At 47.0% G+C, this 135,312-nt stretch overlaps 1 long non-coding RNA gene across 1 annotated transcript; it reads right to left on the minus strand.

Moving 5' to 3' along the window:
* Nucleotides 1-15,907: 15,907 nt before the first annotated feature.
* On the minus strand, nt 15,908-121,569 carry LOC144807695 (uncharacterized). The gene is made up of 3 exons (XR_013606385.1): nt 121,398-121,569; nt 37,946-38,065; nt 15,908-16,220 (listed from the first exon to the last, which is right to left on the minus strand). It is a non-coding gene; the product is annotated as an uncharacterized LOC144807695 (long non-coding RNA).
* Nucleotides 121,570-135,312: the final 13,743 nt, after the last annotated feature.

The following is a 135,312-nucleotide window of genomic DNA, read 5'->3' on the forward strand; positions in this document are numbered from 1 at the left end:
AGTGAAAAAGCCTATTCATATCAATGTACTGTATTTGCTAAGTGTTGCATACTACTTCTCCCCTGTAAATCAAACAAAGTACAATTTCTACTGCATACTTGAACTGTGTTCATACAAGTAAATGATTACCGCAAAGTATTTTTATGCTTACCTGTGCCAGGCTTGCTTGGTTCTAGAAATAAAACAACAGTATATTTTTTATACGAAAACAATTGGCCTAGAGTTCAGTTCTTAAGTGTGTGAATTCATTTGCTGACTGAGTGTGTACATCAATTGCTTAACACTGTCCTCTTATACTGCATGTGTAGGGACATCATGCAAGGAGGAGTGGAAGCTATGGGCTGTGAACGACAAGCAGGCTTACACATGGAACATACTCCCAAGGGTGTTGAGCTTAACTTCATCTTGCTTGAATTTGATCTAACATCTGTAATAAATAAGCTGCCTCAGGGGAAAACAGACATTACTCCCACCTTTATTGGGAGAGGGTGTGAGACCGTTATTGATTTCACCTTTGTATCTACCCCCCTTTTACTCTCTGGTTACCGATTTTTCTGTGCAGGCGAGTGAATGCAGTGACCACAACGCCATTTGTGTCTCAACTGGCTGGACCCGAACACTCGGACATTCCAAGGTGGGCGGGGGGCTGGTGTCCCCCTTAAAGAGGTGGAAGCGGGAAGGAGCGTAAAGTGCGGGTGTATTGTCCACGAGCTACTCCACGAGTCCCTTTTAACTCGGTGTCGCAGCGAGTTTGCCACCTGTCTCGACAATGAGGCAAGTGCTCCGGACATCATGGGTGTATTTGGATCCATGTCTACTGTCATAAGGAACTTTCTACGGGGCCTGTTAGCAACCAGGTCCACAATGGTTTGACTTGGGGTGCTCCCAGGCTTCCAGGAACCTGAGACAGGCCTTGGGTGTTAAGTCCCGAGACTGGGTGGCGGTCAAAGGACTACGAAGAGCATATAAGGCGAGTCTGTCCTGAAGGAAGAGGCCTGGATCAATTTAGTGGAGGCTAGTACACTGCGTAATAGCTCAAAGTTCTGAGGCATTATTAACAGCCCATTTCTATCTGGAAATAATGCTAATTTACTGGATGCCCAAATCACAGAGGATGATTTGGTACATAATTTCGAGGGTATCGAGGGGCAGGAAAGGGGGGAAGGCAAGTCAGAACTTATTTTCACCATGAAAGAGGTGAGAGCCTGTATTCTGGGTCTATCTAAAAACAAAGCCCCCGCACCAGATGGGATCCCACCAGATCTCTACATCGCCCACTTGAAAACCTGGGTGCCTGTCCTTACAGCTGTCATCAATACTGCAGTCCAGATTGGCCGCACAAATTCTTGGGCTTTATCGATTATAGTGCCGGCATTTAAAAAGGGATATCGGGACAGTACCTATTGTTATAGGCCCATTTCTCTGCTGGACTCTGGTGAAGGTGGTGGGCCGCATGGTACTTGACACAATAGTATCATGGGTTGAGGTAAACAACTTTTTATCCGATATCCAAAACGGCATTTGCACAGGTCGTTCCATTTTGGAAGTGTTTAAACCTGTACATGGTTCTGAACAAATACACTGTGGCTCGTTCCAGCCCCATGTACCTAGCCTTCATGGACCTGTCCTCAGCATTCAACTGTGTTAATAGGTCTAAGCTGTGGCAGTTGATGTCCTCCATTGGCATTGACAGTAACATCATTTTATTCACTATGTACAAAGTAGGATGATTATGTCCTGGATAGCTGTGGCGCTTCACGTTATTCAGGTGGTAGTTCTGTCGTAATATATTGGTATTGGGTGCCTAGAGTAGGGTTAATCATCCAAATTACCCCAGATATGATCATGGATCATTAGCAATTTCTACAAATCTCTATCACACCAATATAAAATATTGATATACAGTTTGCATGTACAGTTATATCGTAATAATAACAAAATAGATGGTTCCAAAGGTCTTTAATGTGTGGTATCTTGGAATACTTCACGCCAACACTTGTTTCGTCGTACTGGGAATACCCACGACTTCTTCAGGGCTTGCAAATATCGAAGATTGTCAATAAGCCTTCTGACTGGTTATAATTCCGTCCCAGCCTTATGGTGGCTTGGGTATAAGATGTAGTGTATTCGTCAGTACTGAATATCAAACGGAAGCCTCCTTATCTGTGTATGTCGATGCTTGTTGACAATAGGTTAAGAGCAGGAAGCATCAGTAAATGCCATCCCAGATCGACAATTATGTCCGAATGAACGATGCTTATGATTTTCGCACCGTAAGAGGTCCACTCGCCATATCCGCCTTTTATTTCATTTTATTCACCGTAATTAAACTGCGGTTGTCCGCTATTCAAAGGACCTGAAAGTGCAGAGAGGGGTGCATCAGGGGTGCATTTTAGCACCCTTTCTTTTTAACCTATCTATTATTTGCTTAGAGATAGCCCTTTTGGCCACAAATGCGGATTGTCCCCAGGTAGGCAAGCATAGCCTGCCAGTCCTCCTATACGCGGACGACGCAATCCTCTTGGCGAGGACAGCTAGGGGCCTACAACTTCTTCTGAATTCTTTTGCCCTTTTTATGGAGGACTTGGATCTGTTGGTTCATCATGCCAAGTCGTTCATTATGCAGGTGGGACCTCGTAAAGCTAAGCAGTTCACTATTAAACTCTGACTTTCATCAATACCGAAGGCCAATGTTTTCTCCTATTTGGTAGTTGGTTTGACAATTCCTTGAGTTGGTGCCCTTTGCTTACTTGGAAGAAAGGGGATCTAGTGAAAGCTTTTGCAGCGGTTTTTAACTTTACCAGCAGAGGGGGAGGGAAGCCAATAGGGGCTCTTTTGAAGACATATGAAGACAAATATATCTCAAAGGTTAGTTATGGGAGTAAGATTTTGGGCCACATTGGGGTAGGAGCAGTGCAAAGTACTGGAAACTCTTTCCTCCAAATGGCCCTTTCTGTCCCACAAAGCACTTTGTTTTATGTTGTGCACAAAGAGTTGAGAATGCCTTTCCTCTAAAATGTACTGTCTTTCCGTCCCATGGCTTTGTGGCTTAATATTTGGGCTAAGCAAGAAAATACACTTAGCAAAGACATCCTACGGGAATGCCTTTCACTTGACCGTGTCTCACGCATCCGATGGCTCCAGTATATAAGAGTTGGCCTCTCCAGGGTAGGTAGGAACTATTCGCTAACCCTGAGCGCAGATGTAAGAGTGACTTTTCTCTGGTCAAAGAGTGTTTTTTAGGAATAAGCCACTGTGATAGAGAGGGAAATGAGCTGTGTAAGCCTAGTGTGCGTATGTACATCATGTTAAAAACCGTACCAACCAGCGAACCTTATCTTCTAGGGCTTAAAAGCATCCATAATCGTTTTCAATGACCCGGTTTTGGCTCAACCTCTTCCATTACCACATGGCACACCCTCACGTCCTCCACAGAGGCCAGTGCCTCATGCCCTGTAGCTGCAACAGTGAGTCTCGTCAGGACATGATGCACTTTATAATGTTTTGAAGTTTTTATGCTGTCCCTAGAAAGTTATTTATTATTCCCATTCTCAAAAAAACAGGTTTTAGGAGGGTGAGACCAGCTCTTATCTTTTTACAACTGCTCTCTAAAGACACTGTTTTGCATACGCTTTACTTTTTATGGGTCGCTGTTAGACTCAGGTCAAGCTGCGATTAACTTCTGTACTGTACTTCATGAATTTTTATCTTGTGTTTTGATTTACTTGTACATACTATATTTGTCAATCTGTAACTTGGAAAATGTTTTATCATTTTATGTATGACTTTTATGGTTTTCTTTCATAAAACCGAATAAAGTTTGTTGATAATAATCACTAGGGGATTCATTTACAGGGTAGCATGGTATCCCTCACAATAACTCCAGGAGTCACAGTCCACACAATGTACATGCGTTGTTCCCCCTACTCCAACCTTACATATACCCCCAATCACCTGCCCAAAACTCTGCCTGCTGATGCCAATGTGGTACTCCGTCAACCCGCAGACAATATTTTTGGCCCCTTTGAAAATGCCCCTACAATAAAAATGCTGCAGTTGTAAACACATATCAACTACCATTTGTTGTGTTTGAAACATTTTATTGAATAATAAAACCTAATAAACATAAGCTGATTATTAAAGCAAAACAGAACATCAGTTGCCATACACATAAGAGACAAAAGTTGTACATAAAAATCAACAGACTGTAACTTAGCAAAGTTAGGAACAGCACAATTCTTAATTTCGGGCAGCCTTTAAAGTTCAACAATAGAAACGTTCATAAAGAACAGGAAAGGAAAGAAAGAAGGTGGGATACAGTGGTTTCATTAATGTAATGCTTGCTACATATAGAAAAACAAATACTAATTATTTTCCTTAAGCAATAAAGTCCTCACATTAAAATACTAAGAGATATATATTGAACAATGAACATTTCATGTATAATTAGAATTCAATTTGAATATTTTAACCTTCTCAGCATTATTTGACTCATGATTACAACCTGAATGCTTTCTGGAAAGGACCCACCTCATGGGGTTCAAAATTACATCTTTTCCATCAATAGGATTAAAATGATAAACTTGAATTTCAATTTGATTTTTTGATTTAAGCCTTTTTAGAGATCAACAATTTTAAATATATACAAAATCCATACACTTTTGTAAAATTGTCACCTAAACTTGAATTCAATCCACCTTTTGATTAAACACTTCCCATTCCAGTAAGCATCACAGGACCACTTGTTGTTATCTTCCCAATTAGTGATCATGTTTCAGATGGCAACAACAATAAATATGTTTAGAATTTTACCTCCGAAAGCAAAAACATGCTATTTCTGAATCATGGTGCACAATAAAATGTAGGAACAGAAGGGCATCTTTAGGTATAGCATTCATTAAGGTTTGACCAGGCTTGAAACTAGAATACCTAAACTTTTGGACATTTAAATGTCATATTTTAAAATAATTCACACAGACCCAGCATGAGCTCCGTGAAAAATTGAAGATGAGTGAATTGTACTTAGACAACATGTGCTGATTAGTAATCTATTGATGTAAAATACAGTGGTCAGGCAATCCTTGTGGATCTAATCTATTCAGATTTTAACTCTATAGTTTGTTCAAGAAATTGACTTTGAAGGTCCATCTCTCAGATCAGTTCTATTACAGTTTTAATTGCGATAACACTAAAAGAGATCAATGATAAATAGGTTTTAAAAGCCATGGGTGGAATAGATCCTTGGTCTAAATCTAGATTATTGTCTGCAATAGAAACCAGTACAAACAGATCAAATATAAAAGCATTGAAAATGTTTATTATAGTGGTTTAGAGTAAACACAGATAACACACATTGTTCCTGGAACTCAGAACATGTATCGAAAGATTATGATTACAACCTATTTTATATCCAGAGACCGGTTTAGATGCTTTCCTGTTTAAGTGACAACATTTGCAAATATATTTAAGAAAACATTAAAGCTGGATGTCAGAAATTCTGTCTTTAAGTTTTGTGTAAAAGTTATGTGTGATTGTTTTTATTTGATCTAAAGCAACACTAACACTAAATAGGTACGTGCACCGGTTATCATTCAACTAACATTATTAGCAAACTTAATTTGGAGGGAATTGAGACCAATTGACTCATGTACCAAGGGTTTTATTGTTCAAAAATCCACTGGTTCGGTAATTCGCAGAGTTTGCAAATGCTAAACCGCTTTTTGCAATGTACTAATCCCATTTAACAATTAAGAATTTGGAAGGGGAATATTAATAGTGTCCCATCTAAATATGTAATACATCCTTAAGGTATGTATTAAGCTTTGAAACCATACGTGGGCTGAAAAACAGTAACAGGAGGTAGTAACCCAAGGGGACATTTGTGAATCTGAAAGTAAAATGGGGTGCATTAAAAAGGCCTTTATTTCAAAGCAATCACAGACAGAGTAGTGTGCTGACTCCACAAGCAACCACTTTTACCAAATGGATTATTAATATATGAACCTCAGTATTTCCTATATATTGCTGAAATGTAGTCACTAATATTTTTGTCATGTGGTGTAAATATTTCTTTCTATTATTTTATTTCCTATTTCAATATTGTCATGAAATGTACCTATTCTTTTTGTCAAACATATTGAAATATCTTTGTCACAATTTTTGGGGCATTCTAAAAAGTGTTTTCACTCTCTAACTTAAAGCTTCCTAAGAAAAATACTGACGCGCAGTCCTGGTTTCTCCTAGATCATTTAGCTTTCTCACTAAACCAAGCACAATATTGCTTTGAGAGAGGTGGTTATTGTAGTTAAACGCACTGGGGTTAGTTTAGAAAAGACAAATATAGAATTTCCTTTATCTTTAGAAATAATACTTGCAAAAGTATATGTGCAATAATTTCAGATAATTTACTGATAAAGATATCAGATAAAGATCCCCTAATTTCTTATACCTTGTGGTATTAAAAATCTGCTTGAATTAACAGACTTCTCTTCTAGATAAATCCTACATTGATCACAACATTTCAAGCAATGGTCTGTGCTTAAACGTATAATGAAGGGGTAAAAATGTATTTCCACCACAATCAAGAAACCCTTGGGTCTATGAGGATTACTGTTGCAAATGAAAACCTAGCTAAGATGAAATATCCCTTTAAAGGGAAGATTTCCCTCACCCACCATAGTTGGCATGCTTCCTCATTCAGAACCTCCTCCCACCGTTATACCTAGTTAAAGTACAGGGTACAGCCCCCTCACTGAGACGGAGGAGTTCAGGCATGTTTTGTTATAGAGAATGGTATACGAAATACCACAAAAATGAGCTCAGGGTAGTGGGGGCAGCAGAGTGAAAGTTAATAAGAGGTCAACATGTTTCAGCCTATTGACCCTCCAAAGAGGTGTTTGCGGCGTTCTTCAGGACCTAATCAAAAGTGCTGTAGCTCATTGTACTCAATCAATAACAAGCCTTGGCATAGCCAATAGGTCTCGCCTTTGGGACCTTATAAGTGTTTAGCCATGCAGATCTAGTAAAAATGTGAAATAATTTCTCTTAAAAAGAAGACTATAAACTAACTAAGCTAGACGTGACTTTATAACTGGTTAATCAAACATTTCTGGAGGTTTAGTATATATAAAGAACTCCTTTTTTCTATGGCGCGTCATATAAAATTGATGCTCTAATTTTTGGTAAGAGTACACAATGTCAAAAAATTCAATACTGCTTTTATATCAATTTACTTTTGAAAGCTTGAAGTGAAAGAGAATTCTAAATGTCATTTGCTTATGAGTAGGCGCTAATGACTATTTCCAGATGACAATGTAGTTAACATTTTTTTGTAGAAGATGTGTTAGAAGTATGGGTAGGGAAAATGGCTATTTTGGCCAAAGGCTCCCCTTTCTTTATGCATGCTAGTTTTAATTTGTACACAGAATCACAATTTTTTTTATGTGGTACACTGTAATGTTAGATGAATCTGTTTTACCCTTTTGATAAGCAAGAGATGACGATGAACCGTTTTTTCGTCCCTGGTTTTAAATGGATTCAGGTTGGAACAGACAAGGTGTTGGTTGACTGCCTCAGAAAATAGTTGTTTCCCGCATGCTGCTTTCATGCGACTTAAATCCCTTCAGTCGAAGAGGCGGCTCATGCCTGCAGATATGGCCAGATCAGTACTTGGCTGGTTCAGTTCACCAGTGGGGCTAGAATAGAAGCTGTTAAGGGCAGGGGTTTAGCTTCCTATTGGTGCAGCAGGTGCAGTGGCACCAGGTCCCAGACGCCTTAAAGGCCCACTGAACCCTGATGACTGCAGTTTGTCACAGTTCAAACAAAGGCATGAGGGGCCCACAGAACAATTATTGATGGTTTCCACAGTCCAAACGGAGGGCAGGTGTCACATTTCCTTTCTTGCCCTAGGGCCCAGGGCACACAGGCTAGGCCACTGGTTAAGGATGCATTGGGGAAGAGGTGGGGAGACAGGGACATTTAAACAGCTCGACAATGACTTCATGCCTGGGTATTAAAGTATTCATTGCAATTAAGGACTGAAGCAGGAATAGATCTCATAATATAGGGAGACCTACTTACAAATGCAACTCGATAAGCGGCTGCCTTTTAACATCTCACTTATCACCTCTCCTAATTTTCAGTTTTATTTTAGATGCAGACTTAAATCGTGACCTATGAATATGTTTATCTATCTTTAGGTTCCAAATGGCCCATCTTTTCCATATGCAAGTATCAGACAGGTCGGGAACACCCAATGGCGTTGAACTTCATAAAGCCACATTAATCACTGGTCTTGAAAGGCAAATGGCAGCATTAGGCACACAAAGGTGTAATCTACGTAATCTCATTATGTACCTTAGTATACAAGTAGTACCACATTCTTTGTATACCTGAATTAAATAGGCACACAAAATAGTACCGTATTTAAAGGCCCAGTTCAGAATTACAGGGAAGGTGAACTGTCCTGTCCCAGACTACACAACGGTGCAGTCTTCAGTGGGTGCTGTCATGTCACACAGGGGGAGTACACCAGATTATGCTGGAAAAAGCATTTGGTGCCCCAACGTAGGTACAGTTGTAAACCACCAGTCTGCTTACAAAGTAAAGCGCCTGGCAGCTATTAAACGAGGTGGCACGTTTCCCCTGCAGGTGGTTGGGTTCTGTCACCATCCTGTCAGGTGGTGATATACAATCAGTGCGTCTCCTCACTGCTTGTTTGCCCTTTCGCCCGTTTCAATAATACAGTGCAGTCGGAAGACAAAAGGTTTTCCCACATTTGAATGTGGCCATGCCCAATACAAAGGTAAGCATGCCCGCTGAGAATCTCTCCAATGTGATCCACACTACATAAAGGACTATGTAAGAGTCTGCAGCCTCTTCTGTAGAACAAAAGCCAAAATGCCCATGGGACGCAGAAAGAGGGTGCACTCTGATGCTTCATCATGTACGAAGCCTTTGGCGTTCGTCTGTACTAAGCTAGTGACAGAGTAAGTGGAGTGTTTATTGCCCTCTATGTCACTCTACTTCTAAGCACCTACTACAGCTTGTACAGTGGTTACTGTGATCTGTTCACCTACATTATGCTTAATATAAATAGTGCACTATTTCGGCGTTTGTGTCTGCCTACAATATGGACATGATACAAACAACAGTACCTACTGTAGTGTAGTTCCTATATTCCCAATAGGCTCTGCGTATTGGAATAACATAAACAATAGTTTAGACGTAGGACTGAAGTCGACTAGGTCTCTTGAGGAAAATTGAATTTTGCCTTGTCATATGTGCCTACGTGTTCCCCATCCTATGTTATATGTGCATGATCGATATGCATATATCCCCCTATGATCGATTAAAGACGCAATTATAGTTGTGTCCAACTCTAGTATGCCAGTTTCCAGTTCTCGTGAAAACAACAAGTATTAGGCCTATGTTGCCACGTTTACAGTGTGCACGTTAATTCATTGAATTGTCCCCGTTTCTAGGCCTCAAAAGGGCCCGGACATCAGATTCAAGCTACAGTCTCCTGAACCTACTCCGAGGAGCGAAGCAGCCACCACCTGCATCCCTGACCCTTCACTTACTTCCTGCCGCGCAGCGCGGTGCCCGGCCTGGCTCTGCCTGCCTGTCTGCCAAGAATATGTTATGCCTCTAGTTATCAGTTCAGCTCTCCGTCTTCACATTCCTAAGCTAGCGAACCATATAAACAGTTTCAGTCATAGTCTAGTCTTTCTGTCTCCAGGCAAGAGAATTACTGAATTAATATTCCTGGACGATTCATAGCACACGCAATACATGTAGAATATATGCATGCACCAGTCTTAGTGTCAAGTAGCCTTTGCCCTGATAACTTTTAGATTCTATCAACATGTACTCCAAACACCAGATACCAGATATGCTATAGGTACATGTCGTCCTGACACCGCAGACTTTAGTCTCCTCTTCTAGTGCAGAAGTCATAGCCCCCAGCTCTCCCCGGTAACGCGTCATTGCCCGTTTGCGCGCACCACTAGGTAAAAGGTCTCAGCTGCTCAGGTAGCCCCCTCCATGTTTCCGCCCATTCATGACACTTCTGTGACGTTCTCATCACATGTCTACGTGCACGCCCTGTGCACGCCTTCTTTTCACGCCCATGTCTTCTTATCTTACGCTTGTCACTAGTTACGCCTACTGTATGTAATGTAATTGTGATATTCTACTATATATATCTTGTACTGTTGATGAAACGTTGCAGCTGCCTCTCTATTTTATTTCAGGCTCTCCCGATCCTGTCCCTTCACTTTTGCCTGAATAAAGCCCGTTCGACTCAGATTCCTCGGATCCTGCCTCTTATTTATTGAGCTATCTGTTATTATTAATGTATTCAAAAATAGTACCGGTATTTAATTATTTATTTACCACACTCTATTGAATATGTTAGACTTAATTGTGAATGCCAGCTAGCTCAGAGGTCACTAGAAACTTTCTCGAATTCACAAGAAGGGATTAGTTTCTGACAACCGCATAAACATGACAACTTTGTTCCCCAAGAATAAGAAATATATCTCTAGAGTTGCGGAAACCATAGATTGCTATTTCACTCAGTCAATTGTGCATGCTTCGTTTCACCAGGATTTGCAGAGAAATAGAGAGATGGGTGTTTTCAATAAAAAAAGGTTATTTATTGAGCAGTCTTCTTTCTCATGCAAGAGAAGTGAATCGGGAAAATTACACTAGGATCCTATATTCGTCTACAACACTATGAGGTGGATGTTACAATTCAACAAGTGTCTAAAATACTTCAGCACAACTGACTCTGCATCAATATTACGGGGCATCAGTCTTGATGGCAAGCCAACTTTGTATACATTATTATCAGAGACTATACACGACACTTGGATACAACTTTACAAGAGAATTTTATAAATGTTCGTACAGTTGTATTTATATAATAAAACAACCTACCCACAATAATTGATCTATCTATTCATCTTTTTGGGTTCCGGAGTAGCATGCTACTCGCTGAAAGCGCTTCAACACTTCATCAGGGGTAGCAAGCGCTATATAAATGCAAAACCTTCCCTCTTCTATCCCTCCAGTCTCTTTTTCAACCCAACTAACAGACCAACATGTCCAGCTCTCAAATACATTTCATATTTCCCTACACTAATTCACCACTAATCATTTTGGGATCCTGGAGTAGCGTGCTACTCGCCGAAAAAGCGGTTCAAATTGACCCTAACGCACTCTGCTGCTCGCAGAACTCAACGTTGAGCGGTTGAGTTTTTTTGACACTTTGCCGAGTTCTTCATTGAGGAACACCGCCTAGGCCTAATCTTAGCATGAACATCTAGATTTCAGTCATATGTTAAGAAACAAGTGTGAGTAGAAACCTTTTGAATGGAGAAAATTTAAGACATTAATATTGTGAATTTTTTGTTAATTAATTGATGTTTGCAAGTACTAACACTTCTCTGTGTCAAGTAAAGACCTTGAGAGTTTTGTAACTTTCAGATACTCAAATTGTGGATTTTGTTGCAATTAAAACATTTTCAAGGCCTGAAATTTCTTTGGAGGTTGCCTGCGGGCAGCCTAAGTTATCCTGCAAGAATTTCTTGAATAATCCTATTGCAACTACAATATGTGCTCTCTCATGTAAAGTCAGGTTGTTAGAAGCTTTTCTGCAACTCAAGATACGCCTTACTTTTTACCTGGTGCGGGTGCATTTCTATTGTTTTGTGAGATCTCCTTTCTGAGTATAACGTTTCTGGCTTTCCCCTCCTGTATAAGGCTTTAGTCCAGTGTGAATTCTCTCATGTGAAGTGACATTGATTTTTGATTAAACCTTATCTGACATTCAGAACACACATAAGACTTTTTTCTCCCGTGTGAGTTTGCTCATGACAAGTGAGACGTAATTTGTGACCAAAACTTTGCTTGCATTTTGAGCACTCATAAGGTTTTTCCCCAGAGTTGGATCTCTCATGAAGCATAACTCTGTCTTTCAGATTCAAGCTTTTACAGCATAAGGATTTTCTTCAGTGTGGAGTTTCTCAAGGTGAGATAACGTTTGTCTCTGCAGCTTTTCTGGCATTCAGAGCACTCATAAGGTTTTCATCAGTATGGAGTGGATTATGGTTAGTGAGGCTGTGCCTATCAAAAAATAGGAATTTCTGGCATTCACAGCATAGGTAATGTTTTTTCCCTGTGTGCGTCTTCTCATGTAGGTGAGATTGCATTTAAAATTGATGCTTTTCTGGCACTTGGAGCACTGAAGTATTTTTGATGGGGTGTTTTCTTATGGTGCATGTAACCATCACTACCTCTGAATCTTTTCTGACATTTAGAGCACTGATGTTTTTCCCCCAGTGTGGATTCTCAAATGTGCAGTGAGATCATATTTACGGCTGAAAGATTTTTGGCATTCAGAGCACTGATAAGGTTTTCCCCCAGTGTGGGTTCTTATATGGTGAGTGAGATTGATTTTTTCACTGAAACATTTGTGGCTTTCAATGCAATAAGGTTTTTCCCCATGGTGGGTTCTTGTATGTGTAGTGAGTATTCTTCTTTCACTGAAACATTTCTGGCATTCAGAGCACTGATAAGGTTTTTCCCCAGTGTGGAATCTCACATGTGCAGTTAGAAGTGATTTAAGTTTGAAATCTTTTGGGCTTCAGAGCATTGATAAGGTTTTTTCCCAATATGGGTTCCTATATGCCGAGTGAGACTGAGTTTGTTTTTGAAACATTTCTGACATTCAGAGCATGGATAAGGTTTTTCCCCAGTGTGGGTTATTGTATGTCGAGAAAGACTTCTTTTGTCACTGAAACATTTCTGGCATTCAGAGCACTGATAAGGTTTTTTCCCCAGTGTGGAATCTCACATGTGCAGTTAGAAGTGATTTACGGTTGAAATGTTTTGGGCATTCAGAGCACTCTAAGGTTTTTCCCCAGTGTGGGTTTTTATATGCAGCGTGAGATGTCTTTTTTCACTGAAACATTTCTGGCATTCAGAGCACTGATAAGGTTTTTCCCCAGTGTGGGTTCTTATATGGTGAGTGAGATTGATTTTTTCACTGAAACATTTGTGGCATTCAATGCACTGATAAGGTTTTTCCCCAGTGTGGATTCTTATGTGTCGTGTGAGACTACTTTTTTTACTGAAACATTTCTGGCATTCAGAGCACTGATAAGGTTGTTCCACAGAATGGGTTATTGAATGTTGAGAAAGACTTTGTTGGTTACAAAACCTTTTCTGGCTTTCAGAGCACTGATAAGGTTTTTCCCCAGTGTGGGTCTGTATATGCTGGGTGAGACCGAGTTTGTTTTTGAAACATTTCTGGCATTCAGAGCACTGATAAGGTTTTTCCCCAGTGTGGATTCTTATGTGCTTTGTGAGACTACTTTTTAAACTGAAACCTTTCTGGCATTCAAAACACGTATAAGGTTTTTCCCCAGTGTGGTTCATTACATGTTGAGAAAGACTTTGTTTTTTACAAAACCTTTTCTGGCATTCAGAGCACTGATATGGTTTTTCCCCTGTGTGGATTCTTGTATGTTCAGTGAGTCTGAATTTTACACGGAAACATTTCTGGCATTCAGAGCACTGAAAAGGTTTCTCCCCAGTGTGGGTTCTTATATGATGAGTGAGACTGTTTTTGTCAATGAAACATTTCTGGCATTCCGGGCACTGATAAGGTTTCTCTCCAGTGTGGGTTCTTCTATGCAGAGTGAGCTGGGCTTGGCTAATGAAACATTTCTGGCAATCCGTGCAATGATAAGGTTTTTCCCCAGTGTGGGTTCTTATATGATGAATGAGATTGTTTTTTGTACTGAAACATTTGTGGCATTCAGAGCACTGGTAAAGTTTTTCCCCAGTGTGGGTTAATACATGTTGAGAAAGACTTTGTTTTTTACAAAACCTTTTCTGGCATTCAGAGCACTGATAAGGTTTTTCCCCAGTGTGGGTCCTTGTATGTACAGTAAGGTCTCCTTTTTTAATAAAATATTTCTGGCATTCAGAGCACTGGTAAGGTTTTTCCACAGAGTGGGTTAGTAGATGTCGATTTAGACTGTCTTTGAAACTAAACCTTTTCTGGCATTCAGAGCACTGGTGAGGTTTTTTGCCAGAGTGGGTTATTACATGTCGAGAAAGACTTTTTTTGTTATAAAACCTTTCCTGGCATTCAGAGCACTGATAAGGTTTGTCCCCAGTGTGGATTCTTATATGTTCAGTGAGATAAGAATTACTGCTGAAACTTTTTTGGCATTCAGAGCACTGATAAGGGTTTTCCACAGAGTGGGTTAATGCATGCCGATAAAGTTGCGGTTTGAAACTAAACCTTTTCTGGCATTCAGAGCACTGATAGGGGTTTTCCCCAGTGTGGATTCGTATGTGATGTGTGAGCCTACTTTTTAAACTGAAACATTTCTGGCATTCAGAGCACTGATAAGGTTTTTCTACAGAGTGGGTTAATACATGTCGAGAAAGACTTTGTTTGTTACAAAACCTTTTCTGGCATTCAGAGCACTGATAAGGTTTTTCCCCAGTGTGGATTCTCATATGCTCAGTGAGATAATATTTATCTCTGAAACTTTTTTGGCATTCAGAGCACTGAGAGAGGTTTTTCCCAGTGTGCATTCTCTCAAATTCAGTGAGATGTGATTTATGGCTGAATCTCACATGTCGATACAGACTCGCTTTTAAGCTAAACCTTTTCTGGCATTCAGAGCACTGATAAGGTTTTTCCCCAGTGTGGATTCTCATATGCTCAGTGAGATAAGATTTACTGCTGAAACTTTTTTGGCATTCAGAGCACTGAGAGAGGATTTTCCCAGTGTGCATTCTCTCAAATTCAGTGAGATGAGATTTATGGCTTAATCTTTTTTGGCTCGGGTAACTTTTTCCCCAACTTGGGTTATTTTGCTTTGATTGAGGCAGGTTTGAACACTGAAATTGTTCTCACAGCCCGTGTTTTTAAAAGGTGTATTCCTAGAGTTAATATCTCTACATTTAGTTTTCTCTTGCTTATATGCCACGGTAAGAGTGAACCCGATTTTAGAGTCGGGCTTGTTTAGATAATGTTCAACATTTATCTCTAAAAGATATTGTGTGTAATCTTCTTAACACTTGAATTGAGCAAAATATGTCTGGATGCAGCCCTGTAACACTTGTCGAAATGTTTGTAGCAGATAATAGTCTTTTGGTTATAGCCTCTCCGGCAGCAACTTATTTTGTGACTGAAGTTTTTCTCAAATCTATTTGTATAGGTTCTTAGCAATGCAGTGATAAGGAGTTAGTCTGATATTTAATGATTAAACTGAGAAGTACCGTTTTGCACTGGCGTAATGGCAGTAACTGAGGGCGTTAGAACGTGCACAGTAATATTGTGTCTCACCAGTCGCAGAACATCAGTTCCTTTTACCCGTTCTGTGTTTGGTGTAAGGTTAAGGATTGTAGTTCTGAAGACGAGGATTTATTTATATTAGCTATAGCGCAATGGTGCTCATTTAATCCATTTTGATATTTAACAGTTTTACATATCATTCCTGCACAACAGATAAGGTTGAGGCGATTTACATAGAATTACAGAACAGTACACAATAAAAAGCAAACAATCTGAGATGGTCATGAACACAATAAAGTGGTGAATTTTTAAGGTTTTCGCCAGAGTGAGCAGAGTGGGTCGAGGTGTTCTATCCCGAGGCAGATAGTCTCAAACTTGCGTAAGTGGTTAAAAACGGTTGTTGAACAAAGGTGATTTTCCAATCTTTTGGTTGTTAGCGTGTCAGCTTCAGAGTCTTCTATCAGTGTCTTTTCTTTGATGGTTTGCAGAAGAAACCTTTTGTTATATCTTTCTTTTATGCAGTGTGTGCTTCCTCTCCGGAATTACATGATGCTTTAGATCATGCGTCCTTTAGATGAACGTTATTCTGTCATGCTGAGACAATTTGTCTTTCTGATAATATTTCAGATGAGGATGTTGTGATTGGTCTTTCTGGCACTATTTCTGATGCTGTGTGGACAGATATGACTTTGCTCTGGGTTAACGAAATGCAAAATTAGAGACTTACAGGTATAGTACTTTCCTCATCTCCTACTTCCTCGCCACACCTAGATTTTGGAAATTGTTTAAACTTAGAATGCTGGATGTCCTTCGGTTTTTCAAAATAATCCTTCTTATGGCACTAACATTCAGTTGGCTGGTGCTAAATCTTGCTTTCTTCGTCCGTAATTTCAATCACCTATAGTATTAAAATTAAATAGTTAATACATGTAAATATCCCCAAAAATAATTTACAAGCCATATCAATGCAGAATTGCAAAATTTTGAAAGTGTTGAGCCGTTCTTCAGACAGAGCAGAGTGTAGAATGGTAGCCTGAGAGTACTTGGATCTAGGAGTGAGGATTTGTAGAATTTCCAACATTTTATTAAGCTCAGAAAGGATACATGTACCCTATGGACTTGTAACATGGAATCCCAAAAGCATACATTAAAGTCATATGGACTGGCACCAAAAAGATATTTAAAATAGAATACTATTAATTAATTTTAATGTATATTTCTAGGATGGGAATTTCCCCTCCACAGACAACAGGCTTTCCCCTGCCCTGAGTTACCACCTACTTGTATCTGGTAACCTGACTTTTGAGCTCTGGCCTCTGCCGCACGCAAATCTATTGTGTGTTGCGAGGACTATGCCTAGACCTATCCCTCAACTATGGCCCAGAGTATGAATCAAGGGCAATGAAATTAAGGAGTACTTTCATGTGTTCATTTTATTCCACCTGATTATCAGTCGTTAGGCTTTTGTGCAGAAAAACAGGACACAATTTTTTTCCAGACAGAAAAATTAGACTGAAAAGACCCACAAGACTCTGGGTGCAGCAGAAGCAGCCAAGACTTATGCTGTTTTTTTACTAACTGGGGGAAACACACAATTCTTCCCTCTGTCAGAAATATCTTTCCCCTTCCCTCCCCTGCTTCGCCCATCTCCTCCCCCCCAACCAACCACATGCATAAAACAAGTGGTAAATAAAAGCAGAAAAACACTATGAAATAGTGAATGGCATGTGGTTTGACAGGCAGAAGAATCTCAGACCATTCGCTGGTGGAGGTGCAACTCGATGGTCCGATTGGTATGAATTAGGCGACTAAAAACGGTTCTGACATTTGCAGGTGGGTCACGCTCTGCAAGGTAACATCTGGGAAGGGGGGGGGGAAGTTGCCTGATGCATCCCCACTGGAGGACCAGCTGCTAACTAAGCCCCTGACCGAAAAAGCAATCTCAACCATCTATAGGAAGTTGATCTACAATATGTGTTGTAGTAATGTGGCTCACTGGTTAGAGGCGGCAGACCGGGAAGCAGAGGACGGCCCGGGACCAGGGTTCAATTCCCAACGCGGCAGGGTCGTGGACCAGGGTCAGCAGACTCGATAATTCTCGCTTCGGTGCCTACTCTAACCAGGGGTCTCACTCTGCAACTCAGGGCATTAGCTTGCCTCATCTCCACAACGGCCCCACCAACGCCAGGGATGCCTGGCTTCACCTTGGGGACACCCAGGAGGGACCATCCCACAGGGAAAGCCAGGACGGGTTCCCCAGTGGTATACAGCGCCAGGAAGCCGCTTGGCAACAGTGCGCTTTACAAGTATACATTACATTACACCACGCTTGTGAAGGAGTACCCTGCTCACCAAACTCTAAATCAAGAGCTTTATCTTGTCTGTGCTATGCATGTATCTCTAGGCCCGCTTCATTATGTCCATCAGTCTTTCTATGATGTACCTGTTATTGAGGCGTGTGTGTTTAGTACAGGTTTAAGCTCACGGTGTGTGTGTTTTTTTTTTTTTAACCCTGTGGTTTAATCTGCACTTGTTGCTTATGCGGTGTTATGTGGTGTTGTCACACCCTTGTAATTATAACAAGCATTTGCAATGCAATAGGTCTTGCATTAGGAAAGTTTGGGCTATTGGTATAGTAAATGACACATTTTTTATTTATGTGTTGGTTTTGAAAATAGCGAAATTAATAGCTTTGTCATTTACAATGCCAATAGTTTTAACTTTCGCAAATGTGACATCTATTGCATTTGTAATGCAATATGTGTTGTATTTACGTGACTTAGATTATTGATGTTACAAATAACAATGGCTTTTAATTTTTTTAAATAATTAATACTTGAGTAAAAGTTATTGTAATTTATAATGGCAATTGCTTAAACGTTTGTAAATAACTTTTGTGAAGATTATGTTCAGAGTATTGTATTGTGACGAAAATCCAAGAACAGAAGTGAAATATTAACATCTTTTTGTGACATTTGTAATAAAGCTTAAAACATTGAGAGAACATATTTGAACTAGTTGTTGAATTGTTGCACAGATTGCTGCTGTGGTGGCGCTGAAGGATGTTTTGGTGGCGCTGAGTGATGCTGTCGCGTTCAGTGATGCTGTGGTAACGCATAGTGATGTTGTGGTAACGCATAGTGATGTTGTGGTGCCCCTGAGTGATGCAGTGGTGATGCGACAGACAGACAGAGGGAGGGCGACAGACAGAGTGAGGGCGACAGACAGAGTGAGGGTGACAGTCATGTCAAAGTCATTAGATATGGTCCAAACTCCAGCCAATCAGGCGACAGCACCCTCTGGAACCTTCTCCTCAGAGGCTCAGGCTCTCCAATTTTTTAGCACAAGTGTGGCATAAGAGCCAAGGAGAAGAGGGGAGCCTCTGAGGGGAGGTGGGTGAGTCACATGTGAATCTATGAAAGATATCAATACTGGAGAAGCACAGTTTTCAGGTAAGTAACTTATGTTCTTCTCCAGTATTGGGGTATCTTTCATAGATTCACATGCTTGAATCAGAGTAGATAGCAGTAATTCGAGAACTATGCATAGTAAGCCATAAGTACATTGTAAACAGAGTACGAGAGAATACATATACATATATTACAGTATAGCAGTAAACATGGGCACATCTGTAAAAAGCAGAAATATATACATGTATACAATGTGTGCAGGAGGAGGTAAGAAACAGAGGCTCACCTTACTTAAAAAGATTACGTAGCACCGCTTGCCCAACAGCTGTGTCAGCATTGTTGGCAGCTTCCAGACAGTAGTGCTTGGTCGCAGCTCTGCAAATCTGATGAAGAGGCACACCACCAAAGAGAGAAGTAGAAGAGGAGACTGCGCTAGTAGAGTGTGCTTTAATCGTTGCTTCAAGTGTCTTGCCTGCTTACTGATTGCAAAAGGAAATTGCTCTAGATATCCAACGTGCAATAGTCTGTTTAGCAACTGGAGGTTCTTTACGCATCCTGCCGTAGGCTATGAAGAGCTGATCAGTTTTACGTATACTGGTTGTTCTTTGCAAATAAAATGTCAAACATCTCTTAACATCTAGAGAATGTAAAGTCTATTCTGCTGGCAACTGTGTATTAGGGGAAAAAGTCTTTAAGATGACATGCTCAAACTTTAGGAATTAAGGCCGGATTAGTGCGGAGCGCCACAGCGTCTTTGGTGAATTGAAGAAAAGGTGGTTTGATAGTAAAAGCTTGTATCTCGCTGATTTGAAGTAAGAGCTAAAAGCAGTGATGTCTGCCAGGAGATGAATTTAAGATCAGCCCTACGAATGGGCTCAAATGGGGACTTCATGAGTTGTGCCAATACAATGTTCAGATGCCAAGGAGGAGGCGGGCGTCGAATTGGAGGGAACATCTGAAATAAGCCTTTGAAAAATTGTTGAATAATTCTTGAAGAATAAAGAGAATTGGAGCCATTGTGCTGCAATCTGGAAACTGCATCCAGAAAAACCTTCAGGGTAGAGTGAGAGAGGCCGGATTTTGCTAATTGGCGTAGAGTGAACAGGGTGAACATTTATTTATTTAAGTTAGCAACTGACACCCTACGGGTAACCTGGCGCTGTGATACAGGCGACTAGCTTAGGGCCGAGAGACTGTGTCCCCTGCCAGGATGGAGTTAGCAGGATGCCAAGGAGCATACTCGAGGGTAGAGCCAGGTTTTTAACCTTTTTCTAAACTGCAGGATGTTGTCCATTTGTCTCGTATCAAATGGAAGAGTATTCTAAAGGCGGGACGCTGCCGCACTGAAGGCCCTACCTCCTGATTTGACTTTCCTAACTTTAGGCAACCTCACCAGATTAGCCTATGAGGAGCGCAGCGCTCGTGGAGGGACATACCATGTCAGTTTCTCCTGCAGAGATCTGGGACAGTGACCATGTAGAGCCTTAAATACTATACATAGTGCCTTAAATCGTATCCTCTGCGAGACTGGCAGCCAGTGTAAATCTGAGAGTGCCCGGGAGGCGGAGGAGCGGCGTGGTTGCACTAGTACCAGTTTGGCCACCATGGTCTGTACTCTCTGCAATCTCTCAATCAGATATTGCGGGGATTCTAGTAACAGGGCATCACAATAGTCCAGCTTACTGAGGATGGTGCTCCGGACTATCAGCGCTCTGTTCTGTTAAGAGAACATCGGAAGGATTTTCCGAAATGCTCTGATCAGAGTAAAACCACTTCCAGCTGTTTTGTTGACAGTTTTCTAATGTCAATTTGTTGTCAACCATGACTCCCAGATTATGTACCAGGCTACTGGGAGCCAATGGAGTAGCAGGGGATGTTGGCCAAAACACAAGCGGAAGTTTAGGAGGGATTCTATCTACTGCACAGTGTAGAATCTCTGTCTTCTCAGAGTTAAAATGAAGACTTTAAATTTGAAGCTTCACACCAAAGATAGAACCGTTTCCACTTGAGTTTGTAGGTTTTGATAGTGGAGGGTGCTCTAGCGTTAGTGAGGACCTCCCTGCAGTTCGGAGGAATAATCAAATTAGCAAACTCATAGTGCTCAGGCACCAGTTGGATTCGGATGGCAGATCAGGCCATGGTTCATAGTAAGAAGATTTGAAATTGGGCGCAGCCAAATTGGATTGCACTCCGACAGAAGGAGGAGCTCCGTAAACCAGAACTGGTGAGGCCATCTGGGGGCTATGAGAAGAATGCTGCAGGGTTCTTTCTGCATTTTCCAAAGTACCCTTGCGACTAGAGGAATCAGTGGAAAAGCGTGAGCATAAATTTTGAACAGTTCATCAAAAACGCATTTCTGCACGATTCTGAGTGGGGAAGCCAACTTGCATAGAATGGGCATTTGCGGTTCAGGTTGGTCACCAATAAATCCAGTTTGGGGTGTCCGCAAAGCTGAAAGATGCGGTCCAGCGTCGGCTGATGAAGTTCCCACTAGTGGTTTGACGAGACCGACCTGCTCGGGGAGTCCGCTAGAAGGTTGGACACCCCCGGAACATGGACTGCTGTGATCTGATGTTGAATCGCCCAATCCCAAATGTGCTGAGCTTGTAGGGATAGCAAAGTGTATCTCGTGCCCGCTTGTTTGGTCACATAATTCATGCTTGTTCAATCAATCAATCAATCAACAGATTTGTAAAGCGCGCTACACACCCGTAAGGGTCTCAAGGCGCTGGGAGGAGGGAGGGGGTCGCTACTGCTCAAAGAGCAAGGTCTTGAGTTGTTTCCGGAAGGAAAGATGGTCCTGGGTTAGCCATAGGTGGGTGGGGAGGGAGTTCCAGGTCGTGGCCGCCAGGTAGGAGAAGGCTCTTCCTGCGGCAGTGGCTTTGCGTGGGACAGTGGCGAGGGCGAGGCTGGCGGATCGGAGCTGGCGGGTGGGTGTGTAGAATGTGAGGCGGCTGTTGAGGTTTTTGGGGCCCATGTCGTGGAGAGCCTTGTGTGCGTGGGTGAGGAGTCTGAACGTGATCCTCTTGCTGACGGGGAGCGAGTGCAGGTCTTTCAGATAGGGAGAGATATGGCTGTGACGGGGGATGTCCAGGATGAGTCGTGCAGAGGCGTTCTGTATGCGCTGGAGTCTTTTCTGGAGTTTGGCTGTGGTTCCAGCGAAGAGGGTGTTCCCGTAGTCCAGTTGGCTGGTGACGAGGGCCTAGGTGACCGACTTCCTGGTTTCGGTGGGGATCCACCAGAAGATTTTTCGAAGCATGTGCAGGGTGTTCAAACAGGATGACGAGATGGCGATGACTTGCTTGGTCATCGTGAGGGAGGAGTCCAAGAAGAAGCCCAGGTTGCGTGCATGGTCCGTTGGCTTGGGGGCGGTGCCCAGGGCAGGGGGCCACCAGGAATCGTCCCAGGCAGAGGGGGATGGTCCCAGGATGAGGACTTCCGTCTTGTCCGAGTTCAGTTTCAGATGGCTGAGCTTCATCCATTCTGCGACGTCTTTCATTCCTTCCTGGAGGCTGGCTCTGGCGGTGGTGGGTCGATGGGGAGGGAGAGGATCAGCTGGGTGTCGTCAGCGTAGGAGATGATGTTTAAGTTGTGTTGGCGTGCGATGGGTGCGAGGGGGCTCATGTAGACGTTGAAGAGGGTGGGGCTGAGCGAGGATCCTTGCGGTACGCCGCAGATGACTTCGGTGGCCGCGGATCGGAACGGGGGAGACGGACTCTCTGGGTTCTTCCGGCGAGGAACGAGATGATCCACTCCAAGGCCTTTCCTTGGATTCCGGTGTTGCTGAGGCACTGTATTAGGGTGCGGTGGCACACGGTGTCGAAGGCTGCTGAGAGGTCCAGGAGGATGAGGGCAGCTGTTTCCCCGTTGTCGAGCAAGGACCTGATGTCGTCGGTAGCTGCGATGAGGGCGGTCTCGGTGCTGTGGTTTGCTCGGAAACCAGACTGCGAGGGGTCAAGGGATTCGTTTGTCTCGAGGAAGGCGGAGAGTTGTTTGTTGACGGTCTTCTCGATGACTTTGGCCGGAAACGGGAGGAGCGAGATGGGGCGGAAGTTCTTGAGGTCCGTGGGGTCCGCGGTGGGTTTCTTCAGGAGGGCGCTGAGCTCGGCATGTTTCTGGCTCTCCGGGAAGGTGGTGGATGTGAAGGAGCTGTTGATGATGTCCCGGAGTTGTGGTAAGATGATGGAGTCAGCTTTGTTGAAGATGTGGTGTGACCAGGGGTCGGTTGAGGAGCCGGAGTGGATGGTGTTCATCGTTCGGGTGGTGTCTTCGGTGCTGACCGAGGTCCAGGTGCATAGGGTGGTGGTGGGGGGCAATGGTTCGGTGGTAGGGTGCGTGGTCTGTGCGCTGAAGCTGTTGTGTATGTCGGCGATCTTACAGTGAAAGAACGAGGCGAGTGAGTCGCAGGGGTCTTGCGATGGTTTGATGTCGTTGTTGCAGGTGCTTGGGTTGGAGAGCTCTTTAACGATGCTGAAAAGTTCCTTGCTGTTGTGGGTGTTGTTGTCCAGTCATTCTTTGAATGTTGTCCTTTTGGTGGTGCGGATCAGCTGGTGATGATTGCGGGTGGCGTTCTTGAGGGCTGTCATGTTTTCTGTTGTCTGGTCGTGGCGCCAGGCTTTCTCGAGTATGCGGCAGGTTTTCTTAGAGTTTTTGAGGTCTTTGGTAAACCACGAGGCTTTCTTGCTGCCGGGTCTGCTGGGAGGGTTCTTCAGTGGTGCGAGGTCATCGGCGCCGTTGGTGAGCCACTGTGTGAGGTTGTGGGCTGCTTCGTTGGGGTCCGTCGTGTTGGTGGGAGGGTTCTGGCTGAGGGAGGTGGTGAGCTGGTCGGTGGTGATCTTGCGCCAGCTTCTGCAAGGAACCTGTTGCGGGTGGTGGTGGGTCGTGGTTCTCCTGAAGTTGAAGTGGACGCAGCTGTGATCTGTCCAGTGTAGTCCGGTGGAGTGGCTAAAGGAGATGTGCTTGCCGGAGGAGAAGATGGGTCAAGCGTTTGGCCGGCGTAGTGGGTGGGGGTGTTCATCAGTTGCTTGAGTCCGAGGTGGGCGAGGTTGTCCAGCAGGGCGGCGGTGTTGCTGTCATTGTTGTTCTCCAGGTGGAAGTTGAGGTCCCCTAGGAGGATGTAGTCTGAAGAGGTTAGGGCGTGCGGGCTGATGAGGTCTGTGATGGCTTCGCTGAATTGTGTGCGTGGTCCCGGGGGTCTGTAGATGAGAGTGCCCCTGAGGGTGGTCTTGGGGTCGGTGTGTATCTGGAAGTGAAGGTGCTCGGCGGCGGTGAGGGTGTCGTCGGAGTTGGTCGTGATTTGGATGGTGTTTCTGTGGACGATGGCGATGCCTCCTCCGGTTTGGTTGACGCGGTCCCTCTGGGTGATCTTGTAGCCATCCGGGATGGCTATGGCGATGTCGGGGGCTGAGGAGGCGTTCATCCAGGTTTCTGTGAGGAAGGCGACGTCTAGTGATGTTGTGTCCCGGAGGTTCCAGAGTTCGACGCCATGCCTGTGGACGGAGCGGGTGTTGAGCAAGATGCACTTGAGGTGATTGTTGCTGGTAGCTGACTTGGAGGGTGCGGTGCTGGTTTGGAGGCAGGTGAATTTGCAGGGTTGGCAGGTGAAGGGTCCGTGGGTGCGTTTCGGGATGGCTCGGTAGCAGGCGGGGTTCTGTCCGGCGTTGAGTGCGTGGATGGTTGTGCCGTCGTAAGTCCGTCGGGTGGGCAGGCATCGTCGAGGGCCAGGGTTCCTTGCGCTGGGCGCGGTCCAGGGCATGGACGGGTGCAGACGGGCTTGCCTTTGGCGCGCCTTCAGCACGCCCGCTGCGCGGCCTCCATATGAGACGAAGTGGGAGGGAGGAGCAGCTGGGAGGCGGGAGCGGGGCGGCCAATGGGCAGGGGGTACAAAAGAAAAAGGGGCGGGCCGCGAGGGAGCAGCGGGGGGGGGCACACACAGAGGACAGGGATACAACAGCAACTACGAAAAATACAGAAAAATGCAGAAGTCCAGAAAAAAAAAGCACAATTCACAAGTCACAAGTGTGGGCAGCAGCATGAAGAAGGAGAAGGTAGCAGCAGGGGGACACCGAGGTCAGGGTCGAACTTGCGGCGCCGGGGGCCGAGACGCTGTCACAGCGGAGGAGCCGTGCGGCATGGGGGGTGGCCTGGGGTCAGGTGAGGTTCTCTAAATTCGACTCCATCTTACATTCATCCACCATTTTGTGTTGCCTTTACACAGGCCACTCGACAAACGAATTGTCTCTGCCTTTTTGACTGCAACATGTCGCAAGACCCCCTCCATCCTTGTCCAAAACCATGCCCAGACAACGCCCGGCCTAACTAATCCTTGTACCAACTATCTGTTAAGCCTTTAGCATTCTTCTCTTGCCGTATCTTATCTATCGGCCTTTCGCTATTCTCTCCTCTTGTTTTCCTATTTTACAACCTTTCCTTTGAAGCATACAAGACAAGCCTTTTCATTCCAGACTGATTAACTTGAGGGGCCGAATAACACACAAACATGTAAGCAGAGAACATTCCGGTTGCACAACACTTTGTTTTCAAACTCTTCTGACTGGCTGTAACTTTGTGCATCGGGTATATGTTTGTACAACTGCATTTTTACCATAAAAGCTTGTGAGCCACGGAGTAAAGTGGCAGTCTCCTGAGAACATACTTGGTGTACTTCTAGGACAACTGTGCCTAGCTGCAGCTAATAAATTCGGTTTCCTACGACAACAGAGTGTTCCGTGTCTCTGTGCAACAAGACAGGTGACCTCGGAGATTAAGGCGTGCCCTGTGCCGCCAGGCCCATAAGGCCCGGTTCTTCACAGGTCACACTCACCTGCGCCGTGCGGCCTCCATATGAGGCCAAGTGGGAAGGAGGAGCAGCTGGGAGGCAGGAGCGGGGCGGGCAATGGGCAGGGAGTACAAAAGAAAAGGGGCGGGCGCGAGGGAGCAGCGGCGGGGAGCGGGGGGGCACACACAGAGGGAAGAAATACAACGGCAACTACGAAAAATACCGAAAAATGCAGAAGTCCAGAAAAAAAAGCACAATTCACAAGTCACAAGTGAGGGCAGCAGCAGAAAGAAGGAGAAGGTAGCAGCAGGGGGACACCAAGGTCAGGGGCGAACCTGCAGCGCCAGGGGCAGAAACGCGGTCACAGCGGAGGAGCCGTGCGGCGTGGGGGGTGGCCTGGGGTCAGGTTGTTGTGTTGTCCATTCGGATCAACACTGAAGCTCCTTGAATGAGGGTGCAAAAGGACTTCAGAGCCGGGAATATCGCCAGTAACTCCAAAAGGTTTATGTGCCAAGTTCTATTTCCCCTTGACTGTGAGGGCTTGAAGGTGACCTTCCCAACATTCGAGGGAGGCATCTGTCGTGAGGATGAAATTTGGAGTGTCCACTACAAACAAACTGCAGAAATGTTTGGTATGCGAGTCCACCATACCAATGCTCTTCATATCTGAGACGTTATGTTGATGACATCGTCGAAGTACCCTGAGACTTGTTGCAATTGGTTGTCGAGTTCTCCAGTCGGGGTCCTATTTTGAGGCGAGAGTTGGGAATTAGGGGAATACCGGAAGACAGCATCCCCAGAAGCGATTTGAACTGTCGAACAGAAACATACTTTTATGTGCACAGGAGTTGCCAGTTTGAAAATCTGCTGTTGTCTTTTATTGGAGACAAAGGGCCCTTGTTTGCTGTGTGTCTATGATGGCCCCCAAGAAGGTCCTCACTTGAGAGGGGGTGAACTGAGACTTCTCCAGAGTGATGGAAAGACACAGAGACAGGCATGATTGAGTGTGTCTGCTTGCGACTGCGAACAACTGTGCCTTTATAAGGCAGTCGTCGAGATAGCGAAATATTTGGACATCAGCTAGACCAAGATATGCTGCCACCGGTGCCAAGACCTTAGTGAACATTCGGGTTCAGAGCGAAGGCCAGATGGAAGGACTTGGAATTGGAAATCTCTGCCAGCCACTCTGAAGCGCAGGAAGTTTCTGTGACTGGGTAGGATAGGGACATAAAAATAGGCATCTTGAAGGTCCAGTGTTGGCTTGTAATCCCCTTGAGGCCGTAATTGAAGCACTTCTAGGAGAGACAACATCCGGAAAGTTTGCTTCTTGAGAATCTTTTTGAGGGAACGAAGGTCCAGAATGGGGCGCCACTCCCCCGATTTTTCCTTGATTTGGAAGAATCTTGACTAGAAGCCTGCATCCCTTTGAAGATTCGGTACACTTTGATCGCTCCTTTCCTTAACATGAGATGGATTTGGCATAAAAGTTCCTTCAGACGGTCAGGAGGAGGACCTCTGGGGGGAGATTTTTGATGGAATTTCACAAATTCCAGAGTGTAGTCTCTGGACACTATGTCCAAAACCCATCGATCTGTAGTTATTACGGACCAATTGGAGAAGAAATGGGAGATCCGCCCTCCAGCTTTGGTCGGATTGATGGGAAGAGCGGTTGACAGTTGGCAGTTGGAACTGCTTTTTTGAGGAATCTCTACCTCAGCAGGAGGATTTCCCTCTGTACTGCTTTTAAGAGGCAGCCTGCAGCTGTCGAAACGACTGCTGTTGCAGGGAGGAGGAGTAACGCGGTTGGCCCGGATAGGGATGGTACTGCTGATATTGGTTGTAACATCCCCGAAAGGAAGAGGAGGAGCCACGACCCCTCGCACCCCTAAAGGGCTGCATTTTAAACAGTACAGTAGACACTTCACACTACACACGGACCCGAGAGGCCTGGAATTTAGACTTTGACATTCCAAAGGAAGATCAAGACTGGCAGCGGTCCTGTAAACTAACATGCATGGTTTCTAGTAATGCCCATTTTCAAATGATACATTATAAATGTCTGTGAAGAACCTACTCAATGCCACAAGACCTTTATCGAATGGTCGTGTCTTGCCCAGATATACGCCTGCGCTGCAACACTGTGGGGGCTGATTTCTTACATTAACGATGGCCCTGCGATGCAATACACTCCTTCTGGCAACAAGCTGTCGAAGAAATGGTACATGCCACACAACTAAGTATTGATCCGACACCGAAATGCTGATTATTAAGCCTCATTAGATGCCAGAAGGGCGCAAGATAACCTTTCAATTTGATCAGTCGCCTATGGTACTGGCATGACGTAAAAATGCAATCACATGGCTGTCCCAGCAAGCCCTAACGATTGCGCTCTGGCATAGAGATGCGCTCGACTGGGCCCTAGCTGAGAAGACACATATGCGCCTTAGCAGAAAGGATGACAAATTTGAGGATACACCAAACACTTGCCGGTCTCATACAGATAACTCCTAGCTCCTGCTTCCCGAGTGACAACAGACACAGGCACAGACTCTGAAACTGACGAGGCAAAACACTACGACACTGGGGATGAGCAAGGAGGTGTCTCCACATGATAATTATAAGGTACATTCCCAGTTAGGGGAATGGGACACTTATTGATCACCTGGAGAATCGGAAAGCAGATTAATGCATGTGTAATTAGTGACTGCTTCTTGATTAACCTACTTACGTAGAACATATTGGTATGATATGCCTATGTATACTCTGACTGCCAGGTTGTATGTTGTTAAAATTAAAATAAAGGTCTAAAAAAACAAAACAAAGCCATTAGATTGTGGGTGGTAGAGGGTAGTGAACCGGTAACTCACGCCACACTCCTTCGACATGTGTTTCAAGTAGCCAGACATGAAGTTGGTACCTCTGTATGACACCACCTCCTTAGGGAAACCCACCCTGGTAAAGATGCTAATGAGGGCCCTAGCCACTGCAGGGGCAGTGGTAGTCCAGAGGGGAATAGCCTCGGAATACCTGGAGGCATGATCTACTACCAGCAGAACTGTTCCCTGGTGCTGTAGGGGGTCAAGGGGACCAACAATGTCAATCATTGCCTTTTCAAAGGGAACACCAACCATTGGAAGCGGGATTATGGGGGCCTTTGGGTGCCCACCTGTCGTGCCACTGGCTTGACAGATGGGACAGGAGTTACAAATCTCCTTCACCTTCTGGTGCATCCCTGGCCTTTAGTTCTGGTCTGGTCAAGGTGTCCAGCTACAGGGATGCCATAGCCAGGTCCTCTAGGAAAGATACAAACAAGTTTGCCCCACTGAAGGGAAGAGCTTCTGAGAGTTACTTACCTTCAAGACTCTCATCCAGATATGCTTTGTGGCTGCTTTCACTGATCTTAAAGCAGATGTGGCTGCACAGATGCCAAACAATACGTCATATACAACTCTGACCCGAAGTTCTATCATGGAAAGCCGAGAAGCACAGTCCATTTGTTGATAATCTCAAAGAGTCTGGACAGAATAAGTTGTATATGTGACTGCTTATAATGCACAAATGGAGGCGCAGGAACTCCCGAAACGCTCTACCACTCTCCTAGTGGCACTAGGTTTGGGGTCTTTGGCCTCAGTGTAAAGGATTCTTCCCAATACGTCCCGTGGGCACCACTGCCATCACCTCCTTCCTCTGCTGCAGCTAGCCATCACAGGTTTTCAAGTGTGGGACAGGTTTTCTGTCCCTGGCACAGATCTTCCCTAGAGGATCACCCCAGGGACAAAAGCTCATCCTGGTAAAACTTCAGCTCCTGAGACTCAGTTATCTCTGGGGCTGACCCTTCTTCCTCCTGAGGAGAATGGTCTGGTGTCTGATTAGAAGCTGTTTCTCCAATTTTCCTGCCTTTTCTCTTGGAGGACTGGGCCATTATTCCAGACTTCAGCACCTCTTTTACACCCGGGCTCTGCTCTGTGCAATGGTTTTCACACACACACACAGTGTGAGGTTCCAAGTACTTCTGCATGGATCCTCAGTTCAGCCTCAGCCCAGGCTAAGGACTCCAAATCATTGCCAAGAAAACAATCAACTAGTATGGATGAAGAGACTGCTACCCAGTGCTTAATTTGTGCTGGTGCTTTCCGGTGCTTAGCACCGGCACTTATATCTCAGGGCCATGTCTACACTCTAGCCGAGCCCACATGCAATTGAGCAATAATTGACTGCGCATTCTCGAAGTAGGTGCCACCATTTCAGCCTCTCTCCATCCCTGCGTAAACTATTTCGAATCTGCTGCACGCCTAAATGTGAGCCACATACCTCACATTACCGCCAGAAACTGAAACTGCCTGGGGCCTGGGCTGGGTCTCGACGTATGTCACCAACACCGTAAAACCTCATTTCCTTTTTGCAGTCACTCATTAGTAGCGCGCAAGCGTAATGCACTACCAATAAAAGATTGCAAAATATAACATTAGAAGTTTGTTCCTCAAATCGGACCAATCAGTAGTTGTTTTTACCCGCGGCCCGCCTAGCACACTGCGCAGCTGCAGCAGTTAATCATTATCACAGGACAGAAGCAATGAGCGTGTCAAGAAGCAGGCCTCCTCCGCTGCTGATTAATTTAAACTAAGACGGCTCTCCCGGATTCCAGGTAAGTAATTAATGCCTTTGACCAGCGTTATATTTGTGTACAATTCAAGCTTTGAAATGTACGATCATGTTAAATAATAGTGTGGGGCCCATGGCTGCAGCTCTTCTTGTACTGCTGCTGGCTTGTAACGTTTGCAGAGAAATCTTATTATTAAGTTAAAAGCCAGCAGCAGTGGTGGAAGAACTGCTGCTGTGGGCTTAATACGATACGATAAAGCGTGATTTTGCATGAGGAGCAATTTGAATGCTTGAATGCAATGTGTGGTGCAAGCTGCAGTGGACTCCCATTGGGAGCACCAGCACTTATTTTTTTTTACAAATTAAACACTGCTGCTACCTCTTCGTTGCCAACAACTCCTCCCAAATCAAAAGATACCCTCGCCTGCGGGATAGGTTTTTGTCACATTTTCAGCATTGATGACTGGAAAGGTCCTTCCAGGCAGATACTGTTCCAAGGAAACTATCTGCTCAGTCACCATGGTGATGTCTGGTTCGGAAAGAACCTTAAATTTGAAGACCATCTAAATAAACTTACTGGGGTCTGCTTTTCTACCCTGAAAACTTTACGTAGGTTTTTACCTCTCCTACCGAAAGAGGCTAAAGAGACTGTCATTCGCGCCTTGATACTCTCTAGGCTGGATTACGCGAATGGATTGTTCTGCGGGTTGCCGGCATACCTGATCCACCGTCTTCAGGTCATACAAAATGCCGCTGCTAGACTCTTGTTTAATACACCTAGGCGTTCCAGTGCTCGACCTCTTCTCCGTGTTCTTCACTGGCTCCCAGTTGCCCACAGGATTTTGTTTAAAATTTTAGTGCTTGCCTATCGTGCTATCCTTCAAACAGGCCCAGCCTACCTGAGGAAAAGGTTTTGTCTGTATGTCCCTAACCGCCCCCTTCGATCGGCCAACCTGTGCCAAATGTCCGTTCCTAAATTTAACTATTGCAGACTGGGTGGCCAATCAATTTCAGTGAGAGCCGCAAAAGCCTGGAATGCTCTTCCCCTTCATATAAAAACTGCATCTACTCTCAGTGCTTTTAAGAAAGGACTAAAGACTCACCTTTTTAACGCCACAGTTTAATCCTTTTTCATTTTTTCCTGGTGTCTGTCCTCTCCCTTTTCTGTTCAGCCTTCACCGCGCCAGGATACTATTTTTTTAGTAATAGAGCGCGCTACAAAAGCCTTTAATAATAATAATAATAATAATAATAATGCTGGCACCAGTGTCTCTCAAGGCCTCCACCCTAACCCCATGTGCATGTTAGTGGGCCAGGCAGCTAAGGTGGCTACGGCCACATCCCCTACTCGAGTCACCTCAGTGAGCTCCTTGGCCTGGTCATTGCTCTCTGAGATCCCATCTGGAGATTGGCAGCTGCAGGTACTGCAGGTGGACCAGAGGTATATGTCTTGTTTTTACAGCCAGAGTCTTAAGGTCAGTGCCCAAGTGACCTACAGCCATGGCACCAAGCCTTCTTAGGATCCCAGTTCTTACCCTGGTACGCACCCTTTGGCTGTCAAGAGTCTCTGGGTCCACTCTCTTGAACAGGTTTTTGGGGGCCTGAAGAAGAATCTTTCTTTTTTGGGTTACCCCATTTCCCTAGGGTCGCTTTCTGGCCTCTTTCTTTTGGTCTCCCCCCACCAGCAGGAGTCTTGGTCACCCTTGTTTTTACCCAGTGGTGTGCCTTCTTTCCCTACTCTTGAGGAGAATGTGGATCAAGGTCTACCAGGAATTGATGTAGCCTTCCTTGCTAACAATTACTTAAAAGATGCTTGTTAGACCTGTCAGCCCTAGGGTGGTCTTTCCCTTTTTTTTCCGCCCTTGCCTCATTTTTCCCACCTTCTTTTTGTTGGCCCTTAGGTCTTCGGGCACCTTTTCATGGCTAATCCATGTTGGGGTGTAGGTGCTCTCTACTTTAAACATGGCTGCCACTGGCCCCTGCTACTGCAGCGTGGTCTTTTAGTGTAGCACCCTAGCTGCCAGGAGCTGGCTGGATCCCCATACAATGTTGCAATGCCAGCCACCCATCCCCTGTCCATAGGTAGAGTGGGGAAGCTCCTGGAACCTTCCAGGTGTAAGGCGGAGCTGATTTTTGCCGCCTTAGAGAGTGGTCACCTGACCTGGGCATACTTAAGCAAGGGAGGGAACTTTTTCTAGTCAGTTGGGGCATCACTGACCTGGGGAACCCACGCAGGAGTTTTAGGCGGGAGGGCCTAGTTAGGAACTTATGCCACTGGGAGTGACAGGATTTAGGTGCTGCCTCTTAAGCTGAGTGAGGTGTCCTAGACTAGCCCCCTGATCTGGCCCAGCGGTAGGGAACTCCAGGGTCCATCTGCAGTGACTGAGGAAAACTCATCCAGCCTCCAACTCAAACCCCCTTCCCTCTTCAAGAAACCAACATCTAAGGGCGCAGAACCATCCAAGCGCCAAGAAGACTACTTTCCCTTGACCAGAGACTGCTGGGGGATCGACCAGGTACTGGACTGTGCTGCCCAGCGCCCCCCTGCCTGCAGCGGGCCCACCAGCCCCGCCTGTCTCCCCCTGTCTGAACTGCTCTGCTGTCCATTCTGCCTGCAGTCCCTGCTGAACTGTGAGAAAAGCGTTATCTCCTGCCCCCCTGTCCAGCGCTGTATCTGGAACTGCCTGTACTGTATAGCGCTATTGCCCTGAGCCCTGCCGTGCCACTGGGAGCGCCCCCACATCAAGTGCCTCAAGCGCTTCCCGGCGCTGTTCTGACCCACGCGCTACATTGGCCGCGTGTTTTGCCCCCGTAGCGCTCTGGGAATTAAGTGAACAGCGCAGGTTGACTCACCTCCACGGCCCGGAGCCGTCTGTGCCCTCCTGAGGCGCCGAGGAATCTCCTCAGAGGTCGCGTGTTCCCCCCTCGGCGGCCCCCGTATGCCAGGAGAGGGCCGCCGGAATCCTTGAAAGGCTGCGCTGGGCCGGAAATCACCCTCCTTCTACTCCCCCGGCGCCCCGGTGGAGTGTCGCGTCATTGAACCCCCCCTCGGCGGCCCCCGATGCCAGGAGGGCTGCCGCATCAAGTTTGCCAGGTCGCACTGGGCCTGAAGCCTGCCTGTGCCCCTGTCACGTGAGCGGGAGCGGCGCCGCGTCATCGGCCGCGCCCCCGCCCAAGCCTCCCAGCCATTGGTTGTCCCCGCCGAGCCTCGTGAGGAAGGCCCGGCACCCGGAGCAGGTTGCGACTCCTCACGGAAGGGGTCAGGAGCCGAAGGCGCCCCTCCGCTTTGCCCCGTAGTGAGTTTCCTTGTCCCCGGCGGCGGTGCACTGAGACAGCGCCTTGCACCGTGCTGAGACAGCGGGAAGCCACGCGACCGCCCCCACCAGACGACCGCAAGGGCCCCGGATGGCCGAAGACCAAAGGTAACCCCCAGGGGAGGAGGGCGGAAGGCCGGGTTGAGGCCCGAGTTCACCCCTCCCCCCGGGGAACGCCGTGACTGGGCCCTGTTGGCCCCATTGAGCCCCAAGCAGTGCTGAGGCATGATTCACACAGGAGGTGTGCTGGGGCCAAGTAACTGTATATGCCTGGAGAGCAGGCTCTATTGAATTAACTATTTCCTGCCCCTTGGTGATAAGACCGTTCAGGTCTTTGACTGTTGGTGCATGGTGGCCGTCTTATGCTGCCTGTATTGCTCATGCTTACTTATATGTTTTCAAGCCTGCTGATGAAGTGGTGATCTTTTTCCCTGTACTGAATTTCTTGCAGGGGCGGGCTTCTACAGTTCCTGATGGGGTTGAATCCTGATTCCTAGTGATTCATTCCAGTACTATTTTGATGATCTGACTTTGGTTACTAAACTGTTGATATTTACAAGAGGAAATGCTTATAATTGCTTCCTGCAGTGTCTGCTGTGCTGTGCTGTGTCTCATTGAGGACTTCGAAATGAGTCTCCCCTCTTCAACTAACTGCTGTGCCTTAGTTTTGTGTTCGTCTGGGAGATATTGGAGCAGTTGCTCCATCTCATCCCAGTGTGCCCTGTCGTACCTAGCTAGTAGGTCCTGTGTGTTTGCGATGCGTCAATGGGTAGCAGCTTGAACAGCTACTCGTTTCCCCGAGGCATCTGTAAGTTTGGATTCTTTATCTGGGGAGGTGCATCCCCACAGGTTTGCAGGTTAGCTCTTTTGCGAGCGTTGGACACTACTCGAGAGTCAAGAGGTAATTGTCCCTTAATAAACACAGGATCTGATGGTGATGGTTGATATTTTTTATCTAACCTTGGAGTTATAATACATGCTCTGACAGGGTCTTTAAAGATATCATCTGCATGCCTCATCATGCCTTCAAGCATAGGGAGTGTTTGACTTCACCTGTGCGTAGACTCAAGTGTTTCAAATAGAAAGTCCTCCTCTAATGTCTCTTTATGTAATGGTACCACCATGATACTCCGCTGCTCTGGCAATGAGCTGATCATAAGCCATATTATCATCTGGTGGTGATGGCGTTGCTGGGTAAAGGTCTGGCTCATTGTCTACTGGAGGTCAATGGTGTAATCATTCCACGGGTCTGCAGGCAAATGAGTATCATCACCACCTTGTCCACATCTGGATCTGGATGTGGAGATCCCTGAGGTGTTATGTGTAAGGGCTCTTCAATTATTAACTGTGGAGAAGAAGGTGGAGGTGGGGAGGGTTGTGGGCAGGATAAACATGGCTAGTAGCCATGTCCTTCTTCTTTAAGGGAATCTTATCAGAAGTGTCCTCTCCAGGATGCTTGTGTTTTGCTGGATTTTTAGCCACAATGTGGCCAGTATCAGGATTAATTTCAATATTCTTTTGTTTGGGATTCAATTTGGACTTAAGAACGTCTAAAATTGGTTCTGGAAGCTCGAAAACATTGCCCTCGGATTTCGGCTAGTCTTTAGAATGTTTCTGCTCAGAAGCGAGATTGTGTTTCGAAGAGGAAGGTTTTGGCTCCGAACCAGATTGGTCCTTGGAGCCTGATGATTTCGGATTTGAAGGTAATTTCATACGACTCGATCCGGGGCCGGAAGACTTGGCGGTTTGTTTTGGTGCCGAGCCGAGGAACGCGGCATTGCAAACATTGTTTAGGTGCCGACCGTGGCTAGAAGGTAGAGGTGGTACCGTAGTCTTATGACTTTTAGAAGAGGATTTAGGGAGCAAGGGGTCTTCGGCACTCACGGCACCATGTCACATCTTGGGACTCCAGATAGATTTCGAGCTCCGAATCGGACTCTGGAATGGAGAGGGCCTCTTCGTCTGCGGCGGACGCTTCTATCTCTTCTTGGTCAGATTCTTCCCCGAAGATATCCAGAGTGTGTTGAATGCTTCAGTGCTGCCTCTCTCGTCATCGAGCCTGATGATTGGGTAGAGTCCTCTTGGACCAAAACGACTTACAAGCGTCGCAGTCTTCCTCCTATTCCACATACTCTCCATGCCAGACACGCCACAGGGTGCGCTCTAAGCTTGGTTGTACGCGATCCATCATGCACCTTGACTATGGCTACATACAGAGAGTGGATCTGTTGCGTGGTGTGCTGTATTATGTTGATTTTGGCGCCACTTGATTTAATCTTTTCTTTATATTTTTCAAGAATCAGCATTTTTAACCACTTTATCCCTTCTGGCTCAGTCCTACACACATAGGAGCAAAGCCTTATGCGTGGTCCGCCGGGTACTGTTGATACCTGGGTACTTAACTGAATTGGGTGAGTCCAGACCTTGCATTTCTGCTGTATCACTGGATTTCCAAAGGGGCAACTAGTCACGATAGCTCACTGTGGGGCTTCACCACCTGTTTTTATGCATTTTTATTGTCATCCAACGCATTTGCGTTTACGACACATGAGTAAAGAATAGAGATCAGAGTCACCACGAAGGCCGTGTCTACAACTGTTGTATACCATATATGCCTGAATGATATCTTTATATCTTTTTGTCCTTCTACAGGTAGATCCAGGTTACAACAGGTACATTTGTCAGTAGACACCGTTTCTTCAATGAATAACTCTATTAGCAGTAGATTTTAGGTGTAGATAGTTTTTCTTTTTTTTCGGTCCTGAAGAATCACTAGTACATTCACGTTACGCGATAAACATGTTGACCCACATCTTCTAACAAAGGACACTCCGATACAAGACATTATACTCGGATGAGTGCCTTGTTCACTGTTTTTAATTAGGGTAGGAGACCCCCAGAATAAACTACTTTTTGGTAGGTACTACCAATCCTATTTTAACTCACCACTGTACATCTACACAATTCTGTCCCCACACCAGCACTTCACCATAAGGCTGTTGGAGAAAATATCTCCGATAAAGTGCCCCTTTTTAGGGAGCCTTTTGAGTATTGCACCGCCAACCCAACGAGGAGCAGCCCAGATAATGAAGCATGACACCTGAGAGGGTGTGTGAGGGCATTACAATCCAACAAATGGAGTCCCAATTGTAGACCCCACGTGGGCACAACTGGACCCGGTCTTTTGTTGAATCTTTGACTCTGCCATTAGAGGAACGGAATAACTCTACTTCTTGGATACTTGGCGTGGCACCCAGGACAGAAATGGAATGGAGTACATTCCATTAGCAGGTGGCTGGCCCTACGCGGCAAGGCTCGACGGTTGCCCACAAGGTTTTCTATCAAAAATGGAGAGTTTGTTGATCTGTCTGAAACGCGGAGAACAGGGAAACGCATTAGCATTATATACTCCAACTTGCTTCAGGGTGGATGCTCTCGTCCATTGTAAAGACAATTGTCACTTGTTAGTTTGCTTGGCCTTTTGCTATTTTTGCATTAAATGTATGATAGATTTGTTTTATTTTACATATCATAAGAGATGACGAGGAAAATGACAGTCCAGTATACACATTCGTCATATAAATCAACTCACAGTATACTGCTCTGGAGGTTCAGTCCCAGAGACATTATCTCTTACTGAACGCAGGCACGCTAGGAAGCATGTGCTTTTCAAACCAGTTGCCCTCTGATGCGGCGTCCTCTCTATCGGACAATTGAGTTTGTCCTGTTTTTTAGGAGGGTTACCGTATCTAGTGCACTCTGCTAGACAGCGCTCACCTGTGGTAGTAAGATGGTAATAGGCACCTTATCACCTATGCACGGTGCAGGGCTTTGAGTTACAAAGCTCCTCACGCTGTGAAGATTAGGTCACATTTACCCGTTTTCCCATATTTGGTCCTGATGAAATGCCAACAGATTGCTCCATGACTACACAAGGCATGAAAAAAGTTGACCTGAAGTATAGACCCCAGCTTACCAGCAGGTCCATAGGTGATCGATACTTTCACACAGTGATAGGGGCCATTAGTTGCTCAATTTCTCTGCCACTGTTTTTAATCTCAACATGGACCAGGAAGATCACTTGAACTATATTGCGGCAACTGGTCGATAATTGATCTTATATTCAGACTTTCACCAATCTCACATCTTATGACACAACATCCTCTGTCCTACTATGCTCATCCGGCGTACTTAATAAAAGATCTGCCCGCCAGGCATTGTAGCGCCGGCTTGGTGAGGAGTATAGCCCAATGATGAAGCATGTCACCTTCAGGTGAGTGAACACAAGTTGTCTTAAAAGCACATGCTTCCTAGGGTGACTGCATTCAGTTACAGAGAATGTCTCTGGGACTGAACCTCCGGAAAAGTATACTGTGATTTGATTGTGTTTTATTTTAAAAAATGTACATAGCAGATATTGGCGCTTGCTTGTTTCACAAAAATGATTGGATACCTGCCTCAGAGCGCACTTCTTACAGACGAGTATCGGGTTATCATGTTGCTGCTACAAGGCCCTTACCTGTGTGAGTTATCGGGAACGATGCAGGGGGCAGACCTAAACCAGTCACACATGGAGATCAATGACAAATACTGAAGAATTAACTGAGCTTCCAAGTTGGTGACCATTACTTAATTGACCCTGAAAATATAATACATGTTTTTAGTATTCTGGTAACTAATGACCATAAAAAACAAAGGTTATAAATTCAATATTGTGTCAAGTACTTAAAAAATGGAACTGGCTGTGATGTTTCGGATGTTGTCCCAGGTCATGCGTGACACCTTCCACCACTATTGCTTATGGGACTTGTAGTTTTGTTTTTCTCATTAAAGGATGGGCTCTAAAGTCTCAGTGTTCTAAGCGATGTTGGTCAAAATCAGAGGCCTGATGGAGGATGAAGCATGACACTGCTCTGCTTAGCAGTGAGATGAATGACAGTTCCCCAGCCCTTCCAATCTTTGACCTACAGAGGCTCGTCGGCCATTCATTTTTTTTTGCAATGTCAAAGAAACTTTTATTGCAGCTTGGGTCACTGAAGAGATAAAACCCCTGGGCGTGTTTGATTAACTACTGACAAACATGAACAATCAAGAACATGAGTTTCTGGTAAACTATCAAGCACCCAATCAGAATCAGCCGCCCTTCACACCCAGGAATTCGTGAGGCTTTGGAGAGGGTGAATTGCACGTGGTATAAGAGGAAACTACATTGACTCAAAGCTCACTTCTCAGGGATGTACTGAACTGCCAGCCTCATGGCACACTTAATTTCAAAAGGGGGAGGTGATGGACAGAGTATCTGAGTTAATCAGAACACTCCTACCCAGTCAACAGATCAGGGCTTGATCCATCACCGTTTTTTAGCTCACTGCACCATCCCAGTTCAGAACCTGGCTATATGCAAATTAGTCTGTCCCTGGCCCAGTGCATCATGGGAACAGGGCAGACCAAACTACCAAGCCAATTCTTCACTGGAAAGGAAACAAGCTTCCGGGGACCGGTTTCTGGCATTACAGCCGTCTTCGGCCCGGCTTGCTTGAATCCTGATGGTGCAATGAGCAAGGGACTCATGTCTGAGCATACCCTTCCACACTCGTGGTGGACAAAATAATTTCAAAAGGGGGTGGCGATGGACAGAGTATATGAGTTAATCAGAACACTCCTACCCAGTCAACAGATCAGGGCTTGATCCATCACCGTTTTTTAGCTCACTGCACCATCCCAGTTCAGAACCTGGCTATATGCAAATTAGTCTGTCCCTGGCCCAGTGCATCATGGGAACAGCGCAGACCAAACCAGAACACTCCTACCCAGTCAACAGATCAGGGACAGACTAATTTGCATGTAGCCAGGTTCTGAACTGGGATGGTGCAGTGAGCTAAAAAACGGTGATGGATCAAGCCCTGATCTTTTGACTGGGTAGGAGTGTTCTGCTTAATTCAAATACTCTGTCCATCGCCACCCCCCTTTTTGAATCATTTTGGCCACCACAAGTGTGGAAGGGTATGCTCAGATGTGAGGCCCTTGCTCACTGCACCATCAGGATTCAAGCAAGCCGGGCCGAAGACGGCTGTAATGCCAGAAACCAGTCCCCGGAAGCTTGTTTCCTTTCCAGTAAAGAATTGGCTTGGTAGTTTGGTCTGCCCTGTTCCCATGATGCACTGGGCCAGGGACAGACTAATTTGCATGTAGCCAGGTTCTGAACTGGGATGGTGCAGTGAGCTAAAAAACGGTGATGGATCAAGCCCTGATCTTTTGACTGGGTAGGAGTGTTTCTTCTTAATTCAGATACTCTGTCCATCACCACCCCCCTTTTTGAATCGTTTTGGGCACCACAAGTGGGGAAGGGTATGCTCAGATGTGAGTCCCTTGCTCACTGCACCATCAGGATTCAAGCAAGCCGGGCCGAAGACGGCTGTAATGCCAGAAACCGGTCCCCGGAAGCTTGTTTCCTTTCCAGTAAAGAATTGGCTTGGTAGTTTGGTCTGCCCTGTTCCCATGATGCACTGGGCCAGGGACAGACTAATTTGCATGTAGCCAGGTTCTGAACTGGGATGGTGCAGTAAGCTAAAAAACGGTGATGGATCAAGCCCTGATCTTTTGACTGGGTAGGAGTGTTCTGCTTAATTCAGATACTCTGTCCATCACCACCCCCCTTTTTGAATCGTTTTGGCCACCACAAGTGTGGAAGGGTATGCTCAGATGTGAGTCCCTTGCTCACTGCACCATCAGGATTCAAGCAAGCCGGGCCGAAGACGGCTGTAATGCCAGAAACCGGTCCCCGGAAGCTTGTTCCCTTTCCAGTAAAGAATTGGCTTGGTAGTTTGGTCTGCCCTGTTCCCATGATGCACTGGGCCAGGGCCATACTAATTTGCATGTAGCCAGGTTCTGAACTGGGATGGTGCAGTGAGCTAAAAAACGGTGATGGATCAAGCCCTGATCTTTTGACTGGGTAGGAGTGTTCTGCTTAATTCAGATACTCTGTCCATCACCACCCCCCTTTTTGAATCGTTTTGGCCACCACAAGTGTGGAAGGGTATGCTCAGATGTGAGTCCCTTGCTCACTGCACCATCAGGATTCAAGCAAGCCGGGCCGAAGACGGCTGTAATGCCAGAAACCGGTCCCCGGGAGCTTGTTTCCTTTCCAGTAAAGAATTGGCTTGGTAGTTCGGTCTGCCCTGTTCCCATGATGCACTGGGCCAGGGACAGACTAATTTGCATGTAGCCAGGTTCTGAACTGAGATGGTGCAGTGAGCTAAAAAACGGTGATGGATCAAGCCCTGATCTTTTGACTGGGTAGGAGTGTTCTGCTTAATTTAGATACTCTGTCCATCACCACCCCCCTTTTTGAATCGTTTTGGCCACCACAGGTGTGGAAGGGTATGCTCAGATGTGAGTCCCTTGCTCACTGCACCATCAGGATTCAAGCAAGCCGGGCCGAAGACGGCTGTAATGCCAGAAACCGGTCCCCGGAAGCTTGTTCCCTTTCCAGTAAAGAATTGGCTTGGTAGTTTGGTCTGCCCTGTTCCCATGATGCACTGGGCCAGGGACAGACTAATTTGCATGTAGCCAGGTTCTGAACTGGGATGGTGCAGTGAGCTAAAAAACGGTGATGGATCAAGCCCTGATCTTTTGACTGGGTAGGAGTGTTCTGCTTAATTCAGATACTCTGTCCATCACCACCCCCCTTTTTGAATCGTTTTGGCCACCACAAGTGTGGAAGGGTATGCTCAGATTTGAGTCCCTTGCTCACTGCACCATCAGGATTCAAGCAAGCCGGGCCGAAGACGGCTGTAATGCCAGAAACCGGTCCCCGGAAGCTTGTTTCCTTTCCAGTAAAGAATTGGCTTGGTAGTTTGGTCTGCCCTGTTCCCATGATGCACTGGGCCAGCGACAGACTAATTTGCATGTAGCCAGGTTCTGAACTGGGATGGTGCAGTGAGCTAAAAAACGGTGATGGATCAAGCCCTGATCTTTTGACTGGGTAGGAGTGTTCTGCTTAATTCAGATACTCTGTCCATCACCACCCCCCTTTTTGAATCGTTTTGGCCACCACAAGTGTGGAAGGGTATGCTCAGATGTGAGTCCCTTGCTCACTGCACCATCAGGATTCAAGCAAGCCGGGCCGAAGACGGCTGTAATGCCAGAAACCGGTCCCCGGAAGCTTGTTTCCTTTCCAGTAAAGAATTGGCTTGGTAGTTTGGTCTGCCCTGTTCCCATGATGCACTGGGCCAGAGACAGACTAATTTGCATGTAGCCAGGTTCTGAACTGGGATGGTGCAGTGAGCTAAAAAACGGTGATGGATCAAGCCCTGATCTTTTGACTGGGTAGGAGTGTTCTGCTTAATTCAGATACTCTGTCCATCACCACCCCCTTTTTGAATCGTCATGGCACACTTAGCCAGCTCTTCACCTCCTCCTCCTCAAACTGTTGACCAGCTATCAGGGCAAATGAGCCTGCAGCAAAGCATCGCTGGCTTGGTTCCACACCGGACCAGGCAAGGTGGTCAACTCCATACTCCTCCAAGTCAGCAAGCACTCTGATCGAGCCAGTCCTAACCCCACATGAATGTTCCCCATGACAACTATTTTAATGGTACTAAGTTATGTTTCTGCCAAATGATTGAGTGAAAAATTGAAAGGTTTTACTAGGAAATGCTGAAAGAGAAATCATGAAGTTTTTCAATATTTCTGAGACTGCCACAGTACACAGGAGCATTATTTCTCTACAGCAGCAAATCATGTATGTGCCCTGTAGAAAGCATGTTTGAATGAAACATGGAATGCATTGCAGCCAACAATCTATGTAACATCATAGCAGAGTACAAGATTACTTTTTTATTATTTCAGCAGAACGAAATGCCATTCCTAATGTGTACCCCTTTGGTATCGCTTTGTTCGCCCTGAGTTGGCAGGGTATGCCCAGACGTGAGTCCCTTGCTCACTCTGCAACTGGATTCAAGATAGCCTGGCTGATGAGGATTATAAATCCGAAACCGGTCCCTGGATGCTTGTTTCCAGTCCAGGGAAGACATGGCTTGGCAGTTCGAGCTGGACTGTTCCCTTGAGGCACAGGGTCAGACTGATTTGCATATGGCCGTGTCTGAACTTGGGTGGTGGAGTGAGCTAAAGAATGCTGATGGACTAAACCCAGATCAGTTGACTGGGGGGTGAGTGTTTGATTTGCTCAAGCACTCCGTCCATCATCCCCTTTGGTATCGCTTTGTACGCCCTGAGTTGGCAGGGTTTGCCCAGACGTGAGTCCCTTGCTCACTCTACCACTGGATTCAAGATAGCCCGGCTGATGAGGATTATGAATCCGAAACCGGTCCTAGGATGCTTGTTTCCGGTCCAGGGAAGACATGGCTTGGCAGTTCGGGCTGGACTGCTCCCATGAGGCACAGGGTTAGCCTATTTTGCATATGGCCATGTCTGAACTGGGATGGTGGAGTGAGCTAATGAATGCTGATGGATTAAACCCAGATAAGTTGACTGGGGGTGAGTGTTTGATTTGCCCAAGCACTCCGTCCATCATCCCCTTTGGTATCGCTGCATTTCCTAATGAATGAATGAATGAATGAATGAATGAATTTGTACTTGTAAAGCGCACTGCTGCCCCAGCAACGGGGCGTCCTGGCGCTGTACTCATACCGCTGTGGAACCCTTCCTGGCTTTTCCCTGTGAAATGTCCACTCCTGGGCAACCCCAAGGTGAAGCCAGGCATCCCAGCGCTGTTGGGGCCGTTGTGGAGATTAAGCAAGCTATTGCCCAGAGTTGCAGAGTGGGACCCATGATTAGAATAGGCACCGAGGCGAGAATTATCAGGTCCGGGGAAATTGAGCCCAAGACCCGCCGAGGCGGGAATTGAACCCTGGTCTAGGGCCAGACCTCTGCATCAGGGTCTGCCGCTCTAACCATTGAGCCACACTTCTCCGTAATGTGTACGTTATTTTAAAGACGGTGCCAGGAAATGTATGGTCAGTGTTGTTCTTCTGCCAGTTAAAAGACTATCACCATTAATGTGCCAAGAAATGAAATACTATGAGAAATCCTACTTGTTGGCAGGGTGCTGCCTGCCACTGTATTGCAGGTTACTTCCAACATAATCTGATTTAAACATACATACTCCAGGGTGCTGCCAGCTATCGGGTCTGCACACAGCAGTCTTTGTAGTGTAGTTCTTGTATACCTAATAGGCTCTGCGCATTGGAATAATATACACTATAGTTTTGACATAGGACTGAGGCCAGTATGTCTTTATCGAGTACATTAAACTTAATTACTAGTGTGTGCTTGCTAACTCAGAGGACACTAGAAACTTTCTCGAATGAACAAGAAGGGATTAGTTCCTGACAACCGCATAAATATGACAACTTTGTTTCCATTAGAGCCGGAACAATATCTTCAGAGTCGTAGAAACAATAGATAACCGTTTCATTCAGTCAATCGTGCAAGCTTCATTTCTACAGAGTTGCACAGAAATAGAGAGACGGGCGTTTCAATAAAAAGGGTGTATTGAACGTTCTTCTTTCTCATGCAAGAGATATAAACTGCTACAATCTGCTACAATCGTAAGACAGAATGTGAAGTATAATGCGCACACGTAAACGGTAATATAAAATAATACTGTAATAGCATGGTCTGTTGCTATGACATATATAAAAATACATACATAAATAACTTAGGCTAAAATACTCAACTGATGCTTCAAAAATAATCCTACTCCAGTGTACCTAACCTAAGTCTAGTACGAGGGAAGAAGTAGGTGCTGTTTTAGCTATAGTTTAGTTTAGTTTTGCCAAGAATTGCCCAAGGTTTCTCTAGGTTCTAATCAGCTCCATTCCTTAGAATGAGAGAGGTTGGTATCTCTTTCCCGGGACTCGATTCTCTAACAACCCGCAAGGGGAATCAGAAACACTGGAGCTGGATTCTCGGCGAGGAGGATGACAGCGTCTGGTCAGTGCGTCTGTTGGGGAGATGACTTCCTTCGGGATGTGGAAACTAACTGGGGGGCACTACCAACCAGAATATAAGATCCTTAATTATTGCCCGGCGGTGTCGCCTCTTGAACCCACAAAGAAGTTAAACTATTAAAGAGGCAGGCGCTGGAGACTGGAAGGCAGGAAACAAGGTTTTTATTCGCTCCGGAGGAGAACACAACGAAAACGGACAGAAGGTATCGTTCTGAGGTGCTCTAACTGCATCCCTGAGGCCTGGCCTCTTATACACAAGTTTATCTCTTTATTACATGTAACACATTCTCGTTGATACTTTGATGTACGGAAAGACATCCTCAGAATCCCCCCCTTCCCAGCCCGTTCCCACGCAAGGTTACAGTGGAAGTCCCCGCCCCGTTCACAACAGGTGATGATCATCGCGCAGCTGGGTATTCCGCCGATTCACGGAGTGTGCGGGTTTCGATCGGATCTCGTGGGATGGGGGGGCTTTGATCATCTCGGGGGTCCTTTGAGGAGGGAAGCTTTCTATTGTATGGGGAGGGGCAAGGGATTGGTATCGGCAGAGCTAGGTGTCGGCCTGGGAACGGGGAAGACAAACGGGCACACGGGGAAAAGGGGTTTGCATCAAAGGGCCGGAGATCATGAAAGGGAGGCAGGGAGGTGTCGCGTTGGGAACAGGATGAGGGCCTGGGGCAGAGCAGCGCCGAAGAGGGGTTTATGACTCAAGGCAGGTGCAAGCAGGGGGTTGCCAGTGAAGCTAGGAGAGAGAGAGACGCGTTGGCTCTCGGCGAGGGCAGGGAAGCCATGGTGTCCAAAATGGCGGCTGTTTTACGCGCACAAAAGGTTTAAGGAGAGCAAGAGGGCGCCGATAATGTTGACGGTTTTCAGCCTAACTTTCAACAGTCCTCCCTTTTCAACATATCTAGCCAACTTGCTTACTCAATGTCAATTTTCATCAAATTCCTAACTTCGGTATCATACAATGCCCTCATGTGTTCGCTTCCAATGTCCACAGTTTTGGGAAAAATACAACTCGCACATAAAGAACACATAGGTGGCAAACATTGAATTCCTAAGCATAGGCCACATATTACAACTACGGGAATCAGGATAATGGTGAGCAGTCTCCAGCCCCAGCTTTTGACGGTGTTCCAGAACCAACCACCAAGCGACCATTCTTCTTGCTCTTGGTGAACTTCCGAAGAGAGTCTGTGAAGATGTTCGATGGCTTTGTACACTGAGGGTGAGTTGTCCGGTATGTATGTACAACAGCTGGCTCCAATAATGCGGCATGCTCCTCCACGGTCCGCCAGAACCACATCTAGAACGAGGCGGTTCTGAAGAGCCACTAAACGGACCGCTTGGAGCTCGGCAGTGTTGTTGGCAAAGATGCCCGCCGTGATGTTCATGGTTGTCTCGACTGCCTGAGTCAAATGTCGGATGGCACGGCTGTTTGCCATCGGGCCCCAGAGGGGGACGAGTCCTTTCATAGCATCGAGGAACTGTGCCCCTGTTGAGTCGGCTTGCTCAACGTCTTTGGCTCGTTTTTGTCTGTGGTGATTCGCTGGGGCCACATAAGTTGGAGGAAGGACGAAGGAGATGTAGCAAGTGCCCCCCCAGCCTTTGGGGAGCCAGGTGTAGGCCTTCGTGCCACAGATGAAATACATGTTTGGGGATGACACAAAGGAAGGTGGATCCGTGGAGTCCAAAGTTCTGGTAAAGCGGCAAGCGCTGCGACCCACCAGCTGTGTCCCAAGTCCTTCTACACACATGTGGCCTGTGACGTTGATGACCGTCAGGGCCACAGTCAGAGTGGCAGCCGTTCGTTTCCGCAGATAGGAGAAGGTGGGTCTGGTTGGATTGTTGAACACCTGTATTTCGATTCGTTCTTTGGCCGGGATGTCCATTTGGATCGAGTCGCTGGGGGTCAGCGGGCAGAAGTGTGTCTTTGTCTTGTTTCGCCCGGCCCCATGAGAAGAATGTGCTGCAGTTCTGCTGGAGGTGGCATTGTCCGTATAGCTCTCTTGCAAGAGGATCAGCCAGGCAAGGCAGGAGCCGTGGACGGAGAAGGGTGAAGGGATGAATGGTATTGAATGTCCAGTGGCATGGGGTAGCAACCCACAGATCCAGCAGTTGGTGGCGTTGGTGGCAAGATTGTGCTGGTGAAGTAGTTGCACGAAAGAGTTGTTCCAAAACTCCTTTCGCCTCTCTCTTAGTTGAGGAGAGAGCGAAATTAGATAATGTTCCTTCATGGTGGTAGGCTGAGCAGTGGTTAGGAATGTTTCGTGAGCAGGTGCGTGTTCTTCCATAATCCAGAGCGTAGTCATGAGGAGAAAACAGAGGAGGATTACGATGAAGAGTGCAATTGTCTTTGAGCTGTGGAGTCTGTCCATTCTCGGATTTCTGTAGTGGGTATTTCCTGCTGTCTCCGTCGGCTTCTTATTTGGCGCTTCCATCATCTTCTTATCTGGCGCTTCCATCATCTTCGTCTTCAAGGTGCTCGGTAGTGGGCAGGACCACAGACTTAGTTTCAGCCTCTCTCCAGGTAACCCTTGGTAGTTTGGGTCACCGTTCTGAGATCCTTTAACCTAGTCCGTGGCCTACTTAGCCGAAGCTCCCTCCTTTCGACGCAGGAAATACCCTTCTCGAGATGGCACAGTGGGGTCAGGATGTTTTGAAAGTTCAAGTGTCTCTGTGTCAGGATAGCAGTTCAACGATGGTCGGTCCTGGTTCAGGAGCTCTTCTTGGGTGTTGACGGTGTCTGTCGTGGCCAGGGTTGGAGAGACCTTTTTGCAGTGATGGGCGTGCAGCCAGTGTTTCTTCCCCTCCACTCGAAGTGCGGTCCGAGTGGTGATCAGCACTTGCCAGGGGCCCGTCCACCGGGGTTCCAAACTCTTTGATCGCTGAAAATTTCGGATCAGCACGAAGTCCCCCGGCTGGATGGCGTGACCCGGACCCCTGGAAGCATCGGGGATGGCCTGCTGCACCTGCTGATGAAGGACAGACAAAGTTTCAGTCAATTTGTACAGATAATCAGACATTAGGACATCCGGAACGTCATGAATGGAAGTTGGTTTCGGGGCAGACCAGACGCTCATGGGTCGACCGAAGACAACTTCATAAGGGGTTAAGTGATGTCGGGTGGGGGTGGAGCGCATCGATAGCAATGCCAGTGGGAGGGCGTCTGGCCATTTCAGGCCCGTCGTAGCCACTATTTTGGCCAGTTTAAGCTTGAGTGTGGCATTGTGTCGTTCGACAAGCCCAGCAGATTGAGGGTGGAAGACTGCGTGGAATTTCTGTTTAATACCCAGCCCATTTAGGATGAGCTGGATAACGTTGGCTACAAAGTGGGGGCCATTATCACTCCATAAAACACGACAGAGGCCATAACGGGGGAAAAACTCCTTTAACAGGACCTTTGCAGTGGCCATAGCGGTGTTGTCACGGGTTGGATATGCTTCCACCCATTTGCTAAATGCGCACACCACGACAAGTACATATTTCAGGCCTTGGCATCTGTCTAGCTGGATGTAGTCCATCTGCAGGACTTCAAATGGGTGGTTTGGGACCCCAAATCCCCCCCGGGGTACTACAGTTCCTTTCCCGGGGTTGTGTTGCAGGCATATTAAGCATTGTTGGACCAGGCGTTTGGCGGAATCTGGGATCTTGTCATTGTGCCAAACCCTGGAGACAAGTTCGATCATGGGGGCTGATCCTATGTGGGCAGGGGAGTGTGCCATGGTTAATATGGGAATCAAGTACGAATCAGGTAGTAACCATCTGTTCGTGTCTTTTGTCCGCCAGCAGCCTTCATCGTCTTTTAATCCCACCCGTGTCCATTCAGTCAATTCGTGTTGTGTGCTAGTCGTTTGTATGTCTCTAATTGTGTCCTTGGCGTCAGTCCAGTTTTCTGCTTGTGACCTGGTCACGTACATACGTGTTGTCGTTCTATTTTCAGCTGTCGTTCGGGCGGTGATGTCGGCTAGTGCATTTCCCTGTCCAATAATGTCTGTCACTTTCTTGTGTGCCTGGCATTTGATAACGGCAAGTCTGTTGGGGAGGAGGACAGCTTCGATTAAGGCGGAGACTAAATCCCCGTGCAAAATGGGTGTGCCGTGTGAGGTCAAGTATCCTCTCTCCCTCCAGAGGAGCCCAAAATGGTGAACCACCCCGAAGGCATACTGGCTGTCAGTGTAAATGTTCGCTGTGGTTCCTGTTGCCAGGATGCAGGCTCGTGTCAAAGCAATCAGTTCCGCTGCCTGGGCAGATCGCTGGGTGATGCGGGCTGTTTCTACTACAGTTCGAGCCGTGGTGACTGCATAGGCAGCGGAAGTGGTACCATCGGAGAGTTTGATGCAAGAACCGTCCACCCACAACTCCCCGTCGGGGTCAGGGAAAGCTGTGTCTCTGAGATCGACCCTACTCCTGGTCTGTTCGTCCGTAAGAGTCACGCAGTCATGTACGGGGTGCACATTGGGATCGTTCTCTGGCAAGGGTAACAGAGTTGCTGGGTTCAGTGTGGTGCATCTTTTCAGGGTGATATGGGGGGCAAGCAAGGTTAGTTCGTATCCAGTCAGTCGTGCACTCGTCAGATGTTGCGTCTTGGTTTGGTTCAGGAGGGTGTCGACTGCATGGGGTACCAGTACCGTGAGGGAATTCGAGAGTACAATCCCCTCACTCTGTCGGATAGAGACTGCAGCAGCAGCTACAGCTCGAAGGCAGGCAGGCAAGGCTCTGGCGACAGGGTCAAGAGTGGCAGAGAAGTAAGCGCACGGTCGTTGCTTAGGGCCGATGGCCTGGGTCAGGACAGATAAAGCGCACCCCTCCCTTTCGTGAGTGTAGAGGGAGAAGGGCTTTCTGTAATCAGGGGTACCCAGGACAGGGGCTGAGCAAAGGGCATCTCGTAGTTCCGTGAAGGAAGTTTGACACTCAGGAGTCCAAGGGAGTGGGAAAGGGACGTCTTTGTTTAGCAGAGAAAGCAGTGGTTTTACAACGAGGCTGAAGTTTGGCAACCATTGTCGGCAGAAGGAGGTGAGGCCTAATAAGGAGCGAACCTGCTTCTGGGTTTTAGGGACAGGGGTATCTAGAATGGTTTGGATTCGATCAGGGGTGAGTTTCCTTCCATCTTTGGACAGAAGGTGGCCCAGGTAAGTGACCTGGGGTAGGCAGAATTGCAACTTCTTCTTGGAGACCTTGTGGGCATTTTCCGCAAGGAAGTGCAAGAGTTGAATGGTGGCGGTAACCGCTAGAGGGGTGGTGTCGGCTGCCAAAAGGATGTCATCGACATATTGTACCAACACCACCCCGTCGGGTAACCGGACTTGGTCTAGTTGTCTTTTGAGGGCCTGGCTGTAGATGCTAGGGCTCTCCGTGTAGCCTTGAGGGGCTCGGCAAAACCTATATGAGCGGGATTTTAGGGTAAAGCCGAAGAGATATCAGCTGTCTGGGTGGATGGGGATGGAGAAGAATGCGTTCTTGAGGTCGATGACGGAAAAGGTGGTGGCAGTGGATGGAATCAAGGTCAGGATGGTGGTGATGTCTGAGACCACAGGGTACTGGGGTACCACCACTTTGTTGATCTCTCGGAGGTCGATGATGAAACGGTATGCTTTCTCATCTCCCTCTCCCTGCTTCTTGATAATGGGCAAGATAGGGCTGTTGCAAACGTTGCTAACCACTTCCTCTACCACTCCTGCGTCTATCAGTGACTGGATAATCATTACCAATGCCTTCTCGCCCTCTGGCGATATCCGATATTGTGGGAGTTTTGGGAGTGTTGCGTCTGGTCGGACAGTAATGTGCACTGGGTCAATTAACATACGCCCTACGTCCGAATCCGCTTTGGCCCACAGATACGGAGGTAGAGTGTCAAGCAGGGACGCGTCAACGTCGGTGATGGAAAACATGTGTCGGGGGGAACAATGTCTAAGCAGAACGGGGTTGTCGTAAAGAAACACTCGAACTCCATCTTGAGAACACCTAATCGTCGCTCGGAAGTGTTTCAGTAAGTCAAGTCCCATAATGGCGTCAGGGCTATTGGAGGAAAGCAAGAACGTGGTGTCGGTGGTGTTGTTTTCTACGTCAAAAAGAATCGGGGCAGACAAAGGGTTGGTGGAGGGCGTTCCATCGAAACCTGTCGATGTTATGAGTGAGCCAGACAAGGGTGCCCTTGGAATCAGTCGTTTAGATAACGCACTACGTGTTGCGCCAGTGTCTACCAGAAATGGAGACTTGGTACCCAGGACCTTAGCAGTGACATAAGGGCCCTGCTGGTCAACATAGAGCTCGACTGGATCCCTCCCTCGCCCTTGGCTGTCCTATGCAAAGGTGTGAGTGTCGTCATAGTCAGATTGTTGATATTGGTTCTGTCTGGGTCGATCGAACGTATTTGGTCTGCTTGATCTGTCGTTCGTTGCGTCATTTGGGGGCCCTCGTGGTGGTCCCTTAGGTCTCGGTCCGTTTGCTACATCCCTGGGGTCTCTGTTTCTGATCATTTCCAGAAGAACTGGGCACTGGGATTTCCAATGGCCAGTCCCTTTGCAGAAAGCGCACTGGTCTTCTCTAAGGTCTGTGCGTCCACTGTAGGGAGTCAGAGTGCGGTCCTGGGGAAATGCAGTCTTAGGGACGTTTGTCTGGTAGTTCCCCCGGTATTGGTCTCGTCCTATAGTCACCCCTTGCAGTTTGGCAATCATCACCCTCTCTTTTAAGTCTTTCTTCTTTTTCTCTGTCGCCCTATCGTTTTCATTTTTCTGATGCTCATAATATTGGGCCATTTGGAGAATCGCTGTAGGTTTGGAGGCTGCCCAACTACTCTCGCTGGCCTGTAGTTTCTGGGAGATTTCCAATGATAGGCCCTTAACATAATTCTGGACAAACAGATGGTGTCCGGTTGCAGTGGTCATGTCCTGGCCGCTGTAATCGGAGAACACCGTTTCAAACCGGGAGAAGTACTCCGATACGTCCTCCTGGGGTTTTTGGCGACAGGCCGTTACTATCGACCAGTCCACTTTCTTTTCTGGGATTTGGGTTTTTAATTTCTCTACGATTTTATCTGGGAGGTCTAGAATGGATTTCAACGGCTTTTGTCCTGGTCCCCGTTGTTTGTCCAGTTCATCGAGTTGTGACCAGGTATGTCCGAACAGCTCAAGGTGGTCGACTTTCCGGATTTGCTTCCACACATCAGCTGGTAGACATAACCCGAAGAACAAGTCGATGTCAGCCAGGGTCATGATCGTTGAACCCAGGGCTGTACCCAATTCAGTATAGAAGGCAGTGGGGTTTTTACGTAGGTCGGGTAGAGATTTCCGGAATGTCAGTATCTCTTGCCGGTCCCATGGCTGGTAGACCCAGTTGTATACTACCCATCCCTTCGCATCTTGGTTGTTTGCATCATCGTGAGTCCCTGTACCCCGAGGAGGAACCCAGTAAGGGGCAGCCTCACGTATCGGCATCATGGTGTTAGATTGCTCGGTTGGTGGTTCGGTCACTACGGGGGCTGCGGATTTAGCTCCCGGCTTTCGTTCAGTGAGGTGGCGGAAAACCTCAAGCGTTCGCGTGAGGAGGTCCGACACATCACACTCGCCCTCATCCCCGATATCGACCTTCCGGTACAGAGTCCTTAGGCTCTCGGGACCTTTGTCTCGATATCGGTCCTCGTATGCATTCAAGACATGATAACACAGTCGTACGGTAAAATGTCGTCTGTGACTCCCTGTATACGAGCTGAACATATCTGTGATGTACTCTTCATCATCCTTCCTTTCTACCAGTGTCCTTGCTATTTTATCGATCCCCGCTCGCTCATCTTTGTCTAGCCTGTTTGTTCTTGCAGGGCCAGCCCCTCGAGTCTCATGGTCGTCTAACGTCGTTGTTGATGCGGGTTTTAATACAAGGGGTTCGGCCGGCACAGAGGCCATTGGGGCCGACGCTGTGGCGGTACCTTTGTTTGTACCTGGGGGTGGCGCGTGCTGCGCCAAGGGTTGAGAAGGGGCATATGGAGGGGGCATGTAGATGATAGGAGGACCTAACAGCAGGTCCTCATTGGCTTGTCGTTTCGAGGGTAAATCAGGGTAGAGCATGGAGGGGGTTCTAACCGGACACTGGCTTGGCGTTTCCCTTTCTAGTTTCTGTTTAGCTTTCTCTCTTTCCTCTATCTCCTTTTTTAGTTTCTGAGCAGCTAGGTGGGCTGCTTTTTGCAGCTCTTTTTCCAACCTACTCTCAGTTTTCTTTTTACGCTGTTCGGTTTCTTTTCGCCACATGCCGAAGCTATCAAGCATAGTAGGTGTTGTCTTGTTTTTACCCAGGGCAGTTTCTAGCGTTTTTATTTTATCATCATCGAAGGATCCTATCAGGGGCCATTGACTTTCTTGACCCTTTTTTGTATATTTATGCCATAGTTTACTATAGGCAATAGCGGTCAATCCATGCTTCATGAACATGTCCTTATTAGGGGTGCCTTCCAGCGGGGCTGGATGGTCCACCTCTAATAAGCGGTCCGGGCTAAACAGGCTACTAATCAGTGGGGAGAAGACAGACATGACGGCTCGTAACGAGGGACTAAAAGGTCAGCACTGCCTATCTTATCACTAGGTGCAAAGACTGGACAGAATATTTCTATTCTACGTTGTTTGCAGGCAGTGAATACCTCATGGATCAAAAAACCAAAGACCAATAAATAACAATGGGGAGAATGAGCAGGTCCGCAAAGATTTGCGTTACCTACCCTTTTCACTATCTGCAAAAAGGGTGGTCTCTTCCCTGTTTGCAGACAGGGAATCTCCAGGAAACAATAGTTTGCGAACAACAGTTCAATTTCAAGTGATTATTGGGCGGGGGAGAAAATAAGCACGGCTGCTGCCCTACCTATCCTCCACTGTTTGCAAAGAGAGAGCCCGTTGTTTCTCCGTTTGCAGACAGTGAATCCCTCATAGATCAAGATAACAAAAGACCGATAAATAACAATGGGGAGAATGAGTTGGTCCGCAAAGATTTGCGTTACCTACCCTTTTCACTATCTGCAAAGAGGGTGGTCTCTTCCCTGTTTGCAGACAGGGAATCTCCAGGAAACAATAGTTTGTGAACAACAGTTCAGTTTCAAGTGATTATTGAGTGGGGGAGTGTAGGAGAGTAGGGTCTGCTATCCTATGGTCACCCCAAATTTTTGCTTTTTGCTTCACTGGTTTTCGACTACTGAGGCTGTGGGCCTGCTGTTCAGACCCCCAGCCTGCTGTTCTCTCACTAAATTAATGACACATGTGCTATAGGCACATACCAATTGGAAATGGACTCCTTGTCAGCCCCTGTAGAATGCACTATAGGTGCACAGGGCACAGGAGCCACTAAGGCCTGCCAGGGGCTGCAGCATATCTTTTGCCACCCCTGGCTGGTTCTTAAATTGACACAACTGGCTGATCACTCAGCTGGGGTAAGGTGGTGTACACACCCCTTGCTTAGATATAGTATACCTATGTCTAAACCTATATCTGGACACATGTAAACCTGTGAGCCACTCCTATAGACAGGCCTCACCAATCCTGGAGGCTGGGTGCATGGTTTTTATGTGAGATGGAGCTCTAGCATGAGCTGAGCCTGTCTGCAGCCGTCGGGAACAAATCCCTAAGCTGTTTCAGGATAATGCCATACCATATACTATTAAGTGCCTTATAATCCTCGCGGTTATTTAGCAACTCTGGTTTGGCTTTATCAAAACATGTCGTGTAAGGTGTCATACGCTTTGGAATACCATCCCCTCGCCAGTTCTGGCGACGGGGATGGCATTCCACCCCTCTAGAGGGGTAAGACATGTTACTTCACTTTAATGCGGTTGATTTCTCCAAAGGCCTTAAGATCCACAAAATGGATGCCTCTGCCACAGACAAATGTCTGGACCCCTGGAGCTGACCGAAACCCAGTCAAGGGGGTCCTGGACAAAGGGTTTCCTGTCACAGGAGGGTGTCACCGCCCTCCAGACAGGAGATAGTGTATTGTAGCAGGGAGGTTTGAAAGAAACCAGACACTGCCTGGGGCGCACAAGGCTGCCCCTTGCATAATCCGGCCAAACCGGTTCTGGGGCACTCCAGCCCTCGTGCCAGGGCGGCCTGGATCAAAGGAAGGGGGTGTATCCACCCACTTCCTGGGTCCCACCCATAGGAGGGGACCTAGCAGGTAATCACGCCCACCAGATTCGAATAAGAGTGGGAGCAGTGCTAATGCACATCAGATTTCCTGGAAGAAACATTTGAAACGATATTCTGGACCCTTCGCCCTCCATCTCAACGTGGAAGCCCGAAGAATCTCCCTTGTGGTCAAGGAGTGACCACCCTGCAGCAGCAGGCACCATCCAGCCCTCGACGTCTACTTAGTTGCAGTTCCCGCCGGAACTCGAGCGACTGAGATCGACGAGATCAAGCCTGCCCAGCTTCTAACAGCCCGATCCACAGTCCCTGCAAAGCTGAGACCCGTGGAGGCGACCGGAAGCGTGGGGCACGCCATCTTGAAGTGACCACGAGACGCTGACCGTGCAGCCCACGAGTGACCCTCGAAGCTGTACACCGGGGTTTGAGAAGCCCCCACCCTGAGCTACTCCTGAGCCGAAGTTCAGCCCTCCACACTCGACGAGTGCTGCGTGGGGCCCTTTGGCACGATTTGGCTCAACGCGTTGGCCCGGTCACTTGCCAGCTGGCTTGTGGTCCCTGTGCCGACGAACTACCAAAGAAGACTCGTGATTCTGGTTGCTCCAGATCCACACCAGCTCCCCTGAAAGGGAGCCCCGACTCTGACCTTCCTGGTCCGAGTGAGACGCCATCTTCCAATCCCGCGTGGATTGCTCTTACCAAGGCTTGTTTGCTCCAAACCGGAAGCCGACTGCACCGACGGTGAGAGCCTGCGTGGGACAGATCGTGACCTGCTCCTGGACGTCGCAGATGCCCCAGAGCCCACGTGACAGCGAAGAGAAGCGCCTCGACGACCACCTGATTGCGCCCGACATTGCCTGGTTCCGTCCTGGTTCCACCCTGGTCACTGCTGAGTGACCCAAACTCTGTCCCCTCTGCTTTCAGGTACTCTACAACTTGAGTCCACCCTTGGACTCCACCGGACACTTCGTCTTCACCCTGCCTGCAGCCCTTTCAGCTTCAAGCACCAAGAGCCTGCGTGTCAAAACCCGACGCCACTTCGACCCTGTGCACCCACTTCCTGTGGGTGAGGTAACTTTGCTCCGCCGGTGTTCCCACACTGGTGCACACCTCTAGGGTCTGTGTGTTAAGTTTTGTTCCTCTAGGTTCAGCGGAAGTGTCCTTAAACTTTAACTATTTGACTTTTACGCACCATTGGTTAACATTGGTGCATGCGTGCGCTTTCCGCACATCTCCCGAATCCCGAGGGCCATTCCCGACTTCAGCATTGCTTGTCCTGACTGCTCCCAGCGATTCCCTAGGCCCTAGGCCTAACCACTGCTCGAGTGGCATCTCTTATACCACTTGTTTAGTATATGGTTTGAGTGGCCCCCTGCCCTCATCCATAATTGTGCAACTTTGTATGTTTAAACAGTGCTTTTGATTTAACGCTTGTGCCCCTTTATTCATAAAGAATACTGGGGATTGTTTTTAGTAATAAACACATATATTTTTATAATATATACTTGTGTGGTGTCCTTTCATTTGGTATTACAGGATTGTATGTGGTAAAACAGCTCGCTTAACACGACCTCTTAAGTTAAGCCTTTAGGCTGCTTAGTCCATGCTACCCCTAGGATAGCTTGTCTAATAAGGTTGACTTACAACCAGACACCATAAGGGATTGTTTGGTCAGGTAGTAGGTGGTTCCAGAATTGGAAACATCCTCTACCAGGCCAACTTCTCACATTGGTGAGCAGCGGTGCGGATTTGAGCTTGCTGTTATTTTACCATTGCAATCTTTATATCAAATTGAAAGATCACATCAAGTACCTCTAGGTACATATAAAATCAAAAGCTTAGCATATTAAGTTCTACTGAACTTAGTAGTTGTAGGTTGAAGGGAGTAGCACACCCCTGACTACAACTCACTAGCAAGGTCCAGTAGGAAAACACTTAGTGTAGGTAAGTGCACCACTTACACCTCACTAGTAACCATGTCTGACACAGGAAAGGCCTCAGGGTCTAGTCCTGTGACAGTTGACCCTACCCAGGCAACTTTTGGATATGACAAACTAACCCGCAGAGACTTGATTGCCTTGTGCAAAGCAAGAGGGTTAAAAAGGGGCAGAAGCCCCACCTGCCTAACCCTGGTAGAAATCCTAGAACAGGATGACTTAGAGAAGGCTAAAGCAGCTTCCCTAGACACAGGAAATGGAGAGAACCCCCCTGTAGTTGATCCCCCTGAAGAGGAGGATGATGATGACTTGGATGAGGACTCAGATGTTGGGGACTTAGAAGTACAGGATCAGGGTAGCCAGGTTCCAGTTGGTAGGCTTAGCCAGGCCAACTTGGACCTACTGGGGAATGGGGAGGGCCAGCACCTCCCCAGAACCCAACATGTGATTCTCCCAGGCAACAGAAGAGTGAGATCTCCCTCAGGGGACTCTCATCTTTCTAGTGCCTCCAGAGAATCAGAGAGAGGCATGAGTGCTTCTCAGAAAGCTGAGCATAGGGCTAGAATGAGGGCTGTCAGACTCCAGATAGAGAGAGAGGAGGTAGCCCTGAGTCAAGCTAAGCTTACCTTAGCTCAAGCTAAACTTGCCTTGGCAAGAGAGCAGAAATTAAGTGGCTTAGATGTCACTGGTGGCAGCAATTTTCCAAGAGAAAAAGACAGGGCCTATGATAATAGAAACCTGACCAAAATTGTGCCCCCCTTTAAAGAAGGGGATGACATCCACAAATGGATGACTGCTCTTGAGAGAGCCTGCATGGTACAGCAGGTTCCTGAGAATCAGTGGGCTGCAATTTTGTGGTACTCCTTTTCTGAGAAAGGGAGGGACAGGCTCCTCACAGTTAGACCTGAGGATGCCAAAAACTACTCTGTTTTGAAGAGTGCTCTCATTGAAGGGTATGGCCTAACCACTGAGCAATACAGGTTGTTGTTCAGAGACACCCAGAAAGCACAGACTCAAGACTGGACTGATTTTGTGGAGTGTGCCACTAAGGCTTTGGAGGGTTGGTTACAGGGAAGTAAAGTTTCAGACTATACAGGATTGTACAATCTTATGATGAGAGAACAGATCCTTAATAACTGTACAAACCAGCTGTTGCATCAATACCTTATTGACTCTGATCTGACCTCTCCCCAAGAATTGGGTAAGAAGGCAGACAAATGGGTCAGAACAAGGATTAAGCAGAAACCCCAGAACCAAGGTGGTGACCAGAAGAAAACAGACCAGAAGGGTGGTAATCAGAATCAGAAAGATAAAGAAAAAGACCAGAAGTCTTCAGGCCCCCAAACTAATAGTAAGGAGGGTGGTTCCCAAAATGGTAACAAGAAGAAGAAGAACAAAGGTCCAAAGACACCTTGGTGTAATACCTGCAAATCAGTTTCACACTGGGGCAGTGAGTGCACCAAGGCAAATCCAGTTCCCACCACTACAGCTCCTAAAGCAACTGCAACCCCAAGTACAGTAAGCAGTGGTGGAACACAGTCCAAGGGTGTAGCTGGGTTGACCCTGGGTATTGAAGTAGGATCTGGCCTAGTCAGAGTCCCTACACAGGCAGTTCTCCTGTATGATGTGGACATTGAGTTGCCCACTGCAGTAAGCCCCACTAACCTGGGCAAATACAGGCAGACTCCCTTAATAAATGAGAAACTGGCTCAAGCTTACAGGGACACATGTGCTAGTGTCACCATGGTGACCCCTGGCTTTGTGGACCCTGGACAGATTGTACTAGGAGAGAGCTACCTAGTAACCAATGCAAGCAACTCCACTACCTCCCATAGTGTGGCAGTTGTGAACTTCTCCTGGGGAGGGGTTGATGGCCTAAAGAAAGTTGTGGTGAGTGCAGACCTACCAGTAGACTGTCTGTTAGGCAATGACCTTGAAAGCTCAGCATGGTCAGAAGTGGAGTACAGGACTCATGCAGAAATGCTAGGGATTTCAGAGCATGTCCTTGCCATGACAAGGGCTCAGGCTAAGAAGTGCCTTCCTGAACCAGTGGTGGATCTTGAGACAATAGACCAGCCACAACCCAAGAGAAGGAGCAAGAGAGGAAAGGCCTCGCCTTCCACCTTGCCCCAGGTTGAGGATCAGGTTTCAGAGGAAACTGATTCTGCAGTCCAAGAGGAGACTGTCTCTGAGGAGCTTGAACCTGACCAGGTTGAGTTTCTGGGGACAGGGGGACCCTCAAGGGCAGACCTGAGGCAGGCTCAATTAGATTGCCCTTCCCTTGAACCCCTCAGACAGCAGGCTGCTGCTGAGGCTGCTGGGGATGCCCAAGGTACCCATACTGTGTATTGGGATGAGGGACTCCTTTACTCAGAGGCTAGAGCCCCCAAGCCTGGCATGACCAGGAGGTTGGTGATACCTCTGCAGTTTAGGGGATTCCTCCTTACCTTGGCCCATGATATTCCCCTTGCAGGACACTTAGGCCAGAACAAGACGTGGGACAGGCTTGTTCCACACTTTCACTGGCCTCACATGTCAGAGGATGTCAAGGAGTTTTGTCGCTCCTGTGTCACTTGCCAAGCCAGTGGTAAGTCAGGTGGCACAACAAAGGCCCCCCTAATACCACTACCTGTGGTGGGGGTCCCCTTTGAGAGAGTTGGAATTGATATTGTGGGTCCAATGGACCCCCAAACAGCATCTGGGAACAGATTCATACTGGTGGTAGTGGATCATGCCACCAGGTACCCAGAGGCTATTCCCCTAAGGACCACCACAGCACCTGTGGTGGCAAAAGCCCTCATTGCAGTTTTCTCAAGAGTGGGCTTTCCTAAGGAGGTACTATCAGATAGAGGGACAAATTTTATGTCCAGCTATATAAAAGCAATGTGGAAGGAATGTGGAGTAAACTATAAGTTTACCACCCCATATCATCCACAATGCAATGGGCTTGTGGAGAGATTTAACAAGACCCTTAAAGGCATGATAAAAGGATTACCAGAGAAGCTCAGGCGGAAATGGGACATTCTTTTACCCTGCCTGCTCTTTGCTTACAGAGAGGTCCCACAGAAGGGGGTTGGCTACAGCCCTTTTGAACTTTTGTTTGGCCACCCTGTGAGAGGTCCATTGTGTTTGGTGAAGGAAGGATGGGAGTTACCTCTCAAAAAGCCCAAACTAGACATAGTGGACTATGTACTTGGTCTCCGCTCCAGGATGGCTGAGTACATGGAAAGAGCATCCAAAAACCTGGAGGCCAGCCAAGAATTGCAGAAAGCTTGGCATGACCAAAAGGCTGTACTGGTAGAGTTCCAACCAGGACAGAAGGTATGGGTACTGGAGCCAGTGGCTCCAGCAGCACTCCAAGACAAATGGAGTGGACCCTATCCTATTATTGAGAAGAAAGGGGAAGTCACCTACTTGGTAGACTTTGGAACACCCAGGAGCCCTCACAGGGTAATCCATGTGAATCGCTTGAAAGCATTTGTAGACAGGGAGGACATGAGCTTGCTCATGGCCACAGATGGGGAACAGGAGGAAGAGAGTGACCCTCTCCCAGACCTGCTTTCCCAGAACCCTGATGATGGTTCAGTTGATGGAGTAGCCTTGGCAGGCAGCCTCACTGACCAGCAACAGAGGGACTGCAGACAAGTTTTGCAGGCTCACAGGCAAATGTTTTCACTCACACCCAGCCAAACTGACTGGTGTACCCATGTTGTGGACACTGGTGACAGTCTGCCTGTCAAGAATAAGATCTACAGGCAACCTGATCATGTCAGGGATTGCATCAAGGCTGAGGTGCAAAAGATGTTGGAGCTTGGAGTGATTGAGCCATCAGAGAGCCCATGGGCCAGCCCAGTAGTCCTGGTGCCAAAACCTCATACCCAAGATGGTAAGAGAGAAATGAGGTTTTGCGTGGATTATAGGGGTCTCAATGCTGTCACTAGGACAGATGCTCACCCCATTCCAAGAGCAGATGAGCTCATTGACAGATTGGCTTCTGCCAAGTTTCTGAGCACATTTGATCTGACAGCTGGCTACTGGCAAATCAGACTAGCTGAGGAGTCAAAGGCCAAGACAGCATTCTCTACCCCTAGTGGGCATTATCAGTTTGTGGTAATGCCCTTTGGTTTGAAGAATGCACCTGCCACTTTTCAAAGGTTGGTGAACCAAGTCCTTACTGGGTTGGATGACTTTTGTGCAGCTTATCTGGATGATATTGCTGTCTTTAGCTCCACCTGGGAGGATCACCTGATACACCTGAAGAAAGTTTTGGAGGCCCTGCAAAAGGCAGGCCTAACTATCAAGGCCACAAAGTGCCAGATAGGGCAGAGTAAGGTTGTATACCTGGGCCACCTAGTAGGTGGAGGCCAGGTTCAGCCACTGGAAAGCAAAATCCAGGCCATACAGGACTGGGCTCCTCCAGTTACCCAGACACAAGTCAGAGCCTTCTTGGGCCTGACTGGGTATTACAGAAAGTTTGTGAAAAACTATGGGTCTATAGTGACACCATTAAATGACTTGACATCCAAGAAGATGCCAAAAAAGGTTCAGTGGACAGTTAGCTGTCAGAAGGCATTTGAAGACCTGAAGAAGGCCATGTGCTCTGCACCTATCCTAAAGAGTCCTGACTACTCCAAACAGTTCATTGTTCAGACAGATGCTTCTGAGTTGGGGGTGGGGGCTGTACTCTCACAACTTAATCAAGATGGTCAAGACCAGCCAATTGCTTTCATTAGCAGGAGGCTAACCCCAAGAGAAAAACGTTGGTCAGCCATTGAGAGGGAGGCCTTTGCTGTGGTTTGGGCATTAAAGAAGTTGAGGTCCTACTTGTTTGGAACTCACTTCCTGGTGCAAACAGACCATAAGCCCCTCTTATGGCTTAATCAGATGAAGGGTGAAAATCCCAAACTGCTCAGGTGGTCCATTTCCCTACAGGGGATGGACTTTACAGTGGAGCACCGCCCAGGGACTGACCATGGTAATGCAGATGGTCTCTCCAGGTACTTCCACTTAGAACATGAAGACTTATCTGGTCAAGGTTAGTTTAATGTCCCTGCGTTTGGGGGGGGGTTGTGTAGGAGAGTAGGGTCTGCTATCCTATGGTCACCCCAAATTTTTGCTTTTTGCTTCACTGGTTTTCGACTACTGAGGCTGTGGGCCTGCTGTTCAGACCCCCAGCCTGCTGTTCTCTCACTAAATTAATGACACATGTGCTATAGGCACATACCAATTGGAAATGGACTCCTTGTCAGCCCCTGTAGAATGCACTATAGGTGCACAGGGCACAGGAGCCACTAAGGCCTGCCAGGGGCTGCAGCATATCTTTTGCCACCCCTGGCTGGTTCTTAAATTGACACAACTGGCTGATCACTCAGCTGGGGTAAGGTGGTGTACACACCCCTTGCTTAGATATAGTATACCTATGTCTAAACCTATATCTGGACACATGTAAACCTGTGAGCCACTCCTATAGACAGGCCTCACCAATCCTGGAGGCTGGGTGCATGGTTTTTATGTGAGATGGAGCTCTAGCATGAGCTGAGCCTGTCTGCAGCCGTCGGGAACAAATCCCTAAGCTGTTTCAGGATAATGCCATACCATATACTATTAAGTGCCTTATAATCCTCGCGGTTATTTAGCAACTCTGGTTTGGCTTTATCAAAACATGTCGTGTAAGGTGTCATACGCTTTGGAATACCATCCCCTCGCCAGTTCTGGCGACGGGGATGGCATTCCACCCCTCTAGAGGGGTAAGACATGTTACTTCACTTTAATGCGGTTGATTTCTCCAAAGGCCTTAAGATCCACAAAATGGATGCCTCTGCCACAGACAAATGTCTGGACCCCTGGAGCTGACCGAAACCCAGTCAAGGGGGTCCTGGACAAAGGGTTTCCTGTCACAGGAGGGTGTCACCGCCCTCCAGACAGGAGATAGTGTATTGTAGCAGGGAGGTTTGAAAGAAACCAGACACTGCCTGGGGCGCACAAGGCTGCCCCTTGCATAATCCGGCCAAACCGGTTCTGGGGCACTCCAGCCCTCGTGCCAGGGCGGCCTGGATCAAAGGAAGGGGGTGTATCCACCCACTTCCTGGGTCCCACCCATAGGAGGGGACCTAGCAGGTAATCACGCCCACCAGATTCGAATAAGAGTGGGAGCAGTGCTAATGCACATCAGATTTCCTGGAAGAAACATTTGAAACGATATTCTGGACCCTTCGCCCTCCATCTCAACGTGGAAGCCCGAAGAATCTCCCTTGTGGTCAAGGAGTGACCACCCTGCAGCAGCAGGCACCATCCAGCCCTCGACGTCTACTTAGTTGCAGTTCCCGCCGGAACTCGAGCGACTGAGATCGACGAGATCAAGCCTGCCCAGCTTCTAACAGCCCGATCCACAGTCCCTGCAAAGCTGAGACCCGTGGAGGCGACCGGAAGCGTGGGGCACGCCATCTTGAAGTGACCACGAGACGCTGACCGTGCAGCCCACGAGTGACCCTCGAAGCTGTACACCGGGGTTTGAGAAGCCCCCACCCTGAGCTACTCCTGAGCCGAAGTTCAGCCCTCCACACTCGACGAGTGCTGCGTGGGGCCCTTTGGCACGATTTGGCTCAACGCGTTGGCCCGGTCACTTGCCAGCTGGCTTGTGGTCCCTGTGCCGACGAACTACCAAAGAAGACTCGTGATTCTGGTTGCTCCAGATCCACACCAGCTCCCCTGAAAGGGAGCCCCGACTCTGACCTTCCTGGTCCGAGTGAGACGCCATCTTCCAATCCCGCGTGGATTGCTCTTACCAAGGCTTGTTTGCTCCAAACCGGAAGCCGACTGCACCGACGGTGAGAGCCTGCGTGGGACAGATCGTGACCTGCTCCTGGACGTCGCAGATGCCCCAGAGCCCACGTGACAGCGAAGAGAAGCGCCTCGACGACCACCTGATTGCGCCCGACATTGCCTGGTTCCGTCCTGGTTCCACCCTGGTCACTGCTGAGTGACCCAGACTCTGTCCCCTCTGCTTTCAGGTACTCTACAACTTGAGTCCACCCTTGGACTCCACCGGACACTTCGTCTTCACCCTGCCTGCAGCCCTTTCAGCTTCAAGCACCAAGAGCCTGCGTGTCAAAACCCGACGCCACTTCGACCCTGTGCACCCACTTCCTGTGGGTGAGGTAACTTTGCTCCGCCGGTGTTCCCACACTGGTGCACACCTCTAGGGTCTGTGTGTTAAGTTTTGTTCCTCTAGGTTCAGCGGAAGTGTCCTTAAACTTTAACTATTTGACTTTTACGCACCATTGGTTAACATTGGTGCATGCGTGCGCTTTCCGCACATCTCCCGAATCCCGAGGGCCATTCCCGACTTCAGCATTGCTTGTCCTGACTGCTCCCAGCGATTCCCTAGGCCCTAGGCCTAACCACTGCTCGAGTGGCATCTCTTATACCACTTGTTTAGTATATGGTTTGAGTGGCCCCCTGCCCTCATTTATAATTGTGCAACTTTGTATGTTTAAACAGTGCTTTTGATTTAACGCTTGTGCCCCTTTATTCATAAAGAATACTGGGGATTGTTTTTAGTAATAAACACATATATTTTTATAATATATACTTGTGTGGTGTCCTTTCATTTGGTATTACAGGATTGTATGTGGTAAAACAGCTCGCTTAACACGACCTCTTAAGTTAAGCCTTTAGGCTGCTTAGTCCATGCTACCCCTAGGATAGCTTGTCTAATAAGGTTGACTTACAACCAGACACCATAAGGGATTGTTTGGTCAGGTAGTAGGTGGTTCCAGAATTGGAAACATCCTCTACCAGGCCAACTTCTCACAGGGAGAAAATAAGCACGCCTCTGGCCTACCTATCCTCCACTGCTTGCAAAGAGAGAGACCGTTGCTTCTCCGTTTGCAGACAGTGAATCTCCAAATCAACAAAAAGAGCAATACTAGTATTTTTAAACAAACAGGCAATCAAACAATTATTTCGTGACTTGTCGTGGTTACACGACCTTACCCGGACCGCATGGACAGTTTCCTGTCTTCCGAATCCAGCGCCCGATCGTCCTCTCTTCTCCGTTATCCTCGCGGCACTCCTGATGGTTCCCAGTCAGGACCGTAGATCACTCGAGAGAGGTCTGTTCGGAACCAGTGAAGTTCGGATGATCGGCTGTCAGACGAGGGTCTATCGGACAGACGCGTTCCCGATCGTTGCAGTCGTTCACTTTGTCGTCAGGACCTCTCCCACTGGATCCATGGGTCGCTGATGGGCCCCACGCTTGGGACGCCAATTGTGGAAACTAACTGGGGGGCACTACCAACCAGAATATAAGATCCTTAATTATTGCCCGGCGGTGTCGCCTCTTGAACCCACAAAGAAGTTAAACTATTGAAGAGGCAGGCGCTGGAGACTGGAAGGCAGGAAACAAGGTTTTTATTCGCTCCGGAGGAGAACACAACGAAAACGGACAGAAGGTATCGTTCTGAGGTGCTCTAACTGCATCCCTGAGGCCTGGCCTCTTATACACAAGTGTATCTCTTTATTACATGTAACACATTCTCGTTGATACTTTGATGTACGGAAAGACATCCTCAGAATCCCCCCCTTCCCAGCCCGTTCCCACGCAAGGTTACAGTGGAAGTCCCCGCCCCGTTCACAACAGGTGATGATCATCGCGCAGCTGGGTATTCCGCCGATTCACGGAGTGTGCGGGTTTCGATCGGATCTCGTGGGATGGGGGGGCTTTGATCATCTCGGGGGTCCTTTGAGGAGGGAAGCTTTCTATTGTATGGGGAGGGGCAAGGGATTGGTATCGGCAGAGCTAGGTGTCGGCCTGGGAACGGGGAAGACAAACGGGCACACGGGGAAAAGGGGTTTGCATCAAAGGGCCGGAGATCATGAAAGGGAGGCAGGGAGGTGTCGCGTTGGGAACAGGATGAGGGCCTGGGGCAGAGCAGCGCCGAAGAGGGGTTTATGACTCAAGGCAGGTGCAAGCAGGGGGTTGCCAGTGAAGCTAGGAGAGAGAGAGACGCGCTGGCTCTCGGCGAGGGCAGGGAAGCCATGGTGTCCAAAATGGCGGCTGTTTTACGCGCACAAAAGGTTTAAGGAGAGCAAGAGGGCGCCGATAATGTTGACGGTTTTCAGCCTAACTTTCAACAGGGACATGCTGTTGCGAGCCGCGTCGTGCAGGTAGGTAGCCGAACCGCACCAAACCGTGCCTTGCCATAGCAAGTGAAGGTATATGTATACCTTGAAGGTGTTTAGGAATGCCAGTTTTGACGTAGAAGTCGGGCATATGAACGTCATGAATGAAACCCTAAGGAATAGATGTTCATGCATAATAAATGAGTTCTTGGAGAAATCAATATCCAAGCAAGGGGAAGTCCTAAAAGGCTTAAGAGTCTGGTTTTCCAGGAACTCGTTGTGACGTAGATGAACGGATATAAGTAGCCATGCCTGTATTTGGGTAGCATGGACTATGCCTAAATAAGGACTGGATTTCTATGCCTATATAAGGGCAATATAAATTTACCTATATAAGGGCATGAATCGGGAAATTCATACGGAATCTAAATCGATACACAACACCCACTCCACTTTTGCATGTACGACGTTACTAAATTCTAAACATGGTCACATATATAAAATATATCTATACATGAAGTGCTAAAAACATGTCCAAAATACATTGAAAAAATGCATTAGAACTGGTTGTAAGCATAAAAATGCATTGGTGCTGTACCCATACATTTGAATGCTAAATGAATGAATCATGAAAATATACATTTATGAAATGGCTCGTAAATACAGAAGAAAAGGGCCAAAACCATTTCATGCCAGATTACATAAAACTGTTTGTTTGTGGACAAGGTCATATATTGTCTCTGAAAGTATTCAAAGAATTATTGTTGTCTATGAATAGTTCTACTATAAGCTGATTACTTGATTACTTGTGCCAAAAAGTGAAAAATACAAATTTGGAGAAAGTTAGTTTCTTGTTTTGAAAAATGAAAGTCAAATTCAAAGTCTTTCAGAACACTGTGTGCCAAAATCAAAAGTCAGTGTTAGGGTGGGAGAAAACATGAAATCTTCTATGCCTGTAGACAAAAAGTCATCTATCATTGCAGGCGAAAGTTGGATTACCTCGTTTAGAAGATTAACTGCACATAGTTGTGAAGCATCGCCTTCAGCATTGGTCGCATCAGCAATGTTCGAATCAGTTGTTACCTGCGCGCATGTTGTTTCCTCTCGTACCTCATCATCAGCATTTTGCGTCTGTGAGATCTCAATGAATGCCATCATCAGAATTGGTGCAAAAAACACAGTTGATGGACAGAATGTAGAACAATGTCATACATTCACCCCAGTACAAGGATCTGGGCCTAAATCCATTTTTTTTGCACTCCATACCACCCTGGGTTAGACACTGGCTATATGCAAATCAGCTCTGACCCTGTGCCTCATGGGAACAGTCCAGTCCGAACTACCAAGCCATGTCTTTCCCAGACCGGAATCAAGCATCCAAGGACCGGTTTCTGGCTGTCAGCCTTCATTCAGCCTGGATAGCTTGACTCCAGTGGTGTGGAGAGCCTGGGACTCACGTCTGAGCATACCCAGCCCACTCGGGGTGACAATTGCAAAAAACACAGTTGATGGACAGAATGTAGAACAATGTCATACATTCACCCCAGTACAAGGATCTGGGCCTAAATCCATCTTTTTTTGCACTCCACACCACTCCACACCACCCTGGGTTAGACACTGGCTATATGCAAATCAGCTCTGACCCTGTGCCTCATGGGAACAGTCCAGTCCGAACTACCAAGCCATGTCTTTCCCAGACCGGAATCAAGCATCGGACTGGACTGGACTGTTCCCATGAGGCACAGGGTCAGAGCTGATTTGCATATAGCCAGTGTCTAACCCAGGGTGGTGTGGAGTGCAAAAAAACGATGGATTTAGGCCCAGATCCTTGTACTGGGGTGAATGTATGACATTGTTCTACATTCTGTCCATCAACTGTGTTTTTTGCAATTTTCACCCCGAGTGGGCCGGGTATGCTCAGACGTGAGTCCCAGGCTCTCCACACCACTGGAGTCAAGCTATCCAGGCTGATAGCCAGAAACCGGTCCTTGGATGCTTGATTCCGGTCTGGGAAAGACATGGCTTGGTAGTTCGGACTGGACTGTTCCCATGAGGCACAGGGTCAGAGCTGATTTGCATATAGCCAGTGTCTAACCCAGGGTGGTGTGGAGTGCAAAAAAAACGATGGATTTAGGCCCAGATCCTTGTACTGGGGTGAATGTATGACATTGTTCTACATTCTGTCCATCAACTGTGTTTTTTGCAATTTTCACCCCGAGTGGGCTGGGTATGCTCAGACGAGAGTCCCAGGCTCTCCACACCACTGGAGTCAAGCTATCCAGGCTGATGAAGGCTGATAGCCAGAAACCGGTCCTTGGATGCTTGATTCCGGTCTGGGAAAGACATGGCTTGGTAGTTCGGACTGGACTGTTCCCATGAGGCACAGGGTCAGAGCTGATTTGCATATAGCCAGTGTCTAACCCAGGGTGGTGTGCAGTGCAAAAAAACGATGGATTTAGGCCCAGATCCTTGTACTGGGGTGAATGTATGACATTGTTCTACATTCTGTCCATCAACTGTGTTTTTTGCAATTTTCACCCCGAGTGGGCTGGGTATGCTCAGACGTGAGTCCCAGGCTCTCCACACCACTGGAGTCAAGCTATCCAGGCTGATGAAGGCTGATAGCCAGAAACCGGTCCTTGGATGCTTGATTCCGGTCTGGGAAAGACATGGCTTGGTAGTTCGGACTGGACTGTTTCCATGAGGCACAGGGTCAGAGCTGATTTGCATATAGCCAGTGTCTAACCCAGGGTGGTGTGGAGTGAAAAAAAACGATGGATTTAGGCCCAGATCCTTGTACTGGGGTGAATGTATGACATTGCTCTACATTCTGTCCATCAACTGTGTTTTTTGCAATTTTCACCCCGAGTGGGCTGGGTATGCTCAGACGTGAGTCCCAGGCTCTCCACACCACTGGAGTCAAGCTATCCAGGCTGATGAAGGCTGATAGCCAGAAACCGGTCCTTGGATGCTTGATTCCGGTCTGGGAAAGACATGGCTTGGTAGTTCGGACTGGACTGTTCCCATGAGGCACAGGGTCAGAGCTGATTTGCATATAGCCAGTGTCTAACCCAGGGTGGTGTGGAGTGCAAAAAAACGATCGATTTAGGCCCAGATCCTTGTACTGGGGTGAATGTATGACATTGTTCTACATTCTGTCCATCAACTGTGTTTTTTGCAATTTTCACCCCGAGTGGGCTGGGTATGCTGAGGTTCCGTGACGATTTTACTCGTGTTTTTAACATTGTCGTAAATACATAATTTTGGTATCAGTGAACCGCAAATGATCCATTTAGTATACCCTGGTATTTTCGCGATGCTACGAGCAAGAGCACTCCTGTTACCAACACATTTGTGATTTACCCATGGCATCCATTTCAGAACACGGAAGCCATTTTGTATTCCTTGCCCTCACATAGTCAATGGACACGCAATGACTTCTTTTATTTAAGGACACGTAGGCCTTAACCGGCGATTCACCTTGCTAGTGACACGTGCACCTTAGGCCAGCAACGCTGTGGCAGCATGACTCGGCAAGAACTGCCTCCCCAGCCTGAGGCCAGTCCTGCTATACTGGTTCTTGTGTTCGTTGGCCTGATCATGATTAGGCGGCCGAAGCTGGTAACCGTGCCCATTTACGACCCACAAACATTTCTTATCCTGTCTTTCTATCTTCTGCACCTGGCTCTGCTCCTTTCCTTCTGGGCCTTTATTAGGGGGAGGTAACGAAATTTACGATGAGGCGGTCCGGGTCTTGTATGAAGAATTGACATGGGATTATGATGGACTAGTGGGAACCCCTCATTTGTAATGTTTCGACATCAGATACTGTTGACGATCCCTGTGCAACGCCAAATATTTATTGTTTAAGACTCGAATGTTTAGAACTGTGGTAACATGTAAAGAATTTGCCTGAAGCCCAATATTTAGTATATAAGGAGCAACCCTCTTTGTACAAATTGAACAGGCTCCTAGATACTGCCCATGTGTAGTTTCTGTGACTTCTGTGTCCCTGCAGTAATAAACCTTTGGTCTTTGACGCCACCATCGAGAAGCCCGTGTTTCTGTTTGTTTGTGCACCAAGACAGGTGGAACTCCGGGGTCTTCGGGTGTTATCCCTGACACCTCTGGACGGAACCAGAAAGTCCAGAACTCCAATTGGCGCCCAACGCGGGGCGACGTCATTCGGTACCGGTCCAAAAGCCTGAAGAGTTCGAGGAGCTTCGTGTGAAGATTTCAGAGGGAGGCGCCCCACTTCATCGATCCCGGCATATCGCAAAAGTGGCCCCGACGTTCTCTTCCACGAGGGTTCCCGTTCAGACGGCTGCAGTGGTCCGTTGCCTTGACCGTCGCCCTGTCTTGGACCCGAGGTGCAGTCCTCAGTACGGCGAAACGTGACGGGTTTCTCCTTGGTGACGTCTTCAGTGCCTCAGTTAAGTATTCAGTGGTTGCTAGTTGGTTATTTTGTAAGGGTTGCTCCTATTTGGATAATCCTTTTAGTTCTCAGTTCAGTTCAGTTCTGTAAGGTTATCACTGGTTATTCTGGTTACGATAATCATTCTGTTCAGTTCAGGTATCGATACATTTGTCAGTTCTGGTAGGCCTAAGTTCTTGGTTCGAGCGCGCATCTTTTCTGTTTGTGTCTTGTTTTGTGTTCCGGATTATAAAATGGTAAGTCGGAAAAATCGTATGTTGTCTTGTTTTAGTTGCAACAGTGATTCCCAGTTGGAGGACTCGTGTTTGGTTCCTCCGATTGGAACTCCCCTTTATGATCTTTATTGCAAGTTTGGTGTGGGCCCTATCTCTTATAACGAGATATGGATCCACTACACAGAGAAAGATGGTGTCCTTAGTTGGCCACTACATGGTAGTTTTGAACCTGAAGTTCTCGATAATCTAGAAAGAAGGTTGTTTAAGAAGAAAGCCCGGCCGGCAATGTTTGATTCTTTCCGTTATTGGCGAAAAGAATCTAAACAGAGAGAAATTAAAAAGTTGAAGAAAGAACAGAAAGAGCAAGAGTTGACTTTAGAACAGTCTGCTAGGCAGCTGCAACTCAACGAGTCTGAGAAAGCGATGGAGGTGGCCGCTAGAGAGCGTAATTTAGCGATAGACAAGTGCTATCCTGCTTTGCCATCGAGTACGGCTAAGATAGTAGAGGACCCTGAAAAGGATCCCCTGTTGTCTTACTTGTTACGATCACCCCCACCGTATGCACAGGGTGCTACGGCTCCACCTATACCGAATGTTCAATTACCGGTTGCTGGACAACCTGGTGTCCCTGTTCCCGCTCCCCTGAATCAAGTTCCTGTACCTCCTGTGGTCAATATTAATGTTCCTTCGACAACCCCTCTTCTAGGGTTGCCGGCTTCTTTACCTATGCCTGTGTCGCTCGCACCTGCTACTTCACAAGCTATTTTTCCGGCTACTCCTACTGTTCCTGATCTATCTGTTCCAACTACTACTCTATTCACTGCCTCTGCTAATATTATGACTCCGCTTTCTGTTCGTCGAAGAATCACTGATTCTGTCTCTAATATTCTATCTCCCTTCTATAAAACTCTGATTAAGACTCCTACCTCTGACTCTGTGCAGAGACGTAGTCAGCTTCCCAGTACTGAAGAAAGGGGAATATTAGATTCCACTGCTCTTAGATGGGTTTCGAAAGTTGGAAGATATAATGTACAAAATGTATTAGATACATTTATGCAATGGAACGAACCGACACAACGATATGTGTTCGATGAAATGTGTTTCCTTCTACGTGAGGAATCGGAAGAGGATGACCCTGAATCAAATCTAGGAGAATTAATTAATGTTCAGAAAGAGTTTGCTGCAGGTATGATAGTTGGACAAAATATAAAAGACGCGATGGAACTGATTTTAAGTTATAGGAATGACTCATCCCTTCGTTCACCGAGGGAATTAGAGAAACGTAGTACGAAACGAAATCGTCAATATCCAATGAGAGAGGTTCCACCAATTTGGCGTGAAGCTGTGCAAGCTAATGCAAACCTTGGTATTGCAGCCGCTCCGGCCCAATTCCAGAGAGTCTGGATACATATTCCATGGAAGCGAGCTGAAGTATTAGCAGTGAAACAGGCCTTGCCAGATCCGCGTAAAAATCCTGCAGGGTACTACAAAGAGTTGGCTCAAACAGTTGACGCTTGTGTATTGAATCTTGCTGACATAGATCTGCTATTTGGTAATGTAGTACCGCAACCAATTTGGGCTAAAATTCGTAAAGAGAATCATCCAGTTGCCCTAGGTGGTGACTGGGCAGCTATAATTGCAGCGGATGGTCAACAAATAGGTGGTTCCAAACCTGAACCTTTAATTGCTAATTTGCCTGGTAGAATAATCGATTTAATGAAAACCTTGATGCCAGCATTGCGCGTTAACTGGGACAAATTGTCCGCGTGCAAACAAAAGAAAGACGAAAGCGTCTCCGACTTTTTCACAAGATTCGAAGAGACTTTCGTGGATCATAGTGGTCAGGATATGAGCACAGAAGGAGGCCAGAGATTATTTGTTGATAAATTCGTGCACAATCTGTTGCCAGAACTTAGTGGTAAATTAAAGAATTCTGAAAGTGCGTGGGCTGTCTCTACGACTGCGCAAATACTTGCGACTGCTCAGTACTATGAAAATAGAGATAAAGAAGAGAAGGAAAAATCAGATAAAAAGACGAAAGATTTAAAAACTAAAGTACTTTTACAGCAAGCTTATCCGCCTCGCATGAATCAAACTAATATGCAGCAAGGGTCATATCAAAGAACGGATTATAATTTTCAAAGGCCACAATACCAATGGAATCAATGTGCTTATTGCAAAAAGGAAGGTCATTACAAAAGTGAGTGTCCAGTTCGAACGCAAAATAATGCTGCGGCAGCTCAGAGAGGTCATGGTAGTTCTATGCAAAACTCTAGAGGTCGAGGACGAGGTGCTATGCCTCCACAGACGAGTGATCGCCCCTCTAATTATTTCGACCAGCGAAATGGACAATCTGCCCAACAGAATAGGTCTCCACAGTATCATGTCGAAGACTATTATGAAGCTAGTGAGGAAGTTCAGCAAAGTGAGTACTAGGACAGCCATGGACAAAGAGAGGGAGTAGTATCAGTTCCAGTAGATCAGAGGGGGCCTTATGTCGCAGTAGCAACATCAGGTATAGTCGAACCGTTTCTGTTGGATACTGGTGCAGCAAAAAGTTCTATCATACATGCGAAACTCCCTGGCGCACCTTTGTCTGGCTCAACAAACGTTTCAGTAGGTTTTTCGGGCGCCCCTGTTCACAACCCTGTTTCTGGTCCTTTGTCTATTTCTGTTGGACCCCGTCAATTGAAAGCACCCCTGATTTTGACGACAGGTTGTAACGAAAATCTGCTTGGTTTAGACTTGTTAAAACGCCTGTACGCGACATTGTACTGTTCTCCAGCAGGAGTACAGCTTACGTTGGGTAAAAGAATAATCTCTCCGATGTACTTGTCGATGGATGCGCTCCCACCAGAGCTGCGTTCACTCCCTGATACTTTTTGGGCGACTGGTCCTAATGATGTAGGTCTATTGGAAATTCCACCCTATGTAGTAACTTTGAAAGCAAATGTCAAACTTCCACGAATTCCACAATACAGAAAGCCAGTTAGATTCCTTCGTACTTCCTAGTGGTTCTGCTTTAGTACAGTATGTCGATGATCTTCTAGTGGCTGCCGATGACAAGGAAACTTGCAAAACAGCTACGATTTCTTTATTGCATCACTTGTCAGATTTGAATCACAAGGTGTCACCTTCAAAAATGCAATACTGCTGCCAAGAAGTGACCTACCTAGGTCATCTCTTGTCAAAGGAGGGAAGGAAGTTGACCCCAGAGAGAATAAAAGCAATTACACAGATGAATGTTCCTAGCACGCAGAGAGAAGTACGTGCCTTTTTGGGTATTACCTCATATTGTAGGCAATGGATCCCAAATTTTTCTCTTCTAGCAAAACCATTGGTAGCCTTGACTGGGAAAGGTGTTCCGAGTCCGGTACCATGGTCTGCTGAATGTCAGCAGAGTTTTTCTGAGTTACGAAATGCACTGTGTTCAGCACCTGTATTGGGTACACCCGACTACAGTAAACCATTCACACTCTATGTCCACGAGAGAGAAGGTTGTGCATTGAGTGTTTTGACGCAGAAATTTGGTGATAAACAACGCCCTTGTGCGTATTTTTCATCAACATTAGATCCAGTAGCTAGAGCATTGCCTAGTTGCTTGAGAGCTACAGCCGCAGCTGCAGCGTCCATTCGACAATCTGCTGGTTTAGTAATGAACAACATGCTAGTAGTTATGGTTCCTCATGCTGTGGATACACTCATGAACCGAACCAAGACGCAACACCTTACCAGTGCTAGATTATCAGGTTATGAACTGACACTGTTAGCTAGTCATATTCAGATCAAAAGATGCAATGTATTGAATCCAGCAACATTGTTGCCGACTAGCCAAGAGTCGAGTGATTCCGAACCACACGACTGTTGTTTCAAAACTGAGGAAGAAACAAAAGGACGAATCGATCTAAAAGACACTCCGTTGTCAGATCCAGATGGCACGTTGTATGTTGACGGGTCTTGCTTCAAATTGGAGAATGGTGATGTGACTGCTGCTTATGCAGTAACAACTTTGAGTACGATTGTGGAGACTGCAAGAGTGAGTCAGAATTCTGCCCAGGCTGCAGAATTGATCGCGCTAACAAGAGCGTGCGTTTTAGCTAAGGGAAAGAGAGTGAATGTGTTCACAGATAGTCAGTACGCGTTCGGCGTGGCCCATAGTTTTGGCCGTTTGTGGAAAGAAAGAGGTTTCATTACGTCCCATGGGACTAAGATTCAACATGGTCAGCTAGTTAATGACTTGTTGGAATCTCTAACCTTGCCGACTGAAGTTGCGATTGTGAAATGCAGTGCTCATAAAGCAATCACAGATGATGTGGGTCGTGGGAATGCTTTTGCTGATGAGATTGCAAAACAGACAGCTAGAAATATGATGAGTAGAATGTATGTTGCAACGTCTGCAAGATGGATTTCTGAGTCTGGAATGTGTGAGAACACAGTGGAAAGCGTGAAGGAAATTCAGAAAGAGGCGACTGAGGAGGAAAAACTTGCATGGAGAGAGAGCACGGGTAAATTGGACTCGAGTGGGTGTTGGATTGACTTGTCGGAACAACAGCGTTGGATGTTGCCTGATGCGTATGTGCTTGCAGTAGTAACGATGGCACATGGAACAGCGCACATCAGTTCAAAAGGGATTTGTAAGATGTTGGCTCCGGTCTGGAAGAATGACGGGATTAGTAAGTGTGCAGAGAGAGTGGTGAGAAATTGTATGGTATGCTTGATGCATAATCCTGGCAAGGGAATCCCCACACCTGCAGGTCACTTCGCTCCTCCTTCCTGCCCCTTTGAGGTGATCCAGCTAGACTTCATTCACATGGATCGTTGCAATAATCTGAAATACGTCCTAGTGGTAGTTTGTGCTTTCTCCAGATGGATCGAAGCATACCCACTAAAGGACAATACTGCCTTATCCACTGCCAAAGTTCTTCTTAAAGAATACTTCCCCAGATACGGAATACCACGGATTGTATGGTCAGACAACGGAAGTGAGTTCGTAGGGAAAGTTATGCAGAGTGTGTGTGCCGGCCTAGGGATTAGACAGAAATTTCATAGTGCGAATCATCCCCAGTCCGCGGGTTTAGTCGAGGGTTATAATGGCACCCTTAAACTGAAACTCGCTAAGATACAAGCATCCACGGGTTTGTCCTGGCCAGACGCATTGCCTTTGGCTTTGCTATCAACAAGAGCAACTGTACATTCTAGAGTAGGGCTTAGTCCTTACGAAATAGTTTTTGGCCGTCCTGCAAATGTTTGGGGGGTACCTAGACCGAAAGAATTTAAGCAGCTGGAATACCCAATGTTAATTGATTACCTTTTCGACTTGACTGCTAAATTGAGTCTTATTCACCAACAGGTTTTCGATGCATTGCCAAAGCCACCGGAGAGTCCAGGCCATCAGCTGAAACCGGGTGATCAGGTGGTCATCAGAAATTTTGCAAGAACAAAGAATCTTCAGCCCAGATTCATTGGCCCATTCCAAGTCCTGCTAGCAACGAGAACTGCTATTCGTGTGGCCGGAAGGAAAAATTGGATCCATACGACACATGCTAAACGTGTGCCTCTGCCACTTCCTTACGACAACTGGGTAAAGAAAGGAATCGGTGCCTCTGAAACGGAACAAGTCCCCAGGTTCATACCTTTCAGCGATGCAGAACTGATCACGGATTCACCAAATTCTGACTCTCCTCCTGAAACTGCTCTTTTGAACCCGGAACATTTGTCATCCACACCCAATGAACATTTGCCATCTGCACCAAAAGAACATTTGCCATCTGCGAACGTGAACATTGCAACGTCAGCTGAAAATACATTGTTTCCAGATCAGACAGCTCCTGCAAAACTGAGATACAACTTACGTTCTCGCAATATGGACAAATAAAGCAGGAAACTGCCTATTTTCAGATTTGAATTTGCTATACATTGCCTCCAGCCAGGAAGTTTGCTAATACTTTGTATTGTTTCTTTTTGTTTTAAAATTGCCTTGCCGTCTGGGTAGCCGTAGGGTCGTGGCTGTGTGCCTAGTTGAATCTGCGGGGGTCAGACACAAGGTCGATCTTTCTGTTAGTTCTGGGAACTCCCAGGGCTGATAGAGGCATTTTCATCTACGTACACATCATCAGTGGTCGCGAACGGTCGTAGAAGATGGAGCTTCCTGAGCTACAACGAGAAAAAGTAATTTATGTTCGCAGAAATAGACTGTACAGAATACTACACAGCAAATGCTTTCTAATGCAATGTGCAGTTAAATTTTTAATTGTTTTGATAACGTTGGTGGGTGGAATCGTCTTTGGTGTACATTTGATTTTTATGCCAGTAACTACAGTACCTCCCCTTGATCCTACTACTTCTATGGTTTCTTCTATGCATTCTTTTCACTCATTTCCTGAACACGAACAAGCTCGACGCTCAGAATTTATTAACAATACATTTGTACAGCTCTTGCATCAACACCAACTGATAGTTAATACTACAGACTGCTGGGTGTGTGGCTTGATACCTCACACTATGGATAAAGGCATTCCCTATCTAGTCTTGCCTTTCAGCTATAATGGATCATTTCAGGCCTTTCAGACCATTTTTTCATATGCCCTTGAGACCTATCCTCCGCGTCCACCACGGTCCACTAAATACAACTCAGCCAACAAAGCTTTAGTCCAGGGAATTATTGATATGATTAAAGACGTCAATAATACTCCATCTTATCCTAGAGATGAATTACTGGTGTATTTGAGTTGGAACTCTACAGAGTATCGCCTTAGTTTGGGAGAAAGCAAGCGTAAAAGCTCCACTCCAGTTTGGGTCGTGCCTCACCGAGGTCAGGTCTGTTTGCAAGGAAATGGGAGAAATCCGAGAGCTCAGCTAGGGAGGAGTGAGTGCGTTGAGACTTACGTATTTCCGTCTAACTCCTCCCCTGCCTTTCTGACTGCTAGGGGTACCTACTTCATTTGTCAGGACAGAGCATATACATGGCTGCCTACTGACTTTTCAGGTTCATGTTATATTGCTCGATTGTTACCCCCGACATACACTGCTTCTTCAGATTATCACAAAACCAGAGTAGCAAGAGGTGTCTTCAGCAAGGAAGACACCGCTGGTCAAGAAGCTGGAGACCTCTTCAAAGGTTTCCTTCCGTTTTGGGGGCCTATGGCCAATAGTAGAAATCTTCGTCAACTAACACGGGTAGTTGAATCTACAATTACGGAAACTGCTGGTGCCCTTAGTAACTTAACAGCTGAGCTTCAGGCGGATCGTCTCATGACGTTGCAGAACCGTATGGTTCTAGACGTAATACTTGCAGATCGAGGTGGGGTATGCAGAATGATCCAATCGAGCTGCTGTGTCTTTATTCCAAATAATGCTCCAACAGTCTATGAAGCAATCTCTAAGCTACATAAGATTTCCGACTCTATACACGTAGATAAGGGTAACTGGTCCTCCATGGAGTGGTTTTGGACCCTGGTATCAGCGTGGGGATGGAAGGTTCTGATGGTCATTGGTGTCATCCTAGTATTTCTGTTCTCGTGCTGTCTTATTATCCAATGTGGTCCCGCTCTGTGTAGCCTCTGTGCTGCAACCTGTTTCAGAAAACCACCTGCATTAGGAGAAAAGGCACGGGACAGGATGATGATACAACAACATGTCACTGACCTAATGAGCATAGAATTAGACTCTGACTCTGATATAGACTGAGTAATTGCCTATGTAAGGGCAAAAGGAGGGTCTGAGGTTCCGTGACGATTTTACTCGTGTTTTTAACATTGTCGTAAATACATAATTTTGGTATCAGTGAACCGCAAATGATCCATTTAGTATACCCTGGTATTTTCGCGATGCTACGAGCAAGAGCACTCCTGTTACCAACACATTTGTGATTTACCCATGGCATCCATTTCAGAACACGGAAGCCATTTTGTATTCCTTGCCCTCACATAGTCAATGGACACGCAATGACTTCTTTTATTTAAGGACACGTAGGCCTTAACCGGCGATTCACCTTGCTAGTGACACGTGCACCTTAGGCCAGCAACGCTGTGGCAGCATGACTCGGCAAGAACTGCCTCCCCAGCCTGAGGCCAGTCCTGCTATACTGGTTCTTGTGTTCGTTGGCCTGATCATGATTAGGCGGCCGAAGCTGGTAACCGTGCCCATTTACGACCCACAAACATTTCTTATCCTGTCTTTCTATCTTCTGCACCTGGCTCTGCTCCTTTCCTTCTGGGCCTTTATTAGGGGGAGGTAACGAAATTTACGATGAGGCGGTCCGGGTCTTGTATGAAGAATTGACATGGGATTATGATGGACTAGTGGGAACCCCTCATTTGTAATGTTTCGACATCAGATACTGTTGACGATCCCTGTGCAACGCCAAATATTTATTGTTTAAGACTCGAATGTTTAGAACTGTGGTAACATGTAAAGAATTTGCCTGAAGCCCAATATTTAGTATATAAGGAGCAACCCTCTTTGTACAAATTGAACAGGCTCCTAGATACTGCCCATGTGTAGTTTCTGTGACTTCTGTGTCCCTGCAGTAATAAACCTTTGGTCTTTGACGCCACCATCGAGAAGCCCGTGTTTCTGTTTGTTTGTGCACCAAGACAGGTGGAACTCCGGGGTCTTCGGGTGTTATCCCTGACACCTCTGGACGGAACCAGAAAGTCCAGAACTCCAATGCTCAGACGTGAGTCCCAGGCTCTCCACACCACTGGAGTCAAGCTATCCAGGCTGATGAAGGCTGATAGCCAGAAACCGGTCCTTGGATGCTTAATTCCTGTCTGGGAAAGACATGGCTTGGTAGTTCGGACTGGACTGTTCCCATGAGGCACAGGGTCAGAGATGATTTGCATATAACCAGTGTCTAACCCAGGGTGGTGTGGAGTGCAAAAAAACGATGGATTTAGGCCCAGATCCTTGTACTGGGGTGAATGTATGACATTGTTCTACATTCTGTCCATCAACTGTGTTTTTTGCAGTCATCAGAATTGGTAGCCGCTGGGGAAAACACAGAGCATGGGCCGTTACGGGGTCAAGCAAAGTATCAACATCCGTTGGCATGACTGATGGGAGTGTTAGACAGATGTCTAGCATGCATTCTTCACTGCATAGCAGGCAGCGAAGAACAGGTAAGATGCAATCTTGCCAGATTGGTCTGAATGACAGAAACCATGTGGTATTTAATTCTCGTAGAGGAGGTAAACCCAGAATTTGGACGATGCGCTCACGAAACTTCACCGCAGGAGAGTGGTCTCCATGGAGAACTGGGCGTCGCTGGTAATTTGGCTTGCCATATCGTAGCAGAAGGAGCAAAAATAGTATCACTGCAACGAGTCCCAAAAGGAGGGGTAGTCCGCCAAACACGGAGTGCCCGAAGTTTGGAATGATTCCGAGGACTGCTTGAAAAAGTGGTAACAGTCCGGAAAACACAGTCTTAAATACATGTACAATACCGCTAGTATCAGACATGTTTAAGATACGACTTACATTTCTGAGAAATGTATAGGGCAGTTTGTATTCAAAAGGGCATTTATCTCAGCAGAACTCCTTACGACTTCGAGATCATAGGTTTCTCTGGCAGAGGTCAGTTGCACAGTTTTTTATAAAAGAATGGCTTTCATTCTTCTTAGAGTATCAATTTGTATAGAAGAGATGTTCAGTGAAGGCCATAGAGGCGACACCTTGGCTGTCTTGGTTTGTGGAAACAATACTTGCATACAGCAAGTGACCCTGGATGACACAGTTACTAGATATGGAATACCTGGCAACATGCCACAGCAGCTGTGATCGTTCAACAAGAGATAACTTCCATTTAAAAGTTGTCCAAAAATTGGATCAATCACTGCAGCTGGTGAACCGTGCAGGTGACAGGATAAGTTGTTAGAGGGACCATCGCAGACCCCATGTAAATTAATACCCTGGCAAAGGAGAGAACCGCTTAGTGCGTTTTCACAGTTTGAACCGCTAAGAAACACTTCACGTCCTCCACTCCAACATCTGTGTGTGTATGGTAAATCCCAGGATATCTTGATGTATTCTTTACCCAACCTTTCATATTTGCCTGTTGGTATGTGTTTTAGGCAATACTGAAAATGGAAAACTGTAACCGGCAGAGTGATCCATGTATTATCCATCCAGTAGCCGTTTTTTCTGCCACTGTAAATGGTAATCTTTCCAGTTTTTCAATGCTCAGCACTGTACAGTCTGCTCCCCTTTGTGCCAGTTTGATCTGTTTATCAGTAAGATTGAATTCTGAAAACAGTGAAGTAGTATTGATTAAACGCCAAGGCACATAGCCTGAAAGCAAATTTTGGAGCGTCCAACCAAATAGCATGATAGAACGTAGTTGAGACTGAGCATGTTGCAACATGACCAAGTCTTGTTCCATGATGTCTATGTCAGAAGACACAATGCTGTCCAATGAATATATCCTGGATGACAGAGTCGTTAACCCATTGTCAACTACAGAGAGAGATTTCTCTAAATTAATACAATCAATTTCTCGTATTCGTTCTGCAGTCTCTGCTTGCGTAATCTTCCATAATTCGTTATATGCAGCAATATACCGGCATATATGAAACATTTTTTACGTGGTTCTCTTGGTCCTAACAAGAATTCCCTAAGGTCTGCGACATCTTGAAGTAAAGATAATTCTTCCCTAGTGGGTCCCCCTGGGCCCAAGAGTTCAACCTGGTAAGGCTCAAGCTCCATGGGCTCAGTTCCCTCTAGGATTTCCAAGTCCTGAGTAATGGGCTGTGTAGAAGCTGGTCCCCCAGTCTTCTGGTTCTTCCTCTTGGTTGGTTGGGCCATACTTTCAGGCTCCAAACCTATGTGTACACCCTTCTTTTTGCTATGTGCGCTGGTTTGCGCAGACACCAGTCTAGGGATACCCAGCATGGCTGCATGGGTTATTTGCTCAACTTCAGCCCAGGCTGAAGTTTCCAGGTAATTTCCAAGCAGACAGTCAGCTGGTAACTGTGGAGAGACCACCACCAGTTTCAGGCCAGTAACCTTCACCCAACCTAGCGTCACCATAGGGCGTTAGGTGGTAATGCTGTCAGCATTGGTGACTGGGTAAGTTTTCCCAATCAAGTATTGCTCTGGGGAAACCAGCATATCTTTCACCATAGTGATACTTGCACCTATATTCCTCAAGGCTTCTACTCTAGTTTCATTAATGGAGGGGTATTGCAAATATTTTTTACAGTTGGGTGGCCAACCAGCTACATTGGCAAACTCCATTTCCCCCAAAGTGACTAGACTAGCTTGAGTGTATTCCCAGATTTGCTCTGGGCACTCCTCTGATCCCATCTGTAGACTCACTGTCCCTGGGGTAGTTGTACTGGGTGCCTTAGGGGCTTTGTTGTAGTGTGGTAAATAAATAAATTACCGGTACTATTTTTCTATGCATTAAATGAAAAGGATAGCTCAATAAATGAGAGGCAGAGTCCGTGGTATCTGAGTCATACGGGCTTTAATTAAGTGGCTCGAGCCAATGGACATCGGGTTCCATCACCTGCTAAGGTTCAGGAAGGGACAATCTCAACATTTCATTAACATCATACAATATATATAGTAGAACAGTACAGTTGCATTGAATACAGTAGGCGTAACAAGTGAAAAAGAAAGATAAGAACATATGGGCGTGAAAAGAAGGCGTGCACAGGGCGTGCACGGAGGTGTGTGATGTAGACGTCACAGAAGTGTCATAAGTGGGTGGACACATGGAGGGGGCTTCATGGGCAGCTGGAACCTTTAACCTACTGGTGCGCGCAAAACGAGTCATAACGTGTAACTGGGGAGAGCTGGGGGCCGCTGACTTCTAGCACTAGTAGAGGAGACTGAAGTCTGGGATGTCAGAACGACCTGTACCTATAGCGTATCTGATATCTTGTGTTTAGAGTACATGTTGCTTGATTCTAAAAGTCATCAGGGCAAAGGCTACTTGTCACTAAAGCTAGTGTATGCATATATTTCTTCATGTATTGCGTGAGCTATGAATCTTCTATGGATACTAATTCAGGGAATCACTTGCATGGAGACAGAAAGACTGGACTGTAGACGAATATGTTTATCCTGTTCGTTAGCTAGGAATGTGAAGCCGGGGAGCTAAACAGATAACTGTAGGCATAACATATTCTTGGCAGGCAGGCCAGGCCGAGCCGGGCACCGCGTTGCTTGGCAGGAAGTAAGGGAAGGGTCAGGGATGCAGGCGGGGCTGCTTCTCTCGGAGGCTTGAGGAGGCTTGAGGCCTGGATCTCGTGTCCGGGCCCTGTGGAGCCCTAGAAACGGGTGCATCTCAATGATTTAACGTGCACCATGTAAAGACGTTGGCAACATAGGCCTAAAAGCCTAATTCACGTTGCTTTCACGGAGGACTGGATAATTGACATACTAACGTTGGACGCAACTGTAAATGCGTCTTTATTATCGGTCATGGAGAGGAAAATGCATAGAAATCATGCACATATATCACATGATGGGGAACACGTAGGGGCACATAGCACGGCAAAATTCAATTTTCCTCATTCCCTCCTTGTTCCCTACGTTCCCTTCAGGAAACATCAATATTCATGAGACCATCTATCTGTTCATACAGCATCATTTGCTCGTCTTTTTTCATTTGGGCATGGGATTGTGGACGTGGAATACAAGATGTAGCGCACAAGCCGCAAATCGCTGGGCCACATTGTAAACAGAGACAACAACTGAATATGATCATTACTACTACTCCCAGGAATGACAGTACTTTCCATCCCCAGGCAGATATTACACTCCAGAGCCAGCCGGACCAAGTCCAGGTGCCTGGATTCTGGTGTAGCTGATGAGCTATCTTATGAAGTCTAGTTATTGCTGAATACACAGACGGTGCGTTATTAGGAATGAAAACGCAACAACTAGATCCGATGACTCTACAAGCTCCGCCCCTATCGGCCAGAATGACGTCAAGAACAAGGCGGTTCTGAAGAACAACAAATCTCATAGCAGACTGCTCTTCTGTTAAGTTACCTAGGGCGGAAGTAGTCTCATTCACTACTGCTTCAAGGGTTCTGGTTAACCTGCGTATTAATTTACTATTCTGGACGGGACCTATGAAGAAAAAGAAACCTTTATTGAAATCCGTATACTGTTCCAATGCAGTTTCAGTCTGATCGACAATTGGGGACTCAATCTCCCTTCTATGTCTGACGTGTACTAGATGGGTATTTCGGTGATAATCGGACGGGGCTAGAAAAACTGGTGGCAGTAGGAATGCAATGTAACATGTTCCATCCCAATCTAGGGGCAAACGTACATAAGCGGTCTGACCACATATAAAATAGGAATGACGTGAAGCTTTGAAAGTAGACTTCCCACTGTCACTGTACTCGACCACAGTAGTACAATCACTGTGTCCTAGATGTACTGAACCATTCCTTCTAACACATAACTCGCCTTTTACTGGTAGAACTGTTATAGAAGGCAAGTCTGAATTAGTCTCGGACTGGACATTCAAAACCATGAGGTTAGAGGAAAAATTACCTAGATCATATACTTCATTTTCTAGATCTAACCCTGTCCTATGGGGAAGACCGTCCTTGTCTGGGAAACAGGTTTCATTCATAACTGTATTCAGAAGGGACTTATCGTCTAAAGATGACGTCAATGTAAACCATGCTCCACACGAACCATTGTGTGAAAACGGGTAGGGAAAGAGTGGCAGAGCTCCCTTCACTGTCTGGTAAGGGGGGAGTCGACCACATACCCAACAATTTGTGGCATTGCTGGTCTGGTGCGAATAGTGTAACATACGAATAAAAGTATTGTTGCGCATTGCAAGTCGATAGGATAACTCGTGAGGGGGTAGTTCACTAAATGTGTGCTCTACTGTATCATTAGAGGAAAGGTGTACATGTGAATCGAGAGGAGGAAAAAATACGTGTAACATACAACTTATACATGTGATCGTAAGACTCAGAATAAACATAAACAATAATGTAACGATGCATCTACTTCGGAGATTTTTACAATATTTCATTTTCTTGACGTTTCGTCTATCTCTCTCACTATGTGGGTCTATCTCATACATGTCAGAAACCTGTCTAACCGCTTCACCCGAGGGGGACTTAAACAATTAAACGCTGTCTGACTTACTAGACCTCAATTTGACTTTATACTCCTGCTGCGGAGTTTTCTCTAACAGGGGAAGTTTAGAGTCAGTATCGGGGCAGTCCTTGAAAAAAGTCTTTGGACGCAGTCCATGGAAACGCTTGATGTGACTGGAATGGAGCCAGCCTTTTCTTCCTTCTAGCTTTACGGCGGTCCTTGTGGTCATCAGAACGAGTTTTGGTTCCTTCCAGCGGGGCTCCAGAGGACTTGAGCGATCGAAATTCCGAACCAATACTAGATCTCCTGGAACGATCTCGTGCGGTTTCACCTGGGTGTTGTCCGGGAAGGCAGCCGCGACCTGTGAACGACAAGAGAGTAGTGCAGACATCAAGGAAGCTAGGTAATCTGTCAGCATGTTACTGTCAACATCGGTGATTTTACGAGGCATAGGTGTACCCCACATGTTCGGGGGACGACCGAATACAACTTCGTATGGTGACAAACCAGATCTGGAGTGAGCGACCATTCGCATATAGAAGAGGGCAACCGGCAGGGCTACCATCCAATCTACACCTTTTTCTGCACAAACCTTCGCTAATCGTGTTTTCAGAGTTTGATTGTGTCGCTCGACGAGGCCGGCTGCCTCGGGGTGTCGTACGCAGTGGAATTTCCACTGGTACCCTAACAGAAGTGATACCTGTTTCATGAGTTCGGACGAGAATGGCTGTCCATTATCTGAATACACGACACGGGGCAAACCATATCGAGGGAAAAACTCACGTACCAGCTGTTTGGCAGTGGTCACGGCAGTATAATCTGGGACTGGATATGCTTCTGTCCATCTGGACAAAGCGCATACAACTACGAGGACATACTTGAATCCTCGACATCGATCCATCTGGATATAATCCATCTGGAGGACTTCAAAAGGATGGTCAGGAGGATGAAATCCACCTTGTTCCACGGGAACACCTTTACCTGGATTGAACTGACAACAGATCATGCAGGTACGCACTTTCTGCTTCGCTGCTGCTCGTAAATGCTTGTTGAACCAGAGGTTCTGGATGCTGTCTAACATGGCTTTTTCTCCTAGGTGTGCTGGACTATGTGCTGTATTAATAATGACTTGAACCATAGAGTCGGGGAGAAACCATGTGGCTTTTCCCTTCGTCAACCATCCCTGATCTGTCTGGACCCCTCCTAGTTCAGACCATTTCTTGATTTCGTCTGGAGTAGCATGTGTCTGTATGTCTAGTACATCTTGTGTAGGATCCTTAACTGTCATGCAAGTCGTCAGAACTGAAACGTCTGTCTTTGTCGTGTCAGCTGGAATGTCTGGAGTCTGAGCTGTAAGCTTGGCTGTTCGATCTGCCAGGTCGTTACCCTGGGAAATGGTGTCAGTGACTCTCGTATGTGCTTTGCACTTCATGATGGCTATAGCTGTAGGTAAATGTATTGCTTCTAACAGAGCTTGAATGAGGGGGCCATGCTGAATCTTGGCTCCATGAGAGGTCATAAAACCTCTTTCTTGCCAGAGGACTCCAAAGTCGTGAACGACTCCGAATGCATAACGTGAATCTGTATATATGATTACTTTCAGGTTCCTGGCTCGTATGCAGGCTTGGGTCAGAGCGATGAGCTCTGCTGCTTGAGCAGACAGGGTGTCAATACGATGTGTTTCTATAACTTCAGTTTCAGTAGTCACTGCATATGCTGCTACTAATTCTCCTGTACTTGTTCTCATACATGAACCATCCACGTAAAGTGTCAGGTCTGGGTCAGGTAATGCAATGTCCGTCAAGTCTTGTCTTGGTTTCGTCATGGTGTTGATAACTTCCACACAGTCATGTGCGGCAGGATTTGAGGTAATCGAGGGTAACAGTGTAGCAGGATTTAATATATTACAACGTCTGATCTCTATGTGTGGCTGAAACAGTGTCAGTTCATATCCTATCAATCGTGCTATAGTCAAGTGCTGAGTCTGTGTTCGGTTTAAAAGAACTTCCACGGAGTGTGGAACCTGTACTGTCAGGGGGTGTCCTAACACTATGGAATCACTTTGTCTGATAGCTAAAGCTGTGGCTGCAACTGATTTGAGGCACGCAGGCAAAGCCTGGGCTACTGGATCTAATGTGCTAGAAAAATAAGCACAAGGCTTGTGTTGTCCTGCTTGATCTTGTGTGAGAACAGATAATGCTGTACCATCGCGTTCAGTGACAAAAAGTGTAAAAGGTTTGCTGTAGTTTGGCGTCGCTAAAACAGGTGCTTGACATAAAGCTTTCTTTAATTCTTCGAAAACAAGTGTATGTTCCTGGGTCCAAGGGAGGACAGTCGATGTCGCTGCCTCCTGTGTTGTCAACTGTATCAGTGGCTTGGCTAGATATGCGTACTGAGGGATCCATTGTCTGCAGTAAGAAGTAAGGCCGATAAAAGCTCGTACCTCCTTCTGTGTCTTGGGCTGTGGAAGATGTGCAATTAACTGGATACGGTCGGGTGTCAGCTGTCTACCCCTCTTGGACAGCAAGTGACCAAGGTATACCACTTGCTGGACACAGAATTGCAGTTTCGAAGGGGACACCTTGTGCCCCATTTCTGCCAGAAAATACAAGACTGTCAGTGACGCACGTTCGCAGTCACGTTCTGTACGGGCTGTGATCAATAGGTCATCAACGTACTGGAGCAGGGCAGTGTCAGTTGGCATGCGAATACTATCTAGTTGTCGTTTCAGTGCTTGACTGTAAATACTAGGACTTTCTGTGAACCCTTGAGGTGCACGTGTAAATTTATAACTTCTTCCATTTAAACAGAATCCGAAAAGGAACTGGCTGTCTGGATGGATGGGGACACTAAAGAAGGCGTTCTTGAGATCGATAACAGTAAATAACGCTGCTTCGGAATCAATGGCAGTCAATAGGGAAGAGATATCTGGAACCACTGGGTACTGGGGTATGATACATTTATTAAGTTCTCGAAGGTCAATCACTAGTCGATAAACTGGAGGTGCATTTGGGTCAGTACGTTTAAGAATCGGAATGATCGGAGAATTACATACATTGGAGTCAGTTTCTACAACCACTCCTTGAGCAATGAGCTCGTCAATAATTTTCGATAAGGCTGTTACAGCCTCAGGTGGTAACTTGTATTGCCGGATTCGGGGTAGTACAACTCCTGGTTTCAGAGTGACACGATATGGTGTAATGTGCATATAACCTACATCAGTTGGACCTTGCGCCCATAAATGCTGTGGTACATTCAGTAATCTTGGATCAAAATCTCTTAACACATAATGTCCTTTAAAATCACGTAAAAACAATCTCACTCCTTCCGGAGAACAACAAATCACTGCTCCCAGTTCTTTCAATGTTTTAATACCAAGTAAGTTTTCTGGACATGATTTCGTAAGTAACAAGTCTGTAGTGCGGGACAATGGACCGACTTCTAGGGAAACTGGTTTCGATATTTCATTAACAATAGGCTTTCCTGAAAATCCCAGGGAAACATTTCTTGAGCCTGAGAGAGGAGCCCCTGGAACCTCGTCATGACTGATGGTAGTCCTACTTGCCCCTGTATCAATCAGGAATTTTCTGTCTTTCCCTAATACTTGACTGTGTACATAGGGACCCTCTTGATCTACAGGAACCTCGTTGAGAGGCAAGCCAACCTCCCTCTCTAGGCTGTTTCATGAATACTGCTGATAGTCTGGATACTCCGACTGTGCGTACTGGTACATCTGCTGTGTAACGTGTTGTGTTGCAGCTATAGGCTGCGGTACTGTAACTGTCTGTTGTGCGTTCTGCGGTGGTTGCATATTTTGCGGAACATGTTCCTGTCTAGGAGGACGCGGTCTCTCTTTCGTCTTACCAGTAGCTATGTTGTGTTTCAGAACGGCACATTCATTTATATAGTGACCTGGCTGTTTACAGTAATTGCATGTCCCTTTAACAGGAGCTGCAGAATGACTGGTCTGAGTCGTACCCCTCTTCTGACTATCTACCGGAACAGACTGTGCAACTAGTACTTTCATTTTCGTGTCTTTCATACGTCTCTTTTCGTGTTCCTGCTCTTCTCTGATTCGGTTCTGGTGGTACTGTAACATTTGTAACATTTGGGACGGGGTATTAGCTTGCCAGGTACTCTCAACTTTCAGTACTCGATTTTTAACTTGTGATAAAGAATTCTCTACTAATTTGGTAACAAAAAGATGTGGATACGATTCACTACTTGTTTTCAAGCCGCTATTAATAATGAAACATTTCTCAAATCTGGAATAAAAATCACTAGTGTCTTCGTCTTGTTTCTGTTTACAGGCTGAGATGGCATCCCAGTCTTCCTTTTTCGTTGTTAGTAATCTTGGCAAGACTTGTATTAACAACTCGGGCAATGCTTTGGCTTTATCCCCGAGACCGGTACCAGGAACTCGTGTTTTATCTTCGTTTTCTAATTCTGCCCAGTCAATCTTTTTCTCTCCCACCTCCCATTCTTTTTCTTTAAGTTTTTCATATATGCCCGCAGGCAACAGGACCGTTAACATTTTAATGATATCGGGATACGTGTATTCTCCCATGCGGAGCATGTCTTTTAATTCACGGTGGAACCCTGCTGGATCTTTATTGTGACAGGGTACTAACTTTTTCATTTCCAGTAGTTCTATTTTCGTTAAAGGGGTGTAAACAAATACTCGTTCGAGCACACCTCCCCCTGTTCGAACAGGATGGACTTCTCGCAAGGGATTCTGTCTGGCTGTCTATGTAAAATGTCTTCCTTACTGGGGGTGGAACAGGAACGAAATGTGGAGTCAGGAACGTTCTGTATTTGTGGCGTTGTTCTAAAATGACCTTAATCAAATCGGTACCTAGGCCTTTCCATCTGTTTAGGAGTAACTCGTCCAATACATTATATAGGGGACCTGGATCAGAATGCTGATTTTCGTACAGTGTAATGAGGTGCTGGATCATGTACATACCCACCAGTCGCTGTTCGTCTGGAGAAAGATTCAGAAACGTTTGGGCCACTACTTCGTCTTTAAATGTGCAAAAATCACTAGTCCATTGAACTGCTGATCGGGCTAGTTCTTGTTCATGCATGGTACTAAGCTCACTGTAACCTATACTTTGTTTCAAAGCTCTACCGGTAGCTTGGAATAAATGCTCAAGAGAATACTGTTCTGGTACGGGAGGAAGAAAAGTTTTCTTACATTCTAGGCGTGTGGATCTGTCAAGAGGTCTCGTCCTACCTACGTACGCTATTCTGTCTGGATTCTCTGTGTCTACATCTTCGTCTGAAATGTCATTCTCTTTCTCGGGTTCTCTCGTTGCTTTCTCCCTTTCGTGTATGCCTAGAATTTCTTTACGAATCTTTCTATACATGGATTCTATACAACCTTGTTTACTGTGTTTTCCGTCTGCTCTGTTGTCACTCCATTTTGTCAGGACTTTCATCTCGTCTTTATTTTTACCAGGCTGGTCTTGTTCTCTTATTAAACAATTTATCAAAAACTGCAAGATCATATTTTGAGTCTCGACTTTCCTTTGGGCCATGGCCTCGTGAATACTTTCTGGTCTTTCCCCTGTCCTGATGAAATGATATATTCTGTCTAAATGTTCCCCCATTCCAGGTAAGAGAGTCAAATAGCTTGCAACTCGTCGTAGACGTACGGAATATAATATCATGTGATCTTCGCCTGGTACTTGATCATATCTACAATCAGTAAGGTATTGTTTGAGGGCTGCGTATGTAGCCACTTTTGGCGTGCGCTGTAATGCTACGTCTCTTAGTGTCATTCGTTTTACTTGAGGCGGGGTGATAGGAATACCTCCCCCTGCTCCTCCTGAACTAGAATCGTCAACTAATACTGGATGTGCGGTCGCTGGTGATGTGACTGGTAAAGTAGGCATACGTAATGTGGGCTGGTCCTGGGTTACTGGCGGATTAAAAGGATTCCCGGGACCAGTGGCTGGAGGAACAGTAATTGCGTTATTAACAGGGTCTTGGGGTTGAACAGGCGGAGGAGGACGCGGATTTGTATATTCTGGGACAGTGTCGTCTAAGTAGGAAGAAAGGAAAATTTCAGCTGCGGTTGGTTTATGACGTAGCTTAGTCGGAATCAATGGTGGCGGTAAATTACAGGGTGCTTCCGGGGTCGCCTTAGGCAGGCCCTCGGCGAGAAGGGGATACATGCCTTTTATAAGGGCATTTCTTTGTCTGTCTAACTGTTCTGCTCTAACTCGTTCACCTTCTTCTAGTAGTTCCCTTTCTTGGGCTTTTTCTGATGATTCCTTACTTAGTTCTGCTTTTCTGATTTCTTTTTCTGTTCTTTTATGCGATTCTTTACGCCACAATTCTATGGCATCTTTCTGGGATTGTCTGGCTTTCCTTTTCCATAATGCTTCCTCTACTCTCATGATGCACTCAGCATCCCAGGTTCCTGAAACAGGCCATCTATATTTCTCTTCCAGATTTTTGGTATAGTCTACCCATAAGTCTAAGTACAATATGGCATCTAAGCCATGTTTATGATACATGAAATGTCCGGGACTGTCCCTAGGTGGGACAGGAACTGATTCTTCGAGTATCCCTTTTCTGGTTCCTATCTGACGTAACTTTGAAAACAGAGGCATATTTGAACGTACTCGAACTTAAACACAATACACAATGAACACAGTAATGAATAGCAAAACAAATCATTCATACCACGACATCAAAAACACATTAGAAACAGTTCGAACAGATACTACCTAGTACATTGAAAACATAATACTAGAAATCTCGAGAGACTATACTAGAAAACAGAATTACTGGATACACTGCTAAAACAGTACAGAACATACCGGTCTCATAAAGAGACACGTCATACCGTATCCACCTAAGTGAACACGTCGGACCGGATCTGTGTACCCAAACCCGTCTGGACCGGGCACAAATTAATGAACCCGTCTAGATGCGTTCCCAGCAACGGTACTCACCGGGAAGCAAAACTGAAGGCCTCGGAAACTGGACTGGACTGGACTGCTACGACGTCTGGTTACTGCTACGCACTACGCATGCGCTTCGGGCTTCGGAAACAGGTGGGCCTCCGGATACCTCGGACCTTGCTCTTTCGGCTTGGGCTCTGGTCGGGACTCCCCGCATTCCTCACCGCCTCGTCTGGATGCTGGACCGCAGTCTCCGTCTCCTCCGTGGGCCTGAGGGAGTTTAGCAGGAAAACCTGCAGGTGCGCAGAAGGGGTCCGTCACGGCTGTAGAAGGGGTCAGGGGGCCTGCGTTACATCGCCGGCGCGTGGGGAAAGGGGACGTCCCTGTTCGGGCGCCATTATGTGGTAAATAAATAAATTACCGGTACTATTTTTCTATGCATTAAATGAAAAGGATAGCTCAATAAATGAGAGGCAGAGTCCGTGGTATCTGAGTCATACGGGCTTTAATTAAGTGGCTCGAGCCAATGGACATCGGGTTCCATCACCTGCTAAGGTTCAGGAAGGGACAATCTCAACATTTCATTAACATCATACAATATATATAGTAGAACAGTACAGTTGCATTGAATACAGTAGGCGTAACAAGTGAAAAAGAAAGATAAGAACATATGGGCGTGAAAAGAAGGCGTGCACAGGGCGTGCACGGAGGTGTGTGATGTAGACGTCACAGAAGTGTCATAAGTGGGTGGACACATGGAGGGGGCTTCATGGGCAGCTGGAACCTTTAACCTACTGGTGCGCGCAAAACGAGTCATGACGTGTAACTGGGGAGAGCTGGGGGCCGCTGACTTCTAGCACTAGTAGAGGAGACTGAAGTCTGGGATGTCATAACGACCTGTACCTATAGCGTATCTGATATCTTGTGTTTAGAGTACATGTTGCTTGATTCTAAAAGTCATCAGGGCAAAGGCTACTTGTCACTAAAGCTAGTGTATGCATATATTTCTTCATGTATTGCGTGAGCTATGAATCTTCTATGGATACTAATTCAGGGAATCACTTGCATGGAGACAGAAAGACTGGACTGTAGACGAATATGTTTATCCTGTTCGTTAGCTAGGAATGTGAAGCCGGGGAGCTAAACAGATAACTGTAGGCATAACATATTCTTGGCAGGCAGGCCAGGCCGAGCCGGGCACCGCGTTGCTTGGCAGGAAGTAAGGGAAGGGTCAGGGATGCAGGCGGGGCTGCTTCTCTCGGAGGCTTGAGGAGGCTTGAGGCCTGGATCTCGTGTCCGGGCCCTGTGGAGCCCTAGAAACGGGTGCATCTCAATGATTTAACGTGCACCATGTAAAGACGTTGGCAACATAGGCCTAAAAGCCTAATTCACGTTGCTTTCACGGAGGACTGGATAATTGACATACTAACGTTGGACGCAACTGTAAATGCGTCATTATTATCGGTCATGGAGAGGAAAATGCATAGAAATCATGCACATATACCACATGACGGGGAACACGTAGGGACACATAGCAGGGCAAAATTCAATTTTCCTCATTAGGGGCAGTTTTTGTCTACAGTTAAATGTCCCACCTTCTTACAGTTGTAACAGTAGGCCTTGTTAGGATCAAAGTTCTTCCCCCTATAGGGCTGAGGCACATAGGGAGTAGTTTGGGACCCAACCACCTGCACAGGGTTTGGGGTCCTTTGCCCTTTCCCCTGGGGAGGTTTTGTAACTACCTTCTTTTGGTCACCCCAAGTGGCTGTCCTTGTCTCCTTAGTCTTGACCCAATGGTCTGCCTTCTTTCCCAATTCTTGGGGAGAAATTAAACCTAGGTCTACCAAATGCTGATGCAACTTTTCATTTGTGCAATTACTCAAGATGTGTTCCTTCGAGGACGAGCTACGTCCGCAAACAAGATGGCTGCTTAGGCTCCCGGCTCCGCCGACCTCCGTATCCCGCCACAATATCCTGTACATTATCCTGATTTTACGCCTAGCCTTTGTGTGCATGAACTGTTCCGCACTACGATGGTGAAATCCGGGAACTTTTATCTGCTGGTTTGACGAAGTTCCATCGAGTTGAAGATTGTGGCCTACTCCAGCGGTGAAGCCGGGGCCTCGAGTACTTTCACAGCCGGGCTGCAGTGCAACAACATCGGCCGGGAGACCCAGGCTGGGTCCGGTCAATCGGAGTGGAGGCTTTGTTTAAGCCCGAATTTGGCGGCGATCGTTTCTATTGCTCTGCATCGATGGAGGAGTGACTCTGCTTGCTGTTGGCTGCGGGTGGGGGTCCCCGTCCCGCGGACCCGGTATTGGGCCCGCCGGGGTTCGGTGGGTCGGGGTCTCTGGCCTACGGCCTTAACCGGGTTGACCGTGGCTGCGAATAAAGACTGGTCACCCTCCGGGCCTGCACGTTCGTGATCCTGGTTGTCCCCCCTGAGGATGCCAGATTCACCCGGGGAGGTGATTGTGATTGGTGTCGGGCGTGAGATTATGGATCGAACGGTGCTTAAGCCATCGCAGAGATCAATATTGGCAGAAATTAGGGCGTTTCATTCACATGTGGATGTCTTATTGTGCAAATTGGACACGCGCCTATCTGAGATGCTCCTGGTGGAACCGGACCCAGCCTTACTGTTGGAACAGCAATCTGCGGCCATTCAAACCGCGGCCATTTTGAATCCGTGCGAGAACCCCGTGAGGAAGCAAGTATTGAAACCATCGGATGGTGCCCTGGAGGAAGGTGTTCCCAAGGTCGTCAGTGTATTGCCGAACCTTCCACCACTATCGACTTTGGAGGTATCGAAAGGCGTTCCCCTCCCGGAGACTTTTGTTCTTGACTTTCCATTCATTTTGTGGTCGTCTTCTCCTTTCTTGGTGACTTTACGACTCCTGGGCAAGATACATCGGGATTGTCCATCCAGGAGGGAGAGTTCTTCTGCGTCTGAAGTTCTTGTGAACTCACTGCCTACGAGTCGCCATAGATCGATTCTTGATGACTCCCTTCTCCTCTATTACTCCTTTGTGTGCCTTTGGGTCTCGCTGGGGGGGGGGGTTCGTGTGCTGGTTCGGAAGGGCCAAGGTTAAGATCAAATAGGTCGGGACCGGTTGGAGTGGCTTTTACGGGTGTGAGGTTCCGTAAAAATTATTACGACCTTCTGGGCATTACCGAATATGGACGAGTTGGAAGATTCTGATGATCATAGGGGTTGTTGTGACATTTCTGTTCTCATGTTGTCTTTGTGTGCAATGTGGTCCTGCCTTATGTGGCCTTTGTGCTACGACGTGTATAAGACAGCCCGTTGTCACCAAAGAGGCATTGAAGGATAGAATAATGTATCAGCAACATCTGAATGATCTGATGAGTATCGAAATCGATTATGATTCCGACTAGTGCTTGCCTACATGAGGGCAAAAGGACCGTCTGAGGTTCCGTAAAAATTATTACGACCTTCTGGGCATTACCGAATATGGACGAGTTTGGTATCTACGAACCGTAAATGACGAGTTCGGCAAGTGTGCGTATTTTCGCTATGCTACCTGCCAGGGTTCGTCTAATATTACGTGTTCTTCATCCGAACCTTTGGGTTCCATTTTAGATACGGCATCCATTTTGTTTCTTGCCCTCACGTAGTCAGCGAGCAGGTAACTGTTCGCCCCATGACCCTCTAGTTCCCAAGCCTTGCGGAAGACGCATATTCCTTTCATGCGTCTTTATGGCCGGAGGAATGACACAGCAAAGGCAGATGGCTCAGCTTGAGGGTAATCTGGTCGTGCCGGCCTATTGTGACAGCCGTGCAGGAGATGGGATCCAACTCTTTGATCCTACAATCATGCTTCCGATATTACCCCCACACTCTTTTCTCTACACATGTCTGACTTCCTTGCAGCTGCTCTTGTCTTTTCTTCTTTGTCATTTACAACTCTAATGGGTGTGCCTAATGGTGGGAAGATGTACTTTTACAGTTGGGAACCGGCATTTCTACTGCAATTATGTTGCGGGATTCTGAACACATGAAAGCAACCCTTTTGAAGTTTTACTGTGGGAACTGAATTGTAATCTTTTGTCCACATGTTATGCAATGGCAACATTTTGTATAAAAGAGAGCGACCTACATATACAATTTGAAGCAGACTCGCAGAACCTACATGTCCATGTACTTCTTATGACTCTTGTTTCCCTGCAGTAATAAACGCTGATCTTTGACGCCGAAGGAAGTGTCCCGTGTCTCTGTAGTTTGTGCGCCGAAACAGGTATCCCATGAAGGTTATAGGTGTTGTTCCCTGGCACCGCTGGTACTGTTAAAAGTCCAGTCCTTCAGTTGGCGCCCAACGTGGGGCGACTTCAGCGGTACCGGTCCAAAGCCTGATGATCGTGAGGAACTTCGTGTGAAATCTCCGAGGGAAGGTGCACCCCGCTTCATCGATCCTGTTGTCGAAATAAGTGGCCCGACGATTTTCCCTGCGAAGATTCCCGCCTCCTGACGGCTGCGACGGACCGATGCCCTGACTGTCGACCTGTTTTCGACGCCCGGTGCAGACCTTACGTACAAGCGAGACGATAGACGGGCCTTCCTGGTGGTGACGCCATTGAAGTTCTGAGTTAAGTATTTTGTGGGTCGCTCCCAGTCCTTAGTGGTTGTTCTAGCTTCTCGGAAGCTTTGTTGTAGCCTTTTAAGGTTTCATTGTAATAGCTCACTGAGCTTTGTTGTAGTCTCCTCAGGCTTTGTGGTTAGCTCTCCGAGCTTTGTGATAGCCTTAAGGCTTTGTTGTATTGCATGGTTCCATTGCATTTGTGGTTCTTAGTATTGGTTCTTAGTATTATTTGACAGTTGCAATTGCCAAAAACCGAGGGTTTTGACTTACACGAGGTTTTATTGCTTCGGTAATCCTTGAAGTTTGATACTAGGTTAGTGTGCATGATGCCTAGCCATAGTGATTTGTTTCGTATTTTCAAATGTTGCGCAATGGATTCCCGGTTGGAGGACTCGTGTCCGATACCTCCAATTGGAACTCCGATACATGACCTTTATAGTCGACATGGGGTGGGTCCTATAATATATAATGATTACTGGATCCGCTATACAAAGAAAGACGGTGACCTTAGATGGCCACCACATGGAACTTTTGAACTTTCGATTTTAGATAATCTTGAGGCTAAATTATTTTTAAAGAAAGCTAGGCCAGCTATGTTTGATTCCTTTCGGATATGGCGTAAAGAGGCCAAGCAGAAAGAAATCAAACAACTTAAAAAGGATCAAAAGCAAGGGTTCGTTCCGATAATGCAAACTATACGAGAATGTAAACAGGATAAAGAAGAAAAGGAAATGGAAATCTCTACTAGATTGCATCACATGAAAATTGATAAATGTTACCCGGTTTTACCGAGTAGTCTAGAGAAGAAAGAAGAAGATTTGAAGGAGGATTCCTTGTTATCGTACTTAATGAAATCACCACCTCCTTATGTACAGGGTGCTACTGCTCCTGTAGCTGCTCCTGTAGTACCTCCTGTTGTACCCCTTGTTGCTCCAGCGGCTGCGGGTCAGCCCGCTGTTAACCCTACGTTTGTTCCACCACCTGTCCTTGTTCCTACTGCTCCTGTACCTGTACCTTCGCAGACTGTTGTTTCTGCTACTCCGACTACCTTGTCCGTTCCTAATATGCCTTCCTTCACTTCTGGTGTTGTTGCCCCTGTTTTTCTTTCCCCTTCTGTTCGTAAGCGTGTTCCTAACTCTGTTGCTACCCTCTATTCACCTCTTTCTGGTCCGTTATTTTCGTCTGATTTATCTGGAACTCCTCAGAGACGGAGTCAGATCCCTAGTGGTAGGGAGAAAGAGACGTTAGTAACAATGGCACACAGGTGGATAAGACATCCTGCTAATTACACTCCACGTGTGGTCTTCGACACGTTTTCTCAGTTTAATGAGCCTACGCAGAGATTCGTGTTTGAAGAGATGTGTAACTTTTTGAGGGAAGAATGGTATAATGATGATGTAGATAATGTACCGTCCGACATTATTGAACTTCAGAGTCACTTTTCGAACGGTATGATTATAGGTGAAGATGTACGACGTGCCGTGGAACGCTTATTAGCGTTCAGATCCACAGCACATTCTCGGGTGTCATCAGATGATACCACTGAGAATTGGAAAGCGGTTCCTGGTCAGTATCCTATGAGAGAGGTTCCGCCACTTTGGGTGCCTGGTGATCCGCAAGCTAACCCTGCGGTTCTACCGCATTTTCGAAGGGTATGGATACATCTTCCATGGAAACATAAAACAGCAAACCCTATGCACACACTTGACGAGTAGAAAACGGATACAATGTCCCGATGTGAGAATTCAATAATGCAGAGAAACAACAGTAATGTGCAACTAAATATATAAAAAAGTGATTAAATGTCAATGAAGAAGTCTTGGTCTCCTTGCTTTATTCCAACACAGCATGTGAACAACCAGCCGACACGTGTTTCATCGCATCTTGCGAATCTTCAGGGCTGGAAACAATACAGAAAACAAGGAGCTATACTTGGGGATATGTACATTGTATGTGTGATCCTGAATAACACTTCAGGTCAGCCGTTGAGACAAGCATCACATTGGATTCTCTCATGCATAAGTCTATGCCCCTGAGATGGTTGTGGGAAAACGTCCTTAAGTGTGCCATGGTGCTCATAATATGCTCGTACATACCATGCAATTGGGGTGAGCCGTTGTGCACTTAGGCACCCTAATTGATAGAGTGAATTCACACATATATCATCTACTATATTATCCAGAGTTGTGCATGGTGCCGTGCTACACTAGAGTCTATGCCGATGTGAGGTATCATGCGTGTAATATGTGCTCGGAGACATAACATACGAAAATTCCAACACATACCTCCATTGGTTGTGTATTGGACCATATGGCCTGTCGTGATCGATAGATGTGAGTAGATTTTAGGAAACAAGAGAGGGAAGACAACGGGAAAGACAGGGGGATAGAAAGAAAGAAAGAAAGGTCGAAAAGTTAGATCAATGAAGATATCTATTATTATAGACTGATCATTCGACTGGGCACATATTAAGGTTAGTTCTAGTAGATCGCTGAAAAGTTGTGTTTTAGTTCGCGTCACTTGATTTAGGATATACATTCAGTAGCGACAAGGAATAAAAAAACGGAAAGCTCACCGCTCTTCCGGTGATACTTCCGACCCGGAAGGGCCCAAGACCATCCAAACGTTATTGAGAAATGAGGTATAGTCGCTGCAATAGAGTTAAAAGATATGGAGTTATATATGTCCCCGTATTTAAGGAGGGGAATTAGAGGTGCTAAATATGGTTATCGTTAGGGCTAGTGACTTAATTATTAATCTGGCTGCCCTCTAGTGAGAGGACTCAAGCTGTATCGAGTGAATGCATGCTAGACAACATTGTAACATCTCCTGATATGTTAATATATCAGTTTCCTGGATCACGATAAGTTGAAGCTGGTAGCAATTTTAAAAAAACTTTACTGTAGCTTCATCTGGTATATTAGCGTCGCATTCTATTATGGAATGATCAAAGTTTTGTATATGCAAACTTCTACTATTATTGCATAGACGATCAATACACATAAGGCATATTTAAATTACCTTGTAAGCGTAGTGCGCTTGTTATGGGTTGCCCGGGGGAAGGTGTATTTCTCGATCACTTAGTATCTGAAAAGTGATACACGTGCAGGGTGTTAGACTGACTTATAGGTATGTTAGCACCAAGCATGTTGCTCCACATTCTGTTTAGGATTCTGATTCAGGCAGCCTACCTGAATTTTCGATGTGTCTCGATTATTGGGAATGATTCCGTAGCCTGTTCCGGACTTGGTGTCTGTAAGACAAACAATCCGGACAGGCGGGTTAAAAAACCTCTTCCATGGAAACGATCGGAAGTTTTGCAAGTGAAGCAATCATTGCCCGATCCGCGTAAAAATCCGGCTGGTTATTATAAGGAGTTATCACAACTGGTGGAAGCTTCTATTATGAACCTTGCCGACATCGACATGTTGTTCGGTAATGTTGTACCGCAACCAGTTTGGGCTAAAATTCGTCAAGCCGATCACGCAGTTGAATTAGGGGGTGATTGGGCTGCATTGATAGCGGCTGATGGACTACAAGTTGGTGGGGCTAAGCCTGACCAGCTGATCTTGGATTTGCCTCAGAAAATAATTACGCTCATGAAAACTCTCATGCCAGCGATGAAGGTGAACTGGGATAAGTTATCTGCCTGTAAGCAAAAGAAAGACGAGAGTGTCTCGGATTTCTTCACGAGGTTTGAGGACGCGTTTGTCGACCACAGCGGTCAGGACATGGGTGCTGAGGGAGGCCAGCGATTATTTGTTGACAAGTTCGTGTCGAATTTGTTGCCTGAGCTAAGCAACAAATTAAAGAATTCAGAGAGTGCGTGGGCAGTTTCAACCCCTGCGCAAATACTAGCAACGGCCCAGTATTATGAGAATAGGGAAAAGGAAGAAAGTGATTGTGTAGAAAAGAAAACGAAGGAGCTCAAAACGAAGGTTTTGTTGCAGCAAGCATATCCTCCACGATCAAACCAAAATGATTCACAACAGCAGTATCGACCACGAGCACAGCCCGATAGGATGCAACCGCGCTCTGACAACTTTGATTATAGATCGTCACTTGGGTATAATCAGTGCGCATATTGTAAGAAAGAGGGACACCTAAAATATGATTGTCTTGCCTTACGGGACCGTTTGAATGGTGTGTCGACACGAGGAAACCGTGGTGGTGGTCCTCAACAGGCATCACGAGGTAGAGGTCGTGGTTCATCCCACAATCAGATTGATCGTCATCAAAATCAATCAGATACGAATAATTGTTTTGACCAGCGAAACGCGGGGTCAGTTCGATCTGCACAGTATAATGTGGATGATTATTACATAGAGCATGAGACTGTTGCAAACGACCATTACTAGGACAGCCAACGACAAAGAGAGGGAGTAGTGTCAGTTCCGGTCGATCAGAGTGGGCCTTACGTTGCAGTTGCTACATCGGGTGTAGTTGAGCCTTTTCTGTTAGACACTGGTGCGACGAAAAGTTCCATCATGCATTCGAAACTCCCTGGCGCACCTTTGTCTGGCTTAACGAACGTTTCCGTTGGATTCTCTGGCGCCCCTGTTAGTAACCCAGTCTCTAGTCCTTTGCCCCTTCTGATTGGACCTCGTGAGCTAACGGCTCCACTGATTCTATCTATTTATTTATTTATTTATTTATTCAACTTATAAAGCGCAAACAAATACCACTGATGGTGTCTCGGCGCTAGGCTGATAGAGAGGCAGATAAAGAGAAAACTTCTTTGCATTTATTGACTGAATAGCCAGGTCTTTACTTGTTTTCTAAAGATCATCAGTGACGGGCTGCATTTTATTTGATGGGGCAAGGTGTTCCAGAGCCTCGAGGCAGCTACCAAGAAACGTCTGTCTCCCCATGTAACTGTTCTAACTCGTTGAATACAAAGGGAAGCAGATGAGGCAGATCTTAAAGCTCTCTTAGGGACATAAACCAACAGTGATTCCCTAAAGAAGTCAGGTCCTTGGCTGTTCAACGCCTTGTAGATAATACACAATGCCTTAAACTTAGTTCTTTTTCTCACCGGAAGCCAATGAAGTTGGTAGACAATGTGGGAAATGGGCGCAAACTTAGGGGTTTTGGTCAGGATTCGTGCAGCAGCATTCTGCACCATCTGCAATTTCTTAAAGACCTGCTCCTGGGCATTCAACAGAAGCCCATTGCAGTAGTCCACCTTGGATAACACCAAGGAGGACATAAGTGTTTTCCCGGCAGACAGGGGAAGAAAAGGTAATAACTTTTTCACTTTTCGTAGCGTGTAAAAGGAGGAGGAGACCACTGCATTGGCATGATTGGTGAAACTCAGTTTGCTGTCAAACAGCACTCCTAAGTTTCTCACCTTCGAAACTGGAGTGGGTGGATTACCCATTTCTGAAGGCCACCAGACCGGGGACCAAGCTGGTTTTAGGTCCCCAAACACCATTACCTCAGTTTTATCGGTGTTCAATTTCAGACAGTTATTGTCCATCCAGTGGCTAATGGCTCTCATGCCTATCTGAAAGTTGGCCGCAACCTCACTCCCATTTTTATGCACTGCTAACACCAACTGAGTATCGTCGGCGTATGAAGTCACTCCCATTCCATGGATTTTAATGACCCTCGCCAAGTCCGACACATAGATGTTAAAAAGTGTCGGACTTAGCGAGGATCCCTGGGGGACTCCACAAGGCAGCGCAAATGTGGGTGAATAAAAATTCCCCATCTTTACTGATTGTTCTCTGTTGGATAGAAAAGAGACCAGGAGCTCCACAGCCTTGCCCTGTATGCCCATAGCTGTGACACGGTCGATCAAGATGTTGTGATCGACCGTGTCAAAAGCCGCCGAGAGATCGAGCAAGATCAGGATTGCCGTGCCACCCTGGTCCATGATCTGTCTGATCTCTTCGGAAGCCTTTATAAGCGCCGTCTCCGTTCCATGGTCTCTCCTAAACCCGAACTGGGAGTTATCCAGCAGATTGTTATGGTCAATGTAACTGGCCAGCTGTTTATTTATAACCTTTTCAAGTATTTTGGATGGAAAAGGGAGGGCTGCTATAGGGCGATAACTTTTTAATTCCAAGGTGTTAAGAGTGGGTTTCTTTAGCAGTGGCTTTATTATAGCAGTTTTCCATTTTTGAGGATAAATACCTGATTCGCAGATGGTACTACAGATATTCTCCAAAATTGGGGCTACTACCTCGGTTGTTGATTTAATGATGACTGGTGGGCAGGGATCCAAAGGAGAACCTGACATAGTTGTTTTAATAAGGTCTTTTATTTCTGAAAGTGATGGGGGGATAAATTCATTCAGAGAAGAGGATATGAGCTGTGCGTTCTTGTGGCTCTCTGATGATTCCCCTGTTATATTATTGTTGAATTTATTATAGATTTCTGTGACCTTGGTCCTGAAAAAATCAGCCATCTGATCACAGAACTCTTGAGTAACATCTGTAGTATTTGCTGTTGGAATATTTGTTAGTGTTGCCACTACCTGATATAATTGTTTACTGGAATTCTGAGCTTTTTCTATCTGTTCGGTAAAATATTTACTTTTTTCCAGTCTTAACAGCTTCCTGTATATTGATAATGCTTGTTTGTATTTCTCTTTATCGTTGTTGTCGTAGTTGATTCGCCAGCACCTTTCTAGATTGCGGCATTTCTGTCTTTCTAGTCTTAGAGTTTCGGAGAACCAAGGGGCTGATGGTGTTACGCGATTGGGGCGCAATTTCTTAATAGGCGCTACTTGATTAAAAATATCTGTAAGCCATTGGTTATAGTTATTTGCTGCCAGTTGAGGGTCTGGCGTTCTAGATGGCTTGTTATTTTCCAATTTCTCAGATAGTGTCTTTATATCTATATTTTTCCAGTCCCTGCACGTTCTAGGTTGTTTTTTGGCCGAATGTTGATTTTTATGATTTTTAACAAGGACGTGAAAGAACACTACTGCATGGTCTGACCATACAATAGGGATAACAGTGGGGGAAGTAATGGCCTGGTTATTTGTAAATAGGCCATCAAGAACATGACCTGCTTTGTGCGTGGCTGTAGTGACTAGTTGGTTTAGGCCAACGGCCTTAAAATCCTCAATGAGGCTCAGTGTGTCTTTATCTGCTATTTCTTCTAAATGAAAATTAAAATCTCCTAGTATAGTATATTCAGAGGCTTCTGCTACTGGCTCTAATAAGATACTGATAGATTGGAGAAAAGGCATTCTAGTGGCTGGGGGACGATAGAGTAGAACTCCATTAAACATTTGGGTAGGAGATAGAGTAATGGAGAAGGCTAATGTTTCTGCCGGAATGTTATCTAGTGTCCATGTTTTCAATGTTAGTTCTAGCCGTAGAATAATGGCAAGGCCGCCCCCTTTTTTTCCTGTCGGTCTATCTTGTCTAGTGATATAGTAGCCCTCCGGGATGGCTGCTACAAGGTCAGGGTCAGAAGCCAGGTCGGCCCATGTCTCTGTTATAAACAGAATATCTAAATTGTGTGCCGAAATTAGTTCGGCCACATCTTCTCTATGTTTACACATAGATCTGGCATTCACCAATGCGCATTTAATGCGTGTAGTCTCGTTACTAAAAGCTCCTGATATCAGTGGTTTCTGGGTGAGGGAGCCTGTTACATTAAAATTACAATTTGGGCAAATTATATGTGACATATTAGAACACTCTGCTAAATTAAAATGTGGGCAGTCTTTCCAAAACATAGTGTTTTTTATATCTAGCAGGTCAGAAGAAGTATATTTCTGGAACTTACTAGATTTACGAGGTACACGACCAGGGGAAGGAGCGCTGGGCGCGGGTCCAGCGCGGACTGGCGCAGACTGGCACCCCTTAGGCGCGGCTTCGGCGCGGAGACGGCGCTCCCGCTGCGCTCTACCGCTGCGCTTCCGGGTGGCCATTTTATATCCTGTGCCCCGCCCCCAGCTGTAACCCTACCTCCGTTGGGATTGGTGAGCCAGCGCTAAGGCACAATGGAGCTGACCCTGCCCTCCACACAAACGGCACAGAGCCGCGATGGAACGGGGCTAAGGGTGCAAAGGACAGAACAATAATAGTGAGATATTTAAGTTTTAAAAAAACATTAACAAGGTTATGCTAATCGTACATCAGTGTATCTGCTAAAATACGTTTGTTAAAAATACGCTGAGTTCTGCAATTAAGCGTTTCAGATCGGCCTCGATAACATGCAGAGGAGGGTCCCCTCGCAATCTGCACAATCTCTCAGTAAACCACACAGAGAGCTGCCAGCACTCTGCTTAGTCAACAGAGCTGCCCAATCCTGCTTCTACTTATATCCTGTGCCCCGCCCCCAGCTGTAACCCTACCTCCGTTGGGATTGGTGAGCCAGCGCTAAGGCACAATGGAGCTGACCCTGCCCTCCACACAAACGGCACAGAGCCGCGATGGAACGGGGCTAAGGGTGCAAAGGACAGAACAATAATAGTGAGATATTTAAGTTTTAAAAAAACATTAACAAGGTTATGCTAATCGTACATCAGTGTATCTGCTAAAATACGTTTGTTAAAAATACGCTGAGTTCTGCAATTAAGCGTTTCAGATCGGCCTCGATAACATGCAGAGGAGGGTCCCCTCGCAATCTGCACAATCTCTCAGTAAACCACACAGAGAGCTGCCACCACTCTGCTTAGTCAACAGAGCTGCCCAATCCTGCTTCTACTTATATCCTGTGCCCCGCCCCCAGCTGTAACCCTACCTCCGTTGGGATTGGTGAGCCAGCGCTAAGGCACAATGGAGCTGACCCTGCCCTCCACACAAACGGCACAGAGCCACGATGGAACGGGGCTAAGGGTGCAAAGGACAGAACAATAATAGTGAGATATTTAAGTTTTAAAAAAACATTAACAAGGTTATGCTAATCGTACATCAGTGTATCTGCTAAAATACGTTTGTTAAAAATACGCTGAGTTCTGCAATTAAGCGTTTCAGATCGGCCTCGATAACATGCAGAGGAGGGTCCCCTCGCAATCTGCACAATCTCTCAGTAAACCACACAGAGAGCTGCCACCACTCTGCTTAGTCAGTTATCTACAGGTTGTGGTGAGAATCTTTTGGGCCTGGATCTATTAAAACGATTATATGCAACTTTGTATTGTTCCCCCGAAGGAGTGAAGCTTACATTGGGACGGAGAGTGATCTCTCCCATGTATTTATCGGTCAATAAATTCCCACCAGAATTGAGTTCCCTCCCTGCGTCCTTATGGGCCACAGGTCCCAATGATGTGGGCCTGTTAGACATTCCACCCTATGTGATTCAATTGAAACCAAATGCGCGGTTACCACGTTTACCTCAATATCGTATTTCTCTTGAGGGCGAACGAGCGCTGTTAGCAATCGTTCATGATCTCATTGGAAAAGGTGTTGTTGAAGAAACTCGTGGAAACGTGTGTAATAGCCCTGTATTGCCAATTCTGAAACGAACTGACCCAACTAAACCTCCTGTGTATCGTTTCGTTATAGATTTGAGAGAGGTAAATAAAATAGTGGTTCCACAATTTCCTGTGGTTCCTGACATTACGGCCTTACTAACAATGATTCCGGCATCTGCCTCCTGGTTCACGGTGATCGATCTAAAGAATGCCTTCTTTAGCATTCCAATTGCAGAGGAGAGCAGAGACCTATTCGGATTCTCATTAGGTGGTCGCAGTTTTAGGCTACAACGCGCTCCACAGGGCTACTGTGAGAGTCCGTCAATCTACAGCCAAGCACTTAAAGGTCAACTTGATGCCTTTGTTTTACCGACGGGTGCGGCTTTGATTCAATACGTTGATGATCTTTTAGTGGCAGCTGATACAGAAGCTATTTGCAAAACGGCTACGGTATCATTGTTGCACTATCTACATGACCTACACCACAAGGTATCGCCTTCCAAGCTACAGTATTGTTGTCAAGAAGTTACCTATCTAGGTCACTTATTGTCAAGAGAAGGGAGAAGGTTGACCCCAGAGAGAATTGCAGCGATTTCCCGAATGACTGTGCCAAAAACCCAAAGAGATGTTCGTGCCTTTTTAGGTATTACGTCCTATTGTAGACAATGGATTCCAAATTTTGCATTGTTGGCGAAACCATTGATAGCTCTTACATGCAAAGATATTCCATCCCCATTGCCTTGGTCTGAAGAGTGTCAGAAAAGTTTTTCTGAATTGCGTGATGCGTTGTGTTCGGCTCCTGTGTTGGGCACTCCTGACTACAGTAAGCCGTTTACACTATACGTTCACGAGAGGGATGGTTGCGCGTTGAGTGTTCTGACACAACCTTTTGGCGGCAAACAACGCCCATGTGCCTATTTTTCTTCGACTTTAGACCCAGTAGCTAGAGCCTTGCCGAGTTGTTTAAGGGCAACAGCGGCAGCTGCGGCGTCCATTCGACAGTCCGCAGGTCTAGTCATGGATAATATGCTTACGGTGATGGTTCCGCATGCAGTTGACACTCTATTGAATCGAACGAAAACTCAACATCTGACGAGCGCAAGGTTGTCTGGATATGAGTTGACGTTGCTGGCCAGTCATATACGGATAAAACGATGTAATGTGTTGAATCCAGCAACATTGCTGCCGATCGACACAGAATCAAGTGGAGAAGCAGTACATGACTGCTATCTCAGAACTGAGGAGGAGACCAAGGGTCGTATTGACCTAAAAGATACTCCATTGACAAATCCCGATGGTACTTTGTATGTGGATGGTTCCTGTTTTAAGTTGCCGAATGGTGATGTGACCACTGCATATGCTGTGGTAACATTGAGAACGATTGTGGAAAGAGCAAGATTAAGTCAGAATTCGGCTCAGGCTGCTGAGCTGATCGCATTGACGAGAGCGTGTGTGTTGTCTAAAGATAAACGGGTGAATGTGTTTACAGATAGCCAGTATGCGTTTGGTGTGGCACATAGTTTTGGACGACTGTGGAGAGAGAGAGGATTCCTTACGTCGCATGGCACGAAGATTCAACATGGTCAGCTTGTAAATGATCTTTTAGATGCACTCACATTGCCTAAACAGGTGGCCATAGTCAAATGTAGTGCGCATCAGAAAGTAACAGACGATGTGGGTCGTGGTAATGCGTTTGCGGATGAAATGGCTAAAGAGACGGCTAAAGATTTGACAAACAGAATGTATGTTACGAACTCAGTGAGATGGCCAACAGAGACTGGTATGTGTGAAGACACATTTGAAAGTGTGAAAGGAATACAGAATGAAGCCACTGAGACGGAAAAGACTAAATGGAGAGAGAGCACGGGAAGATTGGATGAGAATGGATGTTGGGTTGATTTATCAGAGAAGCAGAGAAGCAGAGATGGATGTTACCGGATGCGTATGTGCTCGCTGTTGTTACAATGGCTCATGGTATGGCGCACATCAACACGAAAGGCATATGCAAATTGTTGTCTCATGTATGGAAGAATGATGGGATTACTAAGTGTGCAGAGAGAGTGGTTAAGAATTGTATGGTGTGTTTGATGCACAATCCTGGTAAGGGCACTCCCACTCCGCCTGGCCATTTTGCCCCTCCTACATACCCTTTCGAAGTCATCCAGTTGGACTTTATCCACATGGACCGATGTAATAACTTGAAGTATGTGTTGGTTGTGGTGTGTGCATTCTCTAGGTGGATTGAGGCCTACCCCCTTAAGGATAACACGGCTTTATCCACGGCAAAAATTTTGCTCAAAGAATATTTTCCTCGGTATGGAATGCCTCGGGTCGTATGGTCGGATAATGGAAGTGAGTTTGTTGGGAGTGTGATGAAGAGTGTGTGTCGCGGTTTAGGGATTGTGCAAAAATTTCATAGTGCAAACCATCCACAATCAGCAGGCTTGGTGGAAGGATATAATGGCACTCTAAAACTGAAATTGGCTAAAATTCAGGCAACAACTGGTTTATCATGGCCCGACGCTTTGCCTCTAGCTCTCCTGTCGTCCAAAACGGTGTTGGATCTAGCCCTGATCTCTTGACTGGGTGAGAGTACTCTGCTTAATTCAGAGACTCTGTCCATCACCACCCCTTGTTGTAAATAACTCCTGTCGACCAGGGCAACTGTACACTCTCGAGTAGGGCTCAGCCCATATGAGATTGTGTTCGGCCGTCCTGCTAATGTATGGGGAGTCCCAAGACCTAAAGAATTTGATAGAATTGAATACCCTATGTTGATCGATTATCTCTATGATCTGACTGCTAAATTGAGTTTGATTCACCAACAGGTCTTTGAGGCTCTGCCGTCACAAACAGAGGGTCCTGGTCATCGGCTCCAACCAGGAGACTGGATCCTCGTCCGGAACTACGGACGAAAACGGAACCTTGAACCGAGATTTGTGGGCCCGTTTCAAGTGCAGCTGGCTACGAGGACGGCGGTTCGACTACACGGACGCTGGAACTGGGTACACGCTACCCATACTAAAAAAGTCCTGCTTCCTTTACCGTCGGACACCTGGATGAGAAGAGGTCTTTCGTCATCTGAGACCGACACTCCACAACGTTTCGTTCCATTCAGCGAAGCTCGGCTTGTATCTGACACCGTTGTTGATTCCCCTCAAACAATTTCCTCCACGTCAACCTTGGAAAATTTGACTGTTGAACAATCGCCTGAACAATTGAACACTCCTTTGCCGTCCAATCCACTGTTTGAGGATAAGACTCGCCCTGGAAGTAGCCGATACTTTCTTCGTCCACGAACAAGCCACAAATAAAAAGATTTTTTTTGTTTCTAGGTTCTACATTGCTCTGAAAACAGTGGACATTATATATTGTGTATCTTTTTCTTTTCTCGTACAGCCAGGAACATTATTTAGCTAGAACCTACCATCCAGGTTGATCGTAAGGCCGTGCGGGTACTTCCTTCTGTTTAGCAGCTATCGACACAAGGTCGGTTTCTTTTATCGATTTCTGGGAACTCCTGGGAATTGGTAATCGCTACTCAGAACGAAGTGCGTCAAGAACGTTGCGGACGGTCGTTAGGGGATGGAATCATCATTGTCTGAGCTGTCGAAAAGAGAGGAAATGCTGGCGCAAAGATCTTCATTGCATAAAATATTTCATACGAAATGGTTTTTCTCACAGGTGATCATATTGTTCCTCACCATATCTATGTTACTGGTAGGGGGAGTATATTATGGGTCCCAGTTCTTATTGTCTTCTGCTACACCTACTCTTCCGTCTCATGATCTATATTTCGTTTCTACTGTCTCTCCACATTCCTTTTATCTTCTGCCTCAACACGAACAAGTCAGACGTGCGGAATTCAGAAACAACTCTTTTATCCAACTCTTGCATCAGCATCAGTTAGTGGTAAACACTACCAATTGTTGGGTGTGTGGGTTAATGCCACATACCATGGATAAGGGTATTCCGTACTTAGTTCTGCCTTATAGTGCACAAGGGTCAGCTCGAGCATTACAAACTATGTTCCGTAGCGCACTAGATTCCTACCCCCATCGAGAACCACGCTCAGCAAACTCTGGTCCTGGCCCGTACCACAAGACTCTGGCGAGAGCTATTGCAGACTTAGATAGAGATATTTTTGACGCATCGCTCATCCCAGAGGAAGAGGTGCGAGCATATAAGGAACTAAGTGAGGCTGAGTACAGCTTATCAGTGGGTGAGAGGCAGCTTAAAAGCTCGCCACCGATATGGATTGTACCTCACCTTGGTAATTTCTGCTTGAAAGGTCTTGGTCGAAATCCGAGAGCTCAGTTTGGGGAGAGTGCTTGTACCGAGACATATGTCTTACCGACGCTCTCCTCCCCTGTCTTCCTGCCTGCCAAGGGTACCTACTTTGTATGTTATGATCGAGCCTATACGTGGTTACCTCATGACTTCTCGGGTACCTGATATATTGCAAATCTTTTGCCTCCGACTTTCACTGTGGCCTCTGATTACCACAGAAATAGAATTGTGAGAGGTGTGGTTAGCAAAGAAGATACTTCCGGACAAGAAGCGGGAGACTTCTTTAAGGGTTTCCTACCGTTCTGGGGACCGATGGTTAATAGCAGGAACCTGAGGCAGTTAACTCGTGTAGTAGAATCAACTGCCAACATAACTGCAAATGCCCTTGGTAATTTGACAGCCGAACTCCAGGCGGATAGACTAATGACGTTGCAGAACCGTATGGTTCTAGATATCGTTCTAGCAGATAGAGGTGGGGTTTGTAAAGTCATCCATTCGAGCTGCTGCATATTCATACCTGATAACGCTCCAACGGTTTATCAAGCCATCTCTAAGTTGCACAAAATTTCGGAGTCCATACACGTGGACGAAGGAAATTGGACGCTTCTGGGATGGTTTTGGGGTCTGATATCGACTTGGGGTTGGAAGATTCTGATGATCATAGGGGTTGTTGTGACATTTCTGTTCTCATGTTGTCTTTGTGTGCAATGTGGTCCTGCCTTATGTGGCCTTTGTGCTACGACGTGTATAAGACAGCCCGTTGTCACCAAAGAGGCATTGAAGGATAGAATAATGTATCAGCAACATCTGAATGATCTGATGAGTATCGAAATCGATTATGATTCCGACTAGTGCTTGCCTACATGAGGGCAAAAGGACCGTCTGAGGTTCCGTAAAAATTATTACGACCTTCTGGGCATTACCGAATATGGACGAGTTTGGTATCTACGAACCGTAAATGACGAGTTCGGCAAGTGTGCGTATTTTCGCTATGCTACCTGCCAGGGTTCGTCTAATATTACGTGTTCTTCATCCGAACCTTTGGGTTCCATTTTAGATACGGCATCCATTTTGTTTCTTGCCCTCACGTAGTCAGCGAGCAGGTAACTGTTCGCCCCGTGACCCTCTAGTTCCCAAGCCTTGCGGAAGACGCATATTCCTTTCATGCATCTTTATGGCCGGAGGAATGACACAGCAAAGGCAGATGGCTCAGCTTGAGGGTAATCTGGTCGTGCCGGCCTATTGTGACAGCCGTGCAGGAGATGGGATCCAACTCTTTGATCCTACAATCATGCTTACGATATTACCCCCACACTCTTTTCTCTACACATGTCTGACTTCCTTGCAGCTGCTCTTGTCTTTTCTTCTTTGTCATTTACAACTCTAATGGGTGTGCCTAATGGTGGGAAGATGTACTTTTACAGTTGGGAACCGGCATTTCTACTGCAATTATGTTGCGGGATTCTGAACACATGAAAGCGACCCTTTTGAAGTTTTACTGTGGGAACTGAATTGTAATCTTTTGTCCACATTTTATGCAATGGCAACATTTTGTATAAAAGAGAACGACCTACATATACAATTTGAAGCAGACTCGCAGAACCTACATGTCCATGTACTTCTTATGACTCTTGTTTCCCTGCAGTAATAAACGCTGATCTTTGACGCCGAAGGAAGTGTCCCGTGTCTCTGTAGTTTGTGCGCCGAAACAGGTATCCCATGAAGGTTATAGGTGTTGTTCCCTGGCACCGCTGGTACTGTTAAAAGTCCAGTCCTTCAGGTGTTCGACCTGCAACTGTTTGATCTAAAAGGCTGGGCGGTGTATTACGGTGCCCCCTGATTTCTTCTATAAGTGTTGTCATACGTTGGTCTTTTAGTGATACGGGGTGTCTGTTTCTGGCGGGGGGACTAAAGGGGCTGGGAGCCCAAACGGATAAGCCCTCCTCCATTCTTTTTCCTACTTTTAGGGTTTTAGTTATATGGGGCGACAGGCACGCTGCTAGTGGGGTTAGGTTGTAGCCATTTGCAGGGGTGCAGGGTGGGGGGTTGGAAGGGGTTTTTTATTTTGCCTTTTTTTATTTCTATGGCCTTTTTCTTTCCTTCCCTTTCTCTTCTTTAAAGGATCAGTATAGCTTGCGAATAATTCGGATTCTTATTGTGTACTTGTATTTAGTGCTTATGCTTATTATGATATCCTGATTCCCGGGTGGGCAGACCCTGAGAACTGGCGCTCAACATTGAATGTATATTGTATTGTCGTTTGCACTGATCCATATGCTTTGGCGCCAATGTTCCATTATAGCGGTTCTTACGTGCATATCCTGTCTCTTGCCCTGTCCCCCGTATTCTTCTGTTTGATTAGTATGGCACCTGATCCTTTCTTAAATAATATAAAATGGAACCTCTGTATCATCCTGGGACTCAGTTGTGCATTCTAATACAAGTTCTATCCTGAATCGCTGACGGACCTCAGGGTTGTCGACTGATGAGCTGTGTCGTACTGTGATATAGGGGGTCTTAATTTTATTTAGCGGCCGGCCCCTGCGGTTGTAGGCCCATGCTTGTATTTTTATTGAATGCTACAATAAAGGTTTTTTTTTTTAAAAAAAAGCTGTGTTCCTTCATAAACAAATTATAAAGTCCATTGAAATCATGCACATTGTGTCTAGTTAACCAACCATCCACTGTCTTTACTGAGTAGTCTACAAAATCTATCCAGGATTGGGTCTGGGTTTTGTGAGCCCCCTGAACCTAATTCTGTACTCCTCAGTAGTGAGTCCAAATCCCTCAATCAGAGTTTTCTTCATGTGGTCATAGGACCCTGCATCTGGCCCAGAGAGGGTCAGAAGCCTGTCTCTGCAGTTACCAGAGAACAGTTCCCACAGGAGTGACCTCATAGAGGTTTCTTTACTCTTCTCATGTCACAAGCCCTCTCAAAGGCTGTGAACCACTTGTTGATATCATCACCTTCCTCCAATTTAGGAACAATCCCTTTGGGGATTTTAGGATCATAAGGTTCCTCTCTATCCTTGTTATTGGTATTGCTGCCACCAGAGATAGGGGCTAAGCCCATCTCTTTCTTTTCTTTTTCTAGAGCCACGAGTCTGGACTTTAGATCTAATCTCTTGGCCAACTTGGCTAATAAGCTGTCCTCTTCACTGGGACTAGTCCCGATGTTTTCTCTCGGCCCTGGCCCACCTGAGTAGGTCCTAGGGCCAAGGGTGTGATTCTTGGAGTTAAGGGTACAGGGTCCCTCCTCTCCCTAGAGATGATTGGGGGGGGTGGGGGGGCAGGAAGTATCCGCCTCTCTAGCACATCTTCTTCGTCTGACTGGTCATCACCCTGTTCAGAGACTGCCTTTAGCATACTCAGCCAAGAGCTCCTGGAGCCCTACTTTGGTTGGATGCAGGCCCATTGGTATATTTTTCAGTTTGCATAAGGACCTTACTTCTCTGAAATTTAAGTTTAAGTAAAGTGTGGGGATGAGCTCCTCCACCAGGTCCTGTGCAATATTATCCTCCCTAATAGTTGGGGGTTGTTGAGACATTCTAACCTGATAGTTCTAACCCTCTACCCTGACTATAGTGACTTTTATTTTTCTAAACATTTAAAGGGACTGACAAGACTTTTAGTATTTTGGAAAACCCAATTTCAGAATTCTAAAGGCAATTTATGAGTTCTGTTGTGTGATCAGATGGTAACCAAGTAGTCCAACAAATACAAGTTTGTATCCCACAGCTGATCCACCAATGTGAGAAAGTGGCTCTATATGTACTGTACCGAAGTAATGTGCAGTGTGTATAGAAGACACCTACCCCAGAGGTATAAAAGAGGTTAAAGTCAGGGCTGACCTTACTCTCAAAAGTGGTAACTTGGTCGAGCAGTAAGGCAGTACCAGAGGACAGTGTAAAGCATTTGTTGTACACACTCAGTCAGCAAAGGATTTCACACACTCAAAGACTGAACTCCAGACCAATTGTTTTTATATCCAAAGATACAGAAGTTTTATTTTTCATGTAGTTACTTTGCAAGGAAGCAACAATAAGTTTGTGAACACAATAGATACAGAAGTTGCAGAAGGCAACACAATCCTAAACACACTATAGCATTGAGCTCAATGGGTTTTCAACATAAAAGTACAGGTAATTACTGTATGGATTACTTTTGTAGTTCCAGGACTGGACCCTAAATTCAGTCCTGAGGTCTAAGCTGAAACCAAGTTAGCAAAAACGTTTTAGTTACTGTAGTGAATTTTCATTAATATAAAGCTGTTTTAAAAGTTCACACTTAGAAACTTTTCAAAGGAAATCTGGCAATGTTATCCAATGGGAGAAAATTCAGGTTGCAGGTAAGGTATGATCTCGTTACTTTGTAATCCAGTACTGGTGTCCTAGGGCCAGCACTGGGGTCTCAACTCAAAACAGGTAAGTAATTGCGTTTCAGTATGTCGTACGATTTTTAAAGAATATTTCAAGTTTTCAAAAGTAGACACGTAGAAGAAATTTCATAGAAAAGCAGACAATGGATTCCTATCAGATACTACACTGGAATCATGAAGTTAGTACAACAGGACATCCAGGGGTCAATAAAACTTTAGAATTATGTCAGCGGCATTTCTGGTGGGAAAACATCAGACAGGACGTCCAACAATATATAAAAGCCTGCCCAGTGTGCGCGCGACAAAAGTCCTCCCATTCATACCGTAAAGGTCTTCTACAACCATTGTCCATAACTCCGCTTCCCTGGCAAACTATCAGTTTGGACTTCACCACAGATTTCCCTAAATCACATAACTTCAAAGCAATTTTAGTAGTTGAGGATCTTTTGTCTAAAATGGGGAACTTTATTCCCTTACAAAAACTACCAACAGCTATAGAATTTAGTGAAGTATTCATAAACCATATTGTAAAACTACATGGCCTTCCCAGTAAAATAATTTTCGACAGGGGCCATCAATTCGTTTCAAAATTCTGGAGTCAGTTGCGCAAACATTTAGGAATTGAAATAGCATTATCCTCCGCTTTTCACCCACAGGCTGACTGCCAGACAGAAAAAGTTAATCAATACCTTGAACAAAGTCTAGGGTGCCTAACCTCCATTATATCGGCTCATTGGGATGAGGTCCTACCATTAGCAGAGTTTTCATACAACAATAGCTATCATGCAGCTTTTAGGCTGTTCCTCTTTCTTTTTTATAACTTGCTTACATCCACGATTTATTCCTGCCATCCTTCCAGATTTATTCCTGCTGTGACCGAAAGATTAACAGAATTGCGTGAATTACAAGAACAAGCCAAGCGTAGTTTAGCCAAAAATAAACAAAAGGTCAAATTATCAGTCGATAAACATAGAACACCAGCGCCACCCTATAAAGTAGGGGATCTCGTCTGGTTATCATCCAGAAATATCCAGATTGAAGGCCCCAAGAAACTAAAACCTAGGTTCATTGCCCCCTTCCCCATAAATAACATTTTGAATCCAGTTTCAATGAGATTAACTTTGCCCTCGGAATATGCCATGCACCCAGTTTTTCTTGTATCTTTGCTCAAACCACATGATCCGTCCACATGAAAAGACAACCCTCCTCCACCTGTTGTAGTTGGAGACAATATTGCATATGAAGTAAATCGCATTATAGATGCAAAACGCATACATGGTTGATTACACTATTTAATTGACTGGAAGGGTTATGATGCGTCAGAAAGATCCTGGGAACCAAAAAACACATGTACATACTCCAAGATTGGTCAGATCTTTCCATGCCTTGCATCTGGAAAAACCCCGTCACATACGAAGACCTTTGGGGGGGTGTGAGGGGGGGAACTGTTACGAGAAAACTAAATGCAGCCATTATTGAAGCACAAGTTACTACATATGTAACGATATATCTGTGAGAGACATTAGTTAGTGATAGATTCCTTACCTTAAAATATCCCCAGGCATCAGATCCGGAATTTTTTTGCGTAGCAGTACCCATGCGCGTCGGTAGGCGTTGTCCGCGGCTCCGCGTCCGTCGTCGGCGTCGTGGGGACGTCAGTTCTTATACACAGCTTTTCCGCACCAGAAACGCAGAGCCATGATAAAAACCAACACTGGTGCCATGAAACTAGGGCCCTGAAAGGGGATGACCTTAACCCTAGATATCGGTTCGCAAAACGGGGAGGATGGATGGGTCGGTAAGGAATCTATCACTAACTAATGTCTCTTACAGCTATATCGTTACACAAGTAGTAACTTGTGCATCTGAAAGAGACACGTTAGTGATAGATTCCTTACCTTAGAATAGATACCCCAGCAATACCAACCCCGGAGGTGGGTCTGCGAACCAATAATCACACCAGAAAGTCCTGGAGGACGGAACGGCCAAAGAAGCCATCCCTCCGGACTTGGCTGTCCAGGCAGTAGTGTCTTGCGAACGTGTGCAGCGAGGCCCACGTAGCTGCCTGACAAATGTCTTGCAAGGGGACTCCCCGGCCCAGGGCAGTAGTAGTCGCCGTGGCCCGAGTGGAATGGGCCCTCAGCCCAACAGGAGGCTCCTTTTTAGCCAAAGAGTAGCATGCCTGGATGCACAACACGATCCACTGAGAGATGGTCCATTTGTACACCGCCCGTCCCTTCTTAGCGCCCACGTAACCAGCAAAGAGTTGGTCATCCACCCGGAACTGGTGTGTGCGATTCAGATAGAATGATAACGCACGTTTTGGGTCCAGACGGTGGAGCCTCTCCTCCTCTTTCGAGGGATGTAGAGGCGGAAAGAAGGTGGGCAAGGTGATGGACTGCCCGATGTGGAAGGCTGTGACTACCTTGGGCATGAAAGAGGGTCTTGTCCGCAACACAACCTTGTCCGGATGGACAGAAAGGAAAGGAGGTTTGGAAGAAAGAGCCTGGAGCTCACTCACTCTCCTGGCAGAGGTGATGGCAACCAGGAAAGTAGTCTTCAGAGTAAGAAGGCGGAGAGGACAGTTATGAAGTGGCTCAAAGGGAGTGCACATCAGATAAGTAAGTACAAGGTTCAAGTCCCACTGAGGCATCACGAATGGAACAGGAGGGAACATGTGTGTGATGCCCTTCAAAAACCTATTTACAATTGGGGACTTGAACAAAGATGGCTGATCAGGTAGCCTTAAGAAGGCGGAAAGGGCAGAAAGGTAGCCCTTGATAGTGCCCAGAGCAGAGCCCTGCTGGGCAAGAGAAAGAAGGAAGAGGAGAACCTCAGAAAGGGGGGCAGAGAGTGGATCCACAGCCTTTGCTGTGCACCATGCCAAAAATCTGTTCCACCTGCAGGCGTATACCGACTTTGTGGAGGGACGCCTGGCTGCCAGAATGACATAACAGACTTCAGGAGGCAAGTCAAATGGCCTCAACTGTTGCCGCTCAGTCTCCAAGCTCGTAGGTGGAGACTGAACTGGTTCGGGTGGAGGACCGTCCCTTGCTGCTGCGACAGAAGGTCCTTCTGAAGAGGCAGACGAATCGGGGGATCGGCAGACATGCTGAGTAGCTCTGGATACCAATATCTTCGTGTCCAGTCCGGAGCCACAAGGATAACCTGGGCCCGGTCGCGCCTGATCTTCTTCAGCACTCTGGTCAGAAGTGGTATAGGCGGAAAGGCATACAATAGACTGCAACTCCACTCGCGACGAAATTCCAACTCGCAGAACTGATGACATTGCGCGTTCTCTTCTGTGGCGAATAGATCTAACCACGGCTCTCCCCTCTGCTGAAACAGGCCTTGCGCCACGTCCGAGTTCAGACGCCATTCGTGATCCATCATGCAACGACAGCTGAGTTCGTCCGCCCTGGCGTTCAGAGAACTTGCCAGGTGTTGAACCACCAGGGTCACGCCCTGATGTTCCAGCCACTGCCAGAGGCGCAGAGCCTCCTGGCATAGGGTCCACGACCCCACCCCGCCCTGTTTGTTGCAGTACCACATGGCGGTGGTGTTGTCCGTGAACACCTGCACTACACTCCCCTGGACAGAGGGTAGGAATGCCTTAAGTGCAAGCCGGATCGCCCGCAGCTCCAGAAGGTTGATGTGGAGCTGGGACTCCGCCGGAGACCAGAGGCTTCTGATCTCAGCCTCTCCCATGTGGCCCCGCCAGCCCTGGGGGGACGCGTCCGTCACAACTACGTGCTCCGGTTGGGGTAGGGAGAGGGATCTGCTGCTGACCCAATCGCGGTCCGTGAGCCACCACTGCAACTGTCTTGCAGTGCCCTCCGAGATCAAGACATGGTCGGACAAGTTGCCCTGATGCTGGGCCCACTGAAACTTCAGGTCCCACTGCAGAGCCCGCATCCGCCACCGGGCGTGATGCACCAGAAGGATGCAGGAGGCCATCAGCCCCAGAAGCCGCAGCGTCAACCTGACCGAGACTCGGGATAAAGGCTGAAAGATCGGAATCAGAGCCTGAATATCCCGAACCCGCTGTTCGGGATGATAAACCCAAAACTGCGCCGAGTCTAGAACCGCTCCGATGAAGAGGAGCTTCTGAGAGGAACACAGGTGTAACTTCGGCACATTGATGGAGAACCCCAGCAGATGCAGGAGGTCGGCCGTAGTCTGGAGGTGGCTGACGACTGTCTGGGGCGAGCCCGACTTCAACAACCAGTCATCGAGGTAGGGGAAGACTGAAACCCCTAACCTGCGCAGAGAAGCTGCGACCACCGCCATCACTTTCGTGAACACCCGTGGGGCGCTGGTAAGGCCAAATGGGAGCACGGTAAACTGAAAGTGCTTGTGGCCTACCCTGAAATGCAGGTAACGCCGGTGGGCCGGCAGGACGGGAATGTGAAAATAAGCGTCCTGCAAGTCCAACACTACCATCCAGTCTCCAGGGTCTAGGGCAGCTAAGACCTGAGCCAATGTCAGCATCTTGAACTTCTCCTTCTGGAGGAAGCCGTTGACGTTCCGTAGGTCCAAGATAAGGCGTGGGCCCCCTTTGCCCTTCTTGGGAACCAGAAAGTAGTGGTAGTAACAACCACACCCTACTTCTGGCCCAGGAACGTGCTCGATGGCCCCCTTGGCCAAGAGGGCCGTAACTTCCTCCTATAGAAGATTCAAGTGGTCCCCCGACACGTGGTGGCACTGCGGTGGCATGGCTGGAGGGGACGCCTCGAAGGGGAAGGAGTAGCCCCTTCGGACGATTTGCAGCACCCACCTGTCCGAAGTGACAGTGCGCCAGTGGTGGTGGTGATGGCGAACCCTGCCCCCACTGGCGTCACATGGGCCTGAAAGCACGGACTAGGAGGGTTTTGAGGTGGATGCTGCAGGGGTAGGTGAGGACTGGCCTCGCTGTTGTCCCCGACCGCCGCCACGTTGGTTTCCACGTCCGCCACCGCGCTGGGTGGTAGTCTGCAGCCCGTGGCTGGCAGAACGTGTGGGGGGGGCCCTTTCTTGGCTACAAAAGGAGCAAAATGCAGCCGTTTGCTGGCGCGGGGCCGAGAGGCCCAAGGACTTGGCCGTAGCCCTGAAGTCCTTAAAGCGCTCAAGCGCATAGTCTGCCTTGTCGCCAAAGAGGCGACGGCCATCGAACGGCATGTCCATAAGTGTGTTTTGGACATCAGCCGAGAAGTTGGCAGATCTCAACCAGGCGTGGCGATGAATCGCCACCGTCGTTGCCATCGCTCTGCCCAGTGAATCAGTAGTGTCCAGCCCACTCTGGATGGAATAACGTGCCGCATCTCGACCCTCCACAAGGGCTTGGCCGAGTTTAGCCCGGACCTCCACCGGGCATTCTGGCAGCACGGCCGCGACCGTATCCCACAGAGAGTGGGTGTAGCGGCCCTAGAGGCATGCGGTATTGACTAACCGCAATCCTAAACTTAGGGAGGAGAATACTCTCTTTCCGTATTGCTCATACCTCTTGGATTCCCGGTCGGGGGGAGCCGACAGGAATGCGGTCTGGGAATTAGAGGCCTGGATGACCAGGCTCTCTGGAGTTCGGTAGGTAGACAGAAAGCAAGGGTCGCCCGGAGCCGGGCGGTGGCGCCTGGCCATGTTCCTATCCACAGGCTGACCTGTGGTGAGCTTGGACCAAGTGCCCAGAAGAACGTCTAATAGGGCCTCATTAAACGGCAATAGAGGCTCGGCCGAGCTTGCCTGCAGTGTGAGGACCTCAGTGAGGAGGTTAGTCCTCACGACCGCGACGGGGAGCTCAAGGCCCAAGGCCTTGGCCGCCCTCATCAGCACCACGCTATAGGCAGCCCCCTCCTCTGTAGCCATGCTAGGAGGGGAGACAAAACCAGTGTCGGGCGAAGTGTCCAGACCACTGGCATCCCCAAGCTCTCCTGTACAGTCCGTAGAATACTGACACTCGCGTGCCAGCGGGTCCTCAGACCACTCTCAGTCCTCCTCGTCACCCATTGCCTGGTACTCAGGCTCAAAGGATGGGGCCCGGTCATAGAAATAGAAATCTACCATCGGCGTTGAGAGTGGCGCCAAGCGGCGCCGCTCCGATGCCGGACCCGAACCGAGGGCAGGATCAGGGACGGCATCGTCCTGGGATGGCGCCGGGGGCGACACCCTTGGGGCCGGCGCCGGCGAGGTCGTGAGGTCGACCGGCGGCAACCCGGATGCGGATCCGGATCCAGTGGGGTCCTGCGGCGTCCGGACCGAAGTCCCCGACGGCGCCGGGGCCGGAGCACCCGACGGCGCCGGGGCCGAAGCACCCGGCCCGCGTGGGGACCCAGTCGGGACCGCTTGGCCCCGAAGGCGCCGCGGAACCCGACGGAGGAGCGAGCGTCCTCATGGCCATGAGGAAGTCATCGATCTCCCCCGGCGTCGCGTTCTGCCCAGGGACCGGCGGGTATGGAGCAGACCGCGACACCTGCGGCTCCAGCGGAGCCGCGTGGGCGGTGTCGCCCTAACGCATCGCGCGAGCGTCGGGGGAAGTCAGAAGAGCGATGACGTCTCTTCAACTTCTTGTGCTTACCTGAGGAGCCCGAAGACCGTGGACGACTCCCGGAGCCATGGTGGCTCCGACCTCGCGACCGGTCCCTCGACCTCCTCGCGGATTGGGACCTCGAGCGGCACGGGGCCGACTGCCGGAGCTCGAGTCGCTTGCGGGAGCGCTCCCGCCTAGCCTTAGACGTCAGGGCTCGACAGTGGTCGAGGCCTAAGCAATGAAGACACTGGCGATGGGGGTCGGTAACCGACATTAGTCAGTCGCAGTCGGCGCAGGGTTTGAACCCGGGCATCCCTACCGGCACCGTCGGAGTCGTACAGACTTCGAAACAGATCAAAAAATGATCGAAAAAGTTTAGTAAAAAATAGACTAATGGTAATACTTTTTCCGGATCAGCGCTTGCTGGCGCGGAAAAAAGAATAACTGACATCAGCACGCGGAGGCGGCGTCTAAGTACTCCGACGAAGTCATCACGGCGCCCACGACTGACGCGGAGCCGCGGACGACGCCTAGCGACGTGCATAGGTACTGCTACGCAAAAAAATTCCGGATCCAGTCTGACGCCTGGGGATATTCTAAGGTAAGGAATCTATCACTAACGTGTCTCTTTCAAATTCAAAGGAATATGCTGTTTTGAGTTACGAATGTTATACTCAACTTCTGTCTCATCCGTGGCATGCCAAGATTGCAGGAGTTGTTACTGTGTTTAATATATGTTTACTGTTTATGTGCCAAACAGTAATAAGATTTGTTGAAGCCAATGATTGTTTAATTTTGGTGCTCATTTTTCAACAGAACTGGCTTTCTAGACATTAGGGAAATGAGCAAATATTTCCTTCAGGCATTTCCTGCATGTGTAAACGGTCTTGGCATGCACACGTGAATTACTTGGGAAAGATCTAGAGCCCAAATCACCTTCCCATGCACACGTGTGAAAACCTGAGACCCAAAGTTATTTAAACCCCACCCGCTTGGTTCCCGATGTTTCACTTCGTGCCTAAACACTCACCTGACTCCGGACATGGGTGGCAGATCATTCAAAGCTCTTCAGCGCTCCACCCTTCTTCATTCCCTGTCTTCACTCTGTATCTTCGGCTGTGTTCTTGCAGCCGGGAGCACATTTCAGACGTCCCTTCCTGTTTCTGAATTTCCGGCTCCAAATCCTGTCCCGACACTGTTTCCGATTTCCTGCAAAAGAGAAAAGAAAAGAGAATCAACAAAGGGTTGCCAAGCAACACCTTGCTCTGAATGGTAAAGCGGTAGCATGCTTAAACACATACCGGTAAGAATGTAAACTTTATGAAAACTGTGGCATACCTCTTGACCTTCTATAAATTAAGAGAACATTTTGAAACTCTTCCTGAAACAATCCAAGGACTTTATGGACATTAAGTAAGTGAAGAATGTTAAAGTAAAACGGTCATTTGAATAAATACCTTGAGTCTGATTAGAAGACTGAAAGGGAACAGAGAGCTCGATTGTTATTATTATTGATATATATTTAATGTGAAATTACGGAACAATTATTGTAAAGGAAATCAGTGCACCTGTAGTATTTTTTTGGTTTAGTCTTTCTTTTAATTTCAAGAATTCTTTTGAGAAAAGGTCAATGGTAATTCAGGTATACCTAATTAAGAGTTCCAAAGCAGATGTTTGACCTAAAGAAGTGATTTAGGGTGTTCAGATTAATCGGGTACATTTATCAGATTATACACAAGCTGAAAACTGAAGCCCAGTATCACTTTGCCTTTCTCGAGAGACATTATTCACGACTGAATTGTCAAGTCGGTCTTCAAAAATTCCAGTGTGTCATCTCTTTTCTCTCGTCCCTATTCCCCCCCCCCCGGGTTCGATCAGGGCGGCAAGAGAATCCTATCCTTGCCTCTCTGGTGGAGTTCAGAGGGAGTTGGGTAATAGCAGCATCAAGGAGGGAACAAACCTGAGTACAGGTGGGTGAATTCGTGATACCCTGGGCCCCGGGGACCACCACCTCCCTGGGGTGTTGTACTCATTGGGAGGGGGGCCGAGGGCCCCCATTCTAGAGCCCTTGATGGCCTGGGGACCATCACCCCCTAGGGCCAGCTGCAATGTCTCCCGTCCTGCCATAGCAAACTCTGCTTTGCTTCTTGGAAACCTGCCCTCGCTTCCAAGAAGCAGAGCAGAATTGCTTTTTGGCAAGGGGAGCTGGATGTCAGCAGCTCCCCTTGCCCAAAAGCAATTCCAGCTCCCGCAGGAGGCGAGGAGCCGACAGGGACCGTGAGGGCATTGGGGCTCCCCCCCAAATTGAGGGTCGGCCCCCGGGGATGAGGTGCCTGGGGCCAGAAATGGCACGGGAGGGGAGCCACAAATCCCCCTCCCCTTTAGTTTGCTTGGGGTAACCGGGGCTAGAGGTGGCCCAGGAGAGTGAGGCCATGCTGACGCCCTCCCAGCAAAATGTTCTAACACAAGGCCTGGTCCTGGGGGATTGGGTCCCCGGGGTCAGAAGTGGCCCAGGGAAGCAGGGCCTTCCTGTTTTTTGTAAATGCTCAGGCCCTGGGAGATGGGATCCCCAGGGCCCAAAATTTTTTAAGAGAAGGCGGGCCACACAGCCCCCCTCCTAAAAAATGAAAAATAAAACCGGAGCTGGATCTTGCCAGAGGCCCCGCCCCCTTTGTGCACCACTCTCAAAACACGCCTCCTGGCATGTTTTGGGTTGGGGGATGAAGTACCCTCGCATCTTGTGGGTCCTTAGGGGCCTACTAGCCCGCCAGGTACCTCCAGCAAGCACCACACAGTGGGATTGCTGAGAGGTGGCCACGCCTTTTTTACACAACTCTGCAAACGCGCCTTGTGGCGCATTGCTGATGGGGCAATGAGGTCCTGTTGTGTCTTGAGGCCTTCAGGACTAAAGTGAACTTCATCCCCTGAGCAGCAGTGCGCCAGGAGTCGCGTTTGCAGAATGGTGTAAAAAGGTGGCGTGGCCTTTGAACACTCAGCAGTCCAGCTGTATGGGGCTTACTGGAGGTAACAGGAGGGCTAGTTGGCCCCGAGGGACAGGGCACTGTCGCAATTAAAACTCACATGTGATCAATGGCAGTGGTCTGCATTTTCTGAGACTCTGGCTTTACTGCCTCACTGATGAGTGATCCTATCCACTTTCGGGTACTCACTGACACCCAATGTGCTCCTCAGCCCTTACCTCTGAGAAGTGTGGCTCAATGATTGGAGCGGCAGACCCTGATGCAGAGGTCTAGCCCGGGACCAGGGTTCAATTCCCCGCCTCGGTGGGACTTGGGCTCAAAATTCCACGGACCTGATAATTCTCACCTCGGTGCCTATTCCAATCATGGAGTCCCACTCTGCAACTCTGGGCAATAGCTTGCTTAATCTCCACAACGGCCCCCACAACGCTAAGGATGCCTGGCCTCCACCTTGGGGGTGCCCAGGAGTGGACGCCTCACAGGGAAAGCCAGGATGGGTTCCACAGCGGTTTTCGTACAAGTGCCTTGAGACCCTTGCGGGTGAGTAGTGCGCTATACAAGTATCAATTTACATTTTAATTTACATTTACCTCTACGCTCAAAGATATCAATTTATAATAGGATCTTCCAGTTAAGCCGTAGGCTAGTTAGTAAATTCTCTCTCTCTCAATCTATGCAGCCTCCATTTGTAACTGCTTCGACTGCCTACTCTTTGGAGTGCAGCACGTTGGCAATCAAAGTCTTGTATAGATCATGATTACTTGACTATTTATACTTCACAGATGTGCCTGCGATTACTCTCTGGCATACTTTTTCCCTAAAACAGCAGTCTTCAGATAGTATTTCCTTGTGAGAACTAGTTGGCACTGAAAGTCTATGTACTATTCTATTGTGAGTTAACTTCAAAACTGTTTATCCTGAATTTTTTTAATGGATCAATATTGCTGATTTTTCTTTATTCCCACCACCTACAAGTAGTGTAATTGTTTTGATTTTCATTAGTAAATCCCAGTGCAAAAGACATTGCTACCTGCGCCTGGTTATAGTTTTTATGAAAAGTACGTCAAGTTATGAGAAAAAAAACTTTAACATCACAAATTCCTTCACTGAGCCTTTCTTCTCAGTCCACTTTACTTTCTCTCCTAACATGTCTCTCACGAATGTGGTCCCTCTTCTATCCTTTTCAGCCTCTCATTCCCTCACTCAAGTGGACCTTCATGCTCTTACTTTAAATCTTACTTTGTCTTTCTAGCTTCTCACTTTCTTTTTCCCGTATTATCTCACTGTTTTCTTTGAACTCTCTTCCTCTTTTTCAACACCCTTTTTTTCTTTCAATCTTGTTTTTTTCTCACTTTTTTTCTTGCTTTTACTTTTTATGTCTCACTGACTGTTGTATTTTCGCTCTCTTGATCTTGTTCTCTTCTAGCTCTGCTGCTCTTTTTCTCCCTCTGTTCTTCTCTCATCCTCATCTTTGTCTCCTTTTATCTCTCTCTTTATTTTTGCCTTATTTGCTCTTCTTCTCAACCATTGCCTGCATCACCCTCTTTCTTTCCTCTTTTTCACTCTGTTCTCTGATACCTTTGGGTTTCCTCTTGCTCTCCATTCTCATCTTTCTCTCCCTCCACCCTACTTGCAGAGTGTGCACCTTTAAGCACTCTGAATAAGTGGGACATCATATCTGACAATCTCTGGCTGATATCCATCATCTCACAAATTCTAAATGCTAACCTTTGACTTTTTCACTCTATTCTATAATTCCCTTGATTTTGCAGTCACTTTCATGTTAATTTGTTTCTCTTTTGCTCTGGTTCTTACCCTATTTCATTCTCTCATGCTATTTCTCATATAAATGGTACATTGACGGCTCCCTTCTCACTTTCACGCGGAATGAGACAGGGCGGCCCGTTGTCGCCTCTGTTGTTCATTTTAGCCACGGACCCACTAATACGGCACTTCCAAGAGAAACACCTTCATGGGTGTTTACACTTCACCACCGGCCCATTGTTAGTATCATTTTATGCAGATGACACGATTTTATATGTATGCAACCCCCAGACTAATTTGGATCCTCTGGGAGACCGACTTGGGTATTCCGATCACAGACGAACAGTGGGCTGCCTGCTGTGCAGTTACGAAAAATGTCTCCCTTAATAGCCGACACAAACTAATACACTTTAAGTTTCTTCGTAGGATATACATTACCCCCTCCAGACTCCACAGGATAGACCCTGCCAGACTGCACCATTGTGCAAGATGCAACGCTCCAAATGCAGACTTCGCCCACCTCGCCTGGACCTGTCCACGCAAACACTCATACTGGGTAGGAATACATAAGATAGTGAGTGGCTTGGTTAAGGTACCGATGACCCCCTTGCCCAAGATTGCTCTATTGGGATATGTAAAGCAGCTCCCACCGGCAATTTGCAGGTTTGTTGCCATAAGCTTACTACTGGCCAAAAGGGAGGTATCCATTCATTGGGGTGGCAGAACAGCACCATCGATAAAGGGATGGCTGAAGAGCATGGCGTCCTGTTCCACAAACAGCGACCTATACGCAATAACGGTCCCCCCCACCTCCAGGCCCAAAGATATCTGGGGACCTTTCAGAACATACCTAGAGGCGCAGCGACAAGACCCCCTACCCAGAAAGAACAGGGCATAGTCCCAACAGGGGTGGGTTAGACTGTCCCGAGATACATGTCAATAATCAACTACACCGGATGCTAAACTCCTTTTTTGATGTCGGTACAGTTGATGTATCCCTATGTCATGTTTGTAAACACCGTTTATGTGAATTAGAGTCAAGAACGATTGTAACAGAAAATATGTTAGCAGCCGAGGGACTTGCTTTATGTAACATGTGATCACTCTGCGGCATTGATTGAACCCTTGACAGTGTGTATTATGTCTACCTGTACTTGCCAAAGGATTTTACTTGTCCTAGTGTACTTCTTTACTCATACCTAAACGCAAAATAAAGTTTAAAAAACAATAAGGGGTAAGAGCTCACTGAAGCCTACCCTACGCCCACACAGGAGCAGCAATCATTAGTGAAGCAGGTGCAAGGAAGCTCACCAAGTTGCAATTTCTGTAATCAGATGTAGGATAGATATATAGCCAATCACCGCTGCATGCAAGACCGTCTGTCTATCAGATCGGATAGATGGCTTTGCATACCCGACGAGACTACATGCTAGGACTTATCAAAGGCAATAATCCTTTCATGATTTTAGCTGAGTGGATGCGATGGTGATTACCAGCTTATTGATATTGCATCTCTTAATAAGAATAAGCGACTTGGTGTTCTTCAATAAAACTATTTCAATATGGATCGAAGGAATTAAATCAATCATGAATGATACGGTGATTGCCTATATATCTATACTACATCTGATTACAGAAATAGCACCTTGGTGAGCTTCTATAAAAGACTATTCCAACCCTGATGAAGTCCATGTTGGACGAAACACGTTGGCTGGGCTGATGCATTTGAGTACAAATAAAGAATACATTGAAAAAAAGAAATCTCAAGACTCTGCGCTGTATTTTCTGATTTGGTGGAACTTATAATATTTTGTATAGTTTGCAAAGGAAATGAGGTTTAATTACATGCTTGAGCATAATTGATTTAGGAATCTAGTAATAACTGTATGCTCCTTTTCAGAATTTGACAATCCTAGTCAGTATAAGGCACAAGCAAACCCCATATTTAAACTGTGGTCAACCCCCTGGTAGCTTGGCACAGAGCAGTCAGGCTTAATTTAGAGGCAATGTCTAAATATTTGTGCAACACTTCAAACAGTAAAACAGCGTAAACAGCACACAAAATCAACACCAGGTTAGAAAAATAGAGCTCAATTTAATCAACAAATCGAAACCCAAAGACAAAAATCCAATCAGTATAACCGGAGATATGAATTTTTAAAGTATAAACTTCTATACAGCATCTAAAAACATAAAGCGTCAACCGAGGCAATCTGGTCATGCTGGACCAGGTTAAAGTAAAAACTTCAAGCTAATCACGATGGAGCGCGAATTAGATAGAGCCCCAGATTAGTTCAACTGAAGGTTTTACCCTCTCAAGTTTTGAGCCAAGAGCCCCGTTCGCATTGGAGAGGGTCGCAGGGAGTAAGGAGAGAGTTGATGGCGGTGGTGGACATGGCACAAAGAGTAGGCCAGGTGTCGCAGAAGGTCGGGCTGGAGCTTTACGTTGTTGGTCTTCCGGATCGATTGATGCTTTCCGTGCAAGGGGATAGGCGGCAGGGGCTTGTGCTGAAGTTCCGTGCGAGCAGTGGGATTCCGGTGCGAATGGGCTCATTTCCACTCATGAAGAGTTCAAAAGCTTCATTTAGGAGCCCACCGAACCACAGCAAGGGTCTAGGGCCTGAGAGGCACCATTTGGGAGCAAGGAACGCGCTGAAGACTGGTCCAGGCACTTCCACAAAATGAATGGGAGGTCAGGAACAGCACCAGCCCTCACTGCACAAGCTTCTGTTGATTGTAAATACAAGAGTATGGCTTTAACCTGTTTATTGCAGCGGCAATTCCGCTGCGGTGTGGGCGTTCGAATGCGCAGGCGGGGCTGTGTCGGCTAACGGACGTGCACAGCACTACTGAGGTAGTGCTTGCGACGGCCGTTGGCCAACGCATGCACGCAAGGGTTAAAAAAAATATTTGCTGAAAACCCCAGATCAGCCAAATTAAAAGATGCTCATGTGGACACACTTGTGTCAAAAACTTATTTTATAGATGCGGTCAGCAAGTGGGTAATGTCTGTGGTTGCGGTGGCTCAGGAGAAAGGTAAGAATGTGCAACTTGAGATTCGCGGACTACGGCGGCATTCAGAATCATGCCTGAAGCCTCCAAAAGCAGCCCGCCGGAGCCTGAGGAATTGACAGTTCTGAGTTGCAAGCTGCAACAGTCTTTAGTCTACAGACCTGAGGACATGTGACTGGGAGCCCCAAGGCCACGACGAGCCTCCAACACCCTGGTCGCAGGGCATTGGATTTAGGCATTTTTTATAGCGCATACTTTACCCAGCGGAGTCAGAGCGCTTTACAATAGAGCGAAGTATATAGGATTAGATATTATGGTAACATATTTACAGAGTATAAATCCACCAAAAATTACACAATACAAACTAAAGTTGGAGCGATTAGGGTTCCAAAAAAACACATTCCAGAGTTGAAGCGTAAGGACAAAGTAGTCTCCAGTGAGGAACACGAAAGTCAATGCCTCCAGGCTGTGTAGGTGTGTTGTTTTGACCCCGCCCCCAGCCACTGACCACGCCCACGTGCCCCGCCCCCAATGCACAGACCCCGCCCCCACTGCCACAGGCCCCGCCCCCACATACACCACACCCACAAGTCCCGCCCCCACATTCACTGCCCCCGCCCGAGTAGGAGCATTCACCCCCACAGGCCCCGCCCCCACATTCACTGACCCCGCCCCCGGCAGAGGAGGAGCATCCACACCCACAGGCCCCACCCCCACAGACCCCGCCTTGACACCCACAGGCCCCGCCCCCTCTCAGGAATCATACGTTAATGCTCTTCCACCACTGCCTCGAGTCCTTGTCTCCCCTTACCTCTCTTGTGGTTTTCGAGGGGGCAGTGTCGGCCTGGTGGAGGGGACACACCGAGGGCCCCACGTGACAACAAAGCGCGCGCTGGACAAGGGCCGCCCTGATCTGTAGCTGCGCATGCGCAGGACACTCAGTTTGTCACAAGTGCGCATGCGCAGGATGTCTGCTCGTTGTGGCCGCGCATGCGCTGAGAATAGCGGAGCCGATGAAACATAGAGTGTGTAATTGAGCAGCCCGCAGGGAAGCACGGCCTGGAGAGTCCAACCGAGAGGGAACGCAACTGGGAACGTCCACACTGTCTTCCATTCAGAAAAACTGAAAACCCCAGGACTTAACTAAGAGCGCGGGTTAAAGAGGTCTTGATGGGTTAACAACTGCGCATGCGCTGGTGACAGACACTGCGTCCCGCAGCGGAGCACGAGCTAAGAAGGGCCTTCGATTAACAACTGCGCATGCGCTGAGAACAGACACCTTCAAGAGGGCCTTGTATTAACAGCTGCGCATGCGCTGAGGACAGACACTGCTCCCGGGCCTTGGATTACCATGAGCTCCTCACTGCCATGCCAGGGACACTGCAGCAGCAGCTCCAAGCAGCAGGTAGAGGGAGCACAGAGGGGTGAGACTCTGAGACACACATGCAAACAATCAATCAATAAAATCTGTATTCGATCTCTTAAATACAGATCATAAAAGCACAATTTAAATCAGTGATCAACAACCAGCCCCAGTTCATAACAAGTTAAAATCCTAGAGCAAGTAGAATTATCTAAAAAGAACATCAGATACTTTTTACAGGACATTTTATCCCATAAAGTGCATTATGTGCCTCATACACCGAATCCAGTTAGTTTACATCAAATTACTCATTTCTGCATATAATTATTAGTTAAAACCAACCTCGCGCCTTTCTACTTTTCATACAGGCCCACAAAAAGGTGGCTACCACAGACAAAGGGATCAGGCAGAGATATAAAGAAGTAACGTGCCACCTGGCATCGTTTAAAATTGTGGCGCTTTAAAATCGAAAGGATAAATTCTTCTCTTCCTGTCTTATAAAACACACAGAACAAGACTAGGTGCAGGTCACATTGGGGGGAATGGTTGTGGGTGGGCACCGGCCTCCAGCAACAAAGCGCTCCCAGCGCTAGAGGTAAAATAAAGCGCTCCCAGCGCTATAACCAGAAAATAAAGCGCGTCCAGGCGCAAATAACGCGCTTCCAAGCGCTAGGAGGCAATTCCAGCGCTCCCAGCGCTAGAGGACAGCACAAGTCCAGAGAAAGTCCTTGGAATGCAGCAAGATGGGGGGGCAAGGCTGGGCTCACTGGGCCCTCCAGGCAGGAAGGCAGTCCCAAGTGGCGGTTCCTCCTGGCGCCAGCAGCAGCAGCAGCCCCCCTCAGTAAGATCAGGAAAGAACAACTTGCAAGGGGACACAGACCCTTTTTATACTAATAAATCCTTTGTCTGTGTGCAGGGTGGGGGAAGAACCAGTCGCAGCTGGTCTGGGAGCACCCTTAATGTGCTCAGCCCCTCACTCTATTCAATAGGCAGGCTAGGGTTGTTAGACGCACCGCAGGGGGCGGAGCCAGCATTGTGTGGGGAAAGCCCAGACCTATTCAGGACCCAGGTGCACTCCTCCCCAGCCATCAGCACGCTAATCTCCACACTCACCACCGGGCAGACCCATCATGACTCATGAAGCCTGGCATCCCAGCCAGCTCCAGCCAATCACACCAGCACCTTTACAGCACACACACAGCCATGTCTAGAAGTGGCACTTCCACACTAGACACATACACGCCGCATACATCATTTCGCAGCATTGAATCACACGAGTCCGCACATACCAGACTCGAGCCTGTACACCCCACGCATCAGGAACTACCAGGGACACATACATTCCCCATGCATTCCTATGGGAGGGCAGGCCAACCTTACTCCACGCACTCAGAGTGCGCACGCACTTTCCACTGGGACACAGTGAAAGTGCACAGAACACAAAAATCACCATCACTAGGTCACCATTAAAAGCAAAAAGTTTAGGGGTGAACCTGCTAGAAGGGCCAAGTCCAACACTAACCATGAAGAAAATGCTAACCACCGAAGGGAAAGAATGGGACATGTTGTTGCCACTCGCCCTCTTTGTTATTTGAAGCCAGGTTCAGAGAAGCTTGGGTTGTTCTCCCTTTGAACTTCTTTACGGGAGACAGCCACAAACCTAGCTAGAAATGACAAGAGAAGCGTGGGAACAAGAGAAACAAGAAGAGACACAACACCATCTAGAATACACCCAAAGCCTAAGAAACCGCATACAGAAATTGTGAGATTTTGCTCACAAAAACCTAGAAAAAGCTCAAAGAAGCCAGCGGATGTCTTACAATAAAGGAAAGAGGTGACAACAGTTACAGGTCCATGACTGGGTGCTCCTATTCCTACCTTCCTCTATACGCCAAAAACGGGCAGAATGGAAGGGTCCATATGACGGTGCTGAAAGGGTAGGCCTCACTACTTACCGGTTACGCCTTTCCTCAACCAAAACCCAGATATACCACATAAATCTACTAAAGAAATGGTTGGGACCCCTCCCCAAAGACACCCATTACGTTTTGCCTGACTCAAAACCCATTCCTTCAACATTGAATAAATTGCCCATAAACGAACATCTAACAGAGGAACAAAAAGTGTCTCTTCAGACCCTCTTAGAGTCCTTCTCCTCCATCTTTTCCGACCTCCTGGGAAAATCAACAATACTCGAGCATGCCATTGTTACCCCACCAAATAAAGTAATAAAACAAAACCCCTACAGAATACCAGGCGTTAGGCGGGACTCAGTTCCTGACGAAATAGAGAGCATGTTACAACTAGGAGTCATAAAACCTTCCAGCAGTAACTGGTCTCCCCCATTGTCATAGTTCTGAAACCTGATGGTTCCATCCGTTTTTGAATAAACGTCCAAGCAGTCAATACCATCTCGAAATTTCACTCATACCCGTCGATGAATCGAGAAATTAGGCTTAGCCCAATATATAACCACATTCGATCTTACAAAAGACTATTAGCAGGAAGACCAAGAAAAATCGCCTTTAGCACCTCTAATGGGCTATACAAGTTTACTGCACTGCCTTTTGGGTTACACAGAGCACCAGCGACGTTCCAAAGACTTATGAACAAAGTTTGCTCCCAACATCAAGAGTACTCCTTAGCCTTCATAATATTTAGCCCTAACTTGGAACTACATCTCGTCCATTGTGGGAAGATATTCCAAGCACTTAGGACTGCAGGGCTCCACGTGAACTCCAAAAAGACCAGGATAAACTTCACCAGTCAAATATTTGGGCTATTTATTGGGAGATGGGGCTATCGCTCTGCAACAAGAGAAATTGAGAGCAGTCTTAGACACCCCCTTCCCTCCCAGCAAAAAAGGCATTAGATCCTTTTTGGGCTTACAAGGCTACTACCGCTGGTTTAAACCCAATTATTCTGAAATAGCAGCACCACTAACCGACCTACTGAAGCAGGAGAAAAGGAACTAAGACTTGGTAAATCCTCCCCAAGCTGCCAGAAAGGCATTCCACGAGCTCAAGTGAGCCATAACCTAAGGCGGAGAAACCAACAGGGAAGACCGGAAAAACGGAGAACACCGAACAGCCTTCCGAGAGAGAGAACTGGAGCCTTGGGGAGGTCACAGCTTGTTGGCGAGGAGGGAAAGTCGAAACAGAAGGAGACCAGACCTCACTGAAGGACGTGGAGTTACCACGCCGTGGCCCCGGAGTGACGTGGCTCTTACATGTGAGTGGGCGTCTACGGGGCTTTTGGAAAGGGGCTGAGTCAGAGAGGGATGGGAGGGGAGGCCGAGGGGTGAAAGGGACTCAGGGAAAAGGAAATAAGTGAGACGGAAACAAAGACAAGAGCAGAAATCATTGGCTACTCTTTTTCTTTTGGTTACTCCAACCTCTACCCCCTTCCTTCACATTTATGCATAGCTATTATTTATCCCTCACATCCTCCCTTGACTAAACCATAAAGCAAAAACACTTACCTGAGCCTTTTCCTTCTGTCTGAGGGACGACGGCGGCCGAGGCTCACCTAAGGGACTGAAGTGGAAGACCCTGTGGGAAAGAAGAATACAAAAGAGACAATCAATCATTGTGATTTCCTGTAATAATAATAAAAAGTGCATACCAAGAAATTATTCAATGCAGTGTGCTCCTTCTTGACTGACTCTTCTACAACGGGGAGCTACATACTCTCCCTACAGGGAATGGGAGACAGACACACAGAGACCAACAGACACACACAGACAGACACACACACACAGACACACACAGACAGACACACAGACACAGACGCACACACACACAGAGACCAACAGACACACACACACACACACAGACAGACACAGACAGACACACACAGACACACAGAGACCAACAGAAACACACAGACACACACAGACAGACACACACACACACACACAGACACACAGAGACCAACAGACACAGACACACACATACAGACACAGACAGACACACACAGACACACACAGACAGACACACACAGACAGACAGACACAGACAGACAGACACACACACAGACAGACACACACACACAGACACACAGAGACCAACAGACACACAGAGACCAACAGACACACACAGACACACACACAGACACACACACACACAGACAGACACACACACACACACAGACACACACACAGACACACACAGACACACACACACAGACACACAGAGACCAACAGACACACACACACACACAGACAGACACACAGACAGACACACACAGACACACACAGACACACACACACAGAGACCAACAGACACACAGACAGACACACACACACAGACACACAGAGACCAACAGACACACACACACACAGACACACACACAGCCACACACACACACAGACACACACAGACACACACACAGACACACACAGACACACACACACACACAGACAGACACACACAGACACACAGAGACCAACAGACACACACACAGACACACACACACACAGACACACAGACAGACACGCACAGACACGCACACACAGACACACAGAGACCAACAGACACACAGACACACAGACACACACACAGACACACAGACACACACACAGACAGACACACACAGACACACACAGACACACACACAGAGAGACCAACAGACACACAGACAGACACACACACACACAGAGACCAACACACACACACACACACACAGACACACACACAGACACACACACAGACAGACACACACAGACACACAGAGACCAACAGACACACACACACACAGACACACACACACAGAGACCAACAGACACACACACACACACACACAGACACACAGAGACCAACAGACACACACAGACACGCACACACAGACACACAGAGACCAACAGACACACACACAGACACACACACAGACACACACACAGACAGACACACACAGACACACACAGACACACACACACAGAGACCAACAGACACACAGACAGACACACACACACACACAGAGACCAACAGACACACACACACACAGACACACACACAGACACACACACAGACAGACACACACACCCAGACACACAGAGACCAACAGACACACACACACAGACACACAGAGACACACAGAGACCAACAGACACACACACAGACACCAACAGACACACACACACACACAGACACACACAGAGACCAACAGACACACACACACAGACACACACAGACACACAGAGACCAACAGACACACACACACACAGAGACCAACAGACACACACACACACACACACACACACAGACACACAGAGACCAACAGACACACACACACACACACAGACACACACACAGACGGACACACACAGACACACACACAGACACACAGAGACCAACAGACACACACACACACACACAGACACACACAGACACACAGAGACCAACAGACACACACACACACACAGACACACACACACACACACACACACAGACACACAGAGACCAACAGACACACACACACACACACACAGACACACACACAGACGGACACACACAGACACACACACACAGAGACCAACAGACACACACACACACACAGACACACACAGACACACAGAGACCAACAGACACACACACACACACACAGACACACACAGACACACAGAGACCAACAGACACACACACACACACACAGACACACAGAGACCAACAGACACACACACACACACAGACACACAGAGACCAACAGACACACACACACACACACAGACACACACACACAGACCAACAGACACACACACAGACACACACACACACACAGACACACACACAGACACACAGACACACAAAGACCAACAGACACACACT

The sequence above is a fragment of the Lissotriton helveticus genome, chromosome 1_2 (assembly GCF_964261635.1).
Source record: "Lissotriton helveticus chromosome 1_2, aLisHel1.1, whole genome shotgun sequence".
In the NCBI taxonomy this organism is placed as follows: domain Eukaryota; kingdom Metazoa; phylum Chordata; class Amphibia; order Caudata; family Salamandridae; genus Lissotriton; species Lissotriton helveticus.